The 144179-nt window shown below is 46.2% G+C and overlaps 1 protein-coding gene across 1 annotated transcript; it reads left to right on the forward strand.

The window, feature by feature from the left end:
* The first annotated feature begins 10805 nt into the window (after window positions 1-10805).
* SACS (sacsin molecular chaperone) lies at window positions 10806-118511 on the forward strand. Its single transcript, XM_073662213.1, has 10 exons — window positions 10806-11180; window positions 26690-27094; window positions 78004-78154; window positions 89856-89943; window positions 90213-90298; window positions 92277-92388; window positions 93889-94035; window positions 95341-96823; window positions 98013-98104; window positions 104585-118511. The coding sequence occupies exons 2-10, from the start codon at window positions 27072-27074 to the stop codon at window positions 116182-116184; spliced, it is 13782 nt and encodes a 4593-aa protein (XP_073518314.1). The 5' UTR covers window positions 10806-11180; window positions 26690-27071; the 3' UTR covers window positions 116185-118511.
* The last annotated feature ends 25668 nt before the right edge of the window (window positions 118512-144179 follow it).

Consider the following 144179-nt stretch of genomic DNA (forward strand, 5'->3'; position numbering starts at 1 on the left):
AACTCTTTATGTATCAAATGACCAAGTTCTCCAAAAAATATGACGTAGTGGTCATGGGAGATTTCAACTATCCAGACATTTGTTGGGAATCTCTCTCAAGTAAAGCTAACAGGTCAAGCAAATTCTTACCCTCTCTTGCTGACAACTTTATCTTCCAAAAGGTAGGGGAGAAAACAAGGGATCTGCTACTTTGGATCTAATTCTTATAAACAGGGAGGAAATGGTTGAGGAGGTAAAAGTGGCTGGAACCCTAGGAGGCAGCGATCATGCTATTATAGAATTTTGGATAACTAGAGGAGGAAGACATGTGAAGACTCAAACTTCCAGGTTAGATTTCAGAAAGGCAGATTTTAAGCGACTCAGAAAGAGAATAGGAGGGATACAATGGCTGGATGTCCTTAAGGACAAAAATGTCCAGGAAGGATGGGAAATTTTTAAAAATGAGATTCTCAAAGCACATTCATTAACAATCCCGAAAAGTAGGAAGAATAGGAAGCATTTAAGGAAACCAGGATGGATGAACACAGAACTTAAACACATGCTAAAAAGAAAGAAAGAAATGTTTATCAAATGGAAAGAGGGAGGCATAGCTAAAGAAGATTATAATGCAGTCTGCAGATCCTGCAGGGCACGTATCAGGTTAGCTAAAGCTGACAATGAATTAAGGCTTGCAAGAGATGTCAAAAGCAATAAAAAAGGATTTTGGGGGTATGTCAAAAGTAAAAGAAAAGTCAAAGATGCTATAGGATTTTTACAGGATGAAAATGGTGAAATGGTAAGAAAGGATGTTGAGAAGGCCGAACTTTTAAATTCCTATTTTGCATCTGTTTTCTCTCAGAAAGAAAATGTAACATCAACTGATCTTCCCTGTCCTATTAAAGGAATAGAAGAATCCAAGTTATCTGTAAACAGAGAGATTGTAAGGGAATATTTAGCTAACATAAATGAGTTCAAGTCTCCAGGTCCAGATGAATTACACCCCAGAGTACTGAAGGAGATCGTAGAAGAAATCTTGGAACCACTCTCCATAATCTTTGAAAATTCTTGGAGTACAGAAGTCCCAGAAGACTGGAGAAGAGCAAATGTTGTTCCTATCTTCAAAAAGGGGAAGAAGGTGGACCCAGGAAACTTTAGGCCGGTGAGTCTGACTTCTATACCAGGAAAGATCTTTGAACAAATTATTAAACAACATGTATGTAAGTACCTGGATAAGAATGAAGTGATTAACCAGAGTCAGCATGGGTTTGTAACTAACAAGTCATGTCAGACTAACTTAATTTCCATCTATGACAGAATCACTGACTGGGTGGATCAGGGAAATGCTGTAGATATAGTATATCTTGACTTTAGCAAAGCCTTTGACAAAGTATCTCACACCATCCTTATTGAAAAAATGACCAAGTATGGAATGGACAAGGCAACTGTTAGGTGGATTCATAACTGGCTTAGTGATCGGACTCAAAGAGTGGTCGTAAATGGCTTTACATCCAGTTGGATGAATGTCTCAAGTGGGGTACCACAGGGCTCTGTCCTGGGACCTGTATTGTTCAACATCTTTATCAATGATTTAGATGAAGGAATTGAGGGTAAACTGATTAAATTTGCTGATGACACAAAGCTAGGAGGGATAGTTAACACTAGAGAAGAGAGAGAGAGGATTCAAAAAGACCTAAATAAACTGGAGCAGTGGGCAGTAACTAACAGAATGGTTTTTAACAGGGAAAAATGCAAAGTACTACATCTGGGCAATAAAAATGAAAAAAGCATATACAAAATGGGAGGAATAGAGCTAAGCAACAGTACATGTGAAAAAGACTTAGATATACCTATAGATCATAGACTGAACATGAGTCAACAGTGTGATGCAGCAGCAAAAAAGGCAAATACAATTCTGGGATGTATTAACAGAAGCATACAGTCTAGATCATGTGAAGTCATTATCGGACTTTACTCCTCTTTGGTCAGACCTCATCTGGAATACTGCGTCCAGTTTTGGGCTCCACATTTTAAAAAAGACATCGACAAACTGGAGCAAGTTCAGAGAAGAGAGACCAGAATGGTGACGGGTCTGCAAACCATGTCCTATGAGGAACGGTTACAGGATTTGGGAATGTTTCGCTTGCAAAAAAGAAGACTGAGAGGTGACTTAATAACTGTCTACAAATATCTCAAGGGCTGTCACATTGTAGAAGGATCATCTTTATTCTCATTTGCACAAGGAAAGACTAGAAGCAATGGGATGAAACTGAATGGGAGGAGACACAGATTAGATATTAGAAAAAACTTTTTGACAGTTAGGGTGATCAATTAGTGGAACAGACTGCCACGAGAGGTGGTGAGTTCCCCTCACCAACTGAAAATATGTCTTATATTCTAGGTTCTTCAAAGTAGCCACATAGAATCATAGAATCCTAGAATGTTAGAATTGGAGGGGACCTCCAGGGTCATCATGTCCAACCCCCTGCTCAATGCAGGATTCACTAAACCATCTCAGACAGATATCTGTCCAGCCTCTGTATGAAGACTTCCATTAAAGGAGAACTTGCCACCTCTTGTGGCCGCCTGTGCCACTCATTGATCACCCTCTCTGTCAAAAAGTTTTTTCTAATATCTAATCTGTATCTTCTTCCTTTCAGTTTCATTCCTTTGCTTCTTGTGTTTCCATGTGCAATATCCCCACTGAGGCCAGTGATTGTCGACAGACCGGGTGTTATCGCTGCACGACCTGCAGGGAACACAGTAGAGCTGCGGTACTAACGTTCCTTGGGAGACACTAGGAGGCAGACATATTTATTTCCAACCCTTTATGACTCATTCACCTTTTCATAGGAATTTTAGTATAAAAGATTTATATCTCAGTAGTATGCAAATTGCCTCTTCAGAGAAAAAGAGGACTTGTACTCTATAGCGCCACCTATTGGAAGTAGCAATCCTACAAGTCACAATCAACCCTTTAACGAGTCGTGCAATATGACTTAGGATAAAAGCCAAATCAGAAACTCAATTTGCAGACACGGTGTTTCGGGCTGTTGGCACTCGTCAGTGCAAAGTATGAGTACTGATTTGGCTAGGTGAGAGGCTCTGGACTGAGGTCTAAGGTCTGTCTCAGCAGTGGGACACTTCCAAATATTCCACAAGTTAGACATTCTCTTCTGTGTGGCAAAAGTTTCCATTTCTTGTCTTTCAGGCTGAGACTATGTGCTGGGGCGCACATAGGAATCTTGGGGCCCAATAGCAAAAGTTCTAATTGGGCCCCCCCCCCCAAAAAAAATGTAAATAATTGTCGGGGTCACAGAAGAGCAGATCTCACAACTTTCCATCCTTTACATAGTAATTTTCCTCCTGCTGAAGTCCTAGATTCCTCTTTCACTGCCCCATAAAGTGTGATGCCAACAAAAGTGTCCCCCAAACACAAAATGATACCCCCATGGTGAATTCCTCCACATGTGCAGTATAATGACCCTACTGTATCCTACCTCAACTCCCAGGGCAAAGTATGGTGACCCCAACACAGTATGATCCCCCAACTGTGACCCCATAGAGCTAGAGAGGATGGTACGTAATAAAGGAGGGTGTTATACATAATAAAAGATGAAACTATATAACTAAGGATAGCGCTATACATAATAAGTGAGTACACTATATACTAAGGGAGTTTGCTATACATAATAAGGCTACATTCCAGCATCTGTGTGCAATGTTGATGTGCTGCCCTGTTCTACAGATGCATTGAGCATGTCCTCTTCTAATCCTCAAAATCGGATCAGAATAGGACATTCTCTGACCCTCACAGATCTCATTCTCAGATCCGTGATTTTCACGGATGTGTGAATGGATCTATAAAACTCTACAAGCCGTGAACCATCCAATAAAGAAATCTGGCAACACACGGACCTTTCACACAAATGTGAGAATTCAGCCTAAGGTATTTTACAGATAACATTATCACTCCAAGTCACACAGTGCAGATACAGAATAATATTTACATTCAGGCACTTACCGCTGACGTCTCATCTAATCAGAGACAGTTTCTGCTTTTTCTTCTCCGTCTGGTCAGACCTTCATGTCGACATCTCCCAGCGACGATTCACTTTGTCACGATGATCACAGCAGCCCTAAAAATAACAAGGTCACATATATTGTATATGTACAAGTGTCTCCCCCGACTACAGATATGTACACCACCATTAATATACTATTAGCCACTTAGTAATCAAAATATAAAGTGATAAATAGCACTGTGCCCCCCATTAACTATAATCTCCGCCGCCCAATAATATAAACTATTCAGTCTCTGTGACTCTCGCCAATTAATTGTAAGGCTATGTGAACATGGAAAATATACAAGGCTTTACAGTACAAGCAAAGTGAAACCCCCATAATTGCTCTCTCCCAGCAGCCCCATCATTGCTCTCTCCCAGCACCCCCGTCATTTCTCTGTCCCAGCACCCCCGTAATTGCTCTGTTCCAGCGCCCCGTCATTGCTCTCTCCCAGCATCACCGTCATTGCTTTCTCCCAGCACCTCCATCATTACTCTCTCCCAGTACCCCCATCATTGCTCTCTACCAGCACCCCCATCATTGCTCTCCCCATCCCCATCATTGCTCTTCCCATCATTGCTCTCACCCAGCCCCATCATTGTTCTCCCCATCCCCATCATTGCTCTCCCCAGCTCCACCATCCCCATCATTGTTCTCCCCATCCCCATCATTGCTCTCTCCATCCCCACCATCCCAATGATTGCTCTCTCCATCACCACCATCCTCATTGCTCTCCCCATCCCCACCATCCCCATCATTGCTCTCCCCATCCCCACCATCCCCATCATTGCTCTCCCCATCCCCACCATCCCCATCATTGCTCTGGCCATCCCCATTATTGCTCCCTCCCACCTCCATCATTGCTCTGACTATCCCCATCATTGCTCTCCCCAGCCCTATCATTGCTCTCCCCATCCCCATCATTGATCTCCACCATCCCCATCATTGCTCTCTCCCACCTCCATCATTGCTCTCCCCATCCCCATCATTGCTCTCCCTAGCCCCACCCAATCCCCATCATTGCTCTCCCCATCCCCATCATTGCTCTCCCATCCCCACCATTCAGATGATTTCTCTCCCCATCACCACCATCCTCATTGCTCTCGCCATCCCTACCATCCCCATCATTGCTCTCCCCATCCCCATCATTGCTCTCCCCATCCCAACCATTGCTTTCGCCCACCTCCATCATTGCTCTGCCCATCCCCATCATTGCACTCCCCAACCCTATCATTGCTCGCCCCATCCCATGATTGCTCTCCCCATCCCCATTATTGCTCTCTCCAGCCCCACCACCCCCATCATTGCTCTTCCCATCACCATACCCATCATTGCTCTCCCCATTGCCACCATCCCCATCATTGTTCTACCCATCACCACCATCTCCAACATTGCTCTCCCCAGCCCCATCAGCCCCATCATTGTTCTCCCCAGCCCCACCATCCCCATCATTGCTCTCCCCAGCCCCATCAGCCTCATCATTGCTTTCCCTAGCCCCATCATTGCTCTCCCCAGCCCCATCAGCCTCATCATTGCTCTCCCCAGCCCCACCATCCCCATCATTGCTCTCCCCATCCTCACCATCCCCATCATTGCTCTCCCCAGCTCCTGCACTGCTCTCCCCAGCTCCATCATTGCTCTCCCCATCCCCACCATTGCTCTCCCCCACCTCCCCTCATTCTTCTGTTCCTCTCCCCAGCATTTCAGTTAAAAAAAACCCCAGCAAAAACACAACTTACCTCTCAGCCCACTCCCCTGCAGCATCCTCCTTGTTGCCAGCAACTTTCTCCCTGACGCAGGTGCACGCTGCATGATGACGTCATCAAGCTGCGCGCGTCTGTGTCAGGGAGGAAGTGCCGGGCAGGAAGCAGAGGACGGATCCCTACAGCCCCGCTGCCATTTTCTCCTGTCAGCAGCAGAGCTGCTTGGATCGCTCCCTGCCCACCACACAGGATGAGGGTAATCTGGCCATGGGCCCCCCAGAGCTTTGGGCTCCGAGAAGTAGGCCAGATTGCTCTCAATATTAGCCGCCCGGCAAGGGCCCCCCTGACCCTCCAGGCCCCGGTGCAGCTGCACCAGCGGTATGTCCGCCCCTGGACTGCTATGGGGCCCCCCCCAGGCTCATGGGCCCATAGTAGTCGCATGGCCTGCAGACATTGGCAGTACGCCACTGGCTATGTGACACTGAAATCACAGTGTTTCCTATGATGATGTGACGTTGCGACCCAAGACCTCCTTCGACTGTGACACAAAGTCGCATGTATTTCCAAATGTTTAGGGTTTTCTGTCATTGGTCGCAAGTCACACGCAACACATTTGCCATAGACTTCAATGCGACTGAGACTTGCATCCGTGATTTGTCAATTTTTATTTTTACAACAAAATCAAAGCTGTAAAATAGTTGTGCAAAAGCAAGTTACAGACAAGAAGCACATATGGTTTTTGGTTGCGCGTCTTGTCTGAGAGTTGCTGTCGCTTGACACATCTCGCTGTGAAGCCCCAGACTAGAGTTTATGACATTCAAACTTTTCTTCAGATTATAATTGTTAATTGTCCATTTTCTCCCAAGTTTTTTTCTTTTTTGCGCACTTTGTATATAGCATTAGTGTTTTGTACATAGTTATGTATAGTACTTTATACATATATGGCCAGCACGGTGGCTCAGTGGTTGGCACTGCAGCCTTGCAGCACTGGGGTTCTGGATTCAAATCCCACCAAGACAACATCTGCAAGGAGTTTGTATGTTCTCCCCGTGTCTGCGTGAGTTTCCTCCGGGTGCTCCGGTTTCCTCCCACACTCCAAAGACATACTGATAGGAAATCTAGATTGTGAGCCCCAATGGGAGCAGTGATGATATCTGTAAAGTGCTGGAGAATTAATGGTGCTATATAATCAAGCATATATTAATAATAATATTTTATATATGAAATATAAATATATTATAGTACTTAGTATAATGTTACCTATAGTTTTCTCATATATCCAGTTTTATACACAATATATAATTATATATACAGTACAGACCAAAAGTTTGGACACACATTCGCATTTAAAGATTTTTCTGTATTTTCATGACTATGAAAATTGTACATTCACACTGAAGTCATCAAAACTATGAATTAACACATGTGGAATTATATTCTTAACAAAAAAGTGTGAAACAACTGAAAATATGTCTTATATTCTAGATTCTTCAAAGTAGCCACCTTTTGCTTTGATGACTGCTTTGCACACTCTTGGCATTCCTCTTGATGAGCTTCAAGAGGTAGTCACTGGAAATGGTTTTCACTTCACAGGTGTGCCCTGTCAGGTTTAATAAGTGGGATTTATTGCCTTATAAATGGGGTTGGGACCATAAGTTGTGTTGTGCAGAAGTTAGGTGGATACACAGCTGATAGTCCTACTGAATAGACTGTTAGAATTTGTATTATGGCAAGAAAAAAAGCAGCTAAGTAAAGAAAAACGAGTGGCCATCATTACTTTAAGAAATGAAGGTCAGTCAGTCCGAAAAATTGGGCAAACTTTGAAAGTGTCCCCAAGTGCAGTTGCAAGAACCATCAAGCGCTACAAAGAAACTGGCTCATATGAGGACCGCCCCTGGAAAGGAAGACCAAGAGTCACCTCTGCTTCTGAGGATAAGTTTATCCGAGTCACCAGCCTCAGAAATCGCAGGTTAACAGCAGCTCAGATTAGAGACCAGGTCAATGCCACACAGAGTTCTAGCAGCAGCCACATCTCTTCAACAACTGTTAAGAGGAGACTTTGTGCAGCAGGCCTTCATGGTAAAATAGCTGCTAGGAAACCACTGCTAAGGACAGGCAACAAGCAGAAGAGACTTGTTTGGGCTAAAGAACACAAGGAATGGACATTAGACCAGTGGAAATCTGTGCTTTGGTCTGATGAGTCCAAATTTGAGATCCTTGCTTCCAACCACCGTGTCTTTGTGCGACGCAGAAAAGGTGAACGGATGGACTCTACATGCCTGGTTCCCACGGTGAAGCATGGAGGAGGAGGTGTGATGGTGTGGGGGTGCTTTGCTGGTGACACTGTTGGGGATTTATTCAAAATTGAAGGTATACTGAACCAGCATGGCTACCACAGTATCTTACAGAGCATTGCTATTCCATCTGGTTTGCGTTTAGTTGGACCATCATTTATTTTTCAACAGGACAATGACCCCAAACACACCTCCAGGCTGTGTAAGGGCTATTTGAGCAAGAGGGAGAGTGATGGGGTGCTACGCCAGATGATCTGGCCTCCACAGTCACCAGACCTGAACCCAATCAAGATGGTTTGGGGTGAGCTGGACCGCAGAGTGAAGGCAAAAGGGCCAACAAGTGCTAAACATCTCTGGGAACTCCTTCAAGATTGTTGGAAGACCATTTCCGGTGACTACCTCTTGAAGCTCATCAAGAGAATGCCAAGAGTGTGCAAAGCAGTCATCAGGAAAAGGTGGCTACTTTGAAAAACCTAGAATATAAGAAATATTTTCAGTTGTTTCACACTTTTTTGTTAAGTATATAATTCCACATGTGTTAATTCATAGTTTTGATGCCTTCAGTGTGAATATACAATTTCCATAGTCAAGAAAATACAGAAAAAACTTTAAATGAGAAGGTGTGTCCAAACTTTTGGTCTGTACTGTATATACCGTACTTTTTAGTAAAATAATATATACATAGCATATATAAAATACTATAAATATGTGCAGAACACTAATACAATATGCAGACCATTTAATATATAACACTCACATATATAATAGTATATAACACAATAATATGTATGTTATAAACAACATGGTCTGTATATTATATGTGTTTTTCCAATATTTATAGTATTTTAATTTTATATATGTTCTGAATATATTATTTTACTAAAAAGTATAGAATGACCTATAATTTTCTTATGTAAGCAGTTTTACATTTATAGTGTATGCACTTTGTGTTACGTATATACAGGTGCATCTCACTAGATTATCATCAAAAAGTTAATTTATTTCAGTTCTTCAATACAAAAAGTGAAACTCCTATATTATATATTATATAGAGTCATTACAAACAGAGTGATCTATTTCAAGTGTTTATTTCTGTTAATGTTGATGATTATGGCTTATAGCCAATGAAAACACAAAAGTCATTATCTTGGTAAATTAGAATAATTAACAAAAAACACCTGCAAAGGCTTCCTAAGCATTTACAAAGGTCCCTTAGTCTGTTTCAGTAGGCTCCACAATCATGGGGAAGACTGCTGACTTGACAGATGTCCAGAAGGCAGTCATTGACACACTCCACAAGGTCCCAGAGCTCCAATTTTCATTTGGAAATCAAGGTCCCAGAGTCTGGAGGAAGAGTGGAGAGGCCACAATCCAAGCTGCTTGTGGTCTAGTGTGAAGTTTCCACAATCAGTGATGGTTTGGGGAGCCATGTCATCTGCTGGTGTAGGTCCACTGTGTTTTATCAAGACCAAAGTCAGCTCAGCCATCTACCAGGACATTTTAGAGCACTTCATGCTTCCCTCTGCCGACAAACTTTTTGGAGATGGAAATGTCATTCTCCAGCAGGACTTGGCACCTGTCCACACTGCCAAAAGTACCAATACCTGGTTAACAAACAACAGTATCACTGTGCTTGATTAGCAGCAAACTTGCCTGACCTTAACTCCATAGAGAATCTATGGGGTATTGTCAAGAGGAAGATGAGAGACACCAGACCCAACAATGCAGAGGAGCTGAAGGCTGCTATCAAAGCCACCTGGGCTTCCATAACACCTCAGCAGTGCCACAGGCTGATCGCCTCCATGCCACATTGCCGCATTGATGCAGTAATTGATGCAAAAGGAGCCCTGACCAAGTATTGAGGGCATTTACTGAACATACATTTCAGTAGGACAACATTTCGGATTTTAAAAACATTTTTCAAGCTGTTGTTATAAAGTATTCTAATTTACTGAGATAATGACTTTTGTGTTTTCATTGGCTGTAAGCCATAATCATCAACATTAACAGAAATAAACACTTGAAATAGATCACTCTGTTTGTAATGACTCTATAATAATATGAGCTTCACTTTTTGTATTGAAGAACTGAAATCAATTAACTTTTTGATTATATTCTAATTTAGTGAGATGCACCTGTACTATCAGTGTTTTGTAGTTATTTATAGCATTTGATATACGTTATGTATATATTGATATAGGACATAGTATATGCTGTAGTTTTCCTGTTTGAGCTTTATATACTTAGTTTAGGTACTCTATGTTGAGTATGTTGTATTAGTGTTTTGTACATATTTATAGTGTTTTATATTAAGTTACAGTATTATAAAGCATGGTAAATATTTATAGTGTATAGTGTATATTATTTTATATACATATATGGTATTTTTAGATATGTATACAGTATTATGTAGCATTGCAATATGTTTGCTTGCTTCTTTTATGTAACTATGACTGTCAGTCATCATACTGTGTACTTTATTGTAGTTACTTTCATTGCTGTCCAACTTCATTTCAATTTTTAAAATTATTTATGTCCCAGTGTATTGATGTCACAGGACAAGTGCTGATCCCCACACAGCTCAGCATCTGCTGCTAACAGGAACTTAGATAAACTACATTCAACTCACTAAAGTAACAGTGCACTCCCCTGAAAAATGGAGTCACAATATCTGCATTCTCCATCTGAGCATGCTCACTGCCCTTAAACATGGCACCCTTAGATCATCCAGCAGAGTACTGCGCATGTGCACTGCCCACACCCCCCCCCCCCTTCCTTGACAGATCATCTAACGGTAGCAAGGCTCTGCTGTGATGGGTGCTGCCCTGGGAACTCCCATCTGCGCTCCTCAAACATGATCTTCAGTGGTCATAGGAGACTGGAGGGACTCACAGCCAGGAGGACTGGAGGGAAATGCAAACTGTGGCTTTAAGGGGGGAAGCATGAAGGGGGAGCTATAGCTTCTGCTGCATTGAACTTGTTTGGATCTGTTCCTGGTGCAGCACAAGCCTTGCAGCACTATGTGGGGAAGCTGCTGACTTTACAGGAGAGGAAAGCAGAGAGACCCCCTACAGTAACCGGTCATAGGGCACCCAGCCCCCAAATCTGCAATCTCAGGGGTCTTCTTACTCCTTGGTAGCATGTGAGTATCATCTCCCTCCTCTGCTCATTTCCTATCTGATCCCCTTCTGAATCACTATAGAAGTAGAATGACTTTGTTGCATTGTGCCTGCTTGTTGTTTTGCTTTTGTTACATGGTAATTATTATTTTGCTCCTATTCTTTGCTGTTTTGCTCTGGTTACATGTTATTTATTGTTTTGGTAAATGTTATTGTTTTGGATTTTGTTACTTGTTATTTATTGGTTTGGTAAATGTTATTGTTTTGCTTTTGTTACATGTTATTGTTTTGCCTTTGTTATATGTTCTTTGCTGTTTTGCGCTTGTTACATTTTATTTGTTGTTTTGCTTTTGTTACATGTTATTTATTGTTTTGCTCTTGTTCTTTGTTGTTTTACTCTTGTTACATTTTATCTATTGTTTTGCTTCTGTTACATTTTATTTACAGTTTTGCTTTTGTTCCATTTTATTTGTTGCTTTGCTCTGGTTACATTGTGTGTGTAGTTGGCTCAACTGCAGAATATTTCAGGCATCTTTCACCAGCTTTGCATTTTTTCCTGTCCCTCTGCTCATTGAATGAATTCTTAGCTGGGCTTTGCAGTTACTGCACATTTCATAAGAGAAAATGTTATCATTTTATTCAGGTAATATTATAATTGTGTCATACATTTGCCAGCTCTGCTTCATGTGTGTGAGGCCTTAGACTGTGCACTGCCTGGGCACCAGTCACACCCCATGTGTGTACCTAAAGTCTGAGCCTGACAAAACTCAATGGACCATTGTCAAATTCTTTGTGTGAATTCTGCCATCATCTCATGATACGCTTAATCTCCAAAAGACAAACATCCAGGATAATAAAGGGGACCATAGTCCTGATTAATTGTATACAAGGAAGTCCAAATGATACATAGATCCTACAAAATTACAGCGTGGATAACCCCAAATAAAGGAAATATATGCATAGAGAATAGGTATATAAAATGGTTTATTACATATTGCTCAAAAATATTAAAATATTCAATGATAAAATATAAAGGTAGGTCAATGGTGAAGACACAAAACGAAAACGAAAATATATATAGGCTAAGCCAAAAAATAGAGAAATTCTGGAATCAATAATACGGTATATGCTCAAGGTTCTGAATAATACATACCCGAAAATGTGGCAGAATAATACATAACCTAAGAGCAGTGAAGCTAATGTGCAGTAATAGGTATGGAACGAGCAATAAACTCATGTTACAAATGCTCACCTATGTAGCACCGTGTCCCCGCTGCCCTGACGCGCGTTTCGCATGGGCTTCCTCATCTCATGATAGTTTGTACAGTCCCACAAGATTGTGATGGACGATGATACAAATCTTATACTCTTTACTGTCCAACTATGGTCTAGTGAGCCAGAAAACTGCACTTATATCTATATATTACCCCTATACTACTATTATTAAAATCTATACTGGACCAACAAAGGTCTAAAAAACATAACGTACAGTCAATATTGACCCAATACACTATGCTGGACCAGGATATAAAAAGTGCAATCTGTATTATTCCAGTAGCACATGAACTAGAATAGAGGACTTGCTGCCCATATTGCTCCAACAAAGCCGGATGGTGGGCCAGGATTCAGGATTTTTGTTCCTTACTGACCCAACAAAGCATTGCAGATCTGGATCCTGAGCACACAGTCTGTATTGTCCCAGCAGGACATGATTAACAGAGAACTAGAGCTTGCAACCTGTATTGTCCCACTAGAACAAGGCATACAGGATATGCAGTTTAAAGTGAGCCAACACTTCATAAAGAAATTTCTAAAATGTCCCAACAGAACGGATGGACCAGGATCCAGGACTCAACAGTCTATTGACCCAACTGGACACGATGGCCCAAGATTCATAGCTTGCAGTCTTATATTGCCTCAAAGGTCAATTATTTCCCAAGATCGGAAACAGGCAATCATATTCCCAGTAACAGATGTAGCACTTTGAGTTTATATGATGGACTCAAAGCTGAATGGAGCAGGATCCAGGGCTCGCAGTCTGTCACCTACAACCAGAGCATAACACCACAGGATCTTGGATTTGCAGTCAATACTGTCCCATGATAACTTGATCTATTCAGATCTGTCACCGTCCTAGCAGAGCTAATTGGACCCTGATCAGGTGCTCATTGTCTGTACTTTCTCAAAAGAAAACAATGCATCGTCTTCCATGTCTTGCAGGACATATTTCCCAAAAGAGATAGCTGTATACAGATGACAGGCTTCCGTTCTGTTCTGTATTATATAGAGTTAAAAGGACCTTATTTTGGGGTTTTCTGTCCTAGCTAAGCTTGGAGGTTCACTATGGAGCGTTATTTGCCATGATCCAGTGCTTGCAGTCAGGCTTGGACTGGCCCACTGGAGAACAGGAGAATTCTCCGGTGGGCCACCACTCTCTCATATGTGCAGTACTTGGCACAATATACTTAAATTTTCTTATTAATTTAACAATCTACCCAGTTCATTGGTAAATAAATTTGTAAATGAGGATTACGTTATATTTGCATGTAGCTGAAAAGTGGGGCCCTGGAGTTACTGGTGGGCCCTTGGCACCCCAGTCCGACACTATACTATCCTGAGAGCACGATGCTCCAGTACCAGGACTTATAGCCTATACTAACGTGACAAATTGCAGTGCAGCGCTGCAGTCCATCCCTGCCTCGTAGCCTTGCATCATTCCCAATGCGGCAGGACAGTATAACTTTTGTTCTCTTGCTCTTTATCATGATGAGTATCTGGATAGTCTGATTAATCGAAGCTCAGACGTGTTTAAAGACGTTAACGCAGCTTATCCATCCAGATCCTTCATATCCTAATCACTGTCGTTGCATGGTTTGTTATATTCTTGTTGCAGTAGATAAAGTGCATGTATTTTAGTGTCGGATCCAGTCGGACAGGACAGTGCTGGGATATTAATATGGACGGCTCAGTCACTTCTGGCTCGGGGGATGTAAATTCTTGTGATGCCATTGTTCTTAGGAGTGACTGATATTAGCATGAATTGAGATGGTGGGTGGGGGGGACGTTTAAGTGTTTTATTCCCAAATGATTAATCCCTGGTTAATGTGGACATATGTTTCATTGTCTCAGAAATTCTATGACAGCTTGGTGTGGTGACAATGGAAGTGGATACTTGTCAGGGCCTGGAGAGGCCATAACCTTTTGGCTGTAGAGTAACACATTCATTCTTAGCAGTGGTTCTTAAATGGAATCTGTCACCAGATTTCACAATACAAACTGCACACATTATAGAAATTGACCAGATGGGGCGGGTGTACTTACTTTGAAAATCAATGTCAATATTTGGCTGTATAATCCTTCTGAAAGTATAATGACATTTCAGATATATATGAATGACCATCAGAACTTTCCTTTTGGGTATCAGAAACTTGTGCAGGACTCCCCTGTCCTGAGAAAGATAGGGATTATGAAAGGATGGGCAGGGGAAGCAAAATTTAAAGACGTTGTCTTCTACTTTTACATTGATGGCCTATCCTTAGGATAAGTCATTAATGTCTGCTCGGCTGGGGTCCGACACCCGGCACCCCCTCCGATCAGCTGTTATCAATGTTGGCAGCGGCCACCGGTCAGAAGTACTTACTTGCTGAGCTGCTCTGTCTACTTGTAGTGGCCGGAGCTGGGTACTGCACATCCGCCTCCTATTCAAATCAATAGGAGGCGGATTTGTAGTACCCTCCGGCGGCCACTACGAGTAGAAGGAGAAGCTCGGCAAGTAAGTATGTCTGGCTGGTGGCCGCTGCCATCACCGTTGGCAGGTGATCGGCGGAGGTGTCGGATATGCCATTAATGTAAAAGTAGTGGACAACCTCTTTAAAGGGGTTGCCCACTATTAGGAAAACCCCTTCTCAATCTGAATCTTTGTTCCCGTTAAAATAAAAATACCTATACTTACCTCTTGTGTCGGCACTCACGTTCCCGGGGTTTATGTGACGTTGTTACGTCATGTGAGCCCTGCGCCCAATCAGTGATGGTGTCATTGTCCCCGCCGTCGAACGTATAAGTAATCAACAGGAAGTGAGTGGCCTGCTACGGTTCTGATTTCCTCCTGATTACTTATACATCTGAAGTTTAGGACACTTACGCCATCATTGATTGGTCGCAGGGCTCACATGACTCAACAACGTCACGTGAGCCCCGGGAGAGCGAGTGCCGACACCTCAGGAACGGCGCTGGCACAGGAGAGGAGTATTGGTGTTTAATGGGTTCAGATATTCAGATTTTGAAGGGGTTTGTCCTAGTAGTCGACAACCCCTTTAAGACCATTCTGTCTTAAGGCCTGTGCACACGTTGCATATTTGTCGCTTTTTTTTTCTGCTCAGACTTGTCACAAAACCTGAATGGTTTCCTGATGCCAGAAAAGTGAATGAGATTCCTGAAGTCTCATGCACACGTTGCTTATTTGTGACTTGCGGATTTAATGCAGATTCATCTACAGAATGTCATTTTTTTCAGCTTTTGCTGCAGATTTCACCCATACTGACGAGTGGGGAAAATTCTGCAACAAAAACACATGTATAAAACGCATAGAAAATTTCAGCAAAAACGCACCTATTTCACGCTGTTTTTCCTGTGAAGGGATGCAGAAATGGTGCAGAAATTTCTGACCAAATACTTGACGTGTGCACATGCCCCATGCCCTTAGGTGCAAAACTCAGCACCATCTTTTTTTTATTTTGAAAGTTCCAGATGGTTCTTTCTTCTTGCTTCCTACTGTTAAATATAAGTGAGGGGCAGTGTGATTTCTATAAAGCCCCCACTTGTCTATGTGCTTTACAAGCAGAGGCATGACATGACTTGAGAAGACTGGTGTGACCTTGGAGCAACCTAAGTATATCCAGCAGAAAGATGAGCTGATGGTGTCTGTACCGTGTGTCGTATGTCGTTCTGTCCATCTTCAGGAGGGAAATTCTATAGAACGAGGGTTCAGCTATTTACATCTGCTGCAAATATTATATATGGGTCACTGGTGTACGACGTGCGCTGTATGCTAACATTCCTTACCTTTTACTACAGGACGGCTGCTTAATCCCTATTCCAGTAGAACTTGGGAAATAAAGCAGATTGTCAGTTTTCCATAAGAATAGAAGAAATCTAGTTCCAAACTTAGCAACTACATATTTATAGAATTTAGGGCTGGTTCCATTACTCTATACCTTAGGTGTAAGGACAACATTTTTTTTTACCATATGCTTCACGTTGCACTAGAATTCCTGGTGAGCTTAAAGAGGTTGTCCACTGAGCTTAAAGAGGGATCAACCTTATTCTCATTTGCACATGGAAACACAAGAAGCAATGGAATGAAACTGAAAGGGAGAAGATACACATTAGATATTAGAAAAAACTTTTTGACAGTTAGGGTGATCAATGAGTGGGACAGGCTGCCACGAGAGGTGGTGAGTTCTCCTTCAATGGAAGTCTTCAAACAGTGGCTGGACAGACATCTGACTGAGATGGTTTAGTGAATCCTGCATTGAGCAGGGGTTTGGACACAATGACCCTGGAGGTCCCTTCCAACTGTTAACATTCTATGATTCTGCTTAGGATAGGTCATCAATGGGCACCTGGCACCCCCATTGATCATCTGTTCTCGGTGTTGGCCGCGGCCACTATTCTGTCGACAGAGCTGTGCACCTTTGTAGCTTGGCAGTTCCGGCCGCCGACACCAGGAACAGCTGATCAATGGAGGTGTCGGGTGTCCTAAGGATAGGTCATTAATACCTGGTGGACAATCTCTGGTTCGGCTGACAGCAATCTAGCCCAACTTCAGCATACACAAGACCACGAAGCTCAGATGAACGCTTCTTTGTTTTCTACGAGAGACCTACTGCCAGACTTCTGGAGAACACAGGAATAGACAGTCCAAAAATTGGACATCCTGGATCCCTCTGATGATGTCAGGGGATAGTTGAGAGACCCCAATACACATTAAACCTTCGGCAGATGCTGCCGATATCGGTGGGTTTGGAATACTTTAGTCTGATGTCTATGGGGGACTCGAGACTACTGGAAGGCAATACAACCATGGCTGAAATTGTTGTTCACATGCCAGCATAAAAGGTAATATCATGTAGACCTTATCTATATTCAGGGACCACTACTTTTATCTTACTTTTTGAGGACAATATAACATTTTTCTCATATAACATTATTTTCTTTCAATCGTTAGGTATGATGTATATGTTCAATAATGGATCTGTGGTGACAGATGTCATCGTATGGCACCCGTCACAGGCATCCATCGCCTCTAGGCCATTATGTTATCCATTTAGCAGATGGTTCTTCAAGATCCTTGTCTATAGATTAACATCATTGTATATTGCTGTATACATACACAGAATGACCAGATGTCATCCCAGAATTGCACCCTTTTTTCCCTTCTTTATGGTAATGTACCCCCAGGTATATATTTAGTAGCCTGAGCTTTCCTGCATGTTCCATTTATTGCAGCTGCAGCTCATCTCCTATTGATTTCAATAGGAGCCGAGCTTCAGTGCTTGTCAGTGGCCGATGCACAGTGAATGGAGCTGTGCTGTTTGGTTCTGTTCGCTGTCACATCTGACCACCCCCAAAGCTGGAACCAGTTTATTGGGGCAGGTGCCTGGACAGTCCCTTTAACTCATGCAGTAACCCATATAGTTTTTCTGTATACAATATGTTTGACTTTGTTTTCTTTTATACATACAGTTTCCAACCGGTGCATAATCACAGAAGTATAGGAGTAGAACAATTGACACCTATGGAAAATGATAAGGGAAAATCGCCCAACATGGAGATCAAATCAAAGAAAACAAGCGATCAAAGAGACCCAAAAGTAAATTGGTAAGTATAAAAATTAGCTTTTATTAGGTATTTCATAAGATAAAAGATATCAGACAAAAAGTGGTGCAAAGCACATACAATGTAAAAAATCCATCATACTGGAGGACTAGCTAGGTTCATAGTGTAAAAGTATAGCACTGTGGCCTATAAAGTTATCATCACAATCTCAAATGGTCACAGGTAGGGTCTCAAGAGAAGCTATATTGTGAGTATAATATATTGCCTAATGAATTTATCTCCAGCTTCAACCACCAAAACAAAGAGATGGAGAAAGAATGTATAAAATATATATATATATACCTGGACTCAGTATAGGGACCATATGAGACTTGACATGTGAACCACGCGTCCACCCCAACGCGCGTTTCGGCGCTGCCTTCTTCAGGGGGCATGTATCCCCTCCGGCGGTGTGTCATTTTAAATGATAGCCAGCCAATCCGGGATAAGACAAGGACCTAAGATGACGCGTGCAGCGTCACGACCACCGGGCCTATCCCCGACGCCGGCGTCATGCAAAAGGAGGTGCAGAGATCACGTGGGCCCACATGATCCCGCAGGTCCTGCATGGAGACGCCGACATCACAGAGACGCCCGGACAGCTCGCAGCGCGCACGCGCACAGGTCCGGTCTGCTGCATAAGGGGACAGGATGTTTAACTGGACTAGTATAACAACATAGGCAATCATGGCTCTGTCTAAGGCTCAAAGTGTGTATATCATACAACACAATAATTCTTGGGTAACACTGCCATAGTAATATTGTGCGATTCGAAGTGATCAATGAAAAATGCAGGTATAACAATAAGGCAAGCATATACAGTTAACATGGTACATAGAAGATACATAAAAGTGAATCAGGCTCGTAATTAGTCACCATTGACCTCTCAAATATATATAACATTAAAAATATATACCATGACAACTGTATTACTAAATCAAGGAATAATAATAATAAAAAATGAAAAATGATCATCTCCGAATCACACAACAAGCATGTGATCCCAATACGGAATGCAAACTGTATGGTCGCATGATTAACACACGGGAACTGCACAAACAGAACCATGGTGACTGATTGACGTCCTGAAAAACGAATGATTTTGTCTGATATCTTTTATCTTATGAAATACCTAATAAAAGCTAATTTTTATACTTACCAATTTACTTTTGGGTCTCTTTGATCGCTTGATTTGATCTCTTTGTTTTCTTTTGTAGCATATCGTGTCTTTTATTTTCAGAGTAACTGAGCGTTAAATCTATAATATACATGCAGTAATTGTCTGTGGTTTGTCAGTCGCCAGATGATTAAAGAAAGGGTTTGTCCGGGACTTGAACATTGATCGAGGCCATCAATGTTAAAGTCTCGTACAGCTCCTTTAAAGCATGAGTTATAGTCACACAAGTTTTGGTTGAGATACCCTTATTTGAACTTATTATATAAGTTACTAAAAGTTGTAAAAAATTTTAAAAATGTTACAGTCCTTATAGCACAGAGCTTCATTCACAATCATTCAAAAAAATATTTTTTGCAATTGGGTTTCATTAAAAATGTTGCACCGTTTGTCTTCTACAGCCTTTGTGCTGCAGTGTCTATCGTGGCTGCAGAATGAGTTAACTGAGAGTCCCTCAATCAGTTGGTTTGCACCTCTTTCTGTCTTTTTCTAAACTCTCTACTGATTTATGACCCCTGACCACCTTAAAGTTGAATGTGCAATAAAACAAACAGCCTGAAAAATAACAAACTGTGCAAAATTTTGAATGAAACCCAATTGCAAAAATGATTTCTAGCCCCTAATACATGAATACGTTTATTTACATAAAAAAAAGAGTGGACCAAACCTTTTATGACCACAGACCACATCAAAGTTTAATATACAGGAAGACAAAGAGCCTAAAAAAAAACAAACTGCAACATATTTTAATGAAACCTAAAAGCAAAAATGCTTTCTACACCCAAGTATATGCATTTAAATAAAAAAAAATGTCCCCAAAGGTGGAAAAAAACTTTTATACCCAAAAAGACCACATTAAAGTGTAACGGGTCCGGGAGGCGGAACCTCTGAGCTACTATACAAGGGGGCGGCCCTTGTAAGGGAGCGGGTGGCAGTCTCTGGGTGAACGGACAGGGAGTTACGGCAAGTGATCAGGGCAGTCTCTGGGTAAGGGGTAGGTACGACCTGTGATGGCGGAGCCTCCGGGTAGGCTAGCAGGCAGATGGTAGATGTGTGCTCCCAGGTGAGCAAGCGAGAGTCTCTGGAATAGCAGGTGGTCACGGCACGTGACGGCGGAACCTCCGGGCTGGCAGGCAGGTAGGTAACGGAGAAGCGCTCCCAGGTGAGCGGGCAAGAGTCTCTGGAATAGCTGGTGGTCACCGCACGTGACAACGGGACCTCCGGGCTGGCAAGCAGGCAGGTAACGGAGATGCGCTCCCAGGTGAGCGGGCAAGAGTCTCTGAGATAGCTGGTGGTCACAGCACGTGACAACGGAGCCTCCGGGCTGGCAAGCAGGCAGGTAACGGAGAAGCGCTCCCAGGTGAGCGGGCAAGCTGGTCCATAGACAGACTGACCGGAGTTGTAAGGCAGACCGTCGGACCTCAGGCAAGCAGGCAGGTAGCTGATGTGCGCTCCCAGGTGAGCGGACAAGTTGGTCCTTAGACAGACTGACCGGAGTTGTAAGGCAGACCGTCGGACCTCAGGCAGGCAGGCAGGTAACAAGTATTCAGGCAGGAATCAGGCAGGTAACTAGCAGGAAACTGGCAGGAAACTGGCAGGTAACTGGCAGGTAACTGGCAGGTAACTGGCAACGGGACCTGAGGGCTGAAGCACAGGTGAGACACAGGTGCAAACAACATTGCTCGGGCACCTCCATTTTGGAGGAGGTGCCTTATATATGATGAAGTCCTCCGGCCATTGGCCGGGGACTCCTTAGGACGGCGCGCGCGGCCCCTTTAAGAGGAGGGGAGCGCGCGCGCGCGCGCCCTAAGCACAGGTGCCGGGAAGGAGCGCGCGCTGAGAGCAGAGCGGGAGGAGGACGCCGGGAAGGAGCGCGCGCTGACAGCAGAGCGGGGAGAGGACGCCGGGCACGGAGCAGAGCGGTGAGGGGAGCAGCGTCCCTGCCTAGCAGAGGGCAGGGACGCCAGCGCTACAGTACCCCCCCCTTTAGGCCCCCCCTTTTTTAGGCCAGATAGAAATTTAGCTAGGATGAGAGGGGCATGGATGTTCTCCCGGGGCTCCCACGTTCTCTCCTCAGGACCAAACCCCTTCCAATCTACCAGAAAAAAGGTCTTTCCTCTTACCCTTTTGGTGGCAAGAATGTTCTCTACCTCAAACTCGTCCTCAGCAGAAACCGGAGCAGGAGGCGTACCTGTAGACTTGGAAAAAGAGTTAAGCACCACAGGTTTGAGGAGAGACACATGGAAGGAGTTAGGGATCCGTAAGTTGGCCGGGAGTTTCAATTTATAGGCCACCGGGTTGATCTGACTGATGACCTCCAGTGGGCCGATGAACCGAGGCCCTAACTTATAGGAAGGGATCTTGAGCCGGACATATTTGGACGAGAGCCAGACTTTATCCCCAGGGCGGAATTGAGGAGGGTCCAGACGTTTTTTGTCAGCGTGTCTTTTCATACGCTCGGATGACAGAAGGAGTGCGGACCGGGTACTCTCCCATATGGAGGAAAATTTGTTAACAAGAGATTCCGCAGCCGGATTGTCCGCCGAGGTGGAGACGGGAAACGGGATCCGAGGATGCTGACCGTAGACTACAAAAAACGGGGATTTGGAGGAAGACTCGCTCTCGTGATTGTTGTACGAGAATTCGGCCCATGGCAGGAGATCCACCCAGTCAGAATGGTGGGCATTAACGAAGTGCCGAAGGTAACTGGTCAGGTTCTGATTGATCCGCTCCACTTGACCATTAGACTGTGGGTGGTAAGCGGAGGAGAAGTCCAGGGTGACGTCCAGCAATTTACAAGTGGCTCTCCAGAAACGGGAAGTGAACTGTACCCCACGATCCGACACGATGTGACGGGGCAGGCCATGAAGACGGAAGATGTGGCGGATAAAGTCTTTAGCCAGCTCGGGTGCAGACGGAAGACCTGGCAGTGGAATGAAGTGAGCCATCTTGGAGAAGCGGTCAGCGACCACCCAAATGACCGTACAACCGGCAGAGACGGGTAGATCAGTAATGAAGTCCATCGCTATATGCTGCCAGGGGGCAGCAGGTACTGGCAGAGGTAGGAGACGGCCGGCCGGCAGGTGTCTCGGAACTTTGTTGCGGGCGCAGGACACACAGGCAGAAACAAAGTCTATTACATCCTTGTGCAGGTTAGGCCACCAGTAGTGCCGGGTAATAAGCTGGAGGGTCTTTTTCTGACCGGCGTGGCCAGCTAGTTTAGACGAATGACCCCAGTGTAGGATCTTCTCCCGATCAGGTACTGGTACGAACGTCTTACCAGGAGGAAGACGATTTAGACTCACGGGAGCCACCTGCATTACTCTGGCGGGATCGATGATATGTTTCGGATCCTCCTCGAGATCAGACACCAGAAAGGACCGAGACAAGGCGTCCGCCTTGACGTTTTTGTCAGCCGGGCGAAAATGAAGGACAAAATCAAAACGAGCAAAAAACAAGGACCACCGGGCTTGGCGCGGGTTAAGTCTCTGGGCATGCTGGAGGTAAGCCAAGTTCTTGTGGTCAGTGTAAATTATTACTGGGTGAAGAGCCCCCTCGAGCAGGTAACGCCACTCCTCCAATGCCAGTTTGATGGCCAATAACTCTCGGTCTCCTATGGAATAGTTGCGCTCAGAGGAGGAGAAGAGTTTAGAGAAGAAGCCACAAGTTACCATCCTCCCGGAAGATGATTTTTGAGTAAGTACCGCTCCGGCTCCAGAGGAGGAGGCGTCAACTTCCAGGAAGAACTGTTTGTTGCCATCTGGGCGATGCAGCACCGGGGCGGAAGAGAAGGCCTGTTTAAGGGAAAGAAAGGCCTCCTCTGCTTCGGGTGGCCACTCTTTGGGATTAGTACCTTTACGGGTGAGCGCAGAAATTGGGGCCGTCCGGGAAGAGAAGTGTGGTATGAAGAGGCGGTAGTAGTTGGCGAAGCCCAGGAATCGCTGAATGGCCTTCAACCCCTCCGGTCGGGGCCATTTCTCGATGGCAGACAGTTTCTCAGGATCCATTTGTAGGCCGGTCTGAGAGATAATGTAGCCCAGAAACGGAAGCGAGGTCTGCTCAAAGAGGCACTTCTCAAATTTAGCGTAGAGATGGTTCTGCCTTAGCCTGAGCAGGACCTGACGAACGTCCCTCCGGTGAGTCTGGAGATCCGGAGAGAAGACCAAGATGTCGTCCAGGTACACCACTACGCAGGAGTAGAGAAGATCCCGGAAGATGTCATTGACCAACTCTTGAAAGACGGCAGGAGCGTTACAGAGACCAAAGGGCATTACCAGGTATTCATAGTGGCCGTCCCGGGTGTTGAATGCCGTCTTCCATTCATCCCCCTGACGAATACGAACCAGGTTGTACGCCCCACGAAGGTCCAGTTTGGTGAAGATCCTAGCCCCCCTCAGGCGATCAAATAATTCTGGAATGAGCGGAAGGGGGTACTTATTCTTCACCGTGATCAGGTTTAGGCCTCTATAGTCTATACAGGGACGGAGAGAGCCGTCCTTCTTTTTGACGAAAAAGAAGCCTGCTCCCGCCGGGGAGGTAGATTTCCGGATGAATCCTCTGGCCAGATTCTCCTCAATATATTCGGACATTGACCGGGTTTCAGCAGCGGATAAAGGATAGATACGCCCACGGGGAGGAGTAGTACCGGGTAGCAGATCGATGGGACAGTCGTATGGTCTATGTGGTGGTAATGTCTCTGCCTCCTTTTTATTAAAGACATCTGCATAAGACCAATAAGGAATCGGAAGTCCAGGTAGATTAGCTGGGGTAGGAGAGGGACGGACGGGATGGACGGGAACCAGGCAGGTTTTATGACAGTCTTGTCCCCAGCGAAGGACCTCTCCGGTTTGCCAGTCTAGCACGGGTGCATGTCTCTGGAGCCAGGGCAGACCTAGCAAGAGGGCGTGAGAGAGTCCAGGCAGAACATGAAAGGAGATACTTTCAGAATGCAGCATTCCCACCTGCAGGGTAATGGATTCGGTGATGAGTTGAATGGGGCGAGGTAAGAGGCCCCCATCCACGGCAGCGACAGACAAGGGTACAGCCAGAGGTTTGGTGGGGATGCGGTATTTTTCAACCAGGGACTGTGAAATAAGGTTCCCGGCTGCTCCAGAGTCAAGTTGGGCTAGTTCGAAATAACGGTTCTCCCCGTAGATGATCGAAACTGACAACAGCAGGGATGGAGAGGATTTATTCTTGTCTAGGTGGACCTCTCTGAGCGAACCTAGACACAGGCGTTTCCCGACCTCTCCGGGCAGGCACGGATCCGGTGCTCCTTACTGCCACAGTAGAAGCAGCTCCCCTCGGCACGGCGTGAGTCCTGACGGGTTTTGACCATCTTGGTCTGGTCGACCTGCATAGGCTCAGGAGAGTGTACCTGGGGAGAGATGGAGGGAATGACGGGTCTCTGGAAAGTAGGAGCTAAACGTGGAATCCTTCTCTCACGGGTGACCTCTTTGGCACGCTCCTGGAACCGTAGGTCAATCCGGGTGGCAAGGGTTATTAGATCATCGAGAGAGGTAGGAATGTCCCGACCAGCAAGTTCATCTTTAATACGACCGGACAGACCCTCCCAGAAGACGGATACCAGAGCGTCGTTATCCCAGGCCAGCTCCGAGGCAAGGGTGCGGAACCGTATGGCATATTGGCCCACGGTGAGACCCTCCTGACGGAGGCGTAGCAGAGAGGATGCGGATGAGGTCTTCCGTCCGGGTTCGTCGAAGACTTTCCGGAAAGCCGAGAGAAAAGCAGGCAAGTTGGACACCAGGGGGTCTCCTCTCTCCCATAGAGGATTTAGCCAGGCCAGGGCCTCCCCGGTGAGATGGGACATGATAAAGGCAATTTTGGCCCGGTCGGAATTAAACTGATGGGACAAAAGTTCAAAGTGCAGGGTGCACTGATTTATGAAGCCCCGAGCCTGGACGGGGTCGCCTCCGAAGCGAGGAGGTGCAGAGAGCCGGGGTCCGGGGTAGGATACCATAGTATTAGTGGGCAGCGGAGCTGCCGGATTGCAAGATATGGCACTGGCGGAGGTTGTTGGTGGATCAGACAGAGTGTTCAGGCGAGTATTAACATTCCGCAGGTGACCCAGGATGGCCTCCTGTTGGGACCTCTGACGGGACAGTTCAAGACAGAGGTCCGAGAGCGAGGGAGCTTGGGTGCCACCGGGTTCCATGGCCCGAGCAAACTGTAACGGGTCCGGGAGGCGGAACCTCTGAGCTACTATACAAGGGGGCGGCCCTTGTAAGGGAGCGGGTGGCAGTCTCTGGGTGAACGGACAGGGAGTTACGGCAAGTGATCAGGGCAGTCTCTGGGTAAGGGGTAGGTACGACCTGTGATGGCGGAGCCTCCGGGTAGGCTAGCAGGCAGATGGTAGATGTGTGCTCCCAGGTGAGCAAGCGAGAGTCTCTGGAATAGCAGGTGGTCACGGCACGTGACGGCGGAACCTCCGGGCTGGCAGGCAGGTAGGTAACGGAGAAGCGCTCCCAGGTGAGTGGGCAAGAGTCTCTGGAATAGCTGGTGGTCACCGCACGTGACAACGGGACCTCCGGGCTGGCAAGCAGGCAGGTAACGGAGATGCGCTCCCAGGTGAGCGGGCAAGAGTCTCTGAGATAGCTGGTGGTCACAGCACGTGACAACGGAGCCTCCGGGCTGGCAAGCAGGCAGGTAACGGAGAAGCGCTCCCAGGTGAGCGGGCAAGCTGGTCCATAGACAGACTGACCGGAGTTGTAAGGCAGACCGTCGGACCTCAGGCAAGCAGGCAGGTAGCTGATGTGCGCTCCCAGGTGAGCGGACAAGTTGGTCCTTAGACAGACTGACCGGAGTTGTAAGGCAGACCGTCGGACCTCAGGCAGGCAGGCAGGTAACAAGTATTCAGGCAGGAATCAGGCAGGTAACTAGCAGGAAACTGGCAGGAAACTGGCAGGTAACTGGCAGGTAACTGGCAGGTAACTGGCAACGGGACCTGAGGGCTGAAGCACAGGTGAGACACAGGTGCAAACAACATTGCTCGGGCACCTCCATTTTGGAGGAGGTGCCTTATATATGATGAAGTCCTCCGGCCATTGGCCGGGGACTCCTTAGGACGGCGCGCGCGGCCCCTTTAAGAGGAGGGGAGCGCGCGCGCGCGCGCCCTAAGCACAGGGGCCGGGAAGGAGCGCGCGCTGAGAGCAGAGCGGGAGGAGGACGCCGGGAAGGAGCGCGCGCTGACAGCAGAGCGGGGAGAGGACGCCGGGCACGGAGCAGAGCGGTGAGGGGAGCAGCGTCCCTGCCTAGCAGAGGGCAGGGACGCCAGCGCTACATAAAGTTTCATATATATGGGAAAACAAAGAGTCTGAAAAAAAACAGTGCAGATTTTTTAATGAAATCCATTTACAAAAATTGTTTGTAGCCCCTAATACATGCATTTTAGTGATAAAAAAAGGTCCCCAAAGATAGACAAACCCTTTTAACTGGCATTCCCTTTTTCTTCACTTGTCACAGATCCGGTGCTGCATTCCTGATTAACGCTGCTAATGAAAGTCAAGGAGAGGAAATCCAATCTGTGAATTGGCTTCATGTCCTAACAGTGTCCTGTAGCGGGTGAAGGAAAGTGTCTATGTTGAGAAGAAGGACACAAGTCTCCGAGGAGCTAATTGATTGCTAGCGGTCTGAAGTTGGTCAGTTGGTGAAGTTAGTGTTTGGAAATACGGACAAGTCCGTGCAGACGTCAGGTGGAGTCAGAGGAGTAATAGAGCCATTCAAGGCAAAATGTCGGCTGTAAGGTAGCGAACAGACTCTGTCAAGTCCCGAAAATCAACTAGCGCAGAAATATTGAAGACGAATTGATGCTTTCTACGTCTGTTTTAGGAGTCACAAGAGAAATATGACAGAAGCCATGGATGCAAAGTAAGTCTTTTTTTATCTTTTATGTAAGTTACTGTCTGCCTTGAAATTATTATGCAGATCAGAAGAAACCTGAAAAACTTTCATATAGTCAATGTAGGTTGACTTATTGATGAGCAATCCTTAGGTTAGGTCATGAATATTAGATCGGTTCGGGTTCCTTATCAGCTGTTTGCAGCTCCTGTGACAGCCAGATGCACATTTATTTCAAGCTGCAGTACCCTAGAATGGCCACTGCATGATGTAAGGTGCCATGCCATACCAGTACATCCAGCCATGGCAGGAGATGCTAACAGCTGATCAGCATGGCTGCACGGTGTTCATCCACCACCAATCTTCTATTGATGTTGATGACCTATCCTCAGTGTTGGATTGGGTTGCCAAATGCCCACCAGTAACCCTGACTGTTTTGGGTCTCTCTGTTTGGCTAGATGCAAATATTATATTGCCCTCATTCACAAATATATATAAGCTTCTATATAATAATCTAATATATTATAATTATATAATAATAAACTTGGTAGTTTGTTAAATTAAAGAGCTTGTCCACTACTTTTATATTGATGGCCTATCCTTAGGATAGGCCATCAATGGATCGTCCGGGGTCCGACACCCGGCACCCCCGCCGATCATCTGTTACCGGTGTCGGACAACCTCTTTAATTTAGCAAACTACCCAGTTTATTATTATATAGCGTGTAAGGAGTTGTGGGCCCATTCTGCTAAGGGGCCCACCAGGGGATTCACCTCTTCTTCCGTGGGCCAATCAGAGTCAATGTGCTGGGTAGATTGTTAAATGAATAAGATGCTGCCTTTGTCTATACATAGTGATTCAAGTATATTGTGCCAAGTACTGCTCGTATAAGAGGGTGGTGGCCCACCGGAGGATTCTCCTGTTCTCCGCTGGGCCAGTCCAAGCCATAATGGAACACTCTCTGTGATGACCACAAGCCCTGACAGAGCATATTGGAAGAGGTTGTATGGATTGGGCCACCCCATAAACTGTGTGCAGAGACCTTTCTATGCTGCAAGTACCTCTGGATCTCAGCTGTAGCTTGTCAGTAGCTCTACAAAAAGTCTTCTTGCAGCCGAAGTCCAAACTGTAGCGTCAGCAGCAACTTACAAAAGTGTGCAGCATACCTGATTGATAAATGAGCAGTTCGCGTCTCATGAGGATGGGAATTCCTAACTGTCATCACCTGCGATCAGTATTATCCTCTTCTGCTTCCTGTATCCTGCACATTCCTGAAAAGTGAAGTATTGGACATCATTTCCCAGTCTGCAGCGATCGTCACTGCATCAAATTCATTATGCCTGAAACAACACAGCCAATTTCTGACTAAATGTTAAATTTTGATATAAAAAACATCTTCCATCGGATACAGCCATCGATTCTTGTTTTGCAGTTACATTGTTAGAGTGGTTGGAAAAACACATAGATCCGTCATCTTCATCCAGGGAAAGTAAAGTTTATTTGGAAGAACAAATAAAGCTCGTATTCATCATTCTTCTTGCGCCTTTTGGATTTTAGACATTTTTAGTTTTGCATCAACTTCATTATGGCTTTTGTGCCATTTTACACAAATTTTTTCAGTCCTCATCATTTTCGGGTTTGCTCGACAGTGTGGTAACGTTGCAACATGCTCCCGAAACGTGTTGGTGTTTCTTTCATAAATATTATTTGGATGCAACCACAATTTTATAATTCTCCTTGAAAAACTCAAGATTTTACTTATCTTGAGCCAGATTTATCCTTCCTAGGTTTCCTTGTCCAAATGTTTTCGGCTAATTCATTAAATATACAACTTTTCGAAATGTTGCAAAATTTTTGAGCAATGGTACTCCAGTATTCTACAGGAGTACAAATTTTTCTTTCTTTTTTTGAATTGAAGACTAATGTGCGACAATTCAAGACTTATTGAAGGGATCATGTGTCATTTTCCTCTTAAAAGGCACAAAAAAGCAAAGAAGTAAAAACAGAAAGACTAGACAGAAAAATGTCTCAAAGGGTTTATCTAGGACTTATATTATTTTTGCAAATGGGGCTAAGAATTAACAGGCAGGTAGTTGCTGCCGATCTCTGCTGGCACAGTTCTCTATTCCCCTGCCTCATTTTCTCGTTAACAGAGCACCACCTTCTCTTCCCCGCTGCTCTATTGACTTGGCGTCACTGCAGACGTCATGCTGATTGACAGCCATCTCCACACAATTAGGCAGCGGGCAAGCGGCTGTCAATCAGCATGACGCCTGCAGTGACGCCCTGTCGACAGAGCAGAGCAGAAGAGAAGCCAATGCTCTGTTGACGTGATGTCAGCGGAAGCAGGAGAATCTCCGGCCGAAGAGGTCTGTGATCGCTCTGAGCTGGCAGAGATCGACTCTGGGATAAAGTTAGTTCTTAACCCCCATATGCAACAATGATAAAACCCTTTAAATAAACACAATTGAAATGTTTGTTCCCATCAAGTTACCATCTATCCACTTGTGATGTAGACTTATGAGACGGCCTGAGATAGCCAAGTCCAGCCATCCCGGTTTGGTGCGGTGGCACGCATGTGTCGCCACTGATTTACTCTGTTCTCAAATCTGTGAAGGCCCCAGCGGTTGGTAGGTGAAAACATTGCAGTGTTGGAAATACCCATGAAACCCTTGTGGATTTAGTGCTGTGATGCCCATTTGGCAACCTCTTAGGGTATGCATCTATATTATACAGCATACAATTCTGTGAGCTCTTAATGTGCCCCTGCTTTTGACTCACCCCCTGGGCCGTGGGGCACGCGGATCCGGGCGATAGGGGAACGATGGGGGTAGTAGTAGTGGCGGCCCGGTCCCGCGGCTCAGGGTGGTCAGGCCAATGGTAGTCTACTACGTGCTTCAGATAATGTCCGACTACGCCACCCGTGGATTGCGGTTATTAGGAACCGCCGCTGCAAGGCAGTCCGCTGGGGCTGATGATGAATGCAGCTGGGATGGTGTGACTCCCCACGGGAAGAGTGCGGCCCCAGGGCAGTGTAGTGGATGGTGGGAGTGATGGTGGTGAAGGTCACAGTACCGGTAGTGCCGGAGGAGCGAAGGAGCACACGGACAACAAGTTACAGTCCAGGGTCTTTACTCACAGTTCGTTTGTCCCGGGTCACTTCCCAAGCCGTGCTGCGTCCACCAGGTGTGGGGCTCGGTCAACTCCCAAGCAGTCAAGAGCATGGCACAGGACCCCATTTAATCCTTTCTCTGGCCTGCCTCACCAGTGACCCACTTTTGTCCGGCTGCCGCGGACTTGTGCGGTTAAACGTGGGCCCCGTCCTCCGCTGTCCTATAGAGCCTCTACTCCCTGTCTTCTCCTCTGGCTGAACTGACTGAACGAACCTAGATCTAAGATGGTGCCCACCTTTTATACCTCCCTCTGACCATGAGCCCAGGTGACCAGCAACCAATGGGCTCCTTCCTACGCTCAGGAACCAACCCCTATCTGCCCCTACAGCACTGGGTGTTCCACCCCCCTCCCCACTCCAGGCAGGGACATAGTCGGTCGTGCCTGCACTTATGTCTAGTGGGAGCTGTCCCTCGGAAATGGGGTGTGTGTGCTGTATGCAGCTAACTGAGCCCTGGTCCATACTCCATCCTTACCTGGGAGTGGAATATCACACCTCTGGTCTGAGGTGCAATACCCCTGTAGCGGCCGAACCCTCGGGGCGCTACACTTTTACATAGTGGGTTTTTCTCTCATGGATTGTGTGACAAGTTGCAAAGCATAAGAAAAGTAGGAACTTTTTTGCCACTTTTTTTCCAATTTATGTAAATTCGAATGTCAAGCCAATGGAAGCGTTGGATGTTGGTGGTGTCCATCATGCAATGGATCCAGCACTGCATTGTTTTTCACCCACCTGTCCTCTTATAAATGTCTTTGGGAGCGAAACCCCTTTAACCCCTTGGAGCGGCTATATGGAGCCGGCTGTGTTATACAGACAGCAGCGATCAGAGCTCTGACAGCGGCACTTAAGTGGACCTCTCCGGTGGCTAGCGCTCTCTGTGACACAATTGTGTGGTACTGATTGATTGACATTGCCGTCAGTGGCTAACTGAAGACTCACATTGCTGCCATCTTTTATCCCATGAAGCTCAGCAGCCACAGGCTGGGCTTCATAGGAGATTGTCATTTCTTCTATATATTGCAAAAGTATAGAAATCAAATGATCACAGATTCAAGTGCTGAGGGACAATATAAAAAAAAGGTGAAAACGTGAAAACTAAAAAAAACCAAAAAACATAAAAGTTTGAATCACCCTCTATTGTCAGGTCAAAAAAATAAAAAGAAAACATGTTTAGTATTGCTAAACCCGTAAAAGTCAGATCTATGAAAATATAAAATTCAGAAGGAATAAAATTAATTCGTCAGCATTTCAAATATTTGCTGTATTTCGATTGCCGCACCATCTACAAAAAATGCAATAAAAAGCGATAAAAACATCATATGATATCAATAAAACCGTCAGCTTGCTTCTAAAAAAACTAGGCATTAGAAAATGGAGACACAGCCCAGATATTGTTTTTACAAGCTTCTGATTTTTTTTAACCACTAAACTCTAAAAAAAAAGTTTTTAATTTATAGTAGGTTTTTCCGTAATCCCACTGACCTGGAGAACAAGGTTGGCAGGTTATTTTTACTGCACAGTGAAAACCGTAAAAACAAAACCCTTAAACAACAGCAGTTGAATTGCAATTTTTTTTTTTTTTTACCATTTCATCCCATTTGGAATTTTTTCTGTCATTTTCAGTAAATTATATGGTAACATGAACGAATGGTGTCATTCAAAACTACCAACTACTCCTGCAATAAAACCCAAAACGCTGATACGACTACTGTGTGTTGACGGAACAATAAATAAAAGTTATAGTTCTTGGAAATAAAGTAAGAAAAAAACACAAAAGTACAAACGGCCATGAAGGTGTTATGTACTAAGCGATAAATTCTCTTTAGAATTCAGCGTTTCAAAAGGCAAAAGGCAAAAGGCAAAAATTTGCTGCAAAAAAGGTCTCCGCATCCCCCAAAGTCATAAAGGGGTTAAAATAGTTGTTGATCGAAACTGCACTTAATTATAAAAAATCCTTCACCCCCAAAATATCGGATATCGGCTACACTGTGTTGTATTACAGCGGCACGTTGTCTGTTTCCCTATTCTGTACAGTTTACATGACCTGAATCTAAATGGAGGTGCTGACTCATTATTTCTTGCCTGCAGTCCTGTACTGTGTGGTTGGTGCAGCTTTAGATCTTTCATGCCGGTTTTTTTTATTTGTGCCTTCTGCAGAGGAAGACTCGCCCTGCCTAGCTCTGCCCTATATGCAGTATATTACTTTAGTCATAAAAGTAGCGCTATGGTAATGGTAAGATGGTTTAATATGTCTTGTTATGTCGTTTACATTGCCAATAATGAGGAAATGGAAAGACGACGTTGGGTACAGAAAATGTATATGCTAAAGGCAAAGCATTTTGGCAGTACTAGCCGACTATCTTATGTGTATGAGGACCTCCCAACACTCCGGGTTATTTCCAGCATTAAGGCTGCGTGCCCACGAAGCATTTTCCAAGCGTTTACGCTGCGGAATTTCCGCAGCGTAAACGCTTGGGAAACGCTTGGTAATCCGTCCCCCATGGTCCCCAATGACAAGCCGCATGTCAATGCCCATGCTGCAGATTTTTCCGCAGTATTTATGCTGCGCTCAAAAATCCGCAGCATGTCCATTAATTTTGCGGACACGCAGCGTAATCGCCGCCATTGACTTGCATTGGACCGCGTGACATCCTCATCACTACATGTGCACAAGCGGATATCACATGGTTCAATGTGCGGATGGTACCCAGGTCTGGAGGAGAGGAGACTCTCATCCAGACCTGGGTACCATAGAAACTGTAAAAAAAAAAAGAATTTAAAATAAAAAATAAAGATTATACTCACCTTCCGATGTCCTCCCGGTGTTTTCTCTGCCGCGTCCGGTCTCTTGCTCTCCTCGCGGTGTTGTGAAGGACCTGCCATGACGTCATTGAGTCATGTGACCTGTCACACGACTCAATGACGTCACCGCAGGTCCTTCACACCACCGCGAGCCTCCCATGACACCGGATTCAGCAGAGAAAACACCGGGAGGACATCGGAAGGTGAGTATAATCTTTTTTTTTTTATTTTTTACTATTCTTCTTTTTTTTTTAACTAACTTGGTCACACTACTATAAATCCATGCCGATTGCATGGATTTTTATAGTGTGAACAAGTTGTCAAGCACTTTTCCAAGTGATGCTAAAATCGCTTGGAAAAGCGCTTGATAACCTGCATGCAAAAACGCTTGACAAACGCTTCTACCTGGCGCGAAAAATGCATGTAAAAACTGCATGCATTTTTCCTGCCAGAGAGAAGCAGAAAAAATATTCAGCATTTCTGCATCGTGGGCACATAGTCTAAAAGTTATCACCTGTCCAGCTGCTGGGACCGCCTCCGATGGAGTCTGATCCCGAGAACTTGGCTTGGAAAAAGCAAAATTAGAATGCAGAGGTGGCCACGCATGTGCCTACATTCTCTGCGGGACTGTCAGGGGTAGCTGAGTACAGTGCGAGGAATTGTCACATAGACCCATAAGCAATGAATGGAGCGCTGGCATCGCATGCATGCTACCGATCCATTCTTTGTCCCCTGAAGATAGCCAAGGTAACACTAATGCAGGTGTCCCTGCGTGGCCCCTTTCCCTTCTCCTGGCAGGGACGCCGACATACCGCCCTGGCCGCGGCAGTGTCCTCGTTCCCTGCTGTGGTTCCACTGGGCCTGTGCGGAGGTCCGTTGGCTCGCGCTCATCAAGCATATAAGGAATGCTCCTCAGTAGGGAGGTGCCTGAGCAATGTTGTCCATTTAGTAGTGTTGTGCAACTAGTGACTTGCCAGGTCCCTGTATCCTGTGTTGTATGAGTCTGAACCTTTTCCCTTATCCCATGTTGTGTCGCCTTGAACCCACACCTGTGGTACCTGAACCCTGAAGCCGCATATTCAGTACCTAAATCCTGACACTGCTCTGGTGGTCCGTGAATCCTCACACCACACCTGCGGTATCCGAGCCTGACACTGCTCCGGCGGTACCTGAACCCAGAAGTCGCTCCGGCAGTACCCAGGCCTGTTACCGCTCCTGCGGTACCGGAACCCTGAAGCCGCTCTGGTGGTACCTGAACCTTGAAGTCGCTCCTGCGGTATCTGTATCTTGAAGTCGCATCGGTGGTATCTGAAGCCGCTCCAGTACCCGAACCTGAAACCGTTCCAGCGGTCCTTGACCAGCATCCGTGTCCTGGTTAGCGTTCAAAAGTTCATACTGTCGGAGTCTGTTCCAGTGTCCGAATCCTGACCTGCCGGTGACTCCGAGCCTGCGTCCGTGTCTGTGATCCTGATGCCTGGGGTCGGCAGCTGCAGTACCGGGGACTACCTAGAAGTGGTACCTGGTGGCTACTTGCAACTCAAGTCTAACTCCACCATCAGGAGCTCTAGCTAAAACCTGGTAGCCGGTTAGCTCAGGGCCGGCTCCAGGTTTTTCTGGGCCCTGGGCGAAAGAGTTTCAGTGGTTCTGCAGGTGGTGACCACAGACAATTTCTCTGTTCTCATCCTTTTTGGCTGTTGTTTTGGTCACTTTTTCATTTTTTCCATTGCTCTCACCCCTAGAGGTACAGTAGCATGAGGTGGTGTCTACAGTACAACCCACAGAAGTTGCTCAGGTAGTGCAGTTCATCCAGGATGGCACATCAGTGCGAGCTGTGGCAAGAAGGGTAGCGGTGTCTGTCAGCACAGTGTCCAGAGCATGGAGCAGATACCAGGAGATGTGGAGGGAGCCATAGGAGGGAAACAACCCAGCAGCAGGACCGTTACCGCCTCCTTTGTGCATGGAGGAACAGGAGGAGCACTGCCAGAGCCCTGCAAAATGACCTCCAGCAGGCCACAAATGTGCATGCGTCTGCACAAACGGTTAGAAACCGACTCCATGAGGGTGGTATGAGGGCCCGACGTCCACAGATGGGGGTTGTGCTCACAGCCCAACACCGTGCAGGACGCTTGGCATTTGCCACAGAACACCAGGATTGGCAAAGTCACCACTGGCGCCCTGTGCTCCTCACAGATGAAAGCCGGTTCACACTGAGCACATGTGACAGACGTGACAGAGTCTGGAGACGCCGTGGAGAGCGATCTGCTGCCTGCAACATCCTTCAGCACGGTTTGACAGTGGGTCAGTAATTGTGTGGGGTGGCATTTCTTTGGAGGGCCGCACAGCCCTCCATGTGCTTGCCAGAGGTAGCCTGACTGCCTTTAGGTACCGAGGTGAGATCCTAAGACCCCTTGTGAGACAATATGCTGGTGCGGTTGGCCCTGGGTTCCTCCTAATGCAGGACAATGCCAGACCTTAGGTGGCTGGAGTATGTCAGCAGTTCCTGCAAGATGAAGGCATTGAAGCTATGGACTGGCCCGCCCGTTCCCCAGACCTGAATCCGATTGAGCACATCTGGGACATCATGTCTCGCTCCATCCACCAACGTCACGTTGCACCACAGACTGTCCAGGAGTTGGTGGATGCTTTAGTCCAGGTCTGGGAGGAGATCCCACAGGAGACCATCCGCAATCTCATCAGGAGCATGCCCAGGCGTTGTAGGGAGGTCATACAGGCACGTGGAGGCCACTCACAATACTGAGCCTCATTTTGACTTGTTTTAAGGACATTACATCAAAGTTGGATCAGCCTGTAGTGTGTTTTTCCACTTTAATTTTGGGGGTGACTCTAAATCCAGGCCTCCATTGATTAATAAATTTGATTTCCATTGATGATTTTTGTTTGATTTTGTTGTCAGCACATTCAACTTTGTACAGAACAAAGTATTCAATGAGAATATTTCATTCATTCAGATCCAGGATGTGTTATTTGAGTGTTCCCTCTATTTTTTTGAGCAGTGTATATATAGTACAATGCCAAAGATTTCACTTCTTACATTACATGAGCGATGTCTATTGTAAATTCTACAATATCTCAGAAACCGGCGAATCCTCGCAGTGCACAGTGCAAACCGGACATTATAGTCCTCCATACAGTATTATGGTCACCATATAGTCCTCCATACAGGGTACTGGCCCTCATATAACGCTTCATACAGGATACTGGCCCCCTTATAATGCCCCATGCAGGCTGTGCCCCCCACATAATGCCCCATGCAGGCTTTTTCCCCACCACACACATAATGCCCCATGCAGAATGTCACCCCCCGCCATATACTGGCCCATGCTGGATGTCACTTCCCCCCCGTATAATGCCCCGTGCTGGATGTCACTACCCCCCATATAATGCCCCATGCAGGATGTCACCCCCCCATATAATGTCCCATGCAGGATGTCACTCCCACCCACATATAATGCCCCATGCAGGATGTCACTTCCTCCCCCATATAATGCCCCATGCAGGATGTCACCCCCCATATAATGCCCCATGCAGGGTGTCACTTCCTCCTCCATATAATGCCCCATGCAGGCTGTGCCCCCCACATAATGCCCCATGCAGGCTGTTTCCCCCCCACACACATAATGCCCCATTTTACTTAGAAAGACAGAGTAATTACACATGCAGCGATTTTTGTGAAAAAGTATAAATCCATTTATTTTACATATATGCTGACAAACAATTAAAAACAGTTATTTAGCAGACAGTGAGCCATGGTAAGTATGCCCCATAATGCCCCATGCAGGATGTCACTCCCACCATATAATGGCCCATGCTGGATGTCACTTCCCCCTCGTATAATGCCCCGTGCAGGATGTCACTACCCTCCATATAATGCCCCATGCAGGATGTCACCCCCCCATATAATGCCCCATGCAGGATGTCACTCCCCCCATATAATGCACCATGCAGGCTGTTTCCCCCCACACACACATAATGTCCCATGCAGGATGTCACTCCCCCCATATAATGCCCCATGCAGGATGTCACCCCCCCATATAATGCCCCATGCAGGATATCACTCCCCCCCATATAATGGCCAATGCGGGATGTCACTCCCCCCCATAAAATGCCCCATGCAGGATGTCACTCCCCCCGCCATATAATGGCCCATGCAGGATGTCACCCCCCCATATAATGCCCCATGCAGGATGTCACTCCCACCCCCATATAATGCCCCATGCAGGATGTCACTCCCACCCCCATATAATGCACCATGCTGGATGTCACTCCCCCGCCATATAATGCCCCATGCAGGATGTCACTTCCTCCCCCATATAATGCCCCATGCAGAATGTCACCTCCCATATAATGCCCCATGCAGGATGTCACTTTCTCCCCCATATAATGCCCCATGCAGGCTGTGCCCACCACATAATGCCCCATGCAGGCTGTTTCCCCCTACACACATAATGCCCCATGCAGGATGTCACTCCCCCCATATAATGCCCCATGCTGGATGTCACTTCCCCCCCGTATAATGCCCCGTGCAGGGTGTTACTACCCCCCATATAATGCCCCATGCAGGATGTCACCCCCCCATATAATGCCCCATGCAGGATGTCTCCCCCTCCATATAATGGCCCATGCAGGATGTCACTCCCCCCCATATAAGGCCCCATGCATGATGTCACTCCCCCCCATATAATGGCCCATGCAGGATGTCACCTCTCCCCCCCATATAATGGCCCATGCAGGATGTCACTCCCCTCCAATATAATGGTCCATGAAGGATGTCACTCCCCCCCCATATAATGCCCCATGCAGGATGTCACCCTCCCATATAATGTCCCATGCAGGATGTCACTCCCCCCCATATAATGGCCCATGCAGGATGTCACTCCCACCCCCATATAATGCCCCATGCAGGATGTCACTCCCACCCCCATATAATGCCCCATGCAGGATGTCACTTCCTCCCCCATATAATGCCCCATGCTGGATGTCACCTCCCCATATAATGCCCCATGCAGGATGTCACTTCCTCCCCCATATAATGCCCCATGCATGATGTCACCTCTCCCCCCATATAATGCACCATGCAGGATGTCACTCCCCCGCCATATAATGCGCCATGCAGGATGTCACTTCCTCCCCCATATAATGCCCCATGCAGGATGTCACTCCCCCTGCCATATAATGGCCCATGCAGGCTGTGCCCCCCAATATAATGCCACATGCAGGCTGTTTCCCCCCCACACACATAATGTCCCATACAGGATGTCACTCCCCCCATATAATGCCCCATGCAGGATGTCACTGCCCCCCATATAATGCCCCATGCAGGATGTCACCCCCCTCGTATAAAGCCCCATGCAGGATGTCACTCCCCCCCGATATAATGCCCCATGCAGGATGTCGCTCCCCCCATATAATGGCCCATGTAGGATGTCACTCCCCCCACCATATAATGGCCCATGCAGGATGTCACTTCCTCCCCCATATAATGCCCCATGCAGGATGTCACTCCCCCTCCCATATAATGCCCCATGCAGGATGTCACTCCCCCCCATATAATGCCCCATGCAGGATGTCACTCCCCACCCCATATAATGCCCCATGCAGGATGTCACCCCCCTATATAATGCTCCATGCAGGATGTCACCCCCCATATAATGCCCCATGTAGGATGTCACTCCCCCTCCCATATAATGCCCCATGCAGGATGTCACTCCCTCCCATGTAATGCCCCATGCAGGATGTCACTCCCCACCCCATAAAATGCCCCATGCAAGATGTCACTTCCCCCCCTATAATGCCCCATGCAGGATGTCACTTCCCCCCATATAATGCCCCATGCAGGATGTCACTTCCTCCCCCATATAATGCCCCATGCAGGATGTCACTCCCCCCCATATAATGCCCCATGCAGGATGTCACCACCCCATATAATGCCCCATGCAGGATGTCACTCCCCCCCCCATATAATGCCCCATGCAGGATGTCACCCCCCATATAATGCCCCATGCAGGATGTCACTTTCTCCCCCCATATAATGCCCCATGCAGGCTGTGCCCACCACATAATGCCCCATGCAGGCTGTTTCCCCCTACACACATAATGCCCCATGCAGGATGTCACTCCCCCCCATATAATGCCCCATGCTGGATGTCACTTCCCCCCCGTATAATGCCCCGTGCAGGATGTCACTACCCCCCATATAATGCCCCATGCAGGATGTCACCCCCTCATATAATGCCCCATGCAGGATGTCTCCCCCTCCATATAATGGCCCATGCAGGATGTCACTCCCCCCCATATAATGCCCCATGCATGATGTCACTCCCCCCATATAATGGCCCATGCAGGATGTCACTCCCCCCCATATAATGCCCCATGCATGATGTCACCCTCCCATATAATGTCCCATGCAGGATGTCACTCCCCCCATATAATGGCCCATGCAGGATGTCACTCCCACCCCCATATAATGCCCCATGCAGGATGTCACTCCCACCCCCATATAATGCCCCATGAAGGATGTCACTTCCTCCCCCATATAATGCCCCATGCAGGATGTCACCTCCCCATATAATGCCCCATGCAGGATGTCACCCCCCTATATAATGCCCCATGCAGGATGTCACCCCCCCTATATAATGCCCCATGCAGGATGTCACCCCCCCCATATAATGACCCATGCAGGATGTCACTTCCTCCCCCATATAATGCCCCATGCAGGATGTCACTTTCTCCCCCGTTTAATGACCCATGCAGGATGTCACTTTCCTCCCCCCACATATAATGCCCCATGCCTTCATGCATAAAGATGAAAATCAAAACAAATACCTCATTTCTCCTCACCTGCTGCCACTGCTCCGACCGGACTCCTCGCCTGTGCCGCCGTCTTCCCGCTCTGCGCTTCCTGTGATGGCTGAGGAGAGGGCGCAGTGGAAAGACGTCACCACACCCTCTGACCTGAGACGTCACAGTCAGAGGACGCGGAAGACACCGGAGCTGTTGCGGACGCACGGGGAGATGTAAGTATTGTGCCGGCTGCTGGGGTCCTGAGCAAGTGGGCGGTGGGGGGGTGGTGGGCATGGCACCAGCACCGTGCCGCTCACGGGTCCCGTAGCGCGCAGGGGTACAGCAATTGGAATATTCCAGCAGCACCATAGACAGTGAATGTAGCGGTGGTATGCATGTGCAGCCACTACTCCATTGTGATGGGTCATTTCAGAGCTACTTTATTGGGATTGATGGGGGTCCCAGGGATCTTATTCACTGATCGACAGGTTATCACCTATCCTTAAATAGGTGATAATTTTGTAATGTTGGGAATAACCCCAGGATAAGCTGCCACTAGAGGAGTCCGGCAGCTTTTGGAGGTGTATGGGCATCTTTACACAAGTATCTGAAAAACAACAAATGGTAGTAAAACTCCAGGACCCAGTTTAGGATTTGGGAACACAAAAGGTATGGAATATTATCATATAATGTTGACGGTGCCATTAAAACTGAAGAGAGCAATTAGTATGTGCACAATGGTGGAAAATGAGGGATAAAAATATAAGTATAATTCATACATTGAAATTGGGACTCGCCTCAGGAGACCTGAGAACTTTGAAGAAGATGCTCGGGATCATGAGGACAGGTACATGATGTAGAAGGGATGAAAACAGTCTGTCACGCAAAAAACACTAAAACTGGAGGAAAACCAGCCTTCTGCATCCAAAAACATTTAGGGCCCCATTCAACATTTTTTTAAGTGATTTTTCTTTTTTTAATCTTGTGCTACTTTGTTAATGTTTTTGTGCCAAATTCTTTAAAATGGTGCACGTGATTCTTGAATGTTACACAAAATAAAAAATGCTTTTTCATTTTCGTTTTCAATCGTTTTTTAAAACTTTTTAGAGCAAAAAGTCACAGGTTCTGCTAAAATATCTCAAAATATATGCAAAAATTTCAGTCGCACATAAAATCACAGCAGGGTGTATTTGCTTAAAAATTTGTGAGTTTTTAAAGAGTCAGAATTAATGAATTAGCTAAAACATCTGGAAACCCCAAGCCTTTCCCAAAATGGCAAACATAAAAAAAAACAGGTAAATAAACAATAAAAATACACTTTAACAGGAATCTGTCAGCAGGTTTTTAATATTTAATCTGAAAGCAGCATAATATAGGGGCAGAGAGCCTGATTCCAAGGATGTGTCACTTGCTCAGCAGCTTGCTGTAGTTTCAATACAATCAATGTTTTATCAGCAGAAGATTATCACTACAGGACTAGGTGTCGCATGCGGACAGTCAGGCTAATCTGTGTAACTCCACCCCCACCACTGATTGGCAGCCAGCTGGCTGTGTACACAGGAAGCTGCCAATCAGGTGTGTGGGCGGGGTTATACACAGCTCAGCATTTTGAACACTGCAGAGAAAACAGAGATACTATCAAAACTGCACCAAGTATTCCAACCTGTAATCAGGGTCTCTGCCCTTACATCATGCTACTCTCATATTTCACAGCAAAAACCTGCTGACAGATTCCCTTTAAAGTCGCAAATCAAAAACAGTTGAAAAATTAAAGGAACAAATGCAATAATGAATCAAACCTTTAGATTTTTTATTTTTAATATCTGTTGGAATATTGTATGGGTCTTGGACATCCCCCATGACGTTTATCTTTGCACTAAAATCTATATCCCAACGCTTTCCCTCTGATCTCCGCCTTTCTGAGCACTATATTTCACTGAAGCTGTTTATCTCGCTTGACTCACAGCAGAAGAAACCTTTTTATTACTCTAGATAGGAATCCCGCTGCCTCCTTCATGTCGCTGCCAAATTAATTTTGCAAAGTCAAGGCCAACTGCTCCATTACCTTCATTATATGGCATGCCTGTGTCTAATCTTTTCAGAGTAAACGTCATATTCTTTAAAGCTTTTCAAATGAAAGTTGCTCATTTTCATTATTTGCATGCTCGTTCTTTCTGGCTATATTAAAGGAAACAATAAAAGGAATGTATCACCTACAATTTTCAAGGGATTGCCTAGGATTAGAGATGAGCAAATTGATCTGTAACTATCAAAATTTGTTATGAAATTTCCCCAAATTTCCCACAATTCTTAAATTTTTGGGATTCAATTCGCTCGAATCCAGTTGGTTGTCATTTTGCTGGATTCTTTTTTTTTTAAACCCCTCTGTCACACACAGTGTAGGAAAGACAAAGTGCAACACGAAGGGATGAGGGGAAGGGAGCCCAGACACTAGGGAAAGGGGGAGTGGAGACCTCCTAGGCTGATCTAATATCACCCTGTCTCCCCTAACATCCCTATATTGGTTTCTCACCAATCGCCGAACAGGAAACTTAAGCCCTGTAAATCCCTAGAGCTAGACCCTGGATAGGGAAGGGGGGTGAGCACTGGTCAGTCCCAACTATAAACTAAAAGACAACAAGGGAGACAAATACAGGGGGAAGAAACTTAGCTGTAGCCAACTTCAGAGAGATTACACCAAACGTCCTCCAAGCACCAGAGAGGAAGTAAGCAGACTGCAATAACTCCAAGCCTTCACAAGGGAACATGTGAATATCACCGACACCTCCCTGCAGCAAACTGAAAGTATTTAAACACCCAGGCCATGGTGTTGACCTGCCCCCTGGGCCATGGGGTACTCGGTTGCCGGGGCCGGTCGTTGCTAGGGGAGATGTCACAGTGGCGGTGACCCGGTCCGTGACCCAGGGCGGTCAGTAAAAAGGGAATAAAGAAAAGGGAATATAGTTTTTATATACAGTTCGTGACGCCACCTGTGGTATGTGGCTAAAGGTCCTCTGGAGCTGGTGTGAATGCAGCAGAGATGGTTTAGCTCTCCACAGGTAGAGCCTAGCTCCAGGGCAATGTAGATGTTGTAGATGATGCTGGCTAGTACGGCGCAAGTGATGGCGCAGATAATAATCACAGAGACAGTAAGGTGCAGTCCTCAGGGTTTATTCTCGGTTTCTTAGACTTCCAGTTACCAGTACTAGAGTAACTTCCCACGGCGTTCAGTGCTTACTCAGGGAGGGGTTCAGCAAACTCCCAGGTCTCTCCGGAGTACATAGCAGGACTCCCTTCTGTGTGTTCCTTCTGGCCGTCTCCCTGCACCTCACACCCAGTGTCTCAGGCCAGTGGCCACGGACCTTGTTGGGCGACGTCTTCTCTGTCCCCTGGGTCCTCTGTGGCCACCTTTCTGGTGATTAGATGTGGCTTTTGGCTGCAGTACCTGAAATACTGCAGCCTCCAGTTTCCTAGTTGAGGCTTAAAGAACTCTGCTAGTTTAGGGACCGATCCCCTCTGTGCGATCTGACCCCTCCACTGCCTGTCAGATTCAGGCGTACGGGTGGCCTCCAGCACTAGCTGTACCCCTGGGGTCCCTTCCACGTTCCTGGAGCTTTTCTCCTGCTCCTCTCGCTCTCTCTTCAGTTTTGGGCCTCTCAGGTTCGGCCCTCCTCCTGAGCAGAGCTCCTACAGAGCTCCTGCTCCTCTCACTGTCCATCTCTGACTAAACTCACTCCACTCTCCTTGTCTGCTTCTAGATGGTTCCATCCTCTCTTTATATCACTACTTTCAAATGCTCCCCTGGACTTCTTCCTCCACCCACACTCACTACATGGTTCCCCCTCACTTTGGTTCCCCCCACTCCAGCCAGGTACAGGGCTCAGCAGGAAGCGATGCATCTTGCCCCTCTTGCTGGTCTGGAGTAGTGTAGTGTTGGATGCAGGTGTTAGGGTCCTGGGCTGTACTCCTTCCTTACCTGAGAGGGAGATGATGCAGTACCTCTGTGGCGACTGAACCCGCCACAGTGTCAATCAGAGAAGGAAAGAGGTAGCCACTGGGTCCTAAAGTAAAACAGATTTAAGAAGGCGTCTGTAATGCCAAACAAAGTGACCTTCTGCAACCAGCTGCAGAAAGACTGTCTGTTACACCTGACACACCCATGACACCTTCCCTCTGTTTATTATGCTTGGGGTCTTCAGGGACTAGTTTAAAGCAATATAAATGGCAATCAGGGAACTTTCGATTCAGGCATAGTTTATTCGAAAAGGCCGAATCGAGTGAAAGAAGTTTCAGGAGATTCGCTTCTATCTCGCTGACATTTGAAACAATAAGAAAAATAGAAACATCTAAAAGAGGAGAGATGACATGAAACATTCCCTGCTGTTCCAGTGCCATTACTTCACTTTAATGGAATTTAGAAAAATAATAAAATATATTTAGAAAGCTTATATTATTATTTTGTGACATATCAGCCTGTTTCTTTTATTGATCCTGGATCCTGGACAATCCTTGGATCTGAGTCACTATTGAGTTACCCCCATAATCTATTGTCCATGAAGTAATTCTATTCTCTTTCTTTAGCTGTACAACAGTTTTACTTTTCTTTGTAATTCTCTGATGATAATAATGAGGTATCTGCTGAGAAGTGATCTCTATGGAGCAGAAAATGTCATTTATACTGTTCATATAGTAGCATGGAAAACTAAAGAGTCCCATAAAAAATGTGTAAAATAAAACTCGATTGAAACAATTCATTGTTTTCCGATGATACATTCCTTTTAAAACGACACCTCATTGTTTGCTCAACATTTTACAATTCAAACCTTTGTAAAGTGTTGATAAGCTTAAGAACTCAAATTCACGTACTGCTAAGAGAATCTGTCTCCAGGTTTTTGCCACCTAATCTGAGAGCTGCAGTTCTTCACAGATTGGTGACCTCTGACCATCTTTGCTTCTGAGAGACTCTGCCTCTCTAACATATTCTTTTTATACAGTCACATGCCTTAACTGAAAATTGACCCTCCAGCTGTTTTTCACTAGTACCACTTATTTTTCCAACGTATTGTTAACTCCGTCTCAACGTTTTTGAGATGTGTTGCTGCCATCATTTTCTAAATTAGTTGATTCTTTTTTCAAAAGGAATGGAAAATGTCTAACGATCAACTTCTGATCTGTGCCCTATGTTCTGTTGTGAATAAAATATGGCTATAAGAGATTTCCAAATCATTGTATTCTTGTATCATTTACATTTTCCGCAGAGTCCGAACTTTTTTTTTGGAATTGGGGTTGTACTTACTTTGTGATGAGATTCTGTACTAAGACATGACCGCTGCGTCAAATCACTGGACCCATTGGTGATGGCAATAAGTAAAGCATGTCATGGTTTCTTGGGTGTAAACCAAAGATCAGCAGGGAACCATAAGAGCAAGGAGGGATTTTTTTTATCATTTGAATGAGGAGAAACCAAAATGCAGTCATTGGTTTTCTTCAGTCTTTGGACAGAACGGTTCAAGTACAATCAGTTCTTAAAACTTTAGGGAAACTCTACATGTGACTCATGAGGACGGGTCACCGCTCCTGACAGGCAAACAAGTAAATACTTGTGACAATTAATAAAAGTGAGGCTGATGGGCACCAGACCTATTTGACATTGGTATTGGCAGTCCTTTCTTTTGGAAACCGGCGGTAGCAACGGTAGTTGTGCTTCACCATAGACATACAAACTTGCATTTGTGTAGAGACGAAAAGAAAGGTGTCACTCATAAGCTGCGGTAAAAATGATTCCTTTATTCTAACAAAGACATCTGGGAAAGCGGTAGGCAGGGGGTGTGCGGGAGTGTGGAGAACTGGACGACGGCCATTTTGCGCTACAAACCTCGCTTCTACGGGCCAACCACAAAGAGTGACTGCTGACTTGTACACTAAGGCCGGACAACCCCTCTAAGTACTGTACCTGTCCTTGGACTACTAGGACACTAAAGATTTCCCTCAAAGGGTCCAAGTTACCTCATCCCCCCGGAACTTGCATGCAATATTAAAAGAGAACTGTTTTGCACATTTTTTTACTGAAATTAATAGTTACTTACAAATATACAATATTAATGAATATTAATCTTCAACCTAAAAAGATGTCAGGACTCCTTTATTGCACCCTGAACAATAAATTTTAACCCCTTAGTGACCAATAGATGTCTTTTTACTGACCTGTGATATAAGAGACTAGCATTCCCCGACAAGTGACAATCCTGTAACTGTCACCTGTATATTATAGCTGACAACTTGCTGCATCAGCCATGATCAGTGTTGGCATCGGCTATGCACGTTTAACCCCTTAGATTCTGCTGTCAATAGTGACTACAGAATCTAAATAGTTAACAGAGTGTGGGGGCTCCTCTTTAACCTCATTGGCACTTTGAGATCTTGATTGTGTGGTCCTGATGTTCGCCATGACAGTTCATGGCCAAATAACGGCCTTAAAGTCTGCTGGCTATCGGCCTGTTTAGAAGTTATCAAAATTTAGGTGGTAAAAATAGAAAACTATTAAGATTTGAGTGTCCTCAGTGTTTGATACCTTTTAATGGCTAACTGAAAAGATGGTAACAAGTTGCAAGCTTTCGAGACTACTCAGGTCTCTTCATCAGGCATAATATAACACAAAATCTGAAAGCTTGCAACTTGTTACCATCTTTTCAGCTAGCCATTAAAAGGTATCAACCACTGAAGACTCTCAAATCTTAATATTTTTCTATCTACTGGCTAACACGCTACAAAGATATATATTTTCCCGGTGGTAAAAATAAACTTTTTCATTCTTGTCATGCCACTTTCCATTACTTCCTGAAAAGAAAAAGAACCAACTACCTGAAAGCAATTTTGAATACGTTGAGGGGTGCAGTTTTTAAAATGGTATGACTTTTGTGTAGTTTCCAACATATAGGACCCCCAAAGTCACTTCAAAACTGAACAGGTCCCTATAAAAATAAGTTTTGTAAATTTCCTTGAAAAAATGAAAAATTACTGCTGCATTTTTAAACCTTCTAAAATGCTAACAAAATAAAACAACGCTTTACAAATGGTGCTGATGTAAAGCAGACATGAGGGAAATGTTATTTATTAATGTTTTTGTGTGGTATGACTATTGGGATTAAAGGGATAGTCATTCCAAGTTTGAAAATTGCAATTTTTAAAACATTTTTGTCAAATTTCTGATATTTTTGTAAATAAACGCAAAACATAACCTAACTTTACCATTATTATAAAGTATCATGTGTCACAAAAAAACAAAAAAAACAATCTTAAAATCAATGGGATATGTTGAAGCGTTCCAGAATTATTACTACAATTGAATTGACACTGGTCAGATTTAAAAAGAAATTGGTCCGGTCACTAAAGGGTTAAAATAAAAAGCTGAATTAAATTTGACTTTTCACCAAATTTTACATGTTGAGCTGGACACAGGATGTAACAGTGGGTGCACAGCGGAATAAAACATATTTACATACTTTGATTTGCTAATTAAAAAATAAGATTTGGCACCTAATGAGTTAATTTTTGTTACGTCCAAGTGGGACTCATACAGGGAGAAGTGCATTCCCCCAGTGAGAAGTATGTGATAACACCCACTTGGATTTAACTAAAGGTAACTCACAAAAGTGGCAAATGCTTTGATTGCTAATATCTCCTCCATATGTGATATGTTTTGTCGTGGCCACATAATGTGGGACGTTCTGAGACGTTGTGCCTGCTCCAAATTATATAGTAAAATCCAAATACGTGCACTGAAGAGCCACGCTGATATATTGAGCATCAGGGCAGATTTCTCTTTATTTCATCATTGGTTGCTTATATATAGACATTTCTTGGACATTCATTGTAGCATTATAATTGGATCTGCTCATCTCTAAATATGTGCTGGCATTAGCATACATACACTTAGGTTTGTGTCTCAATTATGTCTTCTCTAAAGGCCCCGTCATACATAACGAGATCGCTAGCGAGATCGTTGATACGTCACGGTTTTTGTGACGCAATAGTGATCTCGCTAGCGATCTCGTTATGTCTGACAGGTAGCAACGATCAGGCCCCTGCTGTGAGATCGCTGATCGTTACAAAGCTTCCTGGACCATTCCTGGGTCGTTGCGCTCCCGCTGGGCAGTGTGCATCGCTGTATTTGACACCTTATCAACGACCTCGTTAGCGATTCAGAACTGAGACACGTAGGCATGCATAAATTGGACTTTTCCGCGCCCCTCGTCCCCGATTGGTGGACGCTACAGCGTTCTCATTTTCCGCCATGCATAAAGAAGGCAACAGAATAGCGATTCCATCCTTTGTTTCTGACCTCGTGCTGGATTGCAGATCCTAGCAGAATTCTCCGGGCTGTTGATATCCGTTCATTCGACTGAGTCCTGATTTTGCGTAATTTTATGCACGCCTTTGTGACACAGTACAGTCCCTATCAAGGTGTGGATCGTTGAAATAGCTGCTGTGTGAAAGCGTCCCAACGACCGCCGAGATCGTTAGTTAGATCGCTGGGGCGGCCAAAATCGTTGGGAAGTTCTGCATGTTTGACAGCTCCCCAGCGATCATGAAACGACTCTCCAGCGATCCCAAAACCGTGACGTAATAACGATCTCGCTAGCGATCTCGTTATGTGTGACGGGGCCTTAAGTCCATAGACAAAGACATTCTTAAGGGACTCCTTATCACAAAACACACATACTGGCTCAAACTCCATCTTTGAAAGCAGGAGAGAATTTCCAAAATAAAGTCAAGATAGATAAAATATAAGTCCTGACCACACATCTATAAAAAAAAACCAAAACCTAAAGTTTTATTCTGTTCTGCAGCCGTTATTACATCCTGTGTGCAGCTCAACATGACACATTTGGTGAAAGGTTCTCTTCAAAATCATGTCATTTTCTGATGACACATTCCCTGTAAGGAGCTGTATGTTATAATTTTGTATAAGGAAATCATGAAAAAGCTAGCTCGCCACATGTGTAGTACAATCTCTATTCCTCCGGGTGCACGGTGGCATTGAATGAGAAAGAACTTGGGTTCAAAACGCACTGCGTTTGGAACCTAAGTGAAGATGTTTTTAAACTTGTTGTACATGTGAACTTAAATGAGGGTTCATTTTTCATTTTGGCAACCGGTGATGCTGGACTTTTTCTTCTATTAGGCGATATCCCCACTATCAGTATGTGGTCAGTATTCGGTCAGTATTTTTTCTCAGGAGTGGGAGCCAAAACCAGGTGAGGAACAATCAGAGAAAAGGTATAATAGAAACAAGTCACCAATTCTGCATTTATCACCCACTCCTGGTTTTGGCTCCCACTCCTGAGAAAAAATACTGATCGAATACTGATAGTGGGGCCGTGGCCTTACTGTGATCATTTTCTGTCATATAGAATCTAAATACCGACTGATAATCGGATTAAGTCATGGTAAAATAATTACTGTATGTTCATTTTTTAACAATTAGCAATTTACTATGAGTTACTTTTGTCATGTAGTCCCATCTTGGTATCTTTACATACAAGAGAATTTACTAAAAAACTGATTGCTACCCTGGTTTATAAATTGTGTGTATACATAAAGTAAGATTTTGTTTAACCTCTTCACCACCTTGGGATTTTTCATTTTTGCGCTTTCGTTTTTTTCTCCCCTTTTTCCCAGAGCCATAACTTTTTTTTTCTGTCGATATGGCCGTATGAGGGCTTGTTTTTTTGCGGGATAAGTTGTATTTTTGAATGGCACCAAATTTCAAAAAAAGTGCAATTCCACAATTTGTTTTTTATTTACCATGTTCAATAAATGCTAGAACTGACCGGCCATTATCATTCTCCAGGTCATTACGAGTTTGCAGATACCAAACATGTATAGGTCCTTTTTTATTTAAAGGGAATGTGTCACCACTTTGGAGTTATCAGACCTCTATTATGGGCAATACAGGGTATAGAAAAGTAAATCTATACATACCTGTATGGCCCATAGTAGAGGATTGATTGCAGAGAAAAGTGCTTTAATCAATTCTATTTTGTACAGGCTTGGCGTCTGGCACCTATGTGCTTATTATTCCCCCAAATCCCCTCCTATGTGATTAATTATCATATCCCCCCCCCCCCCGCACGTCACAGGGCCCTGTGACGTGCACTGTGCTCCCTGACTTCCGGGCATGCGCAAAGCTCCGCTTACATAGAGCTCACATAGAGCGCGCTTTGCTTCTTCCCGGCCCCGTCTGCCTGTGCACTGCGCTGCAGGGTTCTTTTGTGCAGGTGTCGGGAAGTGACGGATTCCCTTTAAGTAGTGGAAAAAGACCCATAGCGTCTCCATTTTTTGGGATCTGGGGCTGGTTGATGGCTTATTTTTTGCGCGCCGAGCTGATGTTTTTATTGATACCATTTTGAGTTAGACGCAATGTTTTGATTGCCTGTTATTGCATTTAGCCAAAAAACCGCAATTCTTGTTTTTTTCCTTTTTTTCTCATCACGCCATTTACCAATCGGATTAATTTACGTTAGAATTTGATAGATCAGACATTTCTAAACGCGGCGACACCAAATATGTGTATTTTTTATTTTATTTTCATTGTTATATTTTGAATGGGGCAAAAGGGGGGTGTTTTGAACTTTTTATGTTTTTTTTTATTTTTTTTTTATATTTTTAAAAACTTTTTTCTTACTGACTTTAATAGTCCCCTTAAGAGACTTGAAGCTGTGATCATGTGATCACCTGTGCTTCACGTTGCAATTGCAGGGCTTCAGCACTGCTATGTGTAGCATAAATCATGAACCCCTATGAATGCCGGCTTCCAGCCGGCGTTCATAGCATATTTACAATGACAGGCACGGGGGTCTTCTGTAGACACACGGCTGTCATGATAACCCAAACCATCGGCTCCCCCCGATCACGTGATGGGTGTGTCTTCTGACGCGCTTCCGGACGGCGCGTGTTAAATGCCGCTGTCAGAGATTGACAGCTAGCATTTAACTTGTTAACAGCGGTGGGTGGACCGCGGATCCACCCACAACTGTTAGAGACACATGTCAACTGTCGTGTGGGGAAAGATGCAGGCTCACCACCGGAGCCCTCTCCAAATACAGAGACACAACCTTGGACGTACTTATACGTCCAAGGTCGTGAAGGGGTTAGAGGAGTTGTCTTTATTTGTACTTGTCTGGGACTGCTTTACACATCACCGTGTCACATGTGAGTGTGTGCAGGGGGTAAGGCTCTGTTCACATCTCGTTATTTGCTTCTGCTGGAGGTGCTGTATACTTTGGGAGCATTCCCCAATCTACATCCAGGGTTGTCCCTTTTGCCATTGCTCAGTTAGTAATAAAAAAAAAAAAAAATACAAGCTGAGCATAAATTATTCTCGCCGGGTCCAGCGCTGTATCTCCGCTGCAGCCCCGGTCTCTGTTGTTTGGCTACAGCGGTGACATCATGTCCAATTTGGACACTGTAGTTATTGACGGCATGAGCAGCTGAGGTCACAGATTGGCTGCAGTGTTATCATTGCTGCAGCGGATCAACAGAGTGCCAAGACTGCAGCGGGGAGGCAGCGCTTTTTACACATAAATAAACATATGGGCAAAAGTTTGTTAAAAAGGTGACAACCCCTTTAAGCCTCCAGTTTATTCTTGGTATTGATGCTAATAGTTTTTTACTGATCTGAGCTGGAGTAACCGCCTCACATGATATAGAGCATAGTCAAATACTCTTCTCGGTCTATAAGTGAGTGACTAAGCAGATGACTGTAGGAACCCCGGGCTACTGTACATGTGGAGGCATATTCCAAAGCTTGGTGGAGAGGACTTGCCCTTGTGAACTAACGTTCCCGCCTGGGGCCACCATTACGATGACACGGTGGAACCGAATGCTTACTATTGAATTTTTTTGAGAAATCTATATAATATACCTTTCAGTTACAACTGCTAATAGCGAATCTTGACAGCCTTTCACACTTGACAAGTCCATGTTAATAAAACCTATTGACCTCTGCCGGGCACCTTTGAGGTGGAAATTTTGTTTTTTTAACATATTTTAATGGTTACCATTAGCTAAAGGGAATCTGTCAGAAGTATCAATCCTCCTAAGCCATCTATATGGGTGAATAGAAAGATTCCTTGATATCTGTAATCCAATGTCTTATTCCAGAGAAATCTACGTTTTTAATAATGTAAATGAACCGTTAAGATCTATGGGCCGGACATAGATCTCTCTGAGAATCTGCTCCCAGAGACATGTAGATCAGGAGAGCAGACTGTCAGTCACTACATGTCTCACACTGGTAACGCCTCCTTTCAATTAAAATAAGCTCTAGGGGCAGATTCTCAGGGAGATCTATGTCCGGCCCATAGTTATGGGGGATGTTGACAGCAAGACCCTTCTTTTCTACAGGTCTTAAGGTCCTAAGGTGCTTTGAAAAGTCTCTCTAGCTGGGTTTTCTTATTCTTTAGCCACATAGTTGATATTCTAAGCTGATAAGCATGACACAGGCCGCTGTGCCTCTCTGACTGGTGCACGAGCCCGACAAAGTTGCCATATATACTGATAGGTTACTCTTTTACATACAGTATATACATGCATCTATCTATATGACTGAACATATTCTGTAAATGCCACTCTCCCAGATACTCGCCTCTGTGATCTGACCCTGCTCCTGTGGTCCCCTACACTTTCTATTTAACTAATGCAGTGATCACATGCCATACATCTTTCACATGACCACTGCAGTCAATCATTGGCCTGTACCTTTATGTGCATTAAATTGATTAGCTGTAGTGGTCTTATGAATAATGTACGAAATGTGTTTATAGCAGGACACTAGCAGAGGTCATTGAGGAATACTGGAGTAATGACAATGGGTTGAAGAGGAAAGTATTGTTTTTTTTTTTTTTAATTTGACCTATTTTGGCAACATTTTTATAAATGGTAGAAAAGTGGACAAAGGGAGTGAATAAGCATGACTATGGGAGTAATACACAGTAGTAGTTGTATAAAGGCTTTGGTGTCCAGTTGACCAAAACAAGTTCTTCATACCATTCATTATGGCCAGGTTTCAGGGGCGTAACGATTGCACAGGGTGTGTGACCCAGCCCATGTGGGTGGAGACTCGAAGACGCCAGTGCCTATTTCACGTAGCTGTGCGTCCTCGGGCGCACACTCAGCTGAGCTGTATTGTAGCACAGAGACACACCGGCTCCCTGCACTGCAATATATGCTGCTGGTAAATCAGAGACCGTCAGTAGACGTCGGGTGACATTATTACAGGAATAGGCCAAGGATGGGGGACATTATACCAGGATGGAGGACATTAAAGCTGACTCGCCCCCTGGGCCGTGGGGCACCCGGAACCGGGCTTTAGTGCGATGATGGAGGTAGTAGTGGCAACCCGATCCCGTGGCTCACGGTGGTCAAACCAAATGCTGTGGCAGTCTATTTGTAGAGTTATGAATGTCCGACTACGCCACCCATGGATTGCGGTCAGGGATGACCGCCGCTGCTAGGCAGACCGCTGGGGCTGATTTTGGTGTGCAGCACAGGGGTAGGATAACTCCCCACGGGAAGAGTGTAGCCTCAGGGCAGCGTATGTGAATGCTGGGGGTGATAGTTCAGGCCACAGTAATAAGAGTGCAGAGTCTTCTTCAAACAGTCCAGGGTCTTTATTGTTGGTATTACTAATGACCCAACAGGAGTACCGGGCAGGAATGGTCCTGGGTGTCTGAGGGCATTCGGGCGAGCCCCACTGGTCAGGGTGAGTGTGAAGGCCTACCGTTCTCTCTCTGCCCTTGCTGACCATCCCCCTTTTCGTGGTGTAATCGCCCACGTCCCTGAGCTGGCCGTGTACTTCGCCTGTATGACTTGCGACTCGGGCCTTAGGTACCTTTTGCTTTTCCGTGCTGTACCGGTCCCTCTGTGTGGCGGAGCCTCCAGGCTTCTTGGGCCAAGGAACCTGAAATCCCTTGCGGGTTGGTTATCTGCTGCAGGGCTTGCAACCCTGACAGCCTCGGACCCCAATGTCCGGTGGTGATTCTCTCAGCCAGGACCGCTCTCGTCGCCTCTGTCCCTGGCTCGCAGCTTCTCCTCTGCCTCACGGACTCCTTGGCTACTGCTCAACTGTCCCTCCTTCTCTGGGACTAGTCTCAGTCCTGAGCTAGGTTGTCCAGTTCTCTCTAACCCTGCCCCCAGTACCTGCTTTTATAGGGGCAGCCAGCTCCCCCTACTGGCCTGGGACAGGAGGTGCTGTATGCTAATTGTCCCTGACCAGGGAACCTCCCTCCTGCTCTCAGACACAGCCTTTAATATTTGTGGCATCCAGGCCTGGGGTGACACATTCCCCTCTAGTAAAATTTAGTACTCCGGGACTAAACAGGAAACACAAATGCAGGGTATAAATACATGACCATAAACACAACAGGGAAGGAAATAACGAACGACATCACATATTGAGTTCTTTAGGTCACAGTGTGGTCTGTGACCGGGTGTTCATATCACCAACAAAAGGAGAGGGTCACAGTATGATCCTTGAACGGGTGTCCATTTCACCAACACAATGGGAGCCTTAACCAGGTGGGGGTCTGTCCTTGCCCCGAGTCCTTGACAGTCTTTATTCATTCCTTTGGTTAGGCTCCGAACATATTTACAAGGAAGTCCCGGTTACTCAAAGTTCATAACCTGTTAGTCCATATATCTAGAAAAACTGGGAAAACAGTATTAATAACCAGGGTACAAACATAAAACATTAAATATATACACTGTGCATTTAGATCTTCCAGCGAGCTGGTATTTGACCCCTAGTGCTCCGGGTTGACCTCCGTAACCCACTGTCTGGTGGTGGTCTAACCTGGCTTTCCCCACTATCATTTAGGGTACAGCTACTAGCTGGGTTTACAGGCAGGGCAGGCAGCTGTCTGCGGATTCTTTGGCTTACCGCAGGCATGGCAGGTTCACTGTCAGCAGAGGGTTGACTCTCCTGGGTTGCTGGCAAGGGTTCTTCTGCCTCTGGGGCTGCTTGTTCCTCTTGTTCTTCCTGCTCTCCTGTAGGCTCCTGCTGGGTAGGCTGAAGGAAGTGTAGGACGGGTACCACTATCGCGTCATTTATCCGAGTCCAGGTCCGGGGGAACTCTCCGAGAACTGTGCTGATCATTTCTTCCTTGTCCTCTGCGGGTTCAAGGTCATCTTGATCTTCACTTGGACTCTGTAGTTGCTCGGGGCACCTTTTTAGGTGGTCTCTGGAGACGGTGCTAGTGGTTTCTCCTCCATCCTTGGTAATCACACATACCTTCCGGTTGTTGTGGTCGGACTGCAGTACTGTGTACGGGTCTCTCTCCCACATGTCGTCCAGCTTGTGAAGCCTTCTCTTCCTCTTCCGGACCTGCTCTCCAGGCTCCAGGGGACCAGCAGGGGCGTGTTGGTTGAAGAGCCTCTCTTGCTTTTCTCTCGCTTGAGCCAGACGCCTCTCCACACTCTCCTGTACCTTCTTGTACTGTAGCCGCCGTTTCGTATCCCAGTCCGCGTCTGGGAAGGTGTCCTCGGGTGTCAGGACTCCCATCTCCAGGTCTATCGGCAGCTTACCTGGTCTTGCCCGCATCAGGTAAGCGGGGGGGGGGAATTTGTAGCATTCACCGGGATATGGTTGTACAAGTCAATCAGGTCTGGCAGCTTCTCCGGCCACAAGACCTGTACCGGATACCCGTGTGGACGGCAGAAGTGTTGATGGAAGGCTCTGGCCGCTGTTTGGGCTGTCAGGTCTTTAACAGGAACCACCACCAGGAACCGGGAGTAATGGTCCACAATCGTGAGGGCATAGATGTAGCCGGACCGGCTTGGAGCCAACTTCACATGGTCCAGAGCTACCAACTCAAGAGGCTGCCTGGTGACGATGGGCCTCAAGGGTGTCTTCTGGCTGGTACGGTCCTTCCTTCTGAGGTGGCATGGGCCGCAGTCCCTGCTCCACTTCTCTATGGCCCCTCGCATACCGATCCACTAGAACCGCTCTGTAGCGTCGGCGTCCCTGCCTCCTGCTAGGCAGGGACGCTGTTCCCCTCACCTCTCCGCTCCGTGCCCGGCGTCTTCCTTCCGCTCTGCTGGCAGCGTGCGCTGCTTCCCGGTCACTGTGCTTAGGGCGCGCGCGCGCTCCCCCTCTCTTAAAGGGGCCGCGCGCGCCGTCCTAAGGAGTCCCCGGCCAATGGCCGGAAGACCTCACCATATATAAGGCACCTCCTCCAAAATGGAGGTGCCCGAGCAATGTTGTTGCATAGCCTATCACTCTGCTTCAGCCCTCAGGTCCCGTTACCAGATACCTGCCAGTTACCTGCCAGATTCCTGCTTGATACCTGCCTGATACTTGTCTATCTACTTGCATTCCTGCGGTCCGACAGTCTGCCTACCAGCCCTGCCAGTCTGTCTATGGATCTGATTGCCTGCTCACCTGGGAGCGCTCATCTGCTACCTGCCTGCTAGCCTTCCTGGAGGCTCTGCCATCACGTGCTGTGACCACCTGCCTTTCCAGAGACTCTTACCCGCTCACCTGGGAGCGCTCATCTGCTACCTGCCTGCTAGCCTACCTGGAGGCTCTGCCGTCACCTGCTGTGACCACCTGCCTGTCCAGAGACTTTTGCCCGCTCACCTGGGAGCATCCACCTGCTACCTGCCTGCTAGTCTACCTGGAGGCTTAGCCATCACTTGCTGTGACCACCTGCCTGTCCAGAGAATCTTGCCCGCTCACCTGGGAGCGTCCACCTGCTACCCGCCTGCTAGCCTATCTGGAGGCTTAGCCGTCACTTGCCGTGACCACCCGCCTGTCAAGAGACTGTTCCCGTCACTTGCCGTGACCTCCTGCCCTTCTACCCAGAGACTGTCCCCGTCACTTGCCGTGACCTCCTGCCCTTCTACCCAGAGACTGTCCCCGTCACTTGCCGTGACCTCCTGCCCTTCTACCCAGAGACTGTCCCCGTCACTTGCCGTGACTACCTGCCCGCCTACCCTGGGAGCCACCCGCTTCCTTACTAGGACTGCCCCTTTGTATCGTTGCTCAGAGGTTCCACCTCCCAGACCCGTTACACGCTCTCTCAGTAGGAACTCCAGTTTATTCCTCCCGAAGTGTCCCGCTCTGTCATGGAAGGCCTCCAGGACCATTGCTGCATCTCACCTTGGGACCACTACCTGCCAGGTCAGCTCGTGCATCCGGTGGTTGACTAGCCTTCTGCACAGCTTACCCTCGTAGTGGAATAGCCTGCTTTTCTCCTTCCATAACTGCTTGGCTTCCTCTGGAGCGTCCGGGCCAGGGCTAGCGTCTGCCTGGGTTAACAGGTCTTTCACCAGGCGAACTGCAGGGTCACTATCTTGCATCTCAGCCCAGCCGTGGTGGGGTAAGGGGTTGCACATGACGGTGGTTAGGTCTTTGTCTCTTACCCGGTGAGAATACTGAGTGGCCCCATACCGGTGGAACGCAGGGAGCTCTACTTCCTCCAGCTCTTCCGAGTCTTCTTCTCCTTCGGGTAGGTGAGCCATTCTTGATAGGGCGTCTGCGTTGGCGTTGGTTCTGCCTGCCCGGTATTTGATTGTGAAGTCATAATTAGATAGCCGGGCCATCCACCGCTGTTCTAGGGCACCTAGTCTTGCATTGTCCAGTTGTGTCAGCGGGTTGTTGTCCGTGTACACAGTGAACTTTGCGGAGGCCAGGTAATGCTTAAACCGTTCTGTGACGGCCCACACCACTGCCAAGAATTCTAGCTTGAAGCAGTTGTAATTCTCCGGTTTTCTTTCAGTGGGCCTCAGCTTCCAGCTGGCGTACGCGATCACCCTTTCTCGGCCGTGTTGGTTCTGTGACAGTACTCCTCCCAGCCCCACATTACTGGCGTCTGTGTGGAGGATAAAAGGCTGGCCATAATCGGGGTAGGCCAGGATCTCATCCCCCGTGAGGGCCATCTTCAACTGGCGGAAGGACTCCTCTTCCGGCTTGTCCCACTTGAAGGGTGGCTTTTGACTTCTGGATTTAGATTGACCTATTAGGAGGTCCTGCATTGGAGCCGCCATCTTTGTGAACCCGGGGATGAACCTTCGGTAGTAGCCTACCAACCCGAGGAACTGCCTCACTTCTTTGATGTTTGAGGGGCTTGGCCAGCTCTTGATTACTGTGACCTTGTCGGGGTCGGGGGCTACTCCTTCTGCACTCACCACGTGCCCCAGGTACTGTACCTTCGGCTTTAACAGATGGCACTTGGAGGGTTTCACCTTCATGCCATAGCCTGCCAGGGCTTCGAACACCTCTGCCAGGTGTTTTAGATGGTCCTCGTAGGTCTTCGAATAGACGATCACGTCGTCCAGGTAAAGTAGGACCGTCTTGAAGTTTCGGTGCCCTAGACAGCATTCCATCAGCTTCTGGAAGGTCCCGGGTGCATTGCAGAGGCCGAATGGCATACAGTTGAATTCACTTAATCCCATCGGGGTGGTGAAGGCGGTCTTCTCCTTGTCAGCCTCTGCCACAGGAACCTGCCATTACACGCTAGTAAGGTCCAAAGTAGAGAAGAAATTAGCTGATTTTAGTGCGGCTAAAGACTCCTCTATCCTAGGTAACGGGTACGCGTCTTTATGGGTGATACGATTGATTTGTCTATAGTCCACGCACATTCTCATGGTACCGTCTTTCTTTTTTTCCAGAACCAAGGGGGCTGCCCAGGGGCTACAGCTGTCTCTAATGACCCCGGCTTCCTTCATTTCTCTCAGCATGCCCTTTGCGTTCTGATAATGTGCAGGGGGTACAGGTCTGTATCTCTCTTTTATTGGTGGGTGGCTCCCCGTGGGGATGTGGTGTTCTACCCCTTTCACCCTGCCGAAGTCTAGCGGGTGCTTACTAAAGATTCTCTCGTACTCCTGAACCACCCGGTAGACTCCTTGTTTTTGGTGCAAGGGAGTGGAGTCAGCACCCATATGGAGCTTCTGGCACCAGTCCTCCTTGTGTTTCTGGGAGCCATTACCCTCCACCGGGGAAGATGGAGGCAAGGGTTCCACGACCCTGATAGCATTGTGTTCGACGGCAAACAATTTGGCTAGTGTAGCGTACCGGGGCAAGTGTACTTCCCTTTCCCCGATGTTTAAGATCCGGACGGGCACCCTTCCATGGCGGACATCAACCACCCCCCGGGCTGTGAAAATGGTTGGCCTGCTGTCTGAGTACACGGGTTCTACCATGGCTTGGTAGTCTCTCCCTCTTAAGCCGATTGCAGTCCGACACCAGATCATCATTTCACTTTTGGGAGGCATGGCAATGGGGAACGGGTCGCTCATCCTCACGCTACCGATCTCACCACCAGACAGTTCTACCTGTTGCCGTCTCATCAGGGCTCTTATCTCCTTCTGGAGGACCCTCTGTTGGCTGGAGCTCGCATTCATCGCCACCTGCTGCAAAATTACAATCACTTCTGAAAGACAATTTTCAATCACGTTAGTACACAAGGTTATTTTAGGGTGACTTTCTCGACGGTCAATGTCCACAATGATCACTCCCTGTGCCGGCAGTTCAACCTTACCAATCTTGATGGTCATCTCTCTGAACCCCACCCGAGGCACAGGTTAGCCATTGCTGGCAATGATGCTTAAGTCATCGTCTGGATAGCGGGTTATGTCAGCGTCACTCCAGTACCGCTTGAAAAGTACGTAGGGGATGGTAGTCACTTGAGACCCGGTGTCCAGCAGTGCACTCATGGGGATACCGTCCAGCACTACGGGTAAGACCGGGCATCCCCCCACGTACTTATCGCGCCAATTAGACAGGCCTGATTACCTTATGCCTGGGGGTTGGCCCTATGCCCCAGGTCGGACCCATTTAAAGTACAGTACCTGGCTATGTGTCCTGGCTGGCTGCAACGGCGGCAAATCGGCTGTCCATCCTCGGTGTAACGGTCGGCGGGCCTCCCTCTGAACGACGGGATCCTCCTCTGTCGACGCCACTGGACATCCTCCGGACTGGAAGCCAGCTTGATTGGTCTTGACGGTTCCATCTGCAACGACTGTACGGTCCTGGTCAGTGCAGCCACACTCTTTGTTAGTTCTTGGACCTGATGGTGCAGGTTTGCAGGCTGGGATGGATTTAGGGCTTGTGCATCAGCCCCCACAAGGTCTGCGGGGTAGGGTGCCGCCCCCTGGTGGTAAGTGATGGCAGGGCGCCGGGAAGCTACAGCGCCACCTGGTGCGGGTTCTCGGAGCCCCCGGATGGCCCTATCCTTGAACTGCGCAAAAGTCAAATCGGGGTTCTGTAGGGCCATGAGGCGCAGCTGGGTTCTGTGGGCGCTGGACAGCAGACCTTCTATGAACTGGTCAGTCAACAGTTTATCGGTGTCCTGCACGCTGCCAGGTTCAGCTTGCTTTATTGCTCCCAGAGCTTCTTGCAGGTTCAAGGCATAGTCTCTGATACTATCTTGGGCTCGCTGCTTACAGCCATAAAACCGCATTTTGATTTCTGCTGAGGTACGGGTGTCAAAGGTACCCCACAGCCGGGTCAGAATGTCCTTTACAGTCCTTTTCTCCTCATGTGACCATGATTTCACTTCCCGCTGGGCTGCATCGGTTAGCTGCCCCGTCAGAATGCTCACTTTCTGTTCTTCTGTCAGGGGATAAACTTTAAATAAACTGTGCAGTCTTTCCTTAAAGTCAGTTAATGTATGGGATTCCCCTGAGTATTGGGGCTGCCAGGCTGCTCCGGGGATGTAGGGCATGGAGAACGGCATCACCGCTGCTGATGGTAGAAGGACCCTCCGCGTCCGTCATCTTCCTCCCCCCTAGTTAACCGTGGCCTACCTTCCGTTGATCCTCTTCCGTAGGCCGCGGCTAAGCTGGTGCTGCTCCGGGCGAGGACCTTGCGTCGCGTCCTGGTGACGTCAGCGCGTCTCTTTCTCCTTCCAGGACCTTGCACAGCGTCGGTGCGTAGGGCGGGGCTTCAGGTCTCGCGCGGTTTGGACGTCCACGCCCGTCTTCTTCCAGCGCGGCGTCCCGAAGATGGCGCCCGATGGCGGGAAAACGGCTGAGGATGGCGGGAAACGGCTGAAGATGGCGGGAAACCTCTTTTTAAGGTACGGATACAGTCTTTTCAGGCGCGCAATACCCGTTTGTGGCGGGTTGGTCACAATCCTACCGACTACGCCAAAGCTGACTCACCCCCTGGGCCGTGGGGCACCCGGAACCGGGCTTTAGTGCGATGATGGGGGTAGTAGTGGCAACCCGATCCCGTGGCTCAAGGTGGTCAGACCAAATGCTGTGGCAGTCTATTTGTAGAGTTATGAATGTCCGACTACGCCACCCGTGGATTGCGGTCAGGGATGACCACCGCTGCTAGGCAGACCGCTGGGGCTGATGTTGGTGTGCAGCACAGGGGTAGGATAACTCCCCACGGGAAGAGTGTAGCCTCAGGGCAGCGTATGTGAATGCTGGGGGTGATAGTGCAGGCCGCAGTAATAAGAGTGCAGAGTCCTCTTCAAACAGTCCAGGGTCTTTATTGTTGGTATTACTAATGACCCAACAGGAGTACCGGGCAGGAATGGGCCTGGGTGTCTGAGGACATTCGGGCGAGCCCCACTGGTCAGGGTGAGTGTGAAGGCCTACCGTTCTCTCTCTGCCCTTGCTGACTATCCCCCTTTTCGTGGTGTAATAGCCCACGTCCCTGAGCTGGCCGTGTACTTCGCCTGTATGGTTTGCGACTCGGGCCTTAGGTACCTTTTGCTTTTCCGTGCTGTACCGGTCCCTCTGTGTGGCGGAGCCTCCAGGCTTCTAAGGCCAAGGAACCTGAAATCCCTTGTGGGTTGGTTATCTGCTGCAGGGCTTGCAACCCTGACAGCCTCGGACTCCAATGTCCGGTGGTGATTCAGCCAGGACCGGCTCTCGTCGCCTCTGTCCCTGGCTCGCAGCTTCTCCTCTGCCTCACGGACTCCTTGGCTACAGCTCAACTGTCCCTCCTTCTCTGGGACTAGTCTCAGTCCTGAGCTAGGTCGTCCAGTTCTCTCTAACCCTGCCCCCAGTACCAGCTTTTATAGGGGCAACCAGCTCCCCCTACTGGCCTGGGACAGGAGGTGCTGTATGCTAATTGTCCCTGACCAGGGAACCTCCCTCCTGCTCTCAGACACAGCCTTTAATATTTGTGGCATCCAGGCCTGGGGTGACACATACCAAGAAGGGGCCCAGGATGGGGGACATTGTTTTAGCATGGAGCACAGTATGGGGGGCATTATTACTGGAAGAAGCCTGGTTGGGAAATTATTACTTGAAGTTGCCCCGGCTGAAGGACATTATTTTAAATAGGGGCCCAGGATGGGGGACATTATTAAATAAAAGGCTCAGGGGACATGATTACTTGATTGGGAACATTATACCAGGAATGGGAAGGGGCCCAGTATGGGACACATTATACCAGGAAGGGGTCCCGGAGGGGGGACTATATTCCTGGAAGGGTCCCAGGATGGGAGACATTAATGCAGGAAGGGGCAGGATGGGGAGATTATTACAGGAAAAATCCAGGTTGGGAGACATTATTACATGGGGGGCAAACACATGTCTATATAGGATCTAGGGCCCATACATCTGACTAACATGCAGGTGGGAGCACAGGTCCAAAGTTTGCACTAGGGCCCATCGTTCTCTAGTTACGTCACAGCCGAATTTGGTAACTTCCTGTCCCCAATTACAAAATGAAGGGCAGCAAAAACAGGGTAGAGTAATAAGGCAACATCCAAGAGATCATGTGAGCATGGTTGGACGAGCTCTTTTTTTGTAATGAATTGCATATACAATTCCATATATTGCAGTATAGAGAAAGTATAGATCAGTGATCTCCAATGTATGTGTGGCACCCCAGAGGGTCTGGTTGCCACAGTGGTAGTAATACCATGTCTGGGAGCAAAACAGGAGTTTCCTGGTCAGGAACACATTACATGCAACACCTCCTCTCCCAGACCAGAAAGGGGAGGATCCTGCCCTATATAACTGGATCTGAAGGCGGGGTTCGGGAGTCGGAGTCTAGAGCTCAGTGTGTGGAGTCAAGTAGGACACGAAGGAGTAAAGAGCCAGGGACTGGAGCTGGAGTTAGCTCGTCCTGGATAGTATCCACAGAGGACCGGAGTCCGAGGCTGTGGGGATTGCATACCCAGCAGCAGATACCGCAGGGCTGGAGATTGCAGGTCTCCTGGCCCAACAGAAGCCCGGAGGCTCAGCCACACGAAAGGACCCGTACCGCCACAGAGGAGCGAGGAATACACAAGGTCCGAGTCGCCAGCCATACGGGTGAGCGCAGCACGTTACACTCAGGGACGTGGGCTACAACACGACTATAAGCGAGATAGAATCATAGAATCATAGAATCATAGAATGGTAGAGTTGGAAGGGACCTCCTGGGTCATCTGGTCCAACCCCCTGCTCAAAGCAGGATTCACTAGATCATCTCAGACAGATGTCTGTCCAGCCTCTGTTTGAAGACGTCCATTGAAGGGAAACTCACCACCTCTCGTGGCAGCCTGTTCCACTCATTAATCACCCTAACTGTCAAAAAGTTTTTTCTAATATCTAATCTGTGTCTCCTCCCATTCAGTTTCATCCCATTGCTTCTAGTCTTTCCTTGTGCAAATGAGAATAAAGATGATCCTTTTACAATGTGACCTTGACATATTTGTAGACAGCTATTAAGTCTCCTCTCAGTCTTCTTTTTTGCAAGCTAAACATTCCCAAATCCTGCAACCGTTCCTCATAGGACATGGTTTGCAGACCAGTCACCATTCTGGTCGCTCTTCTCTGAACTTGCTCCAGTTTGTCTATGTCTTTTTTAAAATGTGGTGCCCAAAACTGTACACAGTATTCCAGATGAGGTCTGACCAAAGAGGAGTAAAGACCGATAATGACTTCACGTGATCTAGACTGTATGCTTCTGTTAATACATCCCAGAATTGTATTTGCCTTTTTTGCTGCTGCATCACACTGTTGACTCATGTTCAGTCTATGATCTATTAGTATACCTAAGTCTTTTTCACATGTACTGTTGCTTAGCTCTATTCCTCCCATTCTGTATATGCTTTTTTCATTTTTATTGCCCAGATGTAGTACTTTGCATTTTTCCCTGTTAAAAACCATTCTGTTGGTTGCTGCCCACTGCTCCAGTTTATTTAGGTCTTTTTGAATCCTCTCTCTCTCTTCTCTAGTATTAGCTATCCCTCCTAGCTTTGTGTCATCAGCAAATTTAATCAGTTTACCCTCAATTCCTTCATCTAAATCATTGATAAAGATGTTGAACAATACAGGTCCCAGGACGGAGCCCTGTGGTACCCCACTTGAGACATTCATCCAGCTGGATGTGAAGCCATTTACAACCACCCTTTGAGTCCGATCACTAAGCCAGTTATGAATCCACCTAACAGTTGCCTGGTCCATTGCATACTTGGTCATTTTTTCAATAAGGATGGTGTGAGATACTTTGTCAAATGCTTTGCTGAAGTCAAGATATACTATATCTACAGCATTTCCCTGATCCACCCAGTCAGTGATTCTGTCATAGAAGGAAATTAAGTTAGTCTGACATGACTTGTTAGTTACAAACCCATGCTGACTCTGGTTAATCACTTCATTCTTATCCATGTACTTACATACATGTTGTTTAATAATTTGTTCAAAGATCTTTCCTGGTATAGAAGTCAGACTCACCGGCCTATTGTTCCCTGGGTCCACCTTCTTCCCCTTTTTGAAGATAGGAACAACATTTGCTCTTCTCCAGTCTTCTGGGACTTCTCCTGTTCTCCTGTGTAGCCAAAGAGTATAGTCAGAACGGCAGGCCTACAACTTCACATGGCCAGGAGGACTCTAGGATTGTTTCTAGACTGATCAGGCCTTCATCACTAGCCGGTACTCCCGTTGGGGCCCATATAATAGCCAACAGTAAAGACCCTGGGACTGCACTGCAAAGACTCCGTGTTGTCATTACTGATACCTTGCACTACCACCACCATCATTCATACACGCTGCCCTGAAACTCCACTCTTCCTGTGGGGAGTTACATCACCTTGCTGCACATACCATCAGCTTCAGCGGACTGCTCTGCAGCGAAGGTTACCAATAACCGCATTCCACAGGTGGCGTAGTCGGACTATACATAACCGATATACATAAACTACCCTTAGATTGACCACCTGGGTCACGGACCGGGTCACCGCCACGGTGACTACAACCCCCAGCATCTACAGGCCCGGCTCCGGGTACCCCACGGCCCAGGGGGCGCGTCATATGTCTTTCCAGCTGTTGCAAAACTACAACCATCTGCATCCTGGTATAGACAATAGGCTTCTCACGGAAATGCAAAGTTGCTTCTCTTGCATGTAGTAAGCTTATTTTCATTTTATGACAACAATAAAATTAACGGTACTTGGCTTTGGAAGAATGAATGGAGCCGAGTGTGATCTGCAGACTCTACACGTGTCAACATTCTTTCTTGCAGGCTGATCCTTTACAGAGAAGCTTACGTTATACATTTCCACTTATCGAGTGACTCGTTCTTGCCTGTGTATTAATGAAAGTAACGGCTCTTCATACACACCAATGACTCATGGACCATACTGACTCAATTTTCTCTCTACTCTCTGTCTAAGACCACAACATATTATGAGCATAACTGTGTCAGCAGGCAATGGAAAATACCTTTATTCCTGGCATCTGACCAACTCCGTGGGGGAAATTCTTATAAAATGAAGACATGTGGACTGTAAAGCGTTACTTTACACTACATTAACTAAGCTCTAAGCGTCCCGCTGCCGAGTGACGTAACCATACAAGTAAATTGGGATTGTTTCATGTCGTGAGTCAGTTGTGGAAATCTCTGCTTCGTGAAGTTCCTTAGGTTCAGGACACTTAGTGACAGATGCCTAAAGTTAGAAAATACTCATATAGCAGGGGTAATTAATTTGAGGGGGCAGAGCAGGGGTGTGGGGAGGTTATGGAGGGGGCATCACCTGAATTGGGGCATGGCTTTGGTAAAAAATGGCTGAAATGCTCTATGTGCACCACATACCACTTCCTCCTGAAGGTAGTTTTCATAAAGACAAATTATATTTATATTTGTGTGCTTATTTGTTATTTAGTTCCCCCACATCACTGTAGTAGTGAAGAGGGGACACCCGGGTAGGCAGGAGCAGCAAGACCACTAGATGATAAAGGTTTATTCCCCAGTAAATCAAGGCCCCCGTAGACTTTAATCTAAAGTCGGCCAATCCTGCCTCTACAGAATAATGTGTTTGGGGGTCTCCTGACTTTCCGCAAACAGATGATGTTGGAGAAGAGAAGGCTGGATTTCCAACATTCTATCGTTTTGTTCACCATGAGATAAGCTGGCCAGCAGCTATTTAATGCCTACGGAGATCTTAAGACGCTGCCTATTATGTGGATGAAGTTTAAGGTGTTGTATATTCTATGCCTAGATATGTGAAAAAAATGGGAAGGGTACATGAGACCATTGAAGAAGGACAATGGAGATTTTGGGGAGACTTCTCACTTTTCACTGAGTGAGATTGTCACGTATGTATGTGACGCGCCCCTGGGCCTGCTGTGTCGCGCAGCGTCTCGCGCACGGGGCTTACCCGGAACCGGATCAGATGAGGGTTGTAGTATCCGAGTGGCGGGGACCCGGTCCGTGCCCAGGGAGTCAAACTCAGTGTGTGGCAGTCTTGATAGATGTTATTTGAGTGTCGACTACGCCACCCGTTGATTTGCAGCTATGGAGCTGCCGCTGCAGGGCAGACCGCTGAGGCCGGTGTAGAATTGTGCAGCGTGATAGTATAACCCCCAACGGGAGGGGTATGGCCTCAGGGCAGCCGACGTGGAAGATGGGGGTAGCAGGAACCACTCAGAGACGGTGCGGTGTAATTCAGGGTCTTTACTGGTAACAACGATAGACCCTCCCGGAGTACTTGCTAGCGAACGGGGCCTGGTCAGTCCTTGAGCAGATGGGATCTCCCCTGGCCAGGCGGAGTTGTAGGCCTCCCAAACTGACTGTACTCTTCTGGCTACCTTGCTAGAAGCGGATATAAGTAGCCCACGTCCCTGAGTGTACCGTGTGGTGCTCACCCGTATGGCCGGTGACTCGGGGCCTTCTAATGGCTTCCGCTCCACGATGGCGGTGCTGGTCCCACGCGTGTGACCGTGCCTTCGGGTTTCTGGGCCTGAGGACCTGAAATCCCCTGCCGGTCGGCTTCTGCTGCTGGGTAAGAGTTAGTCCCCACAGCCTCGGACGCCGGGTCCGGTAAGAAAGCTTCTTAGTCAGGGCGAGCTCTGCAGCTGCCAGCCCCTGACTCGTAGTAGTATTGCTCCCACTGAGCTTCTGCTGTTTCTTCCTATGACTGTTTCTTGTCTCTACTCTCCTTGACTGACTAACCCTGCTTCAGCCCCGGGTTTATATAGGGGAAGTTCTTCCCCTCCCAAGACTGGGCAGGAGGTGTGGCATGCACAGGATCCCTGACCAAAGGACCTCCCACCTGCTCTCAGACATAACATTACATTACTGTGGAAACCAGACCCCTGGGGTGCCACATTCCCCCCTAGTAAAATTTAGTACTCCGGGACTAAACACATTTTTGTAAACATAACAGAGTACAACCAAAACATTATAATAAAGAGACACATAACAATGGTCACGGCGTGTCCTCAACCGGGTGCAGTCTTTGAGGGAAAGCAAGGTGTCCATTTCACCAAAACAGGGAGACGTAACCAGGTAGGGGTCTGTCCTACCCCGAGTCCTTAACAGTCTCTAGTCCATCCTGGGTTACGCTCCAACTATGTACAAGGGATTCCCGGTAAATCCACCAAGGACTCCTACAAATAACTAGAAACACAAAATTATACACAAGCAACAATACACAGGTAACCACAAATAAAACAATTTATACACTTCAAATCCTCCAACGTGCGGGTAACTGGCCCCTAGTGGCCCTAGTGGACCTACGGAGCTGACTGTCTAGCCCTGAACTACAGGGTGTAGGAGCTGTCAAGGGTAAACTGGGCAGCTGTCTACCGGCTCTTTGGCTCACTAGGGATATGGCAGGTTCACTGCAAGCAGAGGGTTGATCCTCCTGGTCTGCTGGTGTGGGGTCTTCTGCCTCCTGGACCGGCTGTTCTTCCAGCTCTACCTGTTGCTCCGTAGGTGCTTGGGATGCTGGTTGGAGGAAGGTGAGTACGGGTACCACAACTGCACCATTGACTTGAGTCCAAGACCGAGGGAAGTCCCCGAGCACAGTACTAACCATATCTTCCCTTTCCTCTACGGGTCGATGGTCTTCTTGTTCCTCTTCAGGGTTCCTCAGTTGTTCGGGACACTTTTTCAGGTGGTCCCGGGATACAATGGCTGTGGTTTCCCCTCCGTCTTTACTGATGGTACAAACCTTCGGGTTCTCGTGGCTTGAGGGCAGTACGGTGTACGGGTCCTTCTCCCACTGGTCGTCCAACTTGTGGAGCCGTCTCTTCCTCTTCAAGACCTGCTCTCCGGGTACCAGGGGAACAGCGGGAGCATACTGGTTGTAAGTTTTCTCTTGTCTTTCCCTAGCCTGACAGAGACTTCGCTCCACGCTCTCCTGTACTCTCCGGTACTGCTGCTGCCTCTCTGTGTCCCAGTCTGCTTCTGGTGAAGTGTACTCGGGTGTCAGGACTCCCATTTCCAGGTCAACAGGTAACTTACCAGGTCTTGCCCTCATTAGGTAAGCCGGGGTACAGTTGGTGGAACCTACCGGGATGTGGTTGTATAGGTCCACCAGATCGGGCAGCTTCTCAGGCCACAGACTGCGTTCTTCCAGGGGCAACGTTTTCAGAAGATCCATTACCACCTGGTTCATTTTCTCACAAAGTCCATTAGTTTGCGGATGATAGGGTGTCGTCCTTATCTTCCGGCAGCCATACAGAGTGCAGAATTCTTGGAAGACCTCCGCTTCAAAGGCAGGTCCCTGGTCTGTCAACACTTGGTCCGGGTACCCGTGTGGACGGCAGAAATGCTGCTGGAAGGCTCTCGCTGCTGTTCGAGCTGTTAAGTCCTTGACGGGGACGACAACCAAGAACTGGGAGTAGTGATCCACGATGGTTAGTGCGTAGACGTAGCCACTTCTGCTTGGGGTCAGTTTTACATGATCCAAGGCTACCAGTTCCAACGGCTGCCGGGTGACGATGGACTGCAGGGGAGTCTTCTGGCTGGCACGGTCCTTCCTTCTTAGGTTGCACGGGCCACAGTCTCTGCACCACTTCTCAATGGTTCCCCTCATGCCTACCCAGTGGAATCACTCGCGCAGCAGGAACTCCAGCTTCTTCCACCCGAAGTGTCCAGCTCCGTCGTGGTATGCCTCCATCACCATGGCTGCGTCTCTTCGTGGCACCACTACTTGCCAGAGTAGTTCATGCGTCCGGGAGTTAACCATTCTGCGGCACAACTTCCCCTTGTAAAGGAACAGTCGACTCCTCTCTGCCCATAGTTGTTTGGCTTCCTCCGGAGCGTCTGGTTCAAGGCAAGCCTCCGGGCGAGTCAGCATCTCCTTCACCAGTCGGACGGCAGGGTCGCTGTCTTGCGTTTCCGCCCAATTGTAGTGAGGTAAGGGGTTCAACGTAGAAGCCTGCTTACTCCTTACCCGGTGGGAATACTGGATAGTCCCATGACGGTGGAACGCAGGGAGTTCAACTTCTTCCAGTCCCTCCGGATCTTCTCCTTCGTCCGGCAGGTTGGGCATCCTGGACAGGGCGTCCGCGTTGGTATTGGAGCGTCCGGCCCGGTATTTGATTGTGAACTCGTAGTTGGACAGACGGGCCATCCACCTCTGCTCCAGGGCACCGAGTCTTGCCGTGTCCAGGTGTGTCAACGGGTTGTTATCCGTGTACACGGTGAACCGGGAAGAAGCGAGGTAATGCTTAAAGCGCTCGGTGACTGCCCATACTACGGCCAGGAACTCTAGCTTAAATGAGCTGTAATTCTCGGGGTTCCTTTCGGTGGGTCGCAGCTTTCGGCTGGCGTAGGCGATTACTCGTTCCTTCCCCTGCTGGATCTGGGACAGTACGGCTCCTAGCCCGATGTTACTGGCGTCGGTGTAGAGGATAAAGGGCTGGCTATAATCCGGGTACGCCAGGATTTCGTCCCCCGTGAGGGCCATCTTCAGCTGGCGGAAGGACTCTTCTTCCAGCTCCTCCCATTTGAAGGGCGGCTTCTGGTTCTTGGCCTTCCGGGACTGGCCTATCAGGAGATCCTGCATAGGTGCTGCCTTTTTGGTGAAACCGGGAATAAACCTTCGGTAGTAGCCTACCAACCCGAGGAACTGCCGCACTTCTTTTACGCTGGAGGGGCTTGGCCATTCCTTAATTGCGGTGATCTTATCAGGGTCGGGAGCCACTCCGTCAGCGCTCACCACGTGCCCCAGGTACTGCACCTTTGGTTTCAGGAGGTGACACTTGGAGGGTTTCACCTTTAGGCCGTAACTCGCCAGAGCTTCGAACACTTCCGCCAGGTGTTTCAGTTGGTCCTCATACGTCTTGGAATATACGATGACATCGTCCAGGTACAACAGGACCGTCTCGAAGTTTCTGTGGCCCAGACAACACTCCATTAGTCGTTGGAAGGTTCCTGGTGCGTTGCAGAGTCCGAACGGCATGCAGGTGAACTCGCTAAGTCCCATCGGGGTGGTGAATGCGGTCTTCTCCCGGTCCGCCTCTGCTACAGGAACCTGCCAGTACCCGCTAGTGAGATCCAAGGTAGAGAAGAAGTTAGCAGATCTTAAAGCAGCCAATGACTCCTCTATCCTTGGTAAGGGGTACGCATCCTTGTGTGTGATACGGTTGATTTTCCGGTAATCTACACACATCCTCATGGTGTTGTCTTTTTTTCTGACTAAGACTAGTGGAGCTGCCCAGGGGCTACAGCTATCCCTGATCACCCCAGCCTCCTTCATGTCTCTAAGCATCCCCTTGGCGTGTTGGTAGTGTGCAGGGGGTACGGGTCGATACCTCTCTTTTATGGGAGGATGGTCTCCCGTGGGGATGTGGTGTTCTACTCCCTTGACTCGCCCGAAGTCTAACGGGTGTTTACTAAACACTCTCTCGTACTCTTGAACCACCCGATAGACTCCCTGTTTCTGATGTGAGGGAGTGGAGTCAGTACCCAAATGTAGTTGCTGACACCAGTCCTCCATTGTTTTCTTAGAGCCGTTACCTTCCTCCGGGTGAGATGGAGGCAAGGGTTCCACAGATTGTATAGCATTTTGGTTAATGGTATATAATTTGGCTAGCGTGGCATACCGGGGCAGGTACACTTCCCTCTTCCCGATATTGATTATGCGAACGGGCACCCTCCCATGGCGTACATTAACCACCCCCCGTGCTGTCAAGATGGTGGGCCTACTGTCTGAGTAAACTGGTTCTACCATTGCCTGGTAATCTCTACCTCTCAGACCAATAGCTGCCCGGCACCAAATCATCATTTCACTTTTTGGGGGCATGGCAATAGGAAAAGGGTCACACATTCTTACGCTACCAATCTCACCGCCGGAGAGTTCCACCTGTTGCCGTCGCATCAGTGCCCGGATCTCTTTCTGGAGCACCCGCTGCTCGCCGGAGCTGGCGTTCTTGGCAACCTGCTGTAAAAGGAAAATCACCTCTGCAAGACAATTTTCAATTACATTAGTTCCTAGCGTTATCTTTGGGTGACTCTCGTGTTTGTCAATGTCTACAATAATCAGTCCCTGTGCTGCTAGTTCGACTCTACCAATTTTAATGGTCGCCTCTTTAAATCCGATCTGTGGCACGGGCTGACCATTGCTGGCGATGATACTCAAGTCGTCGTCAGGGTAGCGGGTTATATCCGAGTCATTCCAGTACTGCTTGAAGAGCACGTACGGGATGGTGGTGACCTGTGACCCGGTGTCCAGTAGGGCACTCATAGGGATGCCATCCAGTACCACAGGCAAGACTGGACGTCCTCCGACATATTTGTCGCGCCAGTTCGATGGGCCTGGTGATCTTTTTCCTGGGGGTTGGCCCTCTACCCCCAGGTTGTGCCAGTTTAAAGGACAGTACCTTGCCATATGTCCGGGTTGATTGCAGCGGCGGCAGATGGGTCGTCCGTCCTCGTGGTACCGGTCACTGGGTCTTCCTCTGGCCGGTGGGGTCCTCCTTGGTCGACGCCACGGGATGTTCTCCGGTCCGGATGCCAGCTGGATCTTCCCTGGAGTGGAAGCCTGTAAAGACTGCACAGTTCGGGTTAACGCAGCAACGCTTTTAGCTAGCTCTTGGACCTGATGGTGCAGGTCTGGAGCCGGGTCATTGTTCAAAGCCTGCGCATCAGCCCCTACAGGCCCTGCCGACAAGGGCGCCGCCTCCTGGTCGTAAGTGATAGCTGGGCGCCTGTGGGTCACAACGCCATCCGGTGCCGGTTCTCGGAGCACCCGGATGGCTCTGTCCTTGAACTGTGCAAATCCCAGATGAGGGTCCTGTAGGGCCATTGCCCGCAACTGGGTTCGGTGGGCATTGCAATATAAACCCTCTATAAATTGTTCAGTCAACAGCCTGTCCTCGTCTCCCACGCCGTCAGGGTCGGTCTGCTTAACGGCTCTCAGGGCCTCTTGTAGGTTCAGGGCATAGTCCCTTATACTCTCATGGGCCCGCTGTTTGCACCCGTAGAATCTAAGCTTGATCTCGGCTGAGGTGCGGGTATCAAAGGTGTCCCTCAGCCGGGTTAGTATCCCTGCGACAGTCCTCCCCCCAGGTGGCCAGGACTTTACCTCCCTTCGGGCTGCTCCGGTTAATTGGGCCACCAGGATGCTCACTTTTTGCTCCTCTGTGAGGGGGTACACCTGGAAGAGGCTATCCAGCCTTTTTCTAAAGTCCTGCAGGGTATGTGACTCCCCTGAGTACTGGGGTAGCCAGGCTGCCCCCAGGATATAGGGCATGGTGAAAGGCATGACCGCGACAGCGGTGGCGCTGGCGGGAGTTGAAGCGGTGAAGCTCTCCTCCGTATCCGACATCCTTCTCCCCCCTAGTGGACCGCGGCCTACCTTGCGATGATCCTCTTCCATAGGCCGCGGCTCCGCAGTGGATCGTCAGGGTTGAGGACCTTCCGTCGCGCTCCGGTGACGTCGGCGTCTGCTGGGCTCCTTCCAGGACCTTACGCAACGTCCGGACGTGAGGCGGGGCTTCAGTTCTCGCGGGCTTTTCGGAGTCCACGCCCCTCTTCTTCCCGCGCGGCGTCCTCAAGATGGCGTCCAACGGCGGGAAAACTCCACGGATGGCGGGAAGAAGGCTGAAGATGGCGCCGGATGGCGGGAATCTTCACAGATGGCGGGAAGGAGGCTGAAAATGGGGCCGGATGGCGGGAATCTTCACCGATGGCGGGAAAACTTCACGGATGGTAAGTTTTAAAAGTTTCTTTTTCAGGCACGCAGTACCCGGTGGTTGCGGGCACGAAATCCTGCCGACTACGCCAAAGTTGACGCGCCCCTGGGCTTGCTGTGTCGCGCAGCGTCTCGCGCACGGGGCTTACCCGGAACCGGATCAGATGAGGGTTGTAGTCTCCGAGTGGCGGGGACCCGGTCCGTGCCCAGGGAGTCAAACTCAGTGTGTGGCAGTCTTGATAGATGTTATTTGAGTGTCGACTACGCCACCCGTTGATTTGCAGCTATGGAGCTGCCGCTGCAGGGCAGACCGCTGAGGCCGGTGTAGAATTGTGCAGCGTGATAGTATAACCCCCAACGGGAGGGGTATGGCCTCAGGGCAGCCGACGTGGAAGATGGGGGTAGCAGGAACCACTCAGAGACGGTGCGGTGTAATTCAGGGTCTTTACTGGTAACAACGATAGACCCTCCCGGAGTACTTGCTAGCGAACGGGGCTTGGTCAGTCCTTGAGCAGATGGGATCTCCCCTGACCAGGCGGAGTTGTAGGCCTCCCAAACTGACTGTACTCTTCTGGCTACCTTGCTAGAAGCGGATATAAGTAGCCCACGTCCCTGAGTGTACCGTGTGGTGCTCACCCGTATGGCCGGTGACTCGGGGCCTTCTAATGGCTTCCGCTCCACGATGGCGGTGCTGGTCCCACGCGTGTGACCGTGCCTTCGGGTTTCTGGGCCTGAGGACCTGAAATCCCCTGCCGGTCGGCTTCTGCTGCTGGGTAAGAGTTAGTCCCCACAGCCTCGTACGCCGGGTCCGGTAAGAAAGCTTCTTAGTCAGGGCGAGCTCTGCAGCTGCCAGCCCCTGACTCGTAGTAGTATTGCTCCCACTGAGCTTCTGCTGTTTCTTCCTATGACTGTTTCTTGTCTCTACTCTCCTTGACTGACTAACCCTGCTTCAGCCCCGGGTTTATATAGGGGAAGTTCTTCCCCTCCCAAGACTGGGCAGGAGGTGTGGCATGCACAGGATCCCTGACCAAAGGACCTCCCACCTGCTCTCAGACATAACATTACATTACTGTGGAAACCAGACCCCTGGGGTGCCACATATGTCATCAGTTACATAGAGCACCTCATTTACTTTATGAGATAGGGTGTCACCCCTCAGCCCTATGTCCTAGAAGTCACAATCAGGGGACCTGCTCCACTTGTTGTGGACCTGCCCACAGCTAGAAGGGTTTTGGAAGGGAACAGCAGGCACAATTAATAATGTCAGTTCTGTAAATGTTACCCTCAAACCATTGGAGTGTATTCTGCAGTTTGTGGAGGACCTTGAGACTGACAAGCCGGGAAAGGCTGCAGTGTCAAGAACACTTTATATGGCAAGGAAGTTGTTAGCTCCAGGGATGTGGAGTCGGTGTCCATTTTGGTGGAGTCGGAGTTGGAATCGGTATAAAATGGACAGACTCCGACTCCTAAAGTATATAATAAATTGGTACAGTAGTACAATGCTGGATGTGCTGTAAATGTTTTCATAAGAATTTGGGAAAGTTATGAAGTGTCCTATAAATGTCTGTTCTGTTCCTGATCTAAGGGTCTCGGCTTTTAGTTGAGATGAATCTGTGCTGCACTTTATGTACATGATGAGTAGTGACCAGTGCTGAGGAGTCAGAAGTCAGGGAAAGTGAGGAGTCGGAGGTTTGGCTTACCGACTCCACAGCCCTGGTTAGCACCACACTGGATGAGAAGGGTCCGACCGTACGAGAATTTATAGATAAACTGTAGTGTATGATACGTGAGATGTCACTGCAAAATGTGAGATATTATGGGTGTAATTGATTGATACATCCAAATTAGCTTCCAGAGATTTAGGCTTTGTTAATGTAGCACCCTGAGGATTCGGCTGCTACAGGGGTATTGCACCTCAACCCAGAGGTGTGATATTCCACTCCCGGGTAAGGATGGAGTGTGGAACTGAGCTAGTAGGCTGCATGCACTACACACATCCCATTTCCGGGGAACAGACCGATGGTACTCCCACTAGAGAAATGTGCAGGTACGACAGTGTCTGTTCCTGGCTGGAGTGGGAGGGGGGTGGAACATCCCAGTAGTGTAGGGGCAGATAGGGGGGGCAGCCTGGGTAAAGTTAGGAGCTCATTGGGTGCTGGTCACCTGAGCTCACACATAGAGGGAGTATATAAGGTGGGCACCATCTTAGATCAGGGTCAGAGTCAGTCAGTTGTCAGTCTGTGAGACGTCAGTCTGTCAGAGTGTAACCTGAGAAGCAGAGCAGAGGAGAAGAGAGAGAGACCCAGAGGAGCAGAGGGGACGCCAAGAGCCCATAAGAGAGCTAATAGGGTGAAGGGTCGGCAACAGGGTACCGGATCCCAAGCTGGCAGAGGCTACAGCACAACTTAGCCAGGAACCGGAGGTCGTGGGCAGGATCTGCCACGATCACCCACTAAATCCACCCGGAAGGCAGACCAAGAATAGGGTCAGGGAGCCCAGAGGAGGCTTGACCAACAAGAGGCCCGAGGGAGCCGGACTTAGGTGGATCCCTGGTGGGAACGGCCAGAAGAAGGGAGAGACAGAAAGGAGCTCAGGAACACACTCCGGAGTTGCCTGGGAGTTGACCGAGTCCAGGACCTGGTGGACGCAGCACGGCTTGGGTGGTCACTGCTGTACACAGTGACCCGAGCAACACCAGTAAGTAAAACCCTGGAACTGCATTTTATGCCTCTGAGTCTCCTTGCTGCACCTTCACAACCACCATCCTCCACGGCTGACCCCCTGAGGCTATACCCCTCCCGTTGGGGGTTATACTACCTAAGCTGCACACACATCACCAGCCTCAGTGGACCCTGCTGCAGCGGCGGCCGTATTGACCGCAATTCAACGGGTGGCGTAGTCGACACAAAAGAACATCTAGTAACATCATAAGGACTGCCACACACTGAGCTTGACACCCTGGGCACGGACCGGGTCACAGCCACTCGGAGACTACAACCCCCATCTGATCCGGCTCCGGGTATCCCCAACAACACTGGCCCAGGGGGCGCGTCATTAACAGGTTGTATTTTTTTCATCAGTTTTTTTCATGCACTATAAAAGCTGCTTTTTAAAATATCACCAAAGGAAATTAGTTTTTAGAAATCGTATGCACGTTTTCTTTTCCTGACTGAATTGAAAAACTGGAAAATCTGCTGCATGTCAATTCTTTCAGGGTTTTTGCAACATTTTTTCACTCATAGAAAGCAATGAGAAATGCAAATAAACACGCGTAACCATGCATTTTTGCTGCGTTTTTGGTGAGGAAAGCTAAAACTAACTTTATTAAACATGTACTCTAGACAAATGCCATATATAATCCACACCAAAAAGTGTTGCAAAAACGCACCAAAAAAGTAGCAAAAATGCAGAAAAACCTGCTTTTTGTAAGCAGCTTCTTTACTGCCAAGCGAGCAGGTTTTGCCTGGAGAAAAAAAAACCACTTAAAAAACATATGAACACATCCTAAGTCAACTTCCATCTAGGTTTGTTGTAGCTTATAGACAAGGATAGGTTGTACATTAGTACTTTCCACTTGAAAGGGGGAAGATGTAATAGGGTTTAACTGTCCTTCTTTTAATTTTTTATATATTCAGGAGTAGGGGGTGTGGTGGTTTTACTTCAGATTTATCATTTGTCTTTTTGCTCTTTCTCTTTTTACTAACTTTTTTCTGCTATATTCTGGACTATTCCTGTTGCACTGGTGCACCTTAAGAATTTTATTCTGGTACATTTTTTTTGTATGGGGGTAGTGGTTGTTTGGGAGTTTTCTGCATTTCTATAAAATGTTTAAAGTTTTTTTTTTTTTTTAAAAAGTAATAAAAAATATAAGTAAATTAGGTACTATTTATGCTGAATAAATTAACTGTAAAATAATGTTATTTGCCATGAGATATTTCATTGGACATAGCCACCATATTATGTGGTTTATTTCCTATAATTACAGCTTGATATCTATCTCGTGCTGACAGCCTTCAGATTGTCGCTGATCTGACCTTGTCTGTTCCTTCCTGTCTGTTACTTTATACAGGACGTGATTGAGCGCGGGCCCAGCAACAGATGGCGATCGGTAACTCCTCCATCTGTTCCTATGAATATGTGTGAAGTGATCTCCGGGTGCCACATGGCTCGCTACTTATCACAAATAAACATATGGCGCTGGCTCCTACATTTTAGAATTAAATTACTATTTGTTGTCATTTTTGTTTTCTAGGAGAATTATTAAGATTCATATTGCATGTGCTATACAAACTCATTGTTACCATTAAGGGCACGTTCACACGTTCAGTATTTGGTCAGTATTTTACCTCAGTATTTGTAAGCCAAAACCAGGAGGGGGGTGATAAATGCAGAAGTGGTGACGTGTTTCTATTAGGCCACATTCACACGCTCAGTATTTGGTCAGTATTTTACTTCAATATTTGAAAGCCAAAACGAGGAGAGGAAAAGTCTCATAGAAACTGTATTTCTCACCCACTCCTGGTTTTGACTTACAAATACTGAGGTAAAAAAACTGGCCAAATACTCAACGTGTGAACGTGGCCTACCTTGTAGACGACATAGACAACTTCTAATTGATGACAACAGACAAACAAGCCCGCAGTACGTGATGTATTCTTCTTTGAGATCATTTTACATTTTTGAAGCTTGATACCTAAACCATTCTATTTTTCGGGTCTAGTCCATTGTCTAATTTGCACAATTTTGTCGTAGGCTTCATTGCTATAGTGTTCTCTTTATTTTCCCAGGTTGTCCAGGGTGACTGTCCTCCATGAGTATGTTGGCGGTAGGACATACGAGGTGCCCTCCTCAACTCTTATCCGGGATATCAAACAGTTGATCTACACAGACACTGATTTTCCCGTCTCAGAACAGCGTCTTCTACTACACAACAAAGAGGTGAGGTGTGAATGAGAATCTATGATATACTGCAAAGGGGCCCTGAGGGTAAAGGGCCAATGCAACTTTTATATTGAGATTTAGGTATGTGCTTGTTAGGGCTCCTTTACACAACCGTAAAAAATTGGACGAGTGCCTTCCGTGGTTTTGATGGATAGCACTCATCCCCATGTTATTCTATGGGGCTGTGCACATCCGATTATTGGATTTCTGCAGCACCGTGGAAAATTATCAGACTGCACTCGGATGACATTCGAGTACGGTCCGATTTTCACAGACAGACTGAATGGAGAAGAAACTTTGCAGTGCATAGCCTCATGGAAACGTGCCGTTAAATGGTGCTGTATTATGGGATTATTTTACCCTAGAATAAATGTTTTAGGAGAATATTACCTCAACAATATATCAGACTAATCTGATTTTTCCACGTACAATACAAAAGGACTGAATATTCAGATCAGATTTTAAGAGTGTGGTCCGAGTGTCATCCGTTTTTCTCGTACGTGGAGAAATAAAAAAGGTTCCCAATTTTCTCAATTCTGACAGTCTGTGAAAATCGTCCGAGTGCTGTCCAATTTTTTATTTTTTTTTTGCGGACCCATAGACTTGCATTGCTGAATTTGATCCGACCTTCGGATGAAAATAGGACGTGTTTCGAAAAATCATGGACATGTAAATGACGCCATAGACTATCACAGGTACAAGTGCTATCCTTGAAAAACGCAGATAGCACTTGTACGTGAATATCAGACGTCTGACTGAGCCATTAGCATGAAAAGTTAGCGATATACCGGGTATAATGTGGCTCAATAGAAGTCTACAGCCTTGTGCATTAGGTCTTAAAGCGAACGTGTCAATGCCATAAACAAGTATTATTTTTACCTAGTCGTCTAAATGGCTTTTTACTTTTCTTCCTGCGCCTCTCGATTCTTGAGATATGACCCCTCTTCCTTATATAAAAATCTAGTCTTTTTAGCCAATTCAGCATGGTCCTTAAGAAGATGCTCACAAACAAAAAATAATAACTACCCACTTGTCTAAAATGACTAGATTTGTACAAACAAAAAAAGACAGCCGCGCTAAGATATCTGCAAACATTGAATAGGTCATCAATGTAAAAGTAGAGGACAACGTCTTTAATTGTTTTAATCTAGCGCAAGCAAATAGGCTGCAAAATCACAGCTTAATAATGTTATAAAGGACTTTTCTGATTTTATTTAAATTATAGGTGTAGATGGCGAGTAGATATCGTACTTATGCCTTATACTTATTCAGACATGTGTTGAATGCCTGCCCGGCATCAAAAGGTTTACTTGGCAGCTGTCCCACCCATCGCGTGGCAAAATCCCTCAATACCTGATGTTAAAATTGATTTTTACTTCATGTGCTTTCGTCCCTATACTAGTCTGCCCTACTTGAGACTGTAGATACTTTCTCCCCTCTTGAGATCTGTATACAATCCCGTCCATACTTACAGAGGATTGCCTGGACTGGATAAAATTATACTTATCTCTACCAGACTAGTTTTCCATAGGTTTATAATGATGGCATATGGAAGCAAAATTTGAGCATTTCATAACAATGGTTAAGCTTTACTTAGTGGCCAGTGTGAACATGTGCCTACACACTGCATGCATACCAATTTATATTCCTGCTCATTTCTTTCGGTTTTTACCTACATAAAGCCAGAAAAGTACATTAGATCTGAACTGTCATAGACAAAAGGTTCACTTAAATTGTTTTTCATTTAGCAAGTGATTATTTTTCCTTATGCTGGATTATAAACATTTTTTTATAGCATTTATCAAAAAAGATTTGTAGAATCCTGATCCAGCTCCCACATCGATAATCCTTGGCCACCGCGCCTGAGCACTGTTAACTTTGTCCTACCTTCCTGCATCCCTGGCGCCTCTTCTGATTAGTGACACCATTGTTGCAGCAAGATGGACAAATAAAGTTGTGCTGGGCCCACTAATCAGAAGAGGAATCAGAGATGCTGGCAAGTAGTAAGAAATTAACAAAGCTATTGTCCAGCAGCCACGGACCATCAAACTTTTCAATGTTTATTCCAGTGATTGATTAGATTTAATTCTGTAAAAAAGAAATCATGAGTTCATCTATTTAAGAATGGAATATACCCAGGTAAGATGCATACAGTCTTATATGTGACGCTGAGTCACTTCTCACAGACAAGCCGTGAGTCTGGGTAGTCAAGAAGTCCGAGGTCAAAAGCCAGGAGGGTACGTCATAAGCAGAAGGAAGAGACAAAGGTGTAGTCAGGTGACGGTCCGGTGTCAAAATACCAGAAAGACAGCGGATCAGAATAAAGGGGTAAAACAGACTAATGTTCAGAACGAGGTCCAAGGTCAGGTAACGAAAGATCATCAAGCAAAACACTAGGCACAGAGAAAACCAATCACACTTAGCTAAAGCTACATCGGGCAGTGTTCTGGGACTAACAGTCCAGCTAAGTAGCCGGGCAATCACCTGGGACAGTGAGCACCTGAAGACAACCAGAACCTCCCAGTTTCAGATTGGATCGCTGAGCTGTCAATCAAAACACCGACAGCTCAGCACACCCCTGCACCAGACTGGACACTCAGCTGCCAATCAAAACACTGACAGCTCAGCACGCCCCTACACCAGACTGGACACTGAGCTGCCAATCAAAACACTGACAGCTCAGCACAACCCTGCTCCAGAGTTGACACTCAGTTGCCAATCAAAACACTGACTTTTCAGCATGCCCCTACACCAGACTGGACACTGAGCTGCCAATCAAAACACTGACAGCTCAGCACAACCCTGCACCAGACTGGACACTCAGCTGCCAATCAAAACACTGACAGCTCAGCACGCCCCTACACCAGACTGGACACTGAGCTGCCAATCAAAACACTGACAGCTCAGCACGCCCCTACACCAGACTGGACACTGAGCTGCCAATCAAAACACTGACAGCTCAGCACGACCCTGCACCAGACTGGACACTGAGCTGTCATTCAAAGTACTGACAGCTTGTGCATGCCCCTACACCAGACTGGACACTGAGCTGCCAATCAAAACACTGACAGCTCAGCACGACCCTGCACCAGACACTGAGCTGCCAATCAAAGTACTGACAGCTCAGCACGACCCTACACCAGACTGGACACTGAGCTGCCAATCAAAACACTGTCAGCTCAGCACGACCCTACACCAGACTGGACACTGAGCTGCCAATCAAAACACTGACAGCTCAGCACGACCCTGCACCAGACTGGACACTGAGCTGCCAATCAAAGTACTGACAGCTCAGCACGACCCTACACCAGACTGGACACTGAGCTGCCAATCAAAACACTGACCGCTCAGCACGACTCTGCATCAGACTGGACACTGAGCTGCCAATCAAAACACTGACAGCTCAGCACGACCCTGCACCAGACTGGACACTGAGCTGCCAATCAAAACACTGACAGCTCAGCACGACCCTGCACCAGACTGGACACTGAGCTGCCAATCAAAACACTGACAGCTTAGCACGACCCTACACCAGACTGGACACTGAGCTGCCAATCAAAACACTGACAGCTCAGCACGACCCTGCACCAGACTGGACAGTGAGCTGTCATTCAAAGTACTGACAGCTCAGCACGACCCTGCACCAGACTGGACACTGAGCTGTCCATCAAAGTACTGACAGCTTGTGCATGCCCCATACCAGAATGGACGGATGAGCCTTTATTAACTTCATCCCAGACACACTGAGGGGTGGAATCGTGACATTATGGTTGTGTAACATTACTATAGAGCTGTCATCTTATCATCCCCATCTGCTTTTAATGAAATGACTCTGCTCATTCTGTCCCAGTCTGTAGAGAAAAGCTGACAAGTGAGCTATAGAAAAACGAGAAGCATCTGCCTATTGTGACTACCCTTCCTGCCAGAGTACAAACTGCAACATTTCAACAGTTTCAATTCTATGGATAGTCACAAGACCCCCGCCAGAATTTGAAAAATGTTCATAATAACTGCAGTGGTGGCCAAAAGTATTGGCACCCTTGCAATTCTGTCAGATAATACTCATTTTCTTCCTGAAAATGATTGCAATCACAAATTCTTTGGTCTTATTATCGTCATTTAATTTGCTTGCAAGGAAAAAACACAAAAGAGAATGAAGCAAAAATCAAATCATTGATCATTTCACACAAAACTCCAAAAATGGGCCAGACAAACGTATTGGCACCTTCAGCCTAATACTTGGTTGCACAACCTTTAGCCAAAATAACTGCGAACAACGGCTTCCGGTAACCATCAGTGAGTTTCTTACAATGCTCTGCTGGAATTGTAGACCATTCTTCTTTGGCAAACTGCTCCAGGTCCCTGATATTTGAAGGGTGCCTTCTCCAAACTGCCATTTTGAGATCTCTCCACAGGTGTTCTATGGGATTCAGGTCTGGACTCATTGCTGGCCACCTTAGAAGTCTCCAGTGCTTTCTCTCAAACCATTTTATAGTGCTTTTGGAAGTGTGTTTTGGGTCATTGTCCTGCTAGAATACCCATGACCTCTGAGGGAGACCCAGCTTTCTCACACTGGGCCCTACATTATGCTGCAAAATTTGTTGGTAGTCTTCAGACTTCATAATGCCATGCACACGGTCAAGCAGTCCAGTGCCAGAGGCAGCAAAGCAACCCCAAAACATCAGGGAACCTCCGCCATGTTTGACTGTAGGGACCGTGTTCTTTTCTTTGAATGCCTCTTTTTTTTCCCTGTACACTCTGTTGATGCTTTTTCCCAAAAAGCTCTACTTTTGTCTCATCTGACCAGAGAACATTCTTCCAAAACGTTTTAGGCTTTCTCAGGTAAGTTTTGGCAAACTCCAGCCTGGCTTTTTATGTCTCGGGGTAAGAAGTGGGGTCTTCCTGGGTATCCTACCATACAGTCCCTTTTCATTCAGACGCCGACAGATAGTACGGGTTGACACTGTTGTACCCTCGGACTGCAGGGCAGCTTGAACTTGTTTGGATGTTAGTCGAGGTTCTTTATCCACCATCCGCACAATCTTGCGTTGAAATCTCTCGTCAATTTTTCTTTTCCGTCCACATCTAGGGAGGTTAGCCACAGTGCCATGGGCTTTACACTTCTTGATGACACTGCGCACGGAAGACACAGGAACATTCAGGTCTTTGGAGATGGACTTGTAGCCTTGAGATTGCTCATGCTTCCTCACAATTTGGTTTCTCAAGTCCTCAGACAGTTCTTTGGTCTTCTTTCTTTTCTCCATGCTCAATGTGGTACACACAAGGACACAGGACAGAGGTTGAGTCAACTTTAATCCATGTTAACTGGCTGCAAGTGTGATTTAGTTATTGCCAACACCTGTTAGGTGCCACAGGTAAGTTACAGGTGCTGTTAATTACACGAATTAGAGAAGCATCACATGATTTTTCAAACAGTGCCAATACTTTTGTCCACCCCCTTTTTTAGGTTTGGTGTGGAATTGTATCCAATTTGGCTTTAGGACAATTCTTTTTGTGTTTTTTCATTGAAGACAAATTAAATGAAGAAAATAATACCAAAGAATTTGTGATTGCAATCATTTTCAGGAAGAAACTGAGTATTATCTGACAGAATTGCAGGGGTGCCAATACTTTTGGCCACCACTGTATCTTTAAGCAACGTGTCATTTTCTGATGATACATGGTTTTCTGCAACACCAGCGGATTAAAAAGCAAGAGAAATATCTCCATTTGTCATAAATGTCATTCATTGCTGTGCACAGCCTGGTATTATCTCTGCTGCTCTGTAACTCCTCTACTAAATCTCTGGTGTGACGTGACTCTGATTTCCAAGTAGGCTCATGAACAGAAATATAACATTACACTATTTGGCTGGACGCCACATCTTGATTCAACTCGAACAGCCGTTTTGTGGTTCCTGCGTGATGTGAAACAGGTGTCCAGTGTTGTGGAGGTCACAACGAGGAGATACAGAGCTGCATCCGATCAGCGCTTATTAGTTAAAGATGATGTGCCACCAGATTTCAAAATACAGACCGTGAACTTAATTATATCTTTTAGACCAGATGAGACTGTTGTACTTACATTGAAAATCCATTTCAGAATGGATGTAATACCCTTCTTGATACAGGCCTTAAAAACAGAAGATGAGTTAGTGAGCTAAGCTTAAGGACATTGGCACTTTCCACCACTTTACTAAGACTTTAATATACTTTCTTTTAATCTAAGAAGAAAACATGGTCATCTTTGAATAAATTTTATTATATTTGGTCCCAAAGTAAAAAAAGGGAACCTTATTTGTTTAGCACCAATACTGCATTTATAAATTATTTCTGCAAAAATTGTTTTTGATACTTTTACTTCGTGACCAATTTCAGGAGGTTCTCTGCACAAACTTGAGTAATCGAGTTCCAAAATGTTCTGTGTCACCATATCCTGAAACCAAGCTTAGAATAGTCTGCTCTACCAAATATACAAGTGTTCCTGCAACCAAAAAGTATAGCTTTAGCTGCTCTAGGTAGAGTGTGTACATTTCTGTACCAGGGCAAATTTTTTTTTTCCTGTATTTACTTTGGGTTTTCTGTTTTTATCTTCCATATTCCAAAAACATACTCATACTCATAGGTTAATTGACTTCCTATGAAATTGGCCCCATTGTATGTCTGAAGGACACAGAATTTAGATTATGAGCCCCATGGAAAATGATGATGTGTAATGGCTGAATTACGGGGCACTGTTGTAGATGCTGTATACCAGTGTATACCACTGTTATGAAGTACTTTCAAGATTGTCTCACTACCTAATTCTAAAAGTTGGATGCACATCCTTCAATAACCATGCACTAATGTGGCTAAGGCATGCTAAATAGAAAGACTACAGAATTTAAAGAGCACCTATTTAACACCAATCTGGGGTTGCCCTTCTTATTTAATAAAGCCCTAAACTGGTGATTTTACTAAATATAAGTTAGTGTTCAAAAGTGATCACAAGCCCCCCAAAAAGGGTCTGACTTTCCACTAAAGTTCCCTGGGTCACAATACAGAATCTTAACTATGGCTCCCACCTACTACATACCTCCCCACTTTTGAAGAACAGAAAGAAGAACAAATTACAAATTTTAGCCACACCTAGGTAAAGCCCATTTACCACTTCTTTCTACACTAGCAGGTGGAGATGTCAGAGGAGCGGTGGCAGTGAGGGACATTCATCATATGCCTGAGACTGCAGGGTGTAGACCCAAATCCGGGACTGTCCCTTGTATCCGGGACAGTTTGGACTAGAGATGAGCGGATTGATTCACAAGACTCCAGTCCAGCAACCAGATCACTGGTACCGGGTGTCTGGACAGGAGGCTGTGAATCTCTTACCATTGATAATCCGCATGTGCTGTGCACATGCTGCGGAAATTTCCGCTGCGGATTATCGTTGTGGAAAAAAACGCAGCACTACCAATTATTTTGCGGAAGTGCTGCGTTTTCGCCGCCATTGACTTGCATTAGAACACATGCATTCCTCTTCACTAGATAAGGACTTGCGGAATGCACGCATTCTAATGTGCGGATGGTACCCAGGTCTAGAGGAGAGGAGACCCTCCTCCGGACCCGGGTACCATAGAAAACTGTGAAAAAAAGAATAAAATAAAAAATAAAGATTATATTTACCTTCTGGCGGCCCCCGGTCTCCTTGTCTTCACTTGCCGGCAGCTCGCAATGGACTGAAGGACCTGCGCTGACGTCATAGTCATGTGACGAGTCACGCGACGCTGACGTCGGCAGGTCCTTCAGTGTACCGCTGCCCGCAAGGGAGAACGGAGGGAATCCAGACACCGGGGGGACATCGGAAGGTAAGTATATATTTATTTTTTTATTTTTTACCATTCTCTCGGTCACACTATATATGCAGGTTGCATGGATTTATATAGTGTGACCAAGTTGTCAAGCACTTTCCAAGTGATGCTAAAATCGCTTGTCAACCCGCATTCGGAAATGCAAGTGAAGAACGCTTCACATCCGCATGTCCCTGGCAGGAAAAACGCATATACAATCCGCATGTACAATCAGCATGTACAATCCGCATGTACAATCCACATGTACAATCCGCATGCGTTTTTTTCTGCCAGGGAGATGCAGAAACGCTCAGGAAAAAATCCTGAGCATTTCTGCATCGTGGGCACATAGCCTTAGGCATCTCAGGCGCGGCTTTTGATTAGCCAGGGCTGGTGGGACGTCATCTGTGCGTCCTGCTCATCTCTAGTTGGGATCTACAGATTTATTTTTTGTTCCTTCATTCACAGTCGGAGCCTCTAGAACTTTTTCTCCTTTATGTAGCTTCACTATATGACATCTGGCTTTTTTGGTGTCTGTAAGGCCATGTTCACACAGAGCGTAAATACTGTGTTTTTTTGTTTTCTGCAGGATCCGCACCAAACTACACAATAACAATCGTCTGTGGTTATTGCATTCACACTGCATTTTTTATGCCTTTTCCCTCTTATTTTATGCATTTTTAGTGCAGTTGTGAAGTCATGTTTATAATGTGTTTTTTATAGTACTGAAAATCTTTGATTCTGCCGTTTTTTACATGCGTTTTTTTAGGCCTCTTAGAGGGAAAAAAAGCACCAAAACCAGTTCTGCGCATGCTTAGACCACAGCGGGAGGAGTTTTCTTGAAATCACATCCGCTTTGCTTGAACAGTTAAACACGACAGAATTTCTGTGCAAAAATAAAAGCAGCAGAAAATACACAGCATTTACCCTACATGTGAAAACGGCCTAAATGTCTAAGCAAAATGGATGTGATTTCATGAAAACAGAGCCCTCGGTGCTCGTCTAAAGATGCTGCTGAAATGTTCAGTTTTTATGTGTTTTTTTTTCTCTACCGGCTTCTATGGGGAGCCTGAAATAAACTGAGGAAAAAAAAAACTCTGATTCATTTTTAAGCGCATCAAGTAAAAGTTTTTGTGTAGTATTAAAAAAGCATTAAAAACGCTGATTCACATCTCACCAAAAACCGCATCAATTAAGGGGGAAAACACATAAAAGAAACTCAGCAAACATGCAATATTCAGAGAAGATTGTTATTGAATTATGTGGTGTGGACACATGCAGAAAAAAAGCAGCAATTTGTGAACACTGCCTCAGCGTTTCATTTTTATTACATTTTTTATGGGTTTAATAGAGACAGAAAAACAATATGTGTTTTTTGTGCCAAGATGTGGCCCTCCTACAGTGAAACATGTTGGTGTCAGTGTCCTTCCGTGAGGCTGCTGCTGGTTAGTGTTGAGCGAATTTGTTCGGCATTTCAAATTCGTGTTCGGGGCTTCCGACTTGTTCACGCAAAAAATTTGGCTCCGCCCACGAACATCCCTGATTTGCCACGCTGTCACGCGTGACAGCGTGGCAAATCTGGGATATTCATGGGCGGAGCCCATTTTTTGGCGTGAACAAGTCGGAACCCTGAACACGAATTTGAAATGCCGAACAAATTCGCTCAACACTAACCAGCAGCAGCCTCACGGAAGAACACTGACACCAACATGTTTGAAATGCCGAACAAATTCACTCAACACTACTGCTTGTGCCTTGAGCTATATTTCATTGATGATATCATGAATTCACAGATATACTTCTCTGTATTGAAAATGAAGAAGCTCCCATCACTATGTGCTCTTGGTAGGCGTTTACTTTTCCAACATGTCAGTGATCCAAAACACACATATGTTGCATTTCTGAACAAGGTCAGGGTGAAAGTGATTCAGTGGCCTAGAAGACTTGGTACCGCCTTTAAAAATCGTGGAGGTCAAGCAAATATTAGATGTAACAACGACTTTCATGTAGGAAGATACTCCAAAAAAAAGGAAATGAGTGTATTAGATCATAAAAATTAACCTTTATTGAATAAAAGTCAAGATAGAAAAGCATGATAAAAAACATGATAAGAAACCAGTAGCTTCATATACAATGGTGGGTACCGTCAGTATATAAATGGATCACAGACACCATATAAATGGATCACAAACACCGAAAAAAGAATATGTTGATATGGTATATAAACCGAGCAGAGTGGCTATATCAGACCAAAAATAAGATTGCACAAAATGTGTATTATAAGGTGAACTAGGGGAGCGCCCTGAAGAATGTTGACGAAACGCGCATCGGGGCGGCGGGTCGTCTAGTTGGTTCACCTCCCTATTCCACCTGGTAATGGACATTATGGAAAATACTGCCCATGTGATTATATTTTGGTAGATTATATTCTCATCTATTTAAGTGAGCTATTGTAACCAATCATATTTTTATAATACACATTTTGTGCAATCTTATTTTTGGTCTGATATAGCCACTATGCTCAGTTTACATACCATATCCACATATTATTCTTTTTTCGGTGTTTGTGATCCATTTATATGGTGTCTGTGAACCATTTATATACTGACGGTACCCACCATTGTATATGAAGCTACTGGTTTTTTATCATGTTTTTTATCATGCTTTTCTATCATAACTTTTTTCAATAAAGGTTAATTTTTATGATCTAATACACTCATTTCCTTTTTTTTGGAGTAACTTCCTACATGAAAGTCGTCGTTACTTATTGCTAGAGTTTTTTGTGATCATTATCACTATATATGGGAAACCATTGTGGGACTTTTGTGAGCAAATATTAGATGTAGTAGTTTTTGATATGGGGTGTACTAATTTTTGCATAAATCAATTTGAGTAAAACTCAAGATTTTGTGATGAAAGTTATATTATTAACCTTACTTTCATGTTGTGGGTTAGATTATTTTTCTTCTCTGAAACAGTCAAGATTTTGGAAATTTTTCTTGTATTCAGTGAGATATTGGCTAAAATTCTTATTTTTTAAAGGGGGTGTACTTATTTATGCTAAGCACTGTGCATGCTAGTGTCTTAGGTAGAAAAAAGGGTTTTTGGCGCCCACCCAGTGACGAGGGCCTGTGTGTTTGGTGGTCCTCCCCTAGAAAATACTTGGCAACTGATGGCAAAGTAAGTGCTCCGGATTATGTGTAGTTCATTACTGCTCATTTTATTGAGGGAAAAAAAAAAAGTTTATTTTTCAAATTGTAAAATCAATTGAATAGAATGGAACATTTGGCCATGAAAACCTTAACAAATGCGTCTTGCCGGATACTAATCAATAATTCTTCCTGGAAATAGTCATGAGCAAAGTATTACTTCTGTTCTTGTACAATGTTTCGAGAAGCAAGTTATGTTGGTTTACAATTTATAAAAGCATTGTTAACCCGCCATATTCCTGATTGGGTTTTTATTGGTTGAGGTGTAAGTATTTTCATCAGTCTTTTGTCTTTTTTGTCATTACCCTTCTTTTTTTTTTTCTTTGAGTATTGGGATTATGATCTGATGATGGGAGATAATTCTCAATGTCTGCTACCTGATATGTGCAGTCCGCTCTTACCGTGGTGACATTTGATATAAGCTGCATATTATTATTATTATTTATTTAGTTTTTTTATTGGTTGGCAAGCCTAAAAAAAGGCGACTCGTGTGAAATCCGTCGGTTATGTGATATATTATAAAGGCTCTTCTGTCTTTTAATTTTGTAAACATGTGAACGCACTTGATTAAAGTTAATATCAGTCTCTATGTAGAATAATATATTATGTTTGTATTTTATTTTAGTTTTAACCTTTACTCATAGATGATTTATTTTTTTCATAGTTAAATGACAGGACCAAGATTGAAGACCTGACCTCTGAGAAGACAAATCTATTTGTAAATCTCCAATCAAAGGGATTAAAAGGAGGAGGTAAGTGTCATGTTTACTTTTTATCCCATTACAAAAGAACTCGAGAAAGGAGAAGAAAAACCAAAACCGGACGAATCCTTTGAAAGCCAGCTAGCTCTAACAGCGTTCTACTGGTTCCTTACTTTGAAGGTTCTAGTAATAAAGTCGTAATAGCTGCTAGAGTAGTATGACCAGCTCCTAACATTTCTTGAAATGTATTTCTTCTGGTCATCTTGGCTAAAATAAATGATTTTATATAATCAAAGATATGTTTATCATTTATTTATTAGGTAGATTTGGACAGACCACACCACCTCTTGTTGACTTTCTCAAGGACATATTAAGGAGATACCCAGAGGGAGGGCAGATCCTAAAGGTAAATACAAGTTCTTCTTATTATTTATTTTTAGAGCACCATTGATTCCTTGGTGCAGTACATGAAAAGGGGTTATATACAAAACACAAAAAGAAATTGCAATGAAAAAAGTAATAGTGATAGACAGGTACAGAGGGCAGAGCACCCTGGCTTACATTCTACAGGATAATGGGGAAGGAGACAGTAGGTTCAGGGGTTTCAACAGCTCTGGTGTTGGTGAGGCGGCAGCTCTGGTGTTGGTGAGATGGCAGCGGGGTCTTTGTAGGCTGTAAGCTGTTCTGAAGAGATTGGTTTTCAAGTTCCTCTTGAAAGTTCCAAGTGGAGGGGATAATCGGATATCTTGGGGCACAGAATTCAACTGGATGGGGGATACTCAGGAGAAGTCTTACAGGCGATTGGATGAGGAACGTACAATTGTGGAGGAGAGAAGAAGGCCTTGGGAGGGTCGGAGATTATGTCAGGGAAGATATTGGGAGATTAGTTCAGAGATATATGGAGGAGACAAATTATGGACGGCTTTTTAAGTCAGTGTTAGCAGTGTCAAGTGGATCCGTTGGGGAATTGGGAGCTAATGAAGGGATTTGCAGAGGGGAGAAGTGGAGGAATAACGAAGAGAGAGGTGGATTAGTCGTGCAGCAGAGTTAAGGATGGACTGGAGAGGTGCGAGCGTGTTAGCAGGGAGGCCACAGAGCAGGATACTGCAGTAGTCGAGGCGGGAGATGATGAGGGCATGCACTAGTATTTTAGTAGATTGAGAGATGAGGAAAGGACGGATTCTGGAAATATTTGCTCAACCTAAAAAATTTCACTGTCATGTACTAATAAATTAGAAACTAATCTTTCCGCTTTCTTCAATATATATTTTCCTTCAGCAAACTTGTTCAGCTCTGACATTTTGCTCATATAGTGATTCATGTTAATCTAAGTAACTAATAAAAGTAGAGATAAAATATTTAGTATTCTCCCATCTATGTTCACATGTAGAAGAAGTAAGTTAATTAATAACTCTTTTGAGCCAAACAATTATTGCACAGCGAATGACCTATATTCCTATTACGCTACAGGTAACATAGTAGGATATTATGATAAGTTGCGTCAAATTACCAACTTTACCCTCTATGAAACCAGCAGAATAATGTCTACTCCTAAAATTTTCTGTATTTTTGTTGTTTATTATTATGTGTCTAAAAGGGTGGCTCTTTTAAAGAGAACCTGTCAGCACGATTTTGTAATATAAAGACATGGCTGTAATGAGGCTGTAATACTGATTAAATTGTTACCTTTGGTGAAGGAATCTGCTGTGTGGTTCTTCTTTCATCACCATTTGTAGTTTTCTACTAATTAGATTTTGGGGCACAGGGGCTGGACTGTACACTGGGTCTTCTCCTCCCTGTCTGTGATCCCTGGCCCTTCCTCCTTCCTCTGGTATGTGAATGACTGGCCGCCTCTGTTTGATGTCTCAGCAATGACTTGTCAATCAAAGACCGGAGACAGGCGGAGTGGCTGGGGATCACAGACAGGGAGGAGAAGACCCAGTGTACAGTCCGGCCCCTGTGCACCGAAATCTAATTAGTAGAAAACTACAAATGGTGATTACGGAAGAACCACAAGGTGGATTTCTTCACCAAAGGTATCAATGTAATCAGTATTAAATGCCATTACAGCCATAACTTTACTTTACATTATAAAAACGTGCTGACAGGTTCTCTTTAGGTCCAGCTAAATCCTTTTTTTGCCATAAGATTCCTTTGACAATATGGTAACAGGCCATCCCTCTACTAGGACCTGTAGCGATCCCCAAGAATTTTTGTGAGTACATGAGAGCACGAGTTTAATTTTCCCGTAGCGCCAATACAGTGTACTTTAAATGTTACATATTTCACTTTGAAATGTATTTGGTTATCTATGTAATGCACAGAGGTGATTGTTAAATTCCAAGTTTATAATAATAAATTAATTTTACAATTCTGCAATCTAGGAGCTGATTCAAAATGCAGAAGATGCTGGAGCCAGTGAAGTCAAATTCCTCTTTGATGAAACACATTATGGCACTGAATCCCTTTGGTCAAAGGAAATGGCCCAATATCAAGGTATGTAACTGATCTTATTATTTTAAGAGCGACAGATTACTCACTTAATTTTGACAAAATTGGATCGTCAGTCTGAAAGGTCATTCCAGCATTGTTATCTAACTAGATACCCATCCTGCATTTCAGAGGATTCTCCAACTACTAATATTTATGAAATATCAATAGGATAGACCATAGATGGGTGTTTGAACACTAGAACCTCACAGTTGCTAAAATATAATCTGCAAGAAGTGAGCTAACGTTTAAATGATTTCCTTAAATTGAACCTGACAGCTGATACATGCTGGCCGATCCATGTTTCAGAGAAAAATATACTTTAAATGCTACCGGAGACTGAGCCACACGAGAGACTAGTTGGACGGGTGGATCCCTGGCTCCTTCTGCCTTCTTTCTGCCCTGAAGTGACAGGTCTCTCTCTATACATGCACGTATACCTGTCACTTTGGGGCAGCGGGTGGGGAGAGACCTGTCATTCCAGGGCAGCGGGCCGTGAGAGACCTGTCTGGTCAAGTAGGGAGAGACCTGTCAGTCCAGGACAGCGGGTGGTGAGACACCTGACCAGGCACTTAGGGAAAGACCTGTCAATCCAGGGCAGCGGTTGGGGAGAGACCTGACTAGGCACATAGGGAGAGACCTGTCAGTCCAGGGCAGCAAGCGGTGAGAGACCTGACTGGGCAAGTAGGGAGAAACCTGTAAATCCAGGGCAGCGGGTGGGGAGAGACCTGACGGGGCACGTAGGGAGAGACCTGTCAATAAAAGGCAGTGGGTGGGAGACCCCTGACCGAGCATGTAGGGAGAGATCTGTCAATCCATGGCAGCGGGTGGGAAGATACCTGACCAGGCATGTAGGGAGAGACCTGTATATCCAGGGCAGCGGGCAGGGAGAGACCTGACCAGGCATGTAGGGAGAGACCTGTATATAAAGGGCAGCGGACAGGGAGAGACCAGACCAGGCATGTATGGAGAGACCTGTCAATAGAGGGTAGCGGGCAGGGAGCGGGACGTGGCCGTGGATCAGGCAGCTTGTATCAACTGTCGGGTTCCCTTTTAATCTTGGAGGCAATGGCATCTCCCTAAGATATGGTGTTACTTCATTAGTGGGGACCTCACTAATGTTTCTGGCACCAGCTGTGCAGGAACTGCATCACTGCCCTATTCACTTGAATGGAGTCTGGTTGCACATTGGATGGCTGGTAGCTCTGATGTGCAATAAAAATGCCAAGAGAAACCTTTTGTCTTGTTTTTGGAATTCGTGGATGTCCCATAGGGCAGTCTGAGTATTATTGGAAATCTTAGTAATATCCCATGACATTATTAGATGTGAATGCTTCTTCACTGCTGATAAAATATATTAGGGGTGCAGAAATTGGGAGCTCCCAATGAATAAGCAGACGATACATAATATGGGCCTTAGTTATGACATGACCATATCATCAAAAGTGTGTGCTTTCAAAATAGCTAAACATACTAAAAAAATATTTATCCTACCCCTTTTCTTAGGTCCTGCACTGTACGTATACAATAATGCAGTTTTCACTCCCGAAGACTGGCATGGAATCCAAGAAATTGCCAGAAGTAGGAAAAAAGATGATCCGCTGAAGGTCGGGAGGTTTGGAATTGGATTTAACTCCGTATACCATATAACAGGTGATAATCTATGGTAGATACAGCTTTTCAGTCTTCATTCTAGTAATTATTATATAAATTGTAAGATCAAATAAAGCACCCTGTTAAGGAATGCTCAGTTATTAGACTAAAACACTCTTTTTTTTGTTCTTTCCCACTTTTTATGGCAAAAAACATTATGGGAATATGTTCGCGCCAGCCAATATGAAAAAATAAAACGCGCTACAGACAGTGTTTTTTTTTGTGCTGTTTTTTTTCTGCATTTATACCATTTTTGGCATTTTTTTCACAATCCAATAAATTGTAGATTTGGTGTTTTCTTTAGGTATTTTTCAGTAGACTTTTCTTTAGGGGAAAAAGCCTTAAGCTGCACAGAAAAAAAATGTGTGGAGAAAATAAAAAAAAAGAATAAATATCAAACCAATATTTACACCCCAAAAATTGCCAAAAAATAGTTTCTGAGAAAGCCTTAAAGAGGTTGTCCTCTACTGACTACAAGGTGCTATAATAAAATAAAAAATGGACATGGTACTTGCCTACTGGACCAGCTCCACTCCTCTGCTCTGAGCCCTGTGTCCCCCTGTGATCTCTTTGACGGATAAGTGAAGGCTGCATCTTTATAGCGTCCGCAGCACTCTCTTGACATCGTTTATGTCAGAAGATCGGCAGGGGACACCGGGCATAGAGCAGAGAAACGGTTCTAGCCCAAAAGATAGGTATGTATTTTTTATTTTATGTTGCACTATTGCGACATTCATAAGGGGTTGTCCAGTAGAGGACACCACCTTTAATAGCGGAGGGTCAGCATTCAGGAACTTTATCAATTTGCCAATTTGTCCTCTTTAAATTTTGAGGACTCAACATTTTCAAGCATTTCGTGGGTAGCTCCAAAAATAAAAATAAACACCCTCTGTAATTCCTCATTTCCCCTGTGGATGTGCTGCAGTAAAATCAAACACTTCCAAATTCTGTCCACAGATTACAGCTAAATGGGCTGACCCCTTTAATGAAAAATATTTTTATCCTTGTTCCCATTGATCTAATTTTGGATGTAGTACTGGTGGCGCCAATGTGCAGTAGAAATATCAAAAGAAACTGTGCTTTGGTTTTGGATGTCTTGGAAATCCCATAGGCCAATCTGAGTATTATTCTAGCAATATCCCACTACTTGTTATAATACCATGTTGTGTTATTAGTGGTTTTAGAAGAATTTGTTATTCATTTTTTCATCTCGTTAGCATAAATAAGCTATATTTTCTTTATATCTATTATATCTGTACACAGTCCCATTGATATTCACTAATGTTTTATATTTTTCCTCATTAGATGTTCCCAGTATTTTCAGTGGTGATCAGATAGGGATGCTGGATCCCCACCAAATACTCTTTGGGCGTCATGAGTCAGGCCAGTGTTGGAACATTAAGGAAGACAGCAAAGAAATAAGTGAACTGGTGGACCAATTTGCCCCATATATTGACATTTTTGGGAGCACAAAAGAAACCCTTGTAGAAGGTTATTACCCAGGAACCTTCTTTAGATTCCCTCTTCGTGTCCAACCATCATTGCTGAGTCACAATCTTTATAATAAAGAGAAAGTTCTAGAACTGTATGAATCCTTTAGAGCAGATGCAGATACCGTGCTTTTATTTCTGAAGAATGTCCAGAAAGTGTCTTTGCACATTCGAGAGGCAGATGGATCTGAAAAGCTGGTTTTCCGTGTCACAGCAAGTGAGAACAAGCTACTAAAACATGATAGACCCAACTCTATCAAAATCCTTGGAAGAGCCATTGATAGTTACTGTAAAGGAGTCCCAAGCAATAGTATAACATGTGTTGCCTATCATGTAAATATTGTAGCAGAGGATGAAAGCGTCAAAGAAACCCAAACCTCCTCATGGCTGGTGTGCAACAGTGTTGGAGGCCGAGGCATCTGCACTGAATTAGACTCTCTCGCTGATGACCTAAAATTTGTTCCTAGTATTGGAATTGCCATGCCATTGTGGCACAATGGAGAAGAAAAGGGAGCAGAGTCACAGTTTATTGGAAGGGCATTTTGTTTTCTTCCATTACCACCCGGAGATGAGAGCAAGACTGGTCTCCCTGTTCATATTAGTGGCTTCTTTGGCTTAACAGACAACCGAAGGAGCATCAAATGGAGAGAACTGGACCAATGGCGAGATCCAGCGGCTCTTTGGAATGAACTTCTGGTCAAAAATGTTGTCCCAAAAACATATGCAACTCTTATTTTGGAAGGTATCAAGAGAATGGGAACAGAAGAGAATCCTGAGTTCCCTCTCTCTGCTGATAGCATTTACCGAGTGTGGCCAGCTTTGGACCAAGTAAGGACACACTGGAAACCTATCATAGAACCTCTGCTCAAGGAGCTTTTTCAAAATCCAGTCATATATTCTGCCAAGAAATGCTGGTTAAAAGAATCGGATGTAAACTTCACAGAAATAGATGAACATCAGGAGTACACAAAAACTATCCTGAACTACCTCCAGACCTCAGGGACTCAGATCGCCAAGGTACCGGCTAATGTTGCTGCTGCATTCCAAATTCCCATAAACAATTCTAAGCCAGTGAAGAAGGTCACCCCAGCACTGGTCCGTCAGGTGTTAAGGAAATGTGCACACCGAGGACCTGCTCATGAGAAGCTTCACATCCTTGAGTTCATACTTAACGATGAGAATTACAGTGATCTTATCGGGCTTGAAATACTTCCGCTGCAAAATGGGAACTTCATTTCTTTCTCTTCATCTGTATCAGATAAAGATGTTGTTTACATAACTTCAGAAGAATACCCCAGGTACGAGCAGATACCCTACTGGGAGTTGGGTTTATTAAATATTGAATTTACCGTATATGTATTGTATAAGCTTATGTTATCTTCTCTTATAGGCCATGAGTGAATGTGACATGAATGGGCTGTTGGGTTGCTGGATCTATTCCTACTTTTCTCCAATACGTATTATCATCCCTGATTTCAGACATAGTATAGGGTCATGTACATACTGTTATTGTATATCTCTATCCGGCTCCAAAAAAGTAAAAATTAAGAGTAATATATACTTACAATCTTAAATCCATGTCACGCCCTGCTAAGTCTTGGTTTCAGATGTGACGTTCCCAACATTGGTGGTGCAGGATGACCAGCTTTAAAAAATGTTTTTTGCAATACCCTTTTGGGAGATGTTCACGCTTTATACAGTATGTCTATATGTGGCCAGTAATTGCTTTAAATTTGAGGAAAGGGTAGACATATCTATAAATCCTCAGCTTAATGAGGTATTGGGACTGAAGTCACTGCTTCCGCGGATTGCATGTGGTGGCCTTATGTTGTGTACAATAACGTGTCCTTGAATTAAAGGCCCCCATAGACTAAAGGCAGCTGAACCCACTGATCAACGGGTTAATGTATATGGGGGCTGATTGATGGTCAGGAGAGATGTCTGAGTGATGGTCAGGAGTGCATGTCCGATTGCAAACTACCAATCGCATTGTTCTCCCTGAGGTAAGCCACCAACAGACGGAAGCTGCCGGTTGGTGGCTTTTTCATAGAGCATACAGGAGCGTTTGGCCCGAGCGAACGCTCCTTTGTATGGGAGTGTTGACTGAGATGCGATCGGCCAAAGTATCTTTCAGCCAACATTTATCTGATGTGTATGGCCAGCCTAAGGATGCATAGAAGAAGGAGCCTTTGCAGAAAATTAAAGTTTTTTGCAGTTTTCAGAAAGAGGAAAGAGAAGGATCCTTTTTGTAGGATTCTTGTTTTCCCAAGACAGGCACCATGAATGTTCGATTGTGGAATCAGTTCTTCCGTTGTCTATTATAGAAATGCATTATATGCTGTCCCCAAATATTGTGCAAGTAAAAGGTGATTAAACTTGGCCAAAAATGGCAAATGCGACATAATTTGCATAATTTACAAATAATGACAATGTTCATTTAGGGAACAAAGAGATAAGTGATCGAAACAAAACTGTTATGTCTTCCAGATCACTTTTTCCAGGTTTGGAAGGAAGACTTCTTTCTGAAGATTTAAAGCCCAAAATTCTAATGGCTTTGAAGGAAGCTGCGACTAGTAGAGGTGAGTGTTAAGGACTGTCCAATCTTTATTTTTTGACCTCTTAAATTCAAGTTGCACCTTGTGGCCCGACTAAGGCCTCGAATGTCACTGTGTGCCCTCACATGTCATGACACTACAATGTGCATCGCCCCATGACTACACGGTGCACAAGTTATGACCTGGATAAAGGAAGCTGAAGAGAATATGGGTAATGAAGGGGTGTAAAGAACCGGACAGTGGTCTGCAGGGATGGTGAGACCGATGAGTTATGAGTGGAGTATTATTTTTTTATATTTTTTATCTCCTATTTCTATTATGCTCTGGGGTCTTTAGAGACCCTAAAGCATAATAAAGAACATTAAATTTTTAGAGAATAAATTTGTTGCAAATTAAATTTGACTTTAAAATCTACCAATTTGTCAAATTCGATTGTTGGCAGATTCGATATTCTCTGCTAAACTCTGTTAGGCCTCCTTCACACGTCTGTATAATACCAGTACCGGAAAAAATGGTACCAGTGTCATCAGTATTTTGGATCAATGTGTCATCCGGGTGCCATCTGTTTTTTTCCAGTATGGCTGAAGAAACATCAATTCCAAAGCTTCTCCTATATTTTGCAATGTTACACGTACAGGACATGGATGGCACAAGGATGTCACATTGATGCCATCCGTGTGCTGTACGTGTTTTACATGGACCCATAGACTTGTATTGGCCCTTGTCATCCGCGCTACTGGTAAAACCAGACATGTCTGTGGTTTGTACGGGTTCACCGACATGTATGCCGCACCATAGATTATAATCGGTACTTGTGACATCTGTGAAAAAGACGGACTCCACACGTACTGCAAACATGGACATGTGTAGAAGATCTTGAGAGAGTGGTGCATGAACCAGGGACACAAGTCATATACCGCCCCCTTAGACCCTGCACTAGGCACAACACTGTATAGTTTTTGCCTGTAATGTGGGACTGAGGAGTGTTAAGGAGAGGATGGAGAGGGGTAGACACAGGCTCACAATGTTATTAGAAAACACAAACATGAAGGGATGAGGTGTTAATCCTCTTCTTCATTGAAGTCCGGGTTAGGTAAGATGGAAGAGTCTACGAGCAGCCTGCGGATCACCTTGCAGCTGTCCAGGGTCGGACATAGTTTTCCTTCCTAAAATAAAGATATTTTTATCCTGACAAAATATCTCAGATTATTATAAGCCTCTGTACAGTTAGCCATCTCCCATACACCGCCGATAGCGTCAGACTGTTTGGCCGATAGGTCTTCCTCCACGCGCCGTCCCTGTGGCACCTAAACACCTATATGGGAGCTGTAATAGCGCTGTGTACAACTCGCTCTACAAAGTCCTTGTATGATTTTGTCCAAGATGTGGCTCAAGCTCCGCACATGACTTTGAGGCTGAAGTTACCCAATATTATATGTGGATTATGCAGAATATTACAATAATGTACAATCATATTTTTGATGATTTAAATACTATAATATATTACATTGTAGCGCAGCAGCTTCTCTGGGGCTATTCAGGTACAGTACTATCTGCTTGAAGAAGTGTTAGATTAAGGAATGTTGTTTTCGTGCATCCAACACATTTTTTTCCCCCTCTAATCTAACAAAAATTTTTGTCTGAAAAATATTACAATTCCCGAATGATCCCAGTACTAACTCTTATCCGTATTTAAAATATGTAAAAATGCAGGACTTTAGTTTAAATTATTTTCATTTTTGTTTTTGATTTTTTTGTTGAACATATTACATTTTACATGATAGTGTGTTTCTGAAATTTTGCATGATGTTTAGTTTTTTTTTGTTTTCTTGTTTTTTTTTATGGCTTTTATCATAACAGATGGGAAATTACATGTAAAATGTTTCTAGTCTAGAAATGCTAAACCTTTTATTGGGTCCGATTTTTCAGATCTATCTAAAAGAAAAACTGTCTTTGTTGTCCATGGGAACCAATCACTGCACAGCTTTTATTTCTTCACAGCTGTTTAATAAATGAAAGCTGAGCGCTGATTGGTTGCTATGGGCAACAAAGACTGTATGCTGTTCTGATAAATGAGGTTTATTTAGAAAGCTCTTTTTTAATCACTTGTTCCCGCTTTTGACCTCCCTGGCTATCAGAGGTCATCAGCCTATTATTCAGCCTATTATTCCTCCTGGCAGTGTTTGGCTTTCAGTCATAGGGGTGGCACCGACGTGGCAACAGTCACCATTCACTGCTAGAGAGCGGTGGCTGTAACCTCACCCTCGTACGTTTGGTTACAGCCGCCATTCTCTATACACAGAGCGGTGACTGACACCGGCGCCGCCCCTATGACTGGTAGCCGAACACTGCCAGGCGGAATAAAGTTAATTTCCTCCTGGCAGCGGGGCTCTCAGTGCAGACACCGGACAGGTTCAGAAAACTATTAGCCTGCAGATTAACCCCATATCTGCAGGTTAATAGTGTTTTTTTTCACATGACAGGTTCCCTTTAAAGGTTGTAGTAGGTGATTGTAGTATATCATGGCGGTCAGTTATATGAATGCCGTCCATGTAACACAAGGATAGACCAGGTCTGCCAGAGTAGGAGTCACTGATACTTAGCAGCTCTCCTCTTTGAGTCAAATAGGAGGTGTATTAGCAGGGGCTCTAACCCCATGACATTCTTTTGACCTCTCCACCAGCTGGGGATATGCCATAAATATCTTACTTGAGACAATCCCTTTAAAGATGACCTGTCACCAGGTCAAAAGTGGTCACGCCCCCTTAGTTAAAGACCATAAAAATTTGTGCTAAATAAAAAAGCCTATATCTCTAGAACTGTGATGTAAAAAAAAAAAAAAGAAACAAAACAGAAAATGAATTACTTAGGTGAGCCGTGGGAATAAAAGAACAAACTGGCCATGTTTGACCTGGTGACTGATCCTTTTAAAGTTGTGCAATATAATAACATAATATGCATTATAAAGAGAAAAAGTGTTTTTCTCTGCGGGAGAAATTTTTCTGTGTAATATATGCATGCAGTGTTCTGTGTTTGGGAGCCATTACTGAGGACTGATCAGCATGGAGTTGTGTTGTCTGATATCTCCTGCATGCACATTTAGTGTTTGGTGCTTGGACTTGACGCCGTTTGTAAATTAATAGCATAGACGATGATGGAAATGCATACAAATCTAGATGAATTTTTTAGGCTTTTTGATATCAGAGATTTCTTTTTAGTGGACAATAGGACTACTAATGTTAGAGTCTTCAACCCCTTTACACTTATGTCCTATGCTAGACATGGGTATATGGAGCAGCCTAAGGAGCTAAGCCTTCTTCACACACGGCGGGTGTTGGCTGTGTTATCCAGCCAGCACCTGCCACTAACAGCAGCGACCAAAGCTTGCTCTGATCCCTGATGTTTATGTACATAAATGCCACTGTAAATCTCTAACAGCAGCATTTAAGTAGGGCAAAACTGGTGGGGCGTCCATTGGTGTGTCCATGCTTCCCCACAGTGTGATGGAGTGCTAAGTACCCCCTTTGCCGTCATCTTAATATTCCTGTGAAGCCACAGGCTGATCTATGTAGAAGACCATGATTTTTACTATATTACAGTATCAAGTCCCATATGGGGACTAAAAACATCAAGTGAAAGGTGAAAAAAAAAGAGTTAACAAATAAAAAAAAAAACATAAAAGTTTAAGTAAACCTCCTTTTTCTCTAATTTAAAAATAAAGAAATTAGAAAAACTTTACCGTTTGTCAAGTGACATACATGTGGATAAGGGCTGAGAGACTGTACCCAGCGAGTGGACACACAGACCTGGGAAGCAAGATGAGCTGGAAAGTTTATTCATCTTGCTTCCCAGGTCTGTGTGTCCACTAGCTGGGTTCAGTCTCTCAGCCCTTATCCACATGCATATCACTTGACAAACGGTAAAGTTTTAAATATTAGAATTAGGACTGTCCCAAATAGGGTCACCGTGACAAGGTGGGATGGCTTTTGCATTATTTTGATCAAAATTATGTTAACTAAGTACCCTATATTATTTTAATGCACTATTGCAGTTTATTTATTTATTGCGGAATATTTGTGTATTGTGTTTCTGTCTTTTGTGTTTTTTTTCTGTTTAATGGCCATGTGTGAACATGCTCTTGCATGCACACCAATTTACATTCCTGTTCATTTCTTCAGGTTTTAGCAATAAAACATGCAGGGATTGCCCGTGTATGTCAGGCAATCCCCGCATGTTTTGTGGCTGTCTAACAGCCGCGAAACATGCCGCTGCGGGGACGTGAACATTTCACTCGAGCACTCGCGATAGTCGGTGCATACCCGAGCACCGTAGGCAAACTCGAGTAACGAGCACTTGCGCTGATCACTACTAGTAATCTCCGCCAAGCTGAATGTAAAGTGATAGATGGGATATGGTTTTGTCAGCCTCTCCTGTATAAATGAGTTCCAATAAGACCTGAAGTGGGACCCATATCCTTTAGACATTTATGGCATATCCAGGTCATGAGACAATGGAACAAAAATGATCATGTTTTCTCATAACCAGCTGGTAAACAAAACTTGCCATTGTCAACTCAGATTTACATAGTATACTTTAAACTATGATTACATTGGGAAAAGCAATAAAGTTGGTGTAACGGGTCTGGGAGGCGGAACCTCTGAGCAACTATACAAGGGGGCGGTCCTTGTAAGGAAGCGGGTGGCTCCCAGGGAAGACGGGCAGGTAGTCACGGCAAGTGACAGGGACAGTCTCTGGGTAGAAGGGCAGGTAGTCACGGCAAGTGACAGGGACAGTCTCTGGGTAGAAGGACGGGTACTCACGGCAAGTGACAGGGACAGTCTCTGGGTAGAAGGACAGCAGGCAGGTGACTGGTGAGCGCTCCCAGGTGAGCGGGCGAGAGCCTCTGGACAGGCAGGTGGTCATGGCAAGTGACGGCAGAGCCTCCAGGTAGGCTAGCAGGCAGGTAGCAGGTGAGCGCTCCCAGGTGAGCAGACAAGAGTCTCTGGACAGGCAGGTGGTCACGGCAAGTGACGGCAGAGCCTCCAGGTAGGCTAGCAGGCAGGTAGCAGGTGAGCGCTCCTAGGTGAGCAGGCGAGAGTCTCTGGACAGGCAGGTGGTCACGGCAAGTGACGGCGGAGCCTCCAGGTAGGCTAGCAGGCAGGTAGCAGATGAGCGCTCCCAGGTGAGCGGGCAGGCTGGCCCATAGACAGACTGACAGGTGTCGGAAGGCAGACCGTCGGACCGCAGGCTTGCAAGCAGGTAAACGGATATCTGGCAGGTATCAAGCAGGAATCTGGCAGGTGACTGGCAGGTAACAGGCAGGAATCTGGCAGGTGACTGGCAGGTAACTGGTAACGGGACCTGAGGGCTGAAGCAAAGTGAAGGCTTTGCAACAACATTGCTCGGGCACCTCCATTTTGGAGGAGGTGCCTTATATATGGTGAAGTCCTCCGGCCATTGGCCGGGAACTCCTTAGGACGGCGCGCGCGGCCCCTTTAAGAGAGGGGGAGTGCGCGCACGCGCGCCCTAAGCACCGTGGCCGGGAAGCAGCGCGCGCTGCCAGCAGAGCGGGAGGAAGACGCCGGGCACAGAGCGGAGAGGTGAGGGGAACAGCGTCCCTGCCTGGCAGGAGGCAGGGACGTCGACGCTACAGTTGGCACAGTCCATTTGGTATTGTTTTTCTGGCACAATTGAAATTGACCCAATTGTTTTTTTTATCTTTTACTGGAAACTATTGATGGATGTAAGGCATATTGGGAATAGATTCTTTACATGCCGGAGTTTATAATTAATGCATGCATTAACATGTGCATATAGGAATGTATATTATTAACTTTGTTGTTGTCAGTAAGAAAAATGCTAACTGTTTACTTAAAGCGGTTGCCCCATCTTGCACAAATATGGTATCCTTATAGGATCTGCCATAAATGTCAGATAGACATATCCGCCTCTGGGATCTGCATCTATCTCCAGCTCGGAAACCTGGCATTTGCCCTTTGGCACCGAGATGTGGTTATGCATGCATTACTCTTTTCATTTCTATGATTGCTTATACAGCATATTTCGAAGCTCTCATAAAAATTAATACAGAGAGACACATTCATGGGCGGCCACTTTTCCTTTACCGTGACCTGCTTCCATCCCACATTTATGGCATTTCGTACTAATATGTCATAAATGTCCTGGATTGGACAACTTCTTTAATTTTTTTCTTATAATATTTTATTGTTCTTATATAATCTATTAATGCATGTTTTATATACTTTTGTGGTTATTGTATAATCAGAAAGTAAAGAGGTTGTCCATGCCTGGAAAACAGGATCTGCTTTTGCAACATTCACTTGAACATAGACGAACTGCAATAATTGAAAACAGCCTGTCGGCAGATAGGTCTGTAGACCTGTTTGTAGGAAAAAAGCAGACCACTTTTTCGGATCTTGGACAACTCCTTTAGGAATTTATGTTATAGAGGTCTTATTTATTTTTTTCTTTCTCCCACCATAGGTAGACCCTGTACGCAGCTTCAACTCTTGAATCCTGAACGTTTTATACGTCTTACTAAAGAAATCCTGAATACAACATGGCCAACAAGAGAATTGATTGTAAAATGGCATCCAAGCAAGGACAACAAACATCCTCCTATTCAGTGGCTTAAAATGGTCTGGAAACTGTTGTACATACATTTTTCCGAAGATTTGTCATGTCTTGATGAGATGCCACTTATTCCTACAAAACTGCTGGAAAAGAAAAAAGAAGAAAATGATGAAGAAGATGAAGAAGAGAAAAAAGAAGACCATGTAATAGAAGAAGAAACTGTCCTGGAACTCATTCGTCTACGGATGCCTTCTCTCGTCATTTATGATGATGAGTCTGACACTCAGCTACCAGAACATTTGCCTCAAATAATTAAAAATCTTGGGGGTATTGTACTTACATGTTTAGACCCATCAATTCAGCATCCTGTTCTTAAAAAATATGTCTATCCCCCTACACCTAGTGCTCTCCTACAAATAATGGACAGGATGTCTCTTCAAAAGCTATCTAGCCAGATGGCACAACTGAGCCCAGTTCACAAAGATGCCTTGCGAAGGTTTCTTGCTAGTTTAACAGACATAAATGAAAAAGAAAAAAAAATCATACAAGAGCTGATGGTTTTCAAAAGAATCGAACAGACTTCTGAAAAGAATTCCTATGTTTTTCTAAGAGGTTGCAAAGTACTTCATCACAACGCTAGGCTTCCCTCCAAAACTCGTCTCTCCTTTCCTATCATTGACAGCAGTGATGAAGAAACTATTCGACTCACGAAGATGCTAAAGGTAGAACAATTAAAAAGCACAGATTGCTTGAAAATTATTTTACAAGATGTAGAAAAAGGTTTTTATTCAGTTGAAGAAAGGACGAATGTTATGCTTTGGGTTCTTGAAAATTTAACCTTCTTAAAGAACGAAAATCATTTGGTAATTTCCTGGTTGTCAAGTCTTAAATTCATTCCCATTTCTAAAGAACGACTCGTTTCAGCCAGTGAACTTTTTGATCCAGAGGTAGATGTCCTCCAGAGCTTATTTTGTGCTGAGGAACAACTGCATTTCCCACCTGCTATATTTACATCTTCAGATGTATTACATTCTCTTAGACAGATCGGCCTTAAAAACGATTCTCATATTACAGAGAAAGACATTGTTCAAATAGCTAAGAAAATTGAAGCTTTACATGTTGGATCAGGCAAAAATGATGAAGTTGTTCTAAAAAAGGCAAAAACTTTACTCGTTGTTTTAAAAAGAAATTATAAACTTGTGCAGTCACCAGAGGGAAAAGCATTATTAAAAAAGATCAAATGGATACCTTCTATTAAAGAACGCCCACCAAATTATCCCAATTCGTTGGTCTGGATTGGAGACCAGTTCAAATTGTATTCCCCTGGAGAAATGTGCAACGTATCTTTCGCTATTCTGGTGGGCTCTTCCATTCCTTTAGTAGAAAATATGCACGACAATATTGAAAAAGTCCTTGGCATTTCAAGGGAACCTAGTATTGAGGCTGTGTTAAAACATCTAAAAGTTGTAGCTGACTGGTATAATTCCAAAACAATTACTGATGAAGATTATTATCAGTTTCAGCACATTCTGCTTGAGATATACGGTTTTATGCAGGAATGTCTTGATAAAGGCAAAGAGCTCTACAAAGAGCTGTCTTTTCCATGGGTCTGGACAGGCAAAACATTTTGCTCACCAAAGCAAGCAATTATAACATCGTCCTACAGCCTTGACCTACAGCCCTTCTTGCACAATATACCAAACACTATGGTGAAATTTCACAAGTTGTTCAAGTTTTGTGGTTCAATTGAGCAGCTAACATCTGGACAAATCTTTGATGTAGTTAACATTATATATGAACGTAGTAAACAATCCATGGATAAGGAGGAGAACAAGCAGAACATTGATATAATGCTGAATATTGTAAGATGGATGTATAGCCATCAGATTTCAGTGAGTCTAGATACACCATTGCCTGTGCATTATAACAAAGACCCTGCAAAGCTTGTGATGAGACCCATTCATGAATGTTGTTTCTGTGATATCAAAGTTGATGACCTGAATGATCTCCTTGAAGACTCTGTAGAACCGATTATATTAGTACATGAGGATATACCAATGAAGACAGCAGAATGTCTGAATGTACCATGTTTAAGTACTCGGCTTATTAACCCCGAAAATATGGGGTTTGAACAGTCGGGCCAAAGAGAGCCACTTACAGTGAGAATCAAAAACATTTTGGAAGAATATCCTTCTGTGTCTGATATCTTCAAGGAGCTTCTTCAAAATGCTGATGATGCATCAGCGACAGAGTGCAATTTTATGATTGATATGAGACGAAATATGGATATAAGGGAAAATCTTCTGGACCCTGGAATGGCAGCATGTCATGGACCTGCTTTATGGTCTTACAATAATTCTGAGTTTACTGATAAAGATTTTTTAAACATTACAAGACTAGGAGAATCCTTAAAAAGAAGTGAGGTTGACAAAGTCGGAAAATTTGGTCTAGGATTCAACTCTGTCTACCACGTCACAGATATTCCTATTATTATGAGTAGAGAATTTATGATTATGTTTGATCCAAATATTAATCACATTAGCAAACATATCAGAGATAAATCTAACCCAGGAATCAAAATTAACTGGAGCAAACAGCAAAAAAGACTTCGCAAATTTCCAAATCAGTTCAAGCCATTTTTAGGTGTATTTAAATGTGACCTACCACTTGCGGTAGAAGCTCCCTACTGCTACAAAGGTACACTTTTCCGACTGTCCTTTAGAACACAACAGGAAGCCAAAATGAGTGAAATTAGCAGTTCCTGCTACAATACTGCAGACATTTACACACTTGTTGATGAATTTAGCTTGTGTGGGTACAGACTTATACTCTTTACTCAGAATGTAAATTCTATGGTCTTAAAATACCTTAAGCCTGAAGAATCAGAACCAGCATTCGCTCAAGACACAGTAACTATTAAAAAGTCTACGTGCTCCTCAAAGGTTTTGGCTAAACCAACAAAGCTACTCACAGAAGCTGCCAAAGTGATGAGCAACTGTAGTTCTACCAAGAAATATCCAGCTGAAATGCCCAAATCGTCATGTATCTTGAAGATTGTGGTTCAAGAATTTCACCATGTGTTCAGGCGAATAGTTGACCTTCATTCTCCATTATTCCGAGGTCCCGAAGATGAACCAGCTAACATTTTTGAGATGGCCAAGTCTGGACAAACAAAAAGAATGACAGAGGAATTGCCACAAAAAACTGTGGACTCAACAACATGGCTTATTTGTTCTTTTATGGATATAAATGATGCTTTGAAATTTGCTTTGAGTGACAGTGGCAAGAGACTTGGGTTAGTGCCTTGTGGTGGTGTAGCTGTAATGCTTTCTGAAAGTCAAGATGGGAAATGGACAGTGAGACCATTTTCTGGTAATATCGGAGAAGTTTTTTGCTATCTACCTCTTCGTATAAAAACTGGACTTCCACTGCATATAAATGGTTGCTTTGCTGTGACTTCTAATCGAAAAGAAATTTGGAAAACAGACACAAAAGGAAGGTGGAATACTGTATTCATGAGACATGTCATTGTGCGTTCTTATCTAGAGGCTCTTTGTGTCTTAAGGGACATGTCTACCAGTGGAGAGCTGATGAACTACACCTACTATTCTATATGGCCAGACCCTGACTATGTCCATGATGATTTTTCTGTAATTTGCCAAGGACTGTATGAAGACATTGCCAAATCAAAGGGCAAAGACCGCATGAAAGTATTTTCTGATGGAACATCTTGGGTTTCTATGAAAAATGTGAGATTTCTGGATGACTCCTTACTTAAGAGACCAGACATTGGACCAGCTGCTTTCCAGATTTTCATGAAGTATTTGAAGAAGACTGGCTCAAAAAACCTTTGTGCTGTTGAACTGCCTTCATGGGTCAAAATAGGATTTGAAGAAGCAGGATGTACAGACGTGCTAATTGAGAATACATTTTCCGAACGTCAGTTTTTTTCAGAAGTTTTTTTTCCTCATATAGCAGAAATCCAGCCTGAATTGCGAGATCCCTTGATGCTTTTTGTTCTAAATGAAAGGATACAGGCATTTAGTGAAATTCTTCAAGTTACACCATGTATTCCATGCTCCAGTGAGGACCACTCACTGGTTGTTCCTTCAAGACTAATCCATCCTGAAGGTAGAGTAGCAAAATTGTATGACAACAATGATGGAAGATTTCCCTATGGAACCAACCAAAATTACTTGAACCCAGTAGTGTTGGTGAAGCTGGTGCAACTTGGCATGATGAAAGATGACATTTTATGGGAGGATTTAATTGAACGAATTGATTCCATTGCACTGATTAATAAAGCTGATCATGCTGCAGCTTGCTTGAGGAGCAATATTATTTTAAGTTTAATTGATGAGAAACTCAAGTTCAGAGACCCCAAGATTAAGGAATTTTGCAAGAAATGCCAAACTTCTCCACTTCTGCCTTTTCTTACCAAGCCAGTTGGTTTCTCTCTTCATTGGAAAGGAAGTGACTTTAAAAATGAGGAAATGTTCGCTGCTACAGAGTTATACACAGTTGAGCATCAAGACACAGTTTGCCTCTTAAAACCAATTCTTAATGAAAACTCTCCTTCTTTTAAAGGATGTGGATCCATCTCCTTGGCTGTCAAAGATTACTTAGGTTTGCTCAAGAAACCTTCACCTGAATTGGTAATTGATCAGTTAAAAGAAATTGCAAAATATACAGATGAAAACACTTTGTACCTGGAAAATATTACGAATGCCTGCTATAAATTTCTCAATGAAGCAGTCCTTTTGAATGAAGCTACGAAGACTATGGTTATAACAGAACTGAAGGCATTTCCTTTTATATATGTAGAGGGCATCTATGTTATTTCAGACAAAGTTTCCTTCCATTTAAACTTTGAAGCATCCCCTTACCTCTATCAGATGCCTAACAAGTACAAAAATAATTTTCGTGAACTGTTTGAAAGTGTTGGTGTGAAAAATACCTTCACAGTAGAAGATTTTGCATCAGTACTTGAAATGATCAAAAAGGCAAATACAAACAAAAAGATATCAGAGAATGATTTCCAACTATGTAGACGAATTATTAGCGAGGGAATATGGGGGCTTATCCGAGAAAAGAGTCAAGAATTTTGTGAGACAAATTATGGTCAAATTCTTCTACCAGATGTTAACTTCTATCTGCTTCCAGCTAAATCATTATGTTACAATGACTGTCCATGGATTAAAGTAAAAGATACTACAGTGAAGTATTGCCACTCTGACATTCCAAGAGAGGTAGCTGTGAAGCTTGGGTCAATACCAAAAAGACACAAAGCCTTGGAGAGATATGCCTCCAATGTTTGCTTCACCTCACTCGGAACTGAATTTGGACAGAAGGAAAGGCTCACTAGTAGAATCAAAAGTATCCTCAATGCTTATCCTTCAGAAAAGGAGATGTTAAAAGAACTTCTTCAAAATGCTGATGATGCAAAAGCCACAGAAATATGTTTTGTCTTTGATCCAAGAAACCATCCATCTAACAGAATATTTGATGAAAAGTGGTCACCTCTTCAAGGTCCTGCACTTTGTGTATACAACAACCAGCCATTTACAGATGATGATGTAAGAGGCATCCAGAACTTAGGAAAAGGAACAAAGGAAGGCAACCCTTGTAAAACTGGTCAATATGGAATAGGCTTCAACTCAGTTTACCATATTACTGACTGTCCATCTTTCATTTCATCCAATGACATAATTTGCATCTTTGACCCTCATGCACGATATGCTCCAGGGGCAACATCACTTAGCCCTGGACGCATGTTCCGAGATTTAGATGCTGATTTTAGAACACAATTTTCAGATGTTCTTAATCTATACTTAGGAAGCCACTTTAACCTTTCCAGTGCAACAATGTTTCGTTTTCCACTCCGAAATTCTGAAATGGCAAAAAGCTCTGAGATCTCATCCGTCCCCTGCTCGGACAGGATGGTACAGAACCTACTGGACAAGTTGCGTACAGATGGAGCAGAACTCCTTATGTTTTTGAATCATATGGAAAAGATTTCTATTTGTGAGATCGAGAAGACAACAGGAGCTCTAAAAGTGTTATACTCTGTTCGAGGCAAAATCACAGATGGCGACCGGCTTAAACGCAAACAGTTTCATTCTTCTGTAATTGACAGCGTTACCAAGAAAAAACAATTGAAAGATATACCAGTCCAACAGATTACTTACACAATGGACATTGAGGACACTGAAGGAAACTTGACAACATGGTTAATTTGTAATCGCTCCGGTTTCTCAAATATGGGTAAAGTCCTAAAAAGTGTGATATCTGCTCACAAAAATAAAGACATCACATTGTTTCCACGAGGTGGAGTTGCTGCTTGCATTACCCACAATTACAAGAAACCATACCGAGCGTTCTGCTTTTTACCTCTCTCTCTTGAAACCGGACTTCCTTTTCATGTAAATGGACATTTTGCTTTGGATTCTGCAAGGCGCAACTTGTGGCGGGATGATGATGGGGTTGGAGTGAGAAGTGACTGGAACAATAGCTTGATGACGGTCTTGGTTGCTCCAGCTTACGTGGAGTTATTAGTACAACTAAAGAAACGAAACTTTCCTGGAACTGATCCCACAATCTCTGTATTACACAATACACCAATTCATACTGTGAAAGACATTTTGAAAAAATTTTTGTCTTTTTTTCCAGTAAACAGACTTGACTTACAGCCAGACTGGTATTGCCTAGTAAAAGCTGTTTATGCTTGCATTTATGAAGATTCAAAGCGCCTCTTGCCCGTAGTACGAGCCCCAAATGTTGACGGCTCTGACATGCAGTCAGCTGTCATTGTGACATGGGTAAACACGGCTGCAGTGAATTCTGGAAAGCCATACTTTGACAATTTATTACAGGACGAACTACATCACATGAAAAATATGGAATACAATATAACCACTCGCAAGACAGTGGCTGAAAATGTTTACAGACTCAAACATCTACTTTTAGAAATTGGGTTTAACTTGGTCTACTACAGTGATGAGACAGCAAATCTTTTTCACTGTCTAGTTGATGCGGGCATCCCGGTTACTTACGCAACTCCTTCAGATGTCCGTCATTTTCTGATGACTTTCTCTTCTCCTGATACAAACTGCCATATTGGAAAACTACCTTGCCGTCTCCAGCAGACAAACCTGAAACTCTTTCACAGTTTGAAACTTCTTGTGGATTATTGCTTAAAAGATGCTGAAGAAAATGAAATACAAATTGAAGGGTTGCCACTTCTAATTACTCTGGACAATGTTTTGCAAATTTTTGATGCAAAGCAAGCAAAATTCCTAACCACTTATCATGAACTAATTCCTTCTCGAAAAGACCTTTTTATGAACACACTGTACCTGAGGTATAGCAGTATTTTACTTTCAAGCAAAGTTGCAAAGGTTTTTGACATCAACAGTTTTGCTGACCTGCTCTCATCCGTTCTTCCTAGAGAGTACAAAACAAAAGTATTTGTCCCATGGAAAGATAACTTTGCCAGTGAGTCATGGCTAAAGAGTGCTTGGCATTTCATCAGCGAGTCATTTAATGTTAAAGATGACCAAAGTGATACCACTACATTTGATACAGTTGTGGAGACCTTAAAAGATTGGGCGCTCTTACCAGGAATAAAGTTCACCGTATCACCTGGCCAGTTAATAATTCCAGATGGCGATGTGTTGCTGCCATTTAGCCTCATGCATATTGCAATCTTTCCAAATGCGCAAAGTGATAAAGTGTTTCATACATTGATGAAGACTGGTTGCATTCAACTGGCGTTGAACAAAATTTGCTCAAAAGACAATATATTAATCCCCTTGTTGGCTGGACATACAGCAAATATAGACAATCCAATGAGCATTCTCCAGGCTATACATCACATGATTCTGACATCAACATTTAGGACTGAAAAAATAGCTGAAAATGACTTTGATGCCCTTTTGATGTATTTCAACTGCAATTTAAGCCACCTCTCAGAAGATGCAACTGACATTTTGAAGTTGCTTCCATGTTACAAGTCTGTCAGTGGTCGTTATATCACATTGTCTAAATATGGGACGTGTTATGTCCTTACAAAAAGCATACCGGCAGCAGAAGTAGAAAAATGGTCCCACTCATCATCCTTTGCTTTTCTTGAAGAGAAGATACACCTGAAAGAATTGTACACTGCATTAGGATGCGTCCCTGTTGACGATCTGGAGATTTATTCAAAACATCTGCTGCCAAAATTTGAAAACCTCTCCTATCATGCTAAATTGGAGCATTTGATTTACCTAAAAAATTGTTTATGCAGCCTTGAAGAGAGTTGTACACTAAAGGAGCAACTTTTTGCAAAACTTGAAGAGTTGGCATTCATTCATGACGCCAGTGGACGACTTAAACCTGCAAAGAACTTCTACGACCGCACTGTGAGAGTATTTGAAGTAATGCTTTCTGAAAAACTATTCATACCCCTTGAATTCTTTAAAAAATTGGAGCAAATTACAAAGCCAAAAAACCAATCTACTTTTTTTCTCTCATGGATCAAATTTCTCCGGAATATAGGACTAAAGTATGTTATTTCCCAACAACAGTTGTTGCAGTTTGCAAAAGAGATCAGTATGCGAGCTAATGCAGAAGGTTGGACAAAAGAAGTGCTTCAAAACACTGTTGATGTCATTCTTTATCATGTTTTCCAAGAAAGAGCTGATTTGTTTTCTGGAAACTTCTTAAAGGAATTGTCCATGGTACCTTTTTTGTGTCCTGAACGAGCACCTGCAGAACTTATCCGCTTTCATCCCCAGTACCAAGAGGTAAATGGCACACTCCCGCTGATAAGGTTTAATGGAGCACAAGTCAATCCAAAGTTCAAGCAGACAGATGTAATGCAGCTGCTGTGGACATCTTGCCCAATTCTTCCCGAAAAGGCAACACCATTAACCATTAAAGAACAAGAAGCAAGTGTACTTGGTCCACAAGAGCAGCTTGAACAAGTTTTAACAATGCTGAATGTAAATTTGGATCCTTCAATTGACAAAGTGATAAACAACTGTCGAAATATATGCAACATCACTACTGTAGATGATGAAATCGTAAAGACAAGAGTAAAGGTTCTCAGGAGTGTCTATGAATTCCTCAGCACAGAAAAAAAAGAATTCAAGTTCCAACTCCGAGGAGTTGCTTTTGTGATGGTTGAAGATGGATGGAAACTTTTAAAGCCAGAAGAAGTTGTAATTAATCTGGAATTTGAGTCCGATTTTAAACCATATCTCTACAAACTGCCTCTGGAGTTAGGAACTTTTCATCAGCTATTTAAGAACTTAGGCACTGAAGATATAGTTTCAACCAAGCAGTATGTGGAAGTTCTAAGTCGTATTTTTAAGAATTCTGAAGGAAAGCAGCTAGATCCTAATGAAATGCGCACTGTAAAAAGAGTGATTTCTGGCCTACTCAAAAGTCTCCAGAACGATCCCGCTAAAGTAAGGAATGACTTAGAAAACATACGTGATCTTGCACTTTACCTCCCAAGTCAAGACGGAAGATTGGTCAAGTCTAGCATTTTAGTGTTTGATGATGCACCCCATTATAAAAGCAGAATTCAAGGAAACATTGGTGTTCAAATGCTTGTTGATCTTAGCCAGTGCTACATGGGAAAAGATCATGGCTTTCACACAAGAATAATAATGCTACTTCCTCAAAAGCTAAGACCAAGACTTCTTAGTAGTATACTTGAGGAACAGTTGGATGAGGAAACGCCCAAATCATGCCAGTTTGGGACACTATGTTCTTTGCAAGGCAGACTTCAGTTACTACTGTCTTCTGAGCAGTTCATCACTGGACTTATAAGAATCATGAAACATGAAAATGACAATGCATTTTTAGCAAACGAGGAGAAAGCCATAAAACTTTGCAAAGCCTTACGAGAAGGCTTAAAGGTGTCCTGCTTTGAAAAGTTGCAAACAACTTTACGAGTCAAGGGATTTAACCCAATCCCTCATAGCAGGAGTGAAACTCTTGCATTTTTGAAACGATATGGACATGCTGTGATATTACTTTACATACAGCACTCTGACAGCAAGGATATCAATTTCCTATTAGCTTTAGCAATGACCTTGAAGTCTGCAACGGACAATCTCATATCTGACACATCATATTTAATTGCTATGCTGGGTTGCAATGACATCTACAGGATCAACGAAAAGCTTGATAGTCTAGGTGTTAAATATGACTCATCAACTGAGCAATCAAAACTTGAGCTTCCTATGCCTGGTACCCCAATACCAGCAGAAATTCACTATACACTGCTCATGGATCCCACCAATGTTTTTTATCCAGGTGAATATGTTGGCTATTTGGTAGATGCTGAGGGTGGAGACTCATTTGGCTCGTATCAACCAACTTACACCTACGCAATCATTGTGCAGGAAGTAGACAAAGAAGAAGTCAACTCAGGTTCTTTAGGGAAATTTTATCAGATAGACATTGGGTATAGTGAATATAAAATAGTTAGCTCACTTGATCTATACAAGTTTTCTAGGCCAGACGAGGGTGTGCAAAACAAAGACAGTGCTCCATCAACACCAACAAGTCCAACTGAATTTCCTCCTCCTGGCCCAAGGACAGCATCTTCATTTCCAAGCAAGGAAAGTAACAAAACAAGTTCCTCCAAACATCAGTCACCTAAGAAGATCAAATTAAATTCTTTACCAGAGATACTAAAAGAAGTTACTACTGTGATAGAGCAAGCCTGGAAGCTTTCTGAATCAGAAAGGAAGAAGATTATAAGAAGATTATATCTAAAGTGGCACCCAGATAAAAATGCTGAAAATCTCGATATAGCAACTGAGGTTTTTAAACATCTGCAAAATGAAATCAACCGACTAGAAAAGCAAGCATTCGTAGATGTCAATGTTGAAAGGACAGCGAGAAGAACCTTTACCACTCCATCTTCTAGGTTTCAGTCTGAAAAGTCTTCCTTTCAAAGATTTTATTCTTCCTGGAACCAAGAGGCGACAAATCATAAATCTGAGAGACAACAATACAAAGAAAGATATACTGCCCCTACAGGATCATATGACTCAAAACGCTTCTTTGTACCACCAACATTCAAGTCAGTTGGTAACCCTGTTGAAGCTCGTAGGTGGCTTAGGCAAGCTAGGGCTAACTTTTCTGCTGCAAGAAATGACATGCATAAGAATGCAAATGAGTGGGTATGTTTCAAATGCTATCTCTCTACCAAATTAGCATTGATTGCTGCAGACTATGCTGTTAGGGGAAAATCTGACAAAGATGTAAAACCAACGGCCCTTGCACAAAAAATTGAAGAATATGGTCAACAGCTAGAAGGCCTCACTAAAGATGTCCAGACCTTGGAAGCTTATGGTGTAGATAGCCTAAAAACCCGTTATCCTGATATGCTTCCCTTTCCACAAATTCCAAATGACCGGTTCACTTCAGATGTTGCCATGAGGGTAATGGAATGCACTGCTTGTATAATTATAAAACTTGAAAATTTTATACAGAATAAGATTATTTAAACATATTATTTTACATATGCAAATAGGATGGATGTAATTATAAAGCTGCACAATGCAGGAGCTCCTTTCACTTTTTCACTATGACAAGAAGGAAATTCACTCTCAAGGTCTTTTTTGCTAGTTGTGGAAAATTGTGAAAAATAGTAGAAGTTTTTATTAAAGGGGTTATCCAGTCTAAATTGATAAGTCTGCAGTCACTCTGTGTGACTGCAGACTTATGGATCCCCCCAAGCGCATGCATTCTGCAAGGATTCGCTGGTTTCTGAGCCGGGACCGGCGGGTACGTATCAGTTATGCATACTCATGCGCAAAGCCCGTCTAGTGGGCGCGTCCTCACTTCAGAAACTGGACGGCCGCGTCACTAGACGGTGCGGGGCCTCACTCTATACAAGTGTATGGAGCGAGGCCGCGCCCACTAGACTGGTTCCGGCTGGGAGCATGCATAACACATACGCACCTTCCAGTCCCGGCTCAGAAATCAGTGGGGGATTCATAAGTCTGCAGTCACACATAGTGACTGCAGACTTATCAATTTAGACCTGACAACCTCTAAAATACATATTTTGCAGGGTTCCTGCTGCTAATGAAACCAGAATTATAGCATATGGGACCTCTGTAGACTTTGAGAAGGCACTGTAGTCAATGAAATCTTAAATGTGTGTAGCTTTATTAGACATATGGATTTTTTTCATGTGGATCTGCTATTTAAGCACATTACTAATCTATGTTGTAGCTAGGTCTGGTTTTTACGTCTGTAAAGCTGGCCATACACATAAGATATCAGATGGCAGAACCTAATGATTGTGGTGATCGGTGGACTTAGCTAACCCAGCCAACTGATGGCCTCGTGTATGGGGCCTTACGACTCTGCTACCATGGCAGATGTTGGGGAAATGTGGTTCTGACATGTTGAATTTCACCATGTCTGAGCTTTTTAGAGTCATTGTAAGCTTCTCTCCCCTCTGAAATAAACATGCTAGTTGTCTCATGTGTATGGCCACCTAAATCAGTGTCTTCCTTGGCTCTCTTTTTCATCCAATAGATCTTTGTTTACACACTTATCCTAAATCAAAATTGGCGGACTACCTTCCTGAAATGTGCTGCTGTAAAAGTTCTGTTTTGATTGACTATACTTACAACATGTTGCACATAAAAAATATAGAATATGAAGAAATAAAAACGGGTTGTTTGGTAAGAAGACCTATTATTCAAGTCCCCTACTAGGGAATTATGAGTAAATATAGAGAGGTTCTGTTTAGGATTCGCGGATCTCACAGCCTATTACTTTCACTGGGACTGTAATTCTTCAATTCTCTCTGCCGTAGCGATGAAAACACAGTGATCCCTTGCTGCCAGATTCCACAATGGGACTCTGTGATTTTTTTTTAATCGGATGACCCTTCTAACCAATAGGGGTTTCTAAAGCAAACAGCCACATTAACAAATTGGTGCTCTGCCTCAAATTCTTTGCACCTTAACATTAAAAGGGTCTAAATTGGGTCTTCTTTGTACATTTTACTGGAAGAGCCTTATAATGTAAATACCTAGGAAAATAGAAAATTAGTAGTGATTTTTTTTTTTTTGTATAGCGAGAACTTTATTTGCGGAATGTTAAGATGCGGCATCTCCGAGCTTTAAAGCAAAATGTGTAATGTGAATAGGACAGAAATTGTGTATATACTGTACAAGTGAATGTCTAATGCGCATATTCAAAATGAGCACTTTATGTAACCAAAGCTGAGCAGCACATTGGACAATCCCTTCACATAAAGTCTCATTGCTCAGTTTCTCTGTCTCCAGTATTGATATGGAGCCCCCTGATCCATCGATGTTCTTCCCTGCTGCCTTCGTGTTAGCTTTTCTTAAGCTTACTGTACGACTATAATCAGCTGGATCTGGTTGTGATAATATTGCAGTTAAGAACAAAGTACAGTTTTCTTACTCTTCGCTATATCAATGTACTAGCACTATATTTGTCCTTTTATACTGTGCAAAGTTGATTTTCATTGCATTTTTAACTTCATGTAGTATTCGACTGAAAAACATGTTAATAGTGATCGAAAATGTGCACTGAAACTAGCTTTTTTTCTTGTCCTGTGTCCGACAGATGCTGGAGCCTTAATAATTATTTTGTCTACATGTTTTGTTTTTGGAACAAATGTATAAAGCCTGTAGATGTGTATAACTTATACTTGTCCCATTGCATTGGGTATTGCATCAAAGATCAGATTATCAATTCCTACAAGTTTTCTTTTTTTTATACAAGCCTTAAATTGCTTTGTTTCATCCATATTGGTCATTTCTAATAAAAACCATGGTCAAACTTAGTAGACTTCTATTTTTTACTTGACAGTGAATAGTGTCTTCGCCACTTTATGTGGGACGTTCTGAGACGTTGTACTTGCTCCAAATTAATGTTAGATTCCAAGTACTTGTACAAGGAAAGAGCCACGCTGCCACACTTAGTATCAGAACAGATCTCCGTTTATTACATCGTGGTCACTCTCTAATATAGGCATTTCTTTGGACATACATTGTAGCAATATAATTGGCTCAGCTTATCTTTACATACATGCAGGCATTAGCATATATACAGTACATCTCATTGGCTAAAGTTAATATTATCTACACCCTACTTAAAGAGGTTGTCCACTACTTTTACATTGATGACCTACCAGAAGACGGAGCAGCTCAGCAAGGTAATACTTTCGGCCGGTGACCGCCACCACAGTCACCGGTCACAGTTGATCTCGGCGGGGTGCCGGGTGCCGAACCCTGGTCGATCAGACATTGATGACCTATCCTAAGGATAGGTCATCAATGTAAAAGTAGTAGACAACCTCTTAAAGAGCCTAGGTGTGGTTCTTACTTCTTAACTTTCACATTCCTATGTGTTATCTCTAAGTTTCGTTAGACAAAGAAATTAAAGTAACTTCTGATCTACACACACACAGTCAGCCTCCATTATACAAAGCAGGAGATGCACGTAGACACAACCAAATTGGAGCCAAGATAGATAAATAGATCCTGCTCTCACAATAGCAATGCAACTTTTATTGGAGATCAGCGATGCATCCATTTCATTCTTAGGATCATTTGGGACTAGAGAGGACCAGATTGATCCGCGAAGGATCGAGTTTAAGTCGTATTTCCTGAAATTCGCAGTTTCACCCAAATTCGAACATTTAAATGTTCTATTGGTTCACAAAAAAAAAAGAAAAACCTTGCCGGGCCCCATTTCCCACACTGCTGAAGCATCAGGTATAATATTATTATTATTATTATTTTTTTATCCAATCCCAGCCTTCCATTTCTCATGCTTTAGCTCTGGAAAGACATCATAGAATAATAGAGATCTCTTAAAGACAGAATCAATTCTGATCAGATTTTGCTCAGACCGAATCAAATTTGCTTGAGCATATCTGATCTAAACAAATTTTGAGTGATTCACTTATCTCTACCTTCTACCTCTGCAGCAAAGACTCCCTTGTTGCCTGACGTATCACAAATCAGTAGCTACCCTTCTACGTCCTACATTTTCACTTCCTGGATCATAGTGTGTCACATGTTGATGTAAGGTCCATCCATCTTACACTGGTCAAGAGCCACACAAAAGTCTGTATAGAAAATACAGTGGCAGTGACCACCAGTATGGTGCTTGTTAATTGTACTGATGTGTCATTTTTAATAGGTTATTAAAGAAGCACTCCTCTCATCAAAAATGTTATCCTCTTAATATATTGCAGTATCATATTATATAGCACTGTGTACTTACAATTGCTCATTTTGCCTTTCTACCCAGTTAATTCTTATATTTTCTCTGCTCTATGTAGAAACAGGAAGTCTCTTTTCCCAGCATTTATCATCCCCCTCTTCAACTTCTGACCAGTTGCTCCTCCTCCTTCCTGCCAGGAACTTTTGCAGTGATGTATGACTTGTGCAGAGAAAACTGACCTCCTGTTTCTACATAGAGCTTAGAGGGATTCAGCTAGTCAGTTTTTAATCAGGTGATGTCATAGACCTAATGGAAAAGAGAAGAATTAGCTGGGCAGAAAGGTAAAATGAGCAATTGTAAGTACACAGTGCTATATAATATGATGATTGCCATATATTTAAGAGGATAAAAACTTTGACCGAAGAGTGCTTCTTTAAAGAGAACCTGTCACCAGAAATAACACTGTTAATCTGCAGGTCAACATATATGGCTATGGGTAAATGAGTGGTAACTGGTGGTAACCAACAGCCTGTTTAATAACATAGCACACAGACCGACTTTTTATACTTATTAAAATAAAAATGTCCAAAAATGATTCCTCTTAGTTTTATGCTATCAGGCACATAATTCTGTAATTGTCTGTAAGTCAATGAGAACGACTGAAATTTCCTGCACAAGGGCCAGCTCAGAATTCACCTGCCTAGGCCTATGGTCCACGCCAAATCTGATTGGCTAGACATTTTATAAACTATGCACTCAGGGTCCTGGACGTAATGAAGTCCACCCATACATGTGGCAAAAACACTATGTCTGTGTTCTATCAAGTTTGGATAGTAATTTCTGTGGGTAAAATGGTGAGGCAAATGGAGATTAACGGTTCTGTTCTTTGAGTGATCTCCCTCTCTATCCATGCTGAATGAAGAACTTGTATTGCAAAATTGCGATGTTGTAGCTAAAGAATGGCAAAAGAAAGACCATTTCCATAAAAATTAGCCATTACTTATGAGAAAAAAATACTGTTGAGCCTGATACTCTTGAAGATGTGAGGAGTCCTCAAGGTATCAACATCTTTTGAAGATGTATCTGACATCACTGAGCAGGAGCCATCTGTTTTCTAAATTACCTGATATTTGTTTCAGAATCAGTACAGGGAGTTTAATTAAAGAAACACTAACAGAACTCCTTCTACACTCCCTGACAGAAGTTATGTCGCTTATCCATGTTATGTAAATAAAAGCTTATAACCTGACGTTAAATTCATCCATTGGTTTTATAAATTACTCTTTTGAAAGCTGAAACCCTTCCAAATTTGGTTTAGGTTAAGAAAATAAATTGCCATCAATGCTGAAATATTGACTATTCAATGAACACAAAATGGTCAGATTTTGGCAAGACAAAAGTTTTGTCGCCTGGTCATATAATGCACCCAATCCTAGTTTACATCCTCACCAGTGCTCAGTAAATGATCGGTTAATTAGTGGGTGTGTATAAAAAGAAACCCAGCACCCCAGACCTTCACTTGAACTGCAACTTGAGCTCTGACAACATGCCAAAAATCCAGCCTGCGACCAAAGCCTTGATTATCAAGAGCCTGAAGGCCAGATCCACTGTACAGGTGACTGGCATCTTTAATGTGTCTCAGCGTCAAGTACAAAGAATTAAAAAAAGATTTGAAGAGACTGGAGATGTGTTTGACAAGCCCAGGTCCGGCAGACCCCGCAAGACAACTGCTCAGGAGGAACGTTTGTTGGTTAGAAAATCCAAAGCAAGCCCCTCTTCCACTGCAGCAGAACTCCAACAGGCCTAGTCACCTCAAGTCCCTGTGTCAACTAGAACAATTTGTAGGATTCTGTCTCGAAATGGCCTCCATGGTCGAATCAGTGCCCAGAAGCCAGCACTAAACAAAGGGCAAATAAAAAAATGTGTGGCATTTGCAAAGTCCCACAGCCTACTAAACAGATGGACGCTGGAAAAGTGGCAGAAGGTGGATTTCTCTGATGAATCTTCAGTAGAATTACACCACAGCCGCCGCAAATACTGCAGGAGACCTCCTGGAGCCCGTATGGATCCAAAATACACCCAGAAAACAGTTACATTTGGTGGTGGAAAGATCATGGTCTTTGGTTACATTCAGCATGGGGGTGTGCAAAACATTTGCAAGGTGGAAGGCAATATCAATAGCCTAAAATATCAAGAAGTATTAGCCACCTCTTACATTTCAAATCATAAAAGGGGTCAAATTCTGCTGCAGGATGGTGCTCCATCTCATACATCCATCTCTATAACAAAGCTCCTCCAGGCAAAAACGATCAAGGTGCTCAAGGACTGTCCAGACCAGTCACCAGACATGAACATCATTGAGCGTGTTTGGGGTAGCATGAAAGAGGAAGCTTGGAAAACAAAACCAAAGAATCTAGATGAACTCTGGGAGGCATGTAAGACTGCATTCTCTGCTATTCCTGATGACTTCATTAATAAATTGTATGAATCATTGTTGAACCGCATGGATGCAGTCCTTCAAGCTCATGGAAGTCACACAAAATATTAAATAGGACTCTAATAGCACCACAACTTCATTCACCAATGTTATGCCACATATATTTGTATTTTAAGATAATTATTTGTTTGAATATTACATTACTTTCTGTGGGTGACAAAACTTTTGTCTTGCAAAAATCTGACCGTTCTGTGTTCATTAAATGATGCCAATTTATTTTCTTAACTTAAACCAAATTTGGGAGGGTTTCAGCTTTCAAAAGAGTAATTTATAAAACCAGTGGATGAATTTAACGTCAGGTTATCAGCTTTTATTTACATAACATGGATAAGCGACATAACTTCTGTCAGGGAGTGTATATTCTCAGTCCTAGGCACAGTCCTACTGGGGAATTTCATCAGTACCAAAAAAACATTTATAAAAGAAAAATGAGAAATTTGTTAAAGAAAATTGCATTAATGAATTACTAAAAATTTTTGTTTACTATGTTACAAAATGTTTTCCTTTGTTTCTCTACCCTGCAAAATTCATTTCAATCAAAATGATGGCAAAGCTGAGACTTAAAAAAATTGGGGGTCATAGAAGCCCTTTTTTTTGTTTTTAACAATTTTTAAAAAAAATTTTTTCAGGTTAAACTATCAAGAAGCTGAAGCATACCAAAAATTTGAGTAATAAAACACAAAAAATATTTGTTTTGAACTTTTTGCATTTTGTGCCCAGCCCTTTTCTTGTGTCATTCCAGTTGCAGGTAATAAAATAGTAATTTTTACTTAAAGCAATGGATGAAGGTAGAAAATAAGAAAGAGGAGGAGTACAGTCAGTGCCCATGTTACGAACTAGATTCTGTAGGTTTGTTTGTAACCCAAATTTGTATGCAAGTCAGAACATTACTAGCAACCCCCCCCCCTCAAAAAACGAATACCTCATTCTGACCTCTCCAGCCATCCCGCCGCCTGCCATCCGGTCCTCTTCTTTATGTCCTAGCATGCAGCATCTTCAGCCTCTTCTCTACAAGCTTGGACTTACGGCCGTGCATATACCTAGGAAATTACTGAGTGCCATAAGGTTGTGATGTCAACGTTTCGACCTCATGACATCATGTCCATCTCCGGTTGAAAACCTACATGTACCTAATTCACAACATAGCAATTTAGGGATTATGTTGCATTTTTGTTCAATGAGGATTTAATTTAAAAAAAAAATGAAAAAATAAAATACTGCTGGCTGTTGATGAAAGTTACTTTCTGTGCATGTACCTACTTGGCAACATAGTTTTTTAGGGTTATGGAATTTTTTCTATGGAGGAGAAAAATCTAAATAAACAAATATGTGTATATATACAGTGCATTGTGAAAGTATTTGGCCCCCTTGAACTTTTCTAGCTTTTGCCACATTTCTGGGTTCAAACATAAGGTATAAAATTCTAATTTTTTGGGGAAGAATCTGTGGCACCCTGCTACTACAGGTACCACAGGACCCAAAAGGGTGCATGGATGGACTTCTCCACAGGAGGCCCTCATTACAAACAGACACCTCCACCCTTCCACCTCATACCACCAGAGGGAGCCCTGTTAGGGATATATATATGGAGGGTGGAGCCAGGCAGTCAGAGAGTATAGTGAGAGAATTCAGAGAGTGTGCTGCCACTGAGAGCAGTGAAGATGCAGCACATCTGCTGCCGTATTGAGGGCCCCGAGTGTGGCCGGAGGCAAAGAGGAGCGGAGACAGGAGTTGAGGCGGGCAGAGGAGCATCATAGGCTCACCCCAAGACACAAACCGGACACCGGGTCCGCGCCTACAGGGTCCTCTATACCCAGTAGGGACTACCGGCATACCAGGAGGCTTCCAGACCCCTGGTCATCCTGCAGCTACCAGCAATAACAGGACTAGGAACCACGAAGGCCCCGGCGTCCAGGGATAGTGGTTGCCAAAGAAAGGTCCTATTACCAAGCGGTCAGGTGAGAGAGCAGCACAACACAGAAGCTAGGCCAAGTTCCAGGCTGGCTAGAAGCTTAGAGAGAGTGTGACACGGATCAGGAGGCCTTATACCCGCTCACTGGGGAGAAGTCCTGAAGTGCACCCTTCCTAGCAAGTACCCTGGACCATACCTGCCATTACACCAGTAAAGGTACTGAAGCGAATCCCCTGTGTGAGTGTCCGTCATTCCCCCTGACCTGGCCATCTCTCACCTGCATCCCTTCCATCAACCCTGCCCCGGGGGTCCGCTCTGCCTGTGGGGAGCAGAAACATCTCAGCTGCCATCTCATCACCCCCGGAGGTCTGCAACAGCGCCGGTAACCATTACCGGAAACCACAGGTGGCGTCACGAAACAAACTGTACACTAAAAAAACTCTATTTCAAGAGAGACCCCAGAGTACGGGCCCGGGAGCCGACTGCCGTGACATCCTATGCAAGGTAAAAGGCCCGGGTACTGAGTCCCCTATATCCCCCTGGGCGGCACATCTCTCTTCCTGGCGTCACGAACAGGATTTCGTGCCCGTTGCCACCGGGTACTGTGTGCCGTAATTGAACTGTGTTTAAACTGTGGTGAACATCGCCGCCATTACCGTGTCGCCGTGCGGGAAGAAGAGGGGCTTAACCGCGGGAATCGGAGAGGTTTGACTGCTGGAAGCGCGCGAAGCTCAAGCCCCGCCTAGCGCTCTGATGCAGCACCAGGAAGCGCCAGGTCCTGGAACAAGACCATCGTCTGCGGAGCTGCGGCCTACCTGGTGAAAGTAAAGAAGGTAGGCTACGGTTTACTATGGGGGCGCAACCATGGCTGACGACCAGCAAAATACCAGAGCACCAGTTAACGCTCCTGATGCTCAACTCGCGCCGGGCGCTGCTCAGGCCGGAGCGGCCGCCCCACCAGCAGGGGTCGTGACTCCGTTGATACCCATGGCCCTGCCGTATATCCCTGGAGCAAAATGGCTTCCCCAGTGTGATGGCAAACCAGACACCCTGTCTGGATTCAAAAGGAAAATATGCGGTGCACTGGATATGTACTCAATGACTGGTAAGCAGAGAGCCGCTGTTGTGCTGGGACAATTGACTGGTGCCGCAGAGCGGGAAGTTGAAACCTGGCCAGCCGCAGACCAGGAATCAGTATCCATTATCTTTAAGAGACTGCAAACTGTCTTTGAAAACCGCACTGAGACAGATCTCCGGATGAGGTTCTACCACTGTACCGAGAAACCTGAGGACAGTATCCGGGACTATGCCTGGCGCTTACAGGAAGCCCTGCGGGCCCTGAAACAGGTTAGTCCAGCCAGCATACATGGTGAGGACAAAATGCTGACAGAACAGTTCATCCGGGGGTTGAGGTCCCAGGAGGAGAGCAGAACCGTACGGTGGTGAACCTTAGATCATCCAAATGCCACCTTTGACTTCCTGAAGGACATGGCTATTAAGGGTCTGCAGGCCCTGGAACCATCAGATACTGCTATCCAGAGTTACCAGGGTGGGGCCACCCCAGTGCCCGCAGCACCCACTGCTCCTTCATTAACGGCTGAAACAAAAATGCAAACAGTGCCCCCTAGCGAGCTGGACAGCCTGCGCTCTGAAGTGCGTCAGCTAAGTAAAACCCTGGCCACTGTCCTGAGCACCCTGCAGCTACAGATGGAGCCCGAGCCGGAAGGAAGGATCCTACTCGCCGACAGTCCTGAAGATGTCCCCTGGATGAGGAGAAGAAGGAGGACAACGCCACCCCGTAGGAGGACAATGCCACCCCGTGGGAGGACCAACGACCAATGTCGCCCTGCAGGAGACTTCATCTGCTACCGTTGCCACAAGGCAGGCCACACCGCGCGGAACTGTCCTTTAAACGGGCAAACCCTGGGGCCAAGGGCCGACACCCAGAAGTAGATCAACCAGGCCCATCAAGCTGGTACGACCGGTTTGTAGGAGGAAGGCCTTTCCTGTCCATCGTGCTGGACGGCATAGCAACACCTGCACTACTGGACACCGGCTCACAGGTAACCATCATACGTGATGTCCTCTACAAAAGGTACTGGTCCATAGATGAACTCCACCCGCCAGCCCCGAACCTCTCTGTGTATGCCACTAACGGCCTTCCTCTTAACCTAGTAGGGGTTAAGGACGTGACAGTAAAGGTGGGGAGAGTGGAACTAAAGGACCAAGGACTAATTGTCATAGAATCTAACCCTGGTGATACCAATCCGTATATGATACTTGGTACAAATATTGTTGGTAACTGTTTGGGAGAAGTGTTGTTTTTACTCCAACAGATTGCTGACACTGCCAAACCAGGGCAGAGGAAGGTGCTCCAGAAAGAAATTCAAGCCCTCCTGTACCAGCAACAGGTAAAACTAACAGGTGGTGAGATTGGTAATGTACGGGTGACAGACCCAATACCCATTGTGATTCCCCCAATGAGTGAAATGCTGATTTGGTGTAGGGCAGCAATAGGTCTCAAGGGACAGAACTACCAGGCGGTAGTAGAGCCCATCAGTTCAGAACACAGACCTACACTCCTAACTGCTAGAGGGGTAGTTGATGTACGCAATGGAAGGGTACCTGTACGTCTCCTAAATTGTGGGGAGGAGGAAGTTAAATTGCCACGATACGCCACTGTTGCCTGACTGTATACTGTGAATAATGATGCAATACACACAGTGGAATCCTTGACCCCACCAGATACAGTGGAGGACAATGACTCCGAAGCTCAGCTGGAGGATTGGTGTCAACAGCTCCATGTTGGAACTGGCGCCACTCCTGTCCATCAAAAACACGGTGTCTACAGAGTGGTTCAGGAATATGAACAAGTGTTTAGTAAACACCCACTTGATTTTGGAAGCGTTAAAGGGGTACAACACCACATACCCACCGGTAACCATCCACCCATTAAGGAGCGTTACAGACCCATACCACCAGCACATTACCAAAAAGCCAAGGAAATGTTGCATGACATGAAAAAGGCAGGGGTAGTAAGGGATAGCTGTAGCCCCTGGGCAGCTCCCCTGGTCCTGGTCAGAAAGAAGGACCGTAGCATGAGGATGTGTGTAGATTATAGACAAATTAATCAAATAACACATAAAGATGCATACCCTTTGCCCCGTATAGAGGAATCCCTGGCTGCACTAAAATCTGCCAATTACTTCTCTACATTGGATCTCCCTAACGGGTACTGGCAAGTCTCTGTTGCTGAGGAAAACCGGGAGAAGACAGCCTTCACCACCCCGATGGGATTATGCGAGTTCAACAGTATGCCGTTTGGGCTCTGCAACGCCCCCGGAACGTTCCAGAGGCTGATGGAGTGTTGCTTAGGACACCAGAACTTTGAGACAGTGCAGCTGTACCTGGATGACGTTATCGTGTGCTCGAGGACGTATGAAGACCATCTGAAGCACCTGGCAGAGGTATTTGAAGCATTGTCCCGGTATGGAATGAAACTAAAACCTTCTAAATGCCACTTGCTCAAGCAGAAGGTTCAGTACCTGGGACACGTAGTCAGCTCAGAGGGAGTAGCACCAGACCCGGAGAAGGTCACTGCCATCCAGAAGTGGCCTGAACCGAGAAGCATCAAAGAAGTACGGCAATTCCTGGGACTGGTCGAGTACTACAGGAGGTTCATAAAGGACTATACCAAAAAGGTAGCACCTCTACAAGATCTCCTGGTAGGACAGTCAAAAGGAAGTCCTAACCGGTAAAGAAATCCTGGCTTACCCTGACTACAGCGAGCCTTTCCTGTTGTACACCGACGCCAGCAACGAGGGACTCGGAGCTGTGTTGTCCCAGAAGCAAAACGGCAGAGAAAAGGTAATTGCGTATGCCAGCAGGAAGCTTCGCCCTACTGAGAGGAACCCGGAGAATTACAGTTCCTTCAAGCTGGAGTTCCTGGCCTTGGTCTGGGCTATCACTGAAAGATTCAAGCATTACCTAGCCTCAACTCAATTCACAGCCTTTACCGACAATAATCCCTTGACACACCTGGAGACAGCCAGGTTGGGAGCCATGGAACAGCTTTGGGTGGCCAGACTGTCGAATTATCAGTTCACAAGTACCGGGCAGGTCACAAGAATACCAATGCTGATGCCTTGTCAAGAATGCCCCACCAGTCAGATACCGAGGATGAAGTGGATGATCTCAAAGAAATTGAACTACCTGCTTTCCACAGACATGGAATGGTCCACGAGCGGCACGCCTCCAGAAGATGTCATGGTAGGAAGCCAAACCCTCTACCTCATCACAGCTGGAAGGAGACCCAGGACAGTGACCCGGTTGTCAGCCTCATCAAAAGACTGATAACCCAAGAAGGTTCTCACCTGGAGAAGGATGTTCCCCCACAAGCTAAAGACCTGTGGAAAATTGCCCATGGACCTGGAGCTCGGAGTGGTAGAACCTGCTGCAGATATTTCCACTGAAGAGTGGGACACAAGTCGGCAAGAGCAGTACAGGAAGGTACAGGCCTGTGTCGAAGACAGTCTAAACAAGGTGAGGGAAGACAGGAAGATCAGTATAACAAACATGCACCAGCAGAACCCTTGGCACCTGGAGAGATAGTGCTAAAGCGGAAAAGAAGAGGTCACAAGCTCGATGACCAGTGGGAAAGAGAGCCCTACACCGTGCTTAACTCCAGATTTTACAACAGTAAAACATGCCTGATTAGTAAGGATGGAGGTAAGACAACCGCAACAGTCTCAAGAGACCACTTGAAAGTGTGCCCAGGTCTACTGAAGACAACGGAGGAAGAAGTACCTCCTATAGCACCAGAAGAACCCAAGGAAGATGTGCTTAACACTGTTCTAGATTTCCCTGCGGACTGGCCTCAACTTGATGGAGCAGTTATTATACCAGTAATACACTTCTATCAACCACAAGAAGAACCTGTGAGCGCCCTAGAAGAACCTGCTCAGGAACAGGAAGAGTCCCCAGTCACAGGAGGATCACCCGTTGAAGCAGAGTCTGAAGGCCCAGTAATCAGTGCCCTTGCCAGTCCCATAGAGAGATTGAAGCAGTTTTATAATCTACCAGCACGTACACCTGATAGGTTAGCAGAGAGTGCATGCACAGACACCAGTATCACCCCAGTGCTATGAAGGTCCACACGCAGCACACAAGGCCAAATCCCTGCCAGGTTTAGGGATTAAAATACAAAATGCCTAAAGTATAAATAGTTACCCAGTTGGGTATTGCCTGTTGTTTATTGTGTAAACTGAAATTAATGTGTGCCTGTAGTTACCCATAAGGGTATAAAGACTTGTAGGCTGAGGACTGTGAGCAGCCAAAAACTGTCCTTGTAAATAGTTGCACTCATCAAAAGTGCCCCCTTATTTGACCACTGAACAAAAACCCGTTTGCCATGGCCGAAGACGTGGTCCAACACCTGGATCACTTATGCCCTGTAGCCACGCCCAGGGCCTACGTTGAGGGTTTTCAGGCGGGTCCCTCATGTTACTCATTTTACGCTTTCTTCGGTGAAATGGACACCGGGTTATGGGACTTACTGTAACTTTATTATTGTTATTGTTATTATAATTATTGTTATTGTTGTTACCTGTTTTAAAATGCTTCAGTCCAGGAGTACTGAATTGTACTAGGGGGGAATGTGGCACCCTGCTACTACAGGTACCACAGGACCCAAAAGGGTGCATGGACGGACTTCTCCACAAGAGGCCCTCATTACAAACAGACACCTCCACCCTTCCACCTCATACCACCAGAGGGAGCCCTGTTAGGGATATATATATGGAGAGTGGAGCCAGGCAGTCAGAGAGTATAATGAGAGAATTCAGAGAGTGTGCTGCCACTGAGAGCAGTGAAGATGCAGCACATCTGCTGCCGTATTGAGGGCCCCGAGTGTGGCCGGAGACAAAGAGGAGAGGAGAAAGGAGTTGAGGGGGGCAGAGGAGCATCATAGGCTCACCCCAAGACACAAACCGGACACTGGGTCCGCGCCTACAGGGTCCTCTATACCCAGTAGGGACTACCGGCATACCAGGAGGCTTCCAGACCCCTGGTCATCCTGAAGCTACCAGCAATAACAGGACTAGGAACCACGAAGGCCCCGGTATCCAGGGATAGTGGTTGCCAAAGAAAGGTCCTACTACCAAGCGGTCAGGTGAGAGAGCAGCACAACACAGAAGCTAGGCCAAGTTCCAGGCTGGCTAGAAGCTTAGAGAGAGTGTGACACGGATCAGGAGGCCTTATACCCGCTCACTAGGGAAAAGTCCTGAAGTGCACCCTTCCTAGCAAGTACCCTGGACCATACCTGCCATTACACCAGTAAAGGTACTGAAGCGAATCCCCTGTGTGAGTGCCCGTCATTCCCCCTGACCTGGCCATCTCTCACCTGCATCTGACGCGCCCCCAGGGCAGTGGGGTACTCGGTTTCCGGGCCGATAGATGCTGGGGAAAGGGATATGTCACAGTGGCTGGCCCTGTCCGTGGCCCAGGGCGGTCAACAAAACCCCCCTTTCTTTATGTTTATCTTACTAGACTGACTTCTCACGCTGGGTCTTCTCCCTCCTGCCCTGCGCTTCCCCCACACACAGTCCCGATCGGGTGCTCTGAAGTCTCTCTGGGCAACCTGCAGTTCCCAGACCTACTTGACCCTCACGGTGATTAGGGTGAGACATGGAAGTGCAGAAGCCTCTGGTTTTTCCAGCCGAGACCTGGAGTAACACGGCTGGGCCAGGGACCGGTCCCTTCTTGCGGCCTGATCCCTCTGACACCTGGCATATTCGGGGCGTATGGGTGCTGTCCTGCACTCACCGTACCCCCTGGGATCCCTTCTGTTACCGGAGCCTTTCTCCTCTGCTCCCCTGCTGGGCCTCTATCACTAGGCCCCACTTGTGGAGCAGAGCTCCTGAAGAGACTCTGCTCCCCTCCTTACTGCTCACTGACTGACTGCCCTGCCACCCTAAAATGGCTTCCCTTTATATACCTCCTACAATGGTGCTCCCCTACTCTACATCCTCCACCCACACCCACTACTGGTTCCCCCTCTCTTTGGTTCCCCCCACTCCAGCCAGGGACAGGGCTCAGCAGAAACACAGTGCATCTTGCCCTTCCAGCCGGCCTGGAGCAGTGTAGTGTTGAATATGGGTGTTGGGGTTCCGGGCAGCACTTCTTCCTTACCTGAGAGAAGGAGACACCACACCTCTGGGTGAGGTGCAGTACCTCTGTGGCGACTGAACCCTCAGGGGTGCCACACTCCCCCCCCCTGGTAAAACACAGCACGTCCGTGGGCTGGAGCTGAGCAAAAACACGGTATTTTTGACATACAAAAATTTTTAGAATGCATTCGCTTAGAAGATCATAAAACTTTTTCTTCCCTTTATGGGAGGTACATTACTTGAACGTTACTGGTTAACATTATTACAAACAATATAACTTTTCACTTGCATATACACATTTTCTCAAGCAACTTGCAGTAAGATGCCAAACAGGGTGTCCATCTCACTGGTAAAGGTGCAAATCAAGCTGCATGAGGGACCCGTCCGCAAACCCCCAACGTAGGCCCTGGGCGTGGCTGCAGGGCTTAAGTGATCCTGGTGCTGGACCACGTCTTCGGCCACGTCAAACGGGTTTTTGTTCTGAGGTCTCTTGGTTGCAATTATAAAACCAATAGATGGCACTTTAAGAAGTGCAAACTATATACAAGGTCAGTTCTTGGCTGCTCACAGTCCTCAGCCTGAAGTCTGTATACCCTGATGGGTAATTAAATGCACATCTGGTTCTCAATTCACACACAAACAAATTTTAATTTTCTGTACCCTTACGGGTGACTATTTACAGTTTGTCCACTCACTCTCGCTTAGTAGTGGTGTCCCCGCCTGGGGTATTCTTGATTTTTGCTGGCTGACCCAGCCGGGTCAACAGCCATGAACTGCGGGGGCATGTCCTCTTCCTCCTCAACCACACGGTATACCTGGAGGGCATACCACCCGCGTTCCCTGTGGTGTCTTGTATAGGTGACACGATCTCCGGGATAAAAAATCCAGTCGGGATGGCCCTGCTCCAGTTGGGGCTCAACATCCCGCCGGTTGACAAAGATGTCCTTGCTGAAGTGGGGATCGCGGATGAAGCCCCTCCCAGCCTTTAAGTCGAACTTAACGACCAGTCCCTCTTCACGGGGACTAGGATGGGCTGATTCCGCTTGCCGGACCTGGGCTTTTGCGGCCTTGTTCCGGGCCTCCAACCGCTCGCAACGCGCCCACCGGGTGCTCCTCCAGTTGTAGGAGCTCCCGCCTACAGAACTCCTTTCTCTGCAGGTCTTGGGCTTGGGTCTCTTGCGGGAACCCCATCAGGCCCCCCCCCCGGTTGTCCCAACTAAACTCTTCCCCTCCGGGACAGGCAACCGGGGGCGCTGGTGTCAGAAGTAAAGGGTACTGCTGCTGGTCCTCAAACCTGGCAGACCAGTCGAAGGAGGGCGCTCCGTACACCCACTCGGGTGCCGGAGGTGGCGGTTCCGGAAGGGGGCTGAGCAGGAGGTCCGCGGAGTCATCGCCCGGGGGTGGAGTTCCGGGAGGGAGCCGAGCAGGAGGTCCTAGGAGTCAGCGCCCGGGGGTGGGGGTTCCAGGCTTAGCAGCTGCTCCAGGGTGTACATGCCTGAGTAGGGGGGGTGCTGCTGTAGGAGGCCCAGGAGCAGGTCAGCCCTGGCAGCGCCCGGGACAGGGGAACTCTTCCTACCTGCTCCTGTGCTGCACACGGCCTCCTGGTGTTCATCAGGCTCCGCCGGGGCTGGGGTGCCGCTGATGGTACCAGGCGCTGGCTGCCGCCGAGCTGCTAACTTCTCCAGCAGCTCCTTTTTCCACCTGGCGACCGCTGCTTGCTGGGCCCATTCCACCTGCTGGCTCAGCTCCTGGATCTCGCTCTGGAGGAATTCAGCATTCTCCTGGGAAAGTTTGCTTGTCGCTCCCTCCAGGGTGAGGGGGGGCACTTGCTGCTGCAGGCCAGAGGCAGAGGCTTGATCCTGGCTTCCGTCCATGCTGGCTGCCAGGTGCGGTCTGTCTAGACTGATTAAGACCACACCCTGTCTCCATTCCTTCTCTCCTCCTCCCCTCCCTTCTCGGGGGCGGTTCCATGGCAGCCTGCTGTCAGTCACTCCCAGGGACGTCTTCCCCGCCTTGATGGACACATCTATGCGGACGGTCACAGTTGCAAGGGGCGGGTTGTGCTTTTGGCGCCATTCTGGGACCCAGCCCACGATGGGAGGTTCCATATTGTTGTCTTTGATCACGCACATAATGGCGCCTGTTCTTCTGGGGCGGGCGCCACATTCAATGTGGAAAAACAGTTCTTTAGGCACACAATACCTGCTGATAACGGGCTGGTCATGTATCCTGTTCGTGACGCCAGAGATGACGTGCCCCCAGGGCAGTGGGGTACTCGGTGTCCGGGCCGATAGATGCTGGGGAAAGGGATATTGTAACATACCTGGCGGCGTCCTTGCATGGTGGTCCATCTCCCACTGTGCAAGAGCGCGCACTTGATCTCCAGTCCAGAATGTCTCTCTGGCTTCCCTCCTTGCTGTCTGTTTGTCTGTTTTGGCTGCATAGGGCGACGCCCGCTGAACTTCCTGTTTCTTGTACCTGCTGCGGACACGCCCCTGTTGCACCTTCAGCCTATTGCTGTCCATCTTTGGGTATTTATACCACCTTCTTCCTCAAGATGGCGCCTGAGCATTGTGTCCTGTCAGTCGGCTTTTTGTCTCTGACATGCCAGGTCCTATCCTGTTTTCCTGCCTGTTTTCCAGTTCTGTGTCTGAACTGTGGTCTGTTCTTGTGAACACGCTTCTTGCCTGTTCTTTCGCCTTCTAGGGGCCGTATTCCTAGATCTGCCTGTCTGTGCCTTGCGGTATCTGTTCCCGTCTGAACAGAGTCCTGTTTGTGTCTCTGCCTTGCGGTATCTGTTCCCGTCTGAACAGAGTCCTGTTTGTGTCCCTGCCTTGCGGTATCTGTTCCTGTCTGAACTGAGTCCTGTCTATTTCTCCTGTCTTGCAGTATCAGTTCCCGTGTCTGAACTGAGTCCTGTCTATGTCTCCTGCCTTGCGGTATCAGTTCCCGTGTCTGAACTGAGTCCTGTCTGTGTACTCTTGCCTGCTGCCTTTCCTGGAGGCTGTATTTCCAGGCCTGTCTGAACACGCTCCTAGCCTGTTCCTCCCGCCTTCTAGGGGCCGATTACCTAGATCCGTTCCTGTATCTTGTCTGTCCTGTCTGAACACGCTCCTTGCCTGTTCGTCCCGCCTCTCTGGGGGCCGTATTCCCAGACCCGCTCCTGTATCCCGCTGCAGTGTCGGTCTCTTCCGTACACTCAGTTCCAGTCTGAACTCTCTCCTATCCTTTACCTGTTTTGCCTCTATGTCCGTTCCTTTCCTTTTTCTGCAGAGTCTGAACTCGTACCTAACTCCTGCTTGTTGTCTCTGTACTCCCGTTTGTGAGTTTGTGGTCCACTTGCTACTTCACTGCAAATACCCTGTGGGTATCTGGCTCTGCCTTTCCCTTCCTGTCTGTTCCGTGTGAACAGAGCCCTGTCCGTCCTGCTCTGACTTCTTGCTCACTGCTCCGGCAGCCTTGCTCCGCTCTGACCCTTTTGCTCACTGCTCCGGCAGCCTTGCTCCGCTCTGACCCTTTTGCTCACTGCTCCGGCAGTCCTGTCCTGCCCTGCTTCTGCCCGCTGCTCCGGCAGTCCTGTCCTGCCCTGCTTCTGCCCGCTGCTCCGGCAGTCCTGTCCTGCCCTGCTTCTGCCCGCTGCTCCGGCAGTCCTGTCCTGCCCTGCTTCTGCCCGCTGCTCCGGCAGTCCTGTCCTGCCCTGCTTCTGCCCGCTGCTCCGGCAGTCCTGTCCTGCCCTGCTTCTGCCTGCTGCTCCGGCAGTCCTGTCCTGCCCTGCTTCTGCCCGCTGCTCCGGCAGTCCTGTCCTGCCCTGCTTCTGCCCGCTGCTCCGGCAGTCCTGTCCTGCCCTGCTTGTGCTCGCTGCTCCTGCAGCCCCGTCCTGCTCTGTTCTTGCCCACCGCTTCGGGCGTTCCCTCTCTGCTGTGGTTGTCTACCGCATCTGCGGTTCTGTGACCCAGTCTGTACTGGGTCTTAACCTTTCTGTGCTCCAGCCCGTCCTTTCGGCCAGTACCTCCCTGCCTGCATACTCGCCTGTATCCACCCATCTGCATACCTGCCGTGTTTGCTTACATCCACCAGTCTGTGCCAGCCTAACCTGCCTGTTCCAGTAATCCCAGTGTGGGTCAACCCCCGTGTCCGGAGTTTGACCTGGAGTAGCACCTGGTCCCTCTGCCCGGTTTCTCCCTGGTGCACTGGCGTCGTATGCCGTCGTGCCACCTTGGTCGGATCGGCCAGATACTTAGTCACGCCCCTCCAGGCACTCTCCGGTCCATGGTCCAGTGGAACCACAACACCCGCACACGCCAGTCAGTCTGGGCGTGTGCATAACAGCATGCTCAGGCCATGGTTCCCATTGAGCCCCACGGCCTTCGCTCTCTGAGAAGTTTTCCAGCGAATACATGCATTAAAAATAAATAAATAAAATTTATTTTTTTTTCTCAGCTGAGTTCCAGGCGAATTACGCACCCGTCCAGATGGATCTATCTGCTCTCGTTCCTGCGGATCCGCCACGTTACTATGGGGATCCAAGACAAAGTCGTGCATTTGTGGAGCAATGCATGCTACACTTCAAGTTCTACCCTCTATGTTTTCCCACCGATCGGGTTAAGGTGGCATTCATTATGTCTTACCTGGCGGGTGATGCCTTGGAATGGATCAACCCCCTATATGAAACACAGGATCCGATCCTCCTGGACCTAATGGCCTTCCTGGTGGCCTTTCTAATGGTCTTCGATGATCCTAACCCGGAGGCTCCTGCTGAAGCTTCACCTCCCAATATCCCGGAGCAGCCCCGATGGGTAATGTGTGTGGGTAGCGCAATAGTCCTCCAGCCCAATGAGACTACTGCCCACCCAGAATCCTCACAGGGTGACTACGCTTTCCGGAATACTTCTCCCAACCTCAAGAGGCAGTCCAGACGTGCTAGACGTAGAGGCAAGCCGTCACGCCAGGGTCTGTCCTCCCTGAGACCTCCTGACCCCAACCTTGAAGTCCCTACTGAAGCTTCATCTCCCTGTATCCCGGAGAAGCCCCAACGGGTAATGTGCGTGGGTAGTGCTCCGGTTCTCCTGCCCGAAGAGACTTCTGCCCATCCAGACTCCACACAGGAGAACTTCCTGCACCCGGCATCAGATGCTTCACCCACTTTAACCGGTGTGCATGTCCAAGGATGCTCCAAAGCTGTGGTTACCTCTGAGTCTGTGCACCTCTACTACCTGGCGGAGGACCCCCTGTTGCCTCCTGAATCCTCCGGGATACCACTCGATGACAAATGGAGAGAGACTTCTCTACACTCGGTACTCGATACTTTGTCCGCTTCGTCCTGTGAGCCTGACAATCGGTACCCCAAAGTGGTAGTTACCCCCGAGTCTCTACACCCCTCCGACCAGGCGGAGGACCTCCAGTTGTCTCCAGAACCCTTCGGGGTGCTACCTGGTAGCGAAAGGACAGAGACTCTCCTATACTCTGTACCTGATACCTCGCTCGCTTCGTCCAGTGAGTCCAACCTAGTGTACTCCGAAGCAGAGGTTACTTCCAAGTCTCTACACCCCTCCGACCAGGCGGAGGACCTCCAGTTGTCTCCAGAACCCTTCAGGGTGCTACCTGGTAGCGAAAGGACAGAGACTCTCCTTTACTCTGTACCTGATACCTCGCTCGCTTCGTCCAGTGAGTCCAACCTAGTGTACTCCGAAGCAGAGGTTACTCCCGAGTCTCTACACCCCTCCGACCAGGCGGAGGACCTCCAGTTGTCTCCAGAACCCTTCAGGGTGCCACCTGGTGGTGAATGGACAGAGACTTTCCTATATCCTGGATCTGATACCTCGCTTGCTTCGTCCAGTGAGTCCGACCTTGTGTACTCTGCAGCAGAGGTTACCCTTGAGTCTCTACACCCCTCTGACCAGGCGGAGGACCTCCAGTTGTCTCCAGAACCCTTCGGGGTGCCACCTGGTGGTGAATGGACAGAGACTTTCCTATACTCGGTACCCGATACCTCGCCTGCTTCCTCCAGTGAGTCCGACCTAGTGTACTCTGAAGCAGATGTTTTCTCTGAGCCTCTGCACTCTTCTGACCCGGCGGAGGACCTCCAGTTGTTTCCTGAATTCTCCGGGGTACCACCAGATAACAAAGAGACAGTGACTTTTCCTCATTATGTACCTGATAACCCGTCTATTTCTTCCTGTGAGCTTGACAAGATGTACCTCGAAGCAGAGATTACCCCCAAGTCTCTGTCCCCCTCCAACCCGGTGAAGGACTTCCAGTTGTCTCCTGTACCCTCTGGGGTGCCACCTGAAAATATGTGGAGAGAGACTTTCTTGTGTGCTGTTCCTGGTACTCCACCCGTTTCGTCTGTTGCTAAGGATGGCTGGATAGGAGGTAGCATCCTAGCTAACCAGATGAGATCAATTTTTCCTGTGGACAGTGGAAGTGATCTCCTTGAAGTGAACGACTGGTCCTCGAATTCCCTGCGGAAGATTCTGGCAGGCCTGAAGAAGAGGGGGCGTAAGGGGGGGGGGTACTGTAACATACCTGGCGGCGTCCTTGCATGGTGGTCCATCTCCCACTGTGCAAGAGCGCGCACTTGATCTCCAGTCCAGAATGTCTCTCTGGCTTCCCTCCTTGCTGTCTGTTTGTCTGTTTTGGCTGCATAGGGCGACGCCCGCTGAACTTCCTGTTTCTTGTACCTGCTGCGGACACGCCCCTGTTGCACCTTCAGCCTATTGCTGTCCATCTTTGGGTATTTATACCACCTTCTTCCTCAAGATGGCGCCTGAGCATTGTGTCCTGTCAGTCGGCTTTTTGTCTCTGACATGCCAGGTCCTATCCTGTTTTCCTGCCTGTTTTCCAGTTCTGTGTCTGAACTGTGGTCTGTTCTTGTGAACACGCTTCTTGCCTGTTCTTTCGCCTTCTAGGGGCCGTATTCCTAGATCTGCCTGTCTGTGCCTTGCGGTATCTGTTCCCGTCTGAACAGAGTCCTGTTTGTGTCTCTGCCTTGCGGTATCTGTTCCCGTCTGAACAGAGTCCTGTTTGTGTCCCTGCCTTGCGGTATCTGTTCCTGTCTGAACTGAGTCCTGTCTATTTCTCCTGTCTTGCAGTATCAGTTCCCGTGTCTGAACTGAGTCCTGTCTATGTCTCCTGCCTTGCGGTATCAGTTCCCGTGTCTGAACTGAGTCCTGTCTGTGTACTCTTGCCTGCTGCCTTTCCTGGAGGCTGTATTTCCAGGCCTGTCTGAACACGCTCCTAGCCTGTTCCTCCCGCCTTCTAGGGGCCGATTACCTAGATCCGTTCCTGTATCTTGTCTGTCCTGTCTGAACACGCTCCTTGCCTGTTCGTCCCGCCTCTCTGGGGGCCGTATTCCCAGACCCGCTCCTGTATCCCGCTGCAGTGTCGGTCTCTTCCGTACACTCAGTTCCAGTCTGAACTCTCTCCTATCCTTTACCTGTTTTGCCTCTATGTCCGTTCCTTTCCTTTTTCTGCAGAGTCTGAACTCGTACCTAACTCCTGCTTGTTGTCTCTGTACTCCCGTTTGTGAGTTTGTGGTCCACTTGCTACTTCACTGCAAATACCCTGTGGGTATCTGGCTCTGCCTTTCCCTTCCTGTCTGTTCCGTGTGAACAGAGCCCTGTCCGTCCTGCTCTGACTCCTTGCTCACTGCTCCGGCAGCCTTGCTCCGCTCTGACCCTTTTGCTCACTGCTCCGGCAGCCTTGCTCCGCTCTGACCCTTTTGCTCACTGCTCCGGCAGTCCTGTCCTGCCCTGCTTCTGCCCGCTGCTCCGGCAGTCCTGTCCTGCCCTGCTTCTGCCCGCTGCTCCGGCAGTCCTGTCCTGCCCTGCTTCTGCCCGCTGCTCCGGCAGTCCTGTCCTGCCCTGCTTCTGCCCGCTGCTCCGGCAGTCCTGTCCTGCCCTGCTTCTGCCCGCTGCTCCGGCAGTCCTGTCCTGCCCTGCTTCTGCCCGCTGCTCCGGCAGTCCTGTCCTGCCCTGCTTCTGCCCGCTGCTCCGGCAGTCCTGTCCTGCCCTGCTTCTGCCCGCTGCTCCGGCAGTCCTGTCCTGCCCTGCTTGTGCTCGCTGCTCCTGCAGCCCCGTCCTGCTCTGTTCTTGCCCACCGCTTCGGGCGTTCCCTCTCTGCTGTGGTTGTCTACCGCATCTGCGGTTCTGTGACCCAGTCTGTACTGGGTCTTAACCTTTCTGTGCTCCAGCCCGTCCTTTCGGCCAGTACCTTCCTGCCTGCATACTCGCCTGTATCCACCCATCTGCATACCTGCCGTGTTTGCTTACATCCACCAGTCTGTGCCAGCCTAACCTGCCTGTTCCAGTAATCCCAGTGTGGGTCAACCCCCGTGTCCGGAGTTTGACCTGGAGTAGCACCTGGTCCCTCTGCCCGGTTTCTCCCTGGTGCACTGGCGTCGTATGCCGTCGTGCCACCTTGGTCGGATCGGCCAGATACTTAGTCACGCCCCTCCAGGCACTCTCCGGTCCATGGTCCAGTGGAACCACAACACCCGCACACGCCAGTCAGTCCGGGCGTGTGCATAACAGATATGTCACAGTGGCTGGCCCAGGGCGGTCAACAAAAAGGGGATAGTTTATATGGGATTTGTAGTTTGATCGTGACGCCACCTGTGGTTTCTGGTAATTTGTACCAGCACTGCTGCAGACCTCTGAGACAGTTGATAGGGCAGCTGGGATGGAACGGCTCCCCACAGGTGGAGCTGGCCTCAGGGCAGTGTAGAGTTTGATGGTGGGTGGTGATGTTGGGGCTTGTAGTGCAGGCGGGATGGCGCAGGCAATAATCACAGAGACAGTGGGGTGCAATCTTCCAAGTTTACTCACAGTTCTTAAGTCCTTCAGGTTGCACTGTACAGGTACAGCCTCCCACGTCGCACTGCGTTCACCAAGCAGGGGTTCAGCACTTTTCTCAGATGTATCAGGAGCGCTTGACAGAACCCCGCTTTCTTTATGTTCCTTACTTGACCGACTTCTCCCTCCTGCCCTGCGCTTCCCCCACACACAGTCCCGATCGGGTGCTCTGAAGTCCCTCTGGGCAACCTGGAGTTCCCGGACCTACTTGACCCTCACGGTGACTAGGGTGAGACTGTGGCGACTGCACCATGGAAGTGCCGAAGCCTCCGGGTTTTCCAGCCGAGACCTGGAGTAACACGGCTGGGCCAGGGACCGGTCCCTTCTTGCGGCCTGATCCCTCTAACGCCTGGCAGATTCGGGGCGTACGGGTGCCGTCCTGCACTCACCGTTCCCCCTGGGATCCCTTCTGTTACCGGAGCCTTTCTCCCCTGCTCCCCTCCTGGGCCTCTATCACTAGGCCCCACTTGTGGAGCAGAGCTCCTGAAGAGACTTTGCTCCCCTCCTTACTGCTCACTGACTGACTGCCCTGCCACCCTAAAATGGCTTCCCTTTATATACCTCCTACAATGGTGCTCCCCTACTCTACATCCTCCACCCAAACCCACCACTGGTTCCCCCTCTCTTTGGTTCCCCCCACTCCAGTCAGGGACAGGGCTCAGCAGAAACACAGTGCATCTTGCCCTTCCAGCCGGCCTGGAGCAGTGTAGTGTTGAATGTGGGTGTTGGGGTTCCGGGCAACACTCCTTCCTTACCTGAGAGAAGGAGACACCACACCTCTGGATGAGGTGCAGTACCTCTGTGGCGACTGAACCCTCAGGGGCGCCACACATCCCTTCCATCAACCCTGCCCCGGGGGTCCGCTCCACCTGTGGGGAGCAGAAACATCCCAGCTGCCATCTCATCACCCCCGGAGGTCTGCAGCAGCGCCGGTAACCATTACCGGAAACCACAGGTGGCGTCACGAAACAAACTGTACACTAAAAAAACTCTTTTTCAAGAGAGACCCCAGAGTATGGGCCCAGGAGCCGACTGCCGTGACATCCTAAGCAAGGTAAAAGGCCCGGGTACTGAGTCCTCTATATTCCCCTGGGCGACACAAATCAACAGCAAGTGGGACACAATCGTGAAGTGGAACGAAATTTATTGGATATTTTAAACTTTTTAAAAAAAATAAAAAATGAAAAGTGGGGCGTGCAATATGATTTGGCCACTTTACTTTCAGTGCAGCAAACTCACTCCAGAAGTTCAGTGAGGATCTCTGAATGATGAAATGTCCTAAATGACTGGTAATGATAAATAGAATCCACTTGTGTGTGTAACAGGTCTGGGAGGCGGAACCTGTGAGCTACTATACAAGGGGGCGGTCCTTGTAAGGGAGCGGGTGGCGACCAGGGTAGACGGGCAGGCAGTCACAGCAGGTGACTGGGACAGTCTCTGAATGAACGGACAGGAGGTCACGGCAAGTGACCGGGGCAGTCTCTGGATGAACGGGCAGGAGGTCACGGCAAGTGACCGGGGCAGTCTCTGGATGAACGGGCAGGAGGTCACGGCAAGTGACCGGGGCAGTCTCTGGATGAACGGGCAGGAGGTCACGGCAAGTGACCGGGGCAGTCTCTGGATGAACGGGCAGGAGGTCACGGCAAGTGACCGGGGCAGTCTCTGGATGAACGGGCAGGAGGTCACGGCAAGTGACCGGGGCAGTCTCTGAGTAAAGGATTGGTACGACCTGTGGCGGCAGATGATAGACGTGAGCTCCCAGGTGAGCAGGCGAGGGTCTCTGGATAATCGGGTGGTCACAGCATGTGACGGCGGAGCCTCCAGGAAGTCCAACAGACAGGTAGCAGATGAGCGCTCCCAGGTGAGCGGGCAAGAGTCTCTGGAATAGCAGGTGGTCACAGCACGTGACGGCGGAGCCTCCAGGTAGGCAAGCAGGCAGGTAGCGGAGGAGCGCTCCCAGGTGAGCGGGCAGGAGTCTCTGGAATAGCAGGTGGTCACAGCACGTGACGGCAGAGCCTCCAGGAAGGCTAGCAGGCAGGTAGCAGATGTGCGCTCCCAGGTGAGCGGCCAAGCTGGTCCATAGACAGACTGACAGGAGTAGGAAGGCAGACCGTCGGACCTCAGGCTAGCAAGCAGGTAGCAGGAATATCAGGCAGGAAACAGACAGCAAACTGGCAGGACTCTGGCAGGAATCAGGCAGGTAACTGGCAACGGGACCTGAGGGCTGAAGCAGAGTAGTGAACAGTGCAACAACATTGCTCGGGCACCTCCATTTTGGAGGAGGTGCCTTATATATGGTGAAGTCCTCCGGCCATTGGCCGGGGACTCCTTAGGACGGCGCGCGCAGCCCCTTTAAGAGGGAGGGAGCGCGCGCGCCCTAAGCACAGTGGCCGGGAAGGAGCGCGCGCTGCCAGCAGAGCGGGAGGAGGACGCCGGGCTCGGAGCAGAGAGGTGAGGGGAACAGCGTCCCTGCCTAGCAGAGGGCAGGGACGCCGACGCTACAGTACCCCCCCTTTAGGCCCCCCCTTTTTTAGGCCAGACAGAAATTTAGCAAGGATGAGAGGGGCATGGATGTTCTCCCGGGGCTCCCACGTTCTCTCTTCAGGACCAAACCCCTTCCAATCTACTAGAAAAAAGGTCTTCCCTCTTACCCTTTTGGTGGCCAGAATGTTCTCTACCTCAAATTCGTTTTCAGCGGAAACCGGAGCAGGAGGCGTGCCTGTAGACTTGGAAAAAGAGTTAAATACCACAGGTTTGAGGAGAGATACATGGAAGGAGTTAGGGATCCGCAAGTTGGCCGGGAGTTTCAATTTATAGGCCACCGGGTTGATCTGACTGATGATTTCCAGAGGACCGATGAACCGAGGCCCTAACTTATAGGAAGGAATCTTGAGCCGGACATACTTGGACGAGAGCCAGACCTTATCCCCTGGACGGAATTGAGGAGGATCCAGACGTTTTTTGTCAGCATGTCTTTTCATACGCTCGGATGACAGAAGGAGTGCGGACCGGGTACTCTCCCATGTGGAGGAAAATTTGTTAACAAGAGATTCCGCAGCCGGATTGTCCACCGAGGTGGAGACGGGAAACGGGATCCGAGGATGCTGACCGAAGACTACAAAAAACGGGGATTTGGAGGAAGATTCGCTCTCGTGATTGTTGTACGAGAATTCGGCCCATGGCAGGAGATCCACCCAGTCAGAATGGTGGGCATTAACGAAGTGCCGGAGGTAACTGGTCAGGATCTGATTGATCCGCTCCACTTGACCATTAGACTGTGGGTGGTAAGCGGAGGAGAAGTCCAGGGTGACGTCTAGCAATTTACAAGTGGCTCTCCAGAAACGAGAAGTGAACTGTACCCCACGATCCGACACGATGTGACGGGGCAGGCCATGAAGACGGAAGATGTGGCGGATAAAGTCTTTAGCCAGCTCGGGTGCAGACGGGAGGCCTGGCAGGGGAATGAAGTGAGCCATCTTGGAAAAGCGGTCAGCGACCACCCAAATGACCGTACAACTGGCAGAGACGGGAAGATCAGTTATGAAGTCCATCGCTATATGCTGCCAGGGGGCAGCAGGTACTGGCAGAGGAAGAAGGCGACCGGCTGGCAGGTATCTCGGAACTTTGTTGCGGGCACAGGACACACAGGCAGAAACAAAGTCTATTACATCCTTGCGCAGGTTAGGCCACCAGTAGTGCCGGGAAATAAGCTGGAGGGTCTTTTTCTGACCGGCGTGGCCAGCTAGTTTAGACGAATGACCCCAGTGTAGGATCTTCTCCCGATCAGGTACCGATACGAACGTCTTGCCGGGAGGGAGACGACTTAGACTCACGGGAGCCACCTGCATTACTC

Source organism: Phyllobates terribilis, unplaced genomic scaffold (genome assembly GCF_046119375.1).
Source record: "Phyllobates terribilis strain yellow unplaced genomic scaffold, ASM4611937v1 Scaffold_2__4_contigs__length_985480577, whole genome shotgun sequence".
NCBI classification, from domain to species: Eukaryota; Metazoa; Chordata; class Amphibia; order Anura; family Dendrobatidae; genus Phyllobates; species Phyllobates terribilis.

Bases quoted from the DNA above. Each gene is read 5' to 3' on its own strand.
- SACS (XM_073662213.1), top strand. From the start codon at position 27,072: ATGACAGAAGCCATGGATGCAAA. The intron at 94,036-95,340 runs GTGATAATCTAT...TTTCCTCATTAG, and splicing joins CTCCGTATACCATATAACAG to ATGTTCCCAGTATTTTCAGT. The intron at 98,105-104,584 runs GTGAGTGTTAAG...CTCCCACCATAG, and splicing joins GGAAGCTGCGACTAGTAGAG to GTAGACCCTGTACGCAGCTT.